The sequence below is a fragment of the Chenopodium album genome, chromosome 25, assembly GCF_948465745.1.
Source record: "Chenopodium album chromosome 25, dcCheAlbu1.1, whole genome shotgun sequence".
Lineage (NCBI taxonomy): Eukaryota > Viridiplantae > Streptophyta > Magnoliopsida > Caryophyllales > Amaranthaceae > Chenopodium > Chenopodium album.
In genome coordinates, this window is record NC_137858.1 from 36,320,307 (window position 1) to 36,424,814 (window position 104,508).

General features: G+C 37.0%; 9 protein-coding genes across 16 annotated transcripts; 5 read left to right on the forward strand and 4 right to left on the reverse strand.

Moving 5' to 3' along the window:
* Positions 1-8,122: 8,122 nt before the first annotated feature.
* Positions 8,123-9,807, forward strand: LOC145614075 (uncharacterized). The gene is made up of 2 exons (XM_081669076.1): positions 8,123-9,669; positions 9,783-9,807. Exons 1-2 carry the CDS (start codon positions 8,123-8,125, stop codon positions 9,805-9,807), a joined length of 1,572 nt encoding a protein of 523 aa, XP_081525202.1.
* Positions 9,808-22,942: 13,135 nt separating this feature from the next.
* Positions 22,943-24,808, forward strand: LOC145613099 (cysteine protease XCP2-like). The gene is made up of 4 exons (XM_081668155.1): positions 22,943-23,496; positions 23,604-23,839; positions 24,213-24,353; positions 24,441-24,808. The coding sequence occupies exons 1-4, from the start codon at positions 23,004-23,006 to the stop codon at positions 24,654-24,656; spliced, it is 1,086 nt and encodes a 361-aa protein (XP_081524281.1). The 5' UTR covers positions 22,943-23,003; the 3' UTR covers positions 24,657-24,808.
* A 106-nt stretch (positions 24,809-24,914) lies between these two features.
* LOC145613098 (putative inorganic phosphate transporter 1-9) lies at positions 24,915-27,612 on the reverse strand. The gene is made up of 2 exons (XM_081668154.1): positions 26,608-27,612; positions 24,915-26,115 (listed from the first exon to the last, which is right to left on the reverse strand). The coding sequence occupies exons 1-2, from the start codon at positions 27,300-27,302 to the stop codon at positions 25,188-25,190; spliced, it is 1,623 nt and encodes a 540-aa protein (XP_081524280.1). The 5' UTR covers positions 27,303-27,612; the 3' UTR covers positions 24,915-25,187.
* Positions 27,613-29,277: 1,665 nt separating this feature from the next.
* LOC145615471 (increased DNA methylation 3-like) lies at positions 29,278-33,623 on the reverse strand. Of its 2 annotated transcripts, none has more exons than XM_081670545.1 (3): positions 33,497-33,623; positions 30,346-30,562; positions 29,278-29,938 (listed from the first exon to the last, which is right to left on the reverse strand). In XM_081670545.1, exons 2-3 carry the CDS (start codon positions 30,512-30,514, stop codon positions 29,649-29,651), a joined length of 459 nt encoding a protein of 152 aa, XP_081526671.1. In that variant the 5' UTR covers positions 30,515-30,562; positions 33,497-33,623; the 3' UTR covers positions 29,278-29,648. The 2 variants fall into 2 exon arrangements, with proteins under 2 accessions (XP_081526671.1, XP_081526672.1); XM_081670546.1 differs by lacking the exon at positions 33,497-33,623 and adding an exon at positions 30,927-30,941.
* Positions 33,624-39,678: 6,055 nt separating this feature from the next.
* LOC145613449 (uncharacterized) lies at positions 39,679-46,283 on the forward strand. Of its 4 annotated transcripts, XR_014106952.1 has the most exons (7): positions 39,679-40,016; positions 40,476-40,818; positions 41,563-41,834; positions 42,038-42,234; positions 43,370-43,844; positions 44,642-45,216; positions 45,308-45,437. XR_014106952.1 is itself a non-coding variant. In XM_081668553.1 (6 exons), exons 1-5 carry the CDS (start codon positions 39,824-39,826, stop codon positions 43,796-43,798), a joined length of 1,434 nt encoding a protein of 477 aa, XP_081524679.1. In that variant the 5' UTR covers positions 39,679-39,823; the 3' UTR covers positions 43,799-43,844; positions 45,308-45,442. The 4 variants fall into 4 exon arrangements, 3 of the variants coding, with proteins under 3 accessions (XP_081524679.1, XP_081524680.1, XP_081524678.1); XM_081668553.1 differs by lacking the exon at positions 44,642-45,216 and having other exon boundaries at positions 45,308-45,442; XM_081668554.1 differs by lacking the exon at positions 45,308-45,437 and having other exon boundaries at positions 44,642-45,281.
* Positions 46,284-47,553: 1,270 nt separating this feature from the next.
* On the forward strand, positions 47,554-50,644 carry LOC145615472 (uncharacterized). The gene is made up of 5 exons (XM_081670547.1): positions 47,554-47,869; positions 48,660-49,002; positions 49,491-49,759; positions 49,922-50,118; positions 50,204-50,644. Exons 1-5 carry the CDS (start codon positions 47,677-47,679, stop codon positions 50,642-50,644), a joined length of 1,443 nt encoding a protein of 480 aa, XP_081526673.1. The 5' UTR covers positions 47,554-47,676.
* Positions 50,645-66,793: 16,149 nt separating this feature from the next.
* LOC145614647 (psbP domain-containing protein 3, chloroplastic-like) lies at positions 66,794-68,875 on the forward strand. 2 transcript variants are annotated; one of them, XM_081669713.1, is made up of 9 exons: positions 66,794-66,960; positions 67,038-67,232; positions 67,333-67,398; positions 67,510-67,590; positions 67,683-67,765; positions 67,857-67,932; positions 68,159-68,277; positions 68,354-68,419; positions 68,529-68,875. In XM_081669713.1, exons 1-9 carry the CDS (start codon positions 66,849-66,851, stop codon positions 68,553-68,555), a joined length of 825 nt encoding a protein of 274 aa, XP_081525839.1. In that variant the 5' UTR covers positions 66,794-66,848; the 3' UTR covers positions 68,556-68,875. The 2 variants fall into 2 exon arrangements, with proteins under 2 accessions (XP_081525839.1, XP_081525840.1); XM_081669714.1 differs by having other exon boundaries at positions 66,795-66,960; positions 68,375-68,419.
* Positions 68,876-70,851: 1,976 nt separating this feature from the next.
* Positions 70,852-75,032, reverse strand: LOC145614471 (SWI/SNF complex subunit SWI3B-like). Its single transcript, XM_081669527.1, has 6 exons — positions 74,804-75,032; positions 74,254-74,705; positions 72,315-72,704; positions 72,021-72,165; positions 71,319-71,446; positions 70,852-71,239 (listed from the first exon to the last, which is right to left on the reverse strand). Exons 1-6 carry the CDS (start codon positions 75,015-75,017, stop codon positions 71,039-71,041), a joined length of 1,530 nt encoding a protein of 509 aa, XP_081525653.1. The 5' UTR covers positions 75,018-75,032; the 3' UTR covers positions 70,852-71,038.
* A 10,890-nt stretch (positions 75,033-85,922) lies between these two features.
* Positions 85,923-96,808, reverse strand: LOC145614672 (uncharacterized). 3 transcript variants are annotated; one of them, XM_081669743.1, is made up of 6 exons: positions 96,499-96,808; positions 95,089-96,406; positions 93,716-93,912; positions 93,465-93,587; positions 86,373-86,468; positions 85,924-86,228 (listed from the first exon to the last, which is right to left on the reverse strand). In XM_081669743.1, exons 2-5 carry the CDS (start codon positions 96,214-96,216, stop codon positions 86,450-86,452), a joined length of 1,467 nt encoding a protein of 488 aa, XP_081525869.1. In that variant the 5' UTR covers positions 96,217-96,406; positions 96,499-96,808; the 3' UTR covers positions 85,924-86,228; positions 86,373-86,449. The 3 variants fall into 3 exon arrangements, with proteins under 3 accessions (XP_081525868.1, XP_081525869.1, XP_081525867.1); XM_081669742.1 differs by having other exon boundaries at positions 85,923-86,228; positions 93,450-93,587; positions 95,089-96,808; XM_081669741.1 differs by having other exon boundaries at positions 95,089-96,808.
* Positions 96,809-104,508: the final 7,700 nt, after the last annotated feature.

Consider the following 104,508-nt stretch of genomic DNA (forward strand, 5'->3'; position numbering starts at 1 on the left):
TTAAGCAGCCGAGTCCTCGGGTAGTACTGTCTCGACGCAAGTCATATCTTCCAGCACTTTGTTTAAGTTGAGTATTTACTCTCTTAATTACCCCTTGACCTTCAAGTTTGCCCTTACAGACTTTTGATTTGTCATACTACTTTTAAGACCACCTGATAACAACCAGCTCATGACGAAATAATGACTGCTGAGGCTCTAGGTAGTTGGTAAATCATACAGGTAGTAATCCTTGTTCTTGTGTCATGACCGAGACAGGGTTCGGGTTCTTCCCTCCAGATTTGTGTTCTATGGAGTACTCAACAACTCCCTCATTAAATTCTTTATACCAAGTATGTAATTACAAGTTTTTATTCTAGCAATTGTATTGGATTTTTTTTTTTTTTTTACCAACAAATTGAGCCATAATTACACAATGGAATCAGTTCCTCTATAAATGAATATTTCATGCCGAATTGGGTCAAGCTATGGCATGAAAAAAAAATGACACCACAGAGTCACAACTCATACAACTTATGCACAACCTTTATCGCTCTCACAGAGCTATAATTCTATTTAGGAATGCACGGTACAGCTTGAAACGGCACGATCAAGCTAATAGAAGAGTGCAAGTTAACCTTGGTTAGTGGCTACATTATTGGTCAGAGGATTCTTTGCAGTGCACAGAAAGACAGTGATCTAAAATTCATGGCTGGATGGATATAGCCGTACCCTGACCTGGGCTAGGTATCCATGCCCTATTATTGCTTTCTTCGTATTTCATTCATTTTTACTGTATAATAATTATAGAGCCTTTTAGAGGGCTAGGTTAGACTTTAGAGTTTAGAGAATAGAGATAGACTAGTACACTGTTTTTTTTGTTATATTCGCTTGATTTTAGGTCGGCCATACAATTTACCGTTTTACAACTCACCCTTAGCTTCACTGTTACTGTTTTTATCATCCCTTTGTGTTATGCCCTGAGTAACAACTCTTGCTTCGAATCTGAATGTGAATGTGATCATACATTAAGGATCGATTTTGCCAAGTTTTTCATCGGATTTTGATACACACGTATTCTTTTATACAATTATATGTCTAACTACGAATATAAACATACAATGAGGATCACTTCAGCCTAATCTTATATTGGATTTAGATAATGAGCACACTACATTGAGGATAGATCATTTCGACTAGTTTTTGTCATATGATAGCTGCCTGTGTTTTCACTTTGCTGATACTTTTTTTTTTTTGAGCTTGTGTGAAGACAACACACATACAATCATACACTAACACATGACATGATTATACTACCTCCGTTTCACTTTTTTTGTATTGTGTATTATTCACTACTCTATTTTGGATTTGCATAGGTCAAGCAAGGGTACGGTATGCACGTGCATGGGTTACTTGGAAGTTTTCTCATGAAAAAAAAGAATATGTACAATAGTAGCAAAAGGCATAGTAGATAAGTTGATAAGTAGCATATATTTGTATACATAAATTTATGTTAGCTAGGTAGGTAGCTAAGCTAGATGAGTATTTATGTAGATCTATATAATTAGCATCTACTAATTTACTAGGACTACATACATTAAAAACAGATATCTAACTGTTAAGAAATACTAGTAGTAGTAATAGCAAATGAATTGAAATTATTAGGGATGAAGACGAAAAGACCAAGATTCTGTAGGATGGTATTGGTGGTGATTGATAGTTTGATTTAGCATCCTATCCAGTGCTGCTACCGCAAATGATGGAGACATTTCAGCATGATGATCAACAGCACCTTCGACATCGACATCGACATCGTCATCCTCATCATTATCATTGACAGTAGTAGTAGTGGTAGTAGTATAAGTATTAGGAAGAGGTTGAGGTTCCATCATTTGATCAAGATTCAAGGGACTATGATATTGATTTTGGAAGTACTCATTCTGAGCCCATATTTTGTCAACCCACTGCTGCTGCTGCCACTGTTTTGTTACAGCAGGCACAGTAGCAGTAGCAATGCTGTTGCTGTTGCTGGTGGTGGTGGTGGAGGAGAGGCATCGCTCTTGGAAGGACTTAAACCGGGTTGTTTCCCCTGAGGCGGCGGTAGGGAAAATGGTGTTTGATCCAGAGATGGATGAAAAATTAGGCAAAGGGTTTACCAATAAGGAATGGAGGAGGTCATAATGACGAGGTTGCGAGGGTGTAGTATCAGCTACTGATTGAGTGGTTGTGGTTGTGGTTGTGGTTGTGGTGGTGGGTGGTTCGGCCAAAGGAGGTAAACTGCTTAAGAAAGGAGATAAAGGCTGCAGCAGCGACGGCGTTGGATGATGAATCTGTGGAGAGTATTTCTTTTCTGCATTCTTGTGGAATACTCTGCATATCACCCATTCTTCCTGCAATTATTTTTTTTACAAGTTTATCAAATCACTCCTATGATATGTCCTAGCTAGAAACATTATAAATTTAGCATGACAAACAACAACCAGAATAATAATTTCAAAATAATTTAGGGTCGGCTAACATGCAATAGAGTAGAGTACATTGGAGGGGTTAGTCCCGAATAATTTAGAGTCGGCTAACATAATAGTCAAAGAGAGTAGTTATAAACATAGTAATATAAAAAAATTGGGGTTGGTTAACATAAATAATCGTCACAAAGAGATGTGAAAATAAAGACAGTAAAGTAGAGACTTTGGAGGAGCTAGTCCTATAATGATTTGGGATCGGCTAAAATGAATAATAAAGACATCAGTAAGTAGTAGAGAGACCTTGGAGGAGAGGCGAAAGGAGGAGAAATGGCCGTCGAGGCGGTATTCATGCATGATCCATTTAGTTTTGACGCCGCGAGGAGCACGGCCTTGGTAGAATACAAGCGTCTTCTTCATACCAATCAACATACCTCCTCCATTACCAGTACCAGCAGTAGCAGTTGTAATACCAGTGGCATAAACCTGTCTGTCTTTGCCAGTAGCCTTCCAGTAGCCAGTCTCAGTAGCTCTGTTAGTCCTTAATCCTGAAGGATACTTCCTGTCTCTTAAGCTGTACAAGTACCACTCTCTTTCTCCCATCTTTGCCCTTTCTGCACATCATATCATAAATACATATAAAATCACTCATGTTATGTTACTTGTTTCGTAACAAAAAAAATAAATAAAAATCAGGTGAAGAGAACACGTCCTGTATATGTATATATACCTGGAAGGTCCCAAGGCTCGCATCGAGTGAGATCAACTTCAACTATTTGGACACCGGAATTGGACAAGAATAAGTTGGTAGTAGTAGGAGTAGTGTTAAAGACCTTAGAAGCAAGGTAGAAAGTAATGAGTTCTTCATCAGTAGGATGAAATCTGAAACCAGGTGGTAAACCACCATCTTTGTCACTAAATTTACCATTCTTTTCTTCAAATATTCCTTCTTCTTTAAGCTCCCTTAACACATCTTCAACCTTCCACATTTTTTTTTTATTGTAGAGAAAATGAAAATTAAGAGAGAAGTCTGAATGAATTATATAGTAGATCGAGTGCACTGAAAACGAAGGAGTATTAGTTTAATTTATTTAATAATGATAAGGAGCAGGAAATGAAAAGGGGGGGTTAGATTTGGTGGTTGATAAAATAGATTTGATCGTCATAAAATTAAATATTGAATTGGGTTAACATTACAAGTGCATCATCACCTGAGAATGAAGAGAGGAAAAAGAAAGGAGGGTATATGGTAAGTGGGTAACAGAAGGAAGGGTGCACCTCCCTGTCTATGTGTATTTAATGCTGACTGTTATTCAACCTCTGATCAAAGATTTATGCGTGCGTGTGTAACCATATTATTATCCCCTATTATTATTATCCGTTTTCTTTTACTTGTAATGGTCACGTAGACACGTAATTAAAGAAAAGCTCGTATGTTACTCCGTAATGTGTGATTCAGGTAATGCTTTAAGCTCGTATGCTACTTTTTTTTATATCTTTTTTTACATGTTATGAGTCGTGACATAAAATAAAAAGTAAATAGAGAAAGTATTAGAGTAATACTGATACATACTGTATATTAATACAGAATACTTGTATTATTACTGCTTCATACAAGGATTGTAACTTTTGTAAGTTAGCATGAATGCAGGTTGTAGCCAACCAAAGGGCAGGGGCAGGGCACCTCTTTTTTGGTGAATAAGGAATCAGGATGATGAGATCATTGTTGCCTAATCTCCATTATTTTTATCAAAGTTTATGAATCAAAATTAAAAGAAAAAAGAAAAAAGGGAATAGTATTAGTAGTAGGGAGAGATAGTGAGTGTTAATAGCATGTAGTAGGCATAGAATAGGCCTGCACTAAGCTATGAGTAGGCCTATTTTTAAACTACCCTTATAAATTCACTCCCTTTCATTTCAAAGTTTGAGCCTTTGCGTGAATGTAACAAAATTTTGTTAAAAAAAAAATTTAATGTTTTTATTTTTTATTTTACTACGACTTGATTGAAAAGTTGACTTGTACTTCCTCAGTTTAATATTAATCGCAATACTTTGATTGGCTTGATCATATTGGAACAGTAAATATATATGTGTACATTTAGGATAACCCTATATTTGATTAAAAAGTTATTCCTGTACTCTATATGCATGTATTTCATCCGTCCTTTTAAGTTTGTTTTAATTGTGTTTACCCCATTAATTTAATATAAATATTGGGAGCATATATACGGTCTTAGGAGATATACAAGTAGTATATTTAAATTAAAAATTACTCCCTTTGTTTTATAATATTTGACACAGTTTCCATTTTCATCCCTCCCAAAATATTTGACACGTTACTAAATATGAAATGGGTACTCTAAAAAAATATTTTCTCACATTTTCTCTCTCCTTACTTATTCCATTCGTTGTTTTTTGCAATATAAAAATACAAAATAGAAGCTTTTATACAATAAACAAATGTTTTGATTGGACTCACTTGTAATACCCCTAATTTTTAAACCAATTTAATTATTATTAATTATAATTATTAAGCATAAGTATGTCTTATTTTGGATCTTATAATCCCGTTTATAAAAATGGACGAATAATTTTCCTATACGCTTATAAAATATTTTCTTAAGATGCTTAGATTATTAAATTATTAATTTTCCCTATAAACATATTACAACTTTCAAGTGGATTTTTAATAAGAAATTGTACATAATTTCCTAAACTCTAATTATAAAATTATCATTTTAAATATGAGCCTTATTTCATGAACATAGTTTGGGCAAGTAAGCCATTTATTCTAACCCATATGACTACTTACAAGCCCAAGTGATATTTACAACCCAACTCATAATTTTAGCCAAAAAAAAAAAAGGAAAAAGAAAATAAAATTTCATCCCCAATCACCCTTGACTACGTTCATCTTCTCCATTCCTCCATGAAAACTTCATCAAGTTAGCTTTTTCCAACTAACACCTCTCCCAACTATAATTTCTGACTACATTCACTCACCCTCCACATGTAACTCATCAACTCCATCACCATTATCAAACTTGCTCCCAACCATTAGATTTCACCTCCAAATTAACCAATTGCAATTCAAAGTTTCACCTCCAAAAACAACCAATTGCAAATTAAAGTTACAACCTTTAATCTTATTTTAATCCCTAATTTTCCCTATAAATAGAGCAAGGATCTTGAACAAATTCATTAGCAAAGTATACTCCCAAATTTTCAGCAAATTGAAATACCCAAAACCCATTTTTTTCCCTCTTTCTCTCTCCTCCGCGCCACCACCAAACGCACCACCACCCCTGGCCGCACGCCACCAGCCGCGCCACCTCCACCTCGCCGGCGCACCGCTGCCACCTGCTGCCCAGCCAGCCGCACCACCCAACCCAACACCTCCTCAAAACCAACCTTCGTACTTCCTGTAAACACAAAAGAAAAAAAAAAGTGTTAAGCTTTTGTTTTCTAATTTACTTGATATAAAACCCACCAAAAATAAATCTTAAAAGTAAGTGGGCTCCTAAACACTTCTATTTTGGGCTAATTGATTGAAAACAATTATTATTACTTATATGCTACTATGTACTTGTACTACTACTTCTTACTTATTACTACTTATTACTACTACTACTACTACTACTACTACTACTATTATTATTATTATTATTATTATTATTATTATTATTATTATTATTATTACTACTATTATTATTATTATTATTGATTATTACTAAAAATTTATTTATAAAAGTATTAATTTTATAAAAAGGACGTAATTAATATTTAAGTTGTTCATGCACAACTAGATTAGAGTTTGTGTTCTATGTCTTTGGGTTTATTGTTGAAGAGTTATTGGTTATTGTAGGGGGAATTTCAAGTTCGTAATTAGGAGTTTCGTACTTGTGTGAAAAGATCAAGGTACGTATTCGTGGCTAGATCTTTAACTAATGTGATTTTATTCATAAATGTGTTTTATGTTTTAAATGATGAACTATGTTTGAATGTTGAACAATGACTTATGAATGTTTATAAAATAAATCGTGTAAGCTTGTTTTAATAAAAACGATTGTTTGATATTTAAATGCTTTATAAGCTTGGTTGTAAGCTTACTTGGTTTACTAAATTGTTTAAAAAGGAAATGTTATCATTTTAATCATCCCATATATGGGAATTGGAAGATTGATTTATCAAAGATGTTTATTGGATTTTCTTGACTCCCACTATGCGGAGATAAATGATAAGACTATGAGCTTTGTATGATCTAGTCTTTCCTCGAGTATAGACTATGTAAATGAGTTACTAGCTTGAGGGGTGTGCACACTTAGGTTGGAAAAATTGTTTATGAAATGGTTGATTATCAAACCCTTATTGGAAAATACTTTGGAGAATTATTAATTTTGGATGTTTTCCAAAATATGAAATCTTGTCTATGGAAAGTTTAAATAACCATGTTTTCATGAGAATTATATATTTCGAAAAAAAAATGTTAATCAACTAAATTAATTTACGTATTTAGCACTTATATGTACTTAGCATTTTGCTAACGCGTATTTCTCTTTTGTTTTGGCTTAGCCCTACTTATCATTTATGATGAGTAGATAGGTAATGACGACGAGTCAACGTGAGCTAAATGTTGCATCGGGGACGAAGGGCAAAATCACTTAGTCTAGATTCACTGTTATGAATTAGTATGAGTATCATGAAGATTTATGTTTCAAAAACTATTTCTATTTTCAATTAATTAATGAAAGCTAAGATGTATTTCTTCCGTTGCAAGTCTCTGTTTTTAAAAGCCTTACGTTATCACGTGGCGGTAATGCTCCTAAACTACTCTCTTAATTATATTAGTATCATTATTATTGGAGAGTAATTTGGGGGTGTTACAAAGTGGTATCAGTTTTCGGGTCTTAAAAAGATTAAAATGGGAAAATAAAATTGATGGGTAGACCTAAGAAGGGCATATAGGATAGAGTTTCGCATTGTTTTATGTAAATACATACTAAGTATTTGAGTAAAAACTATTTTTTATTTTAATTTGAATAAAGATTAATAGTGGGGATTGTTGGATTGACAATGAGCTCTGTCTAGGCAGGATTTGGGCTCTGGGCGACGTTGACTCCAACCTCTCCCACCTGGGATCTCATTGGTCCAACTAATCCACATTATGAATCAATTATTCAACTTATAATTATATTATATTTTCGAAATTAAAAAGTTTGAAACGTATTCGAAAATGATTTCAATCCTTACGTGAATTATGTGCATATGGAGTCCAAACTATATAGATATATATATTTTAGACTAAAAGGATCAAAAAAAAATTCAAAATATAGCAAGATTGATGGTTATTTGGGAATTTTTATATTCCAAGGTATATCGAAAGTTCATAAATTATACAATAATTATTCCTAAATTGGAAATGGATTGAAAGGTGAATTATGTGGTCAAGTATTTGTCGATTTGTGTCTCATAATTGTATGAAAATTATGATGAAACTTGTGATAAATTTATTTCGAGATGTTACCTATATATTGATGCTTTTAATGACAAATTTAGGCTTGAATAACGTTTAGTACTCAAGATATTTTGTGAACAGTAAAGTTATCACAACTTTGAGTCTTTGTTGAACGGATGAATAATTTATTGTAAATTCATTGTTCTTAATTACCACGTTATTCAGGACAATGTCGCTAAGGCAAGGAAACAAGAGAGGAAGTAGATCCAAAGTGAACTCGGTCATCAAAAGGCTAACTAAAATAACTGAAAACATATCCAATGTCGTTTCAAACCAAAGAAAAACCCACAACGATCTAGATAGTTTTGGGGAAGTTTTCAAAAGAGTTGTTGCAGCCAAACCACCCACCTACCTTGGCCAAGTAGACCCGGCTAGCCTAGAAAACTGGGTAAGAGAATTTGACAAACTTTTTGATGCTATCAATTGCCCCGAGGAATTAAGAGTTAACAATGCTGTCTATTACCTTAGAGAAGAAGCTGATTTATGGTGGAGTCAAAGGAAAAATGACTTGATGAGTAAACCCAACTTTGGGTGGATTGAACTTAAGGAAGCCTTGAGAGCAAAATTTTATCCTTCCTATTTAAGGAAACAAAAGTGTATGGAGTTTACTAACCTTAGAATGGGGAATATGACCATAAGTGAGTACTATAGTAAATTCATTGAATTAATGAGGTTTGCACCCGAAGTAGTACCAACTGAAGCCCTTAAAGCCCAAAGATTTGAACAGGGTCTGACTTTAACCCTTCAAGGGAAATTGGGGGGAGTAACCTTTGAAACCTTAGATGAAGTTTATGGGAGAGCAGCCCACCTTTATGGGATTAAGGGAAGAGAGTTGGAGGGGAACTATTCTGGTGAGAAAAGGAAGGTTAGTGGGAGCTTCCATGGGAATGAGAAAAAGCCTAAGACCAATGGGAATTTCAGGGGGGGCTTTAATGGAAGGAGGGATAATATGGGTGACTTTGAAAGAGGAAATGGGAATCAAGGGATTGGAGACAAACCCAAAAGGTCCTATTTTTGTAAAAGGTGTAGAAAAGACCATCCCGGGAAAGATTGTGAAGGGAATCCAGTGAGTTGTCGTTATTGTCAAAAACTGGGTCACCGTGAGTATGAATGTTTCAAGAAAGCCTCTGATGTGCAGTCCGGTAAGACCCCTGATGTGAGGAACCAACCTAAGCCAACTCAAAACGCCGGTTTCACTCCTAAGCCTGGACCGAGTAACATTGGTGGATCTGCTTCTAAAGGTCGCGTGTTCGTGATGAATAGTCGTGAGGCCACAAACACTTCTGATGTGGTAATTGGCACTTTCTTTATCTATTCTATATCTACTAAAGTCTTATTTGATTCGGGGGCGTCTCACTCTTTTATTTCTAGAACTTTAGTAGATAAACTCAAGTTAGAAAATCCGGTGTCTGTTTCCTTAGATATTGCTATCCCATCAGGGGAAGTAATGGGTTGCACTAAGATGCATCGGGGTGTACCACTTATCATTTCAAAGGTGGAATTCCCGTCAGACTTAATCGAGCTTGACTTACAAGATCTCGATGTCATTTTGGGGATGGACTGGTTGGGAAAATACAAGGCCCAAATCGATTGCGAGGCCCAAAAGGTCACGTTGTTTGGCCCAAACAGAGTTAGGGTAACTTACCGAAGGGAAGGGAAGAAATCAGGGTTGAAGATCATATCTGCTTTGCAACTTAAGAAGTGTGTGGCAAAAGGGTATCCACTATATATGTGTAGTGTTCAGGAGATAGAAGATGGGGATAGAGGGGATGGAAAGAATATTCCAATAGTAAATGAATTTCTTGATATTTTTCCTGAGGAAATTCCAGGAATGCCACCTGTGAGGGATGTTGAATTTACCATAGATTTAGTACCAGGGACAGGACCCATTTCAAAGGCTCCATATAGAATGGCCCCGGTAGAGATGAAAGAGTTGAAGACTCAATTAGATGAATGGTTGGAAAAGGGATACATTCGGCCCAGCTCATCACCATGGGGTGCACCTGTTTTGTTTGTAAAGAAGAAGGATGGAAGTTTGAGGTTATGTATAGATTATCGAGAATTAAACAACGTGACAGTCAAGAATAAGTATCCGCTGCCTAGGATCGATGACTTGTTCGACCAGTTGAAGGGAGCGGGAATATTTTCGAAGATTGATTTGAGGTCAGGGTATCACCAGTTGAGGATAGCAGAGTCGGACATTGCAAAAAGTGCTTTTAGGACTCGTTATGGTCACTATAAATTCACTGTAATGCCATTTGGGTTAACCAATGCACCCGCAGTTTTCATGGATTTAATGCACCGAATTTTTAGGCCATACTTGGACAAGTTTGTAGTGGTGTTTATCGATGATATTTTGGTGTATTCGAAGGATCGAGATGAGCATGAGGATCATTTGAGGGCGGTATTGTCAACCTTGAGAGAGCATCAATTGTATGCTAAACTCTCAAAATGTGAGTTTTGGTTGGAGAAGGTAGCCTTCCTAGGTCATGTGATTTCCACGGAAGGGGTATCAGTTGACCCGGCAAAGGTAAAGGCGGTAAGCGAATGGCCAACCCCGAGGAGTGTGTCGGATGTTCGGAGTTTTCTTGGGTTAGCAGGTTATTATAGAAGATTTGTTAAAGATTTTTCAAGAATTGCAAGGCCTATGACGAGTTTGATGAAGAAGGAATGTAAGTATGAGTGGACTCCGGAATGTGAGAAAGCCTTTCGGTTATTAAAAGAAAAGTTGACTACGGCTCCCGTGTTAGCCCTACCAGATGGAAGTGAACAATATGAAGTATATAGTGATGCATCAAAGTTTGGGCTAGGTTGTGTGTTGATGCAAAATCGGAAAGTAATTGCTTATGCCTCGAGACAATTAAAGCCCCATGAAGTGAATTACCCCACCCATGACTTAGAGTTAGCCGCAATTGTGTTTGCCTTGAAAATTTGGAGACACTATTTATATGGGGTGACATGTAAGATTTTTACCGACCATAAGAGTTTGAAGTACATATTCACTCAAAAGGAGCTGAACATGAGACAAAGACGATGGTTGGAGTTTATTAAGGATTATGACTTAGATATCCAGTATCATGAAGGAAAGGCTAACGTGGTGGCCGATGCTTTGAGTAGGAAGTCAAGTCATGGAGTCAATGCAATGATTCTTCCGGATCAATTGTGTGTGGAGTTTCAAAAGATGAATTTGGAGGTAATGGAGCTAGGAGAAGTAAATAAATTGCTATGTGCTTTAACTGTCAAGCCATCAATTTATGATGAGATTCGAGATAGCCAACTAGGGGATGAGAAGTTGAAAAGGATTAGAGAAAAGATCGAGGAAGGGCAAATAATGGATTTTTCAATAGCTGACGATGGGAGTATGAGATTTAAAGGAAGATGGTGTGTACCACATATTCCAAGTGATTTGAAGCAAAGGTTAATGGAAGAGGCACATAATTCTCCTTATTCAATGCATCCCAGAGGGGATAAGTTGTATAAGGACATGAAGAAAACATTTTGGTGGCCGAATATGAAGAGAGAAATAGCTGAATTTGTGGCTAGATGTTTGACTTGTCAAAAGGTCAAAATTGAGCATAAGAGACCGCAAGGGACGGTCCAATCCTTAGAAGTGCCTAGCTGGAAGTGGGATTCGATCTCTATGGATTTTGTAGGAGCGTTACCTAGAACAAGAGCAGGAAATGATACGATTTGGGTTATAGTAGATCGATTAACTAAGTCTGCAACATTCATTCCAATGAAGAGTACATGGACGATGGATCAATTGGGGAGAGCGTATGTGAAGTTTGTGGTTCGGTACCACGGGGTGCCAAAGGACATTATTTCAGATAGGGATTCGAGGTTTCTGTCTAACTTCTGGCAAGGTTTGCAAAAGGCGATGGGGACTAATTTGTTGATGAGCACCGCATTTCACCCTGCAACTGATGGTCAGACGGAGAGGACGATACAAACCTTGGAGGACATGTTGAGATCATGTGTAATGGAGTACCAAGGCTCTTGGGAAGATCATTTGGACTTAATAGAGTTCTCTTATAACAACAGTCATCATGCGAGTATTGGGATGGCACCATTTGAAGCATTGTATGGGCGAAAATGTAGGAGCCCCATATGTTGGAATGATATAAGTGAAACTGTTGTGCTTGGTCCAGAATTGATCGAGGAAACGGTAAAACAAGTAAAAATGATCCGAGAGAAAATCAAGGTTGCACAAGATCGCCAGAAGAGTTATGCAGACTTGAAAAGGAGAGATGTGGAATATGAAGTAGGTGAGAAAGTCTTGTTAAAGATATCTCCAATGAAGGGCGTAATGAGGTTCGGGAAAAAAGGGAAATTAAGCCCTAAATACATTGGCCCATACAAAATCATCCAAAAGATAGGAAGGGTAGCTTACAAGTTGGAATTGCCTAATGAGTTAGAAAGAGTCCACAATGTATTCCACGTAAGCCAAATCCGGAAGTACATACCAGATATTTCACACGTCTTACAACCCGAAACCATTGAAATGGATGAAAACTTGACCTACGAGGAAAGACCTGTAAAGATTTTAGATAGCAAGGTGAGGAGCACAAGAAACAAAGATGTTAAGATAGTCAAGGTATTATGGTCAAACCATAAGTCGGAAGAAGCTACTTGGGAAGCAGAAGCCGACATGAGGAAGAGGTACCCTGAGTTATTTCCCGAGGTTAGTAGTCGAGTTACGGGGGCGTAACTCCTATTAAGGGGGGTAGAATGCGATAGAGTTTCGCGCTTTTTGCTCTTTATGTAATTTTAAGTTGTTTATTAGCCCATTTTAGGTTGTGCATGAGTCAATTTAAATTAATTTAAGTCGTTATACAAATTTTTTAGTCAAGAGTTTCGAGGTCGAAACTTCTTTTAAGGGGGGTAGACTGTAATACCCCTAATTTTTAAACCAATTTAATTATTATTAATTATAATTATTAAGCATAAGTATGTCTTATTTTGGATCTTATAATCTCGTTTATAAAAATGGACGAATAATTTTCCTATACGCTTATAAAATATTTTCTTAAGATGCTTAGATTATTAAATTATTAATTTTTCCTATAAACATATTACAACTTTCAAGTGGATTTTTAATAAGAAATTGTACATAATTTCCTAAACTCTAATTATAAAATTATCATTTTAAATATGAGCCTTATTTCATGAACATAGTTTGGGCAAGTAAGCCATTTATTCTAACCCATATGACTACTTACAAGCCCAATTGATATTTACAACCCAACTCATAATTTTAGCCAAAAAAAAAAAGGAAAAAGAAAATAAAATTTCATCCCCAATCACCCTTGACTACGTTCATCTTCTCCATTCCTCCATGAAAGCTTCATCAAGTTAGCTTTTTCCAACTAACACCTCTCCCAACTATAATTTCTGACTACATTCACTCACCCTCCACATGTAACTCATCAACTCCATCACCATTATCAAACTTGCTCCCAACCATTAGATTTCACCTCCAAATTAACCAATTGCAATTCAAAGTTTCACCTCCAAAAACAACCAATTGCAAATTAAAGTTACAACCTTTAATCTTATTTTAATCCCTAATTTTCCCTATAAATAGAGCAAGGATCTTGAACAAATTCATTAGCAAAGTATACTCCCAAATTTTCAGCAAATTGAAATACCCAAAACCCATTTTTTTCCCTCTTTCTCTCTCCTCCGCGCCACCACCAAACGCACCACCACCCCTGGCCGCACGCCACCAGCCGCGCCACCTCCACCTCGCCGGCGCACCGCTGCCACCTGCTGCCCAGCCAGCCGCACCACCCAACCCAACACCTCCTCAAAACCAACCTTCGTACTTCCTGTAAACACAAAAGAAAAAAAAAAGTGTTAAGCTTTTGTTTTCTAATTTACTTGATATAAAACCCACCAAAAATAAATCTTAAAAGTAAGTGGGCTCCTAAACACTTCTATTTTGGGCTAATTGATTGAAAACAATTATTATTACTTATATGCTACTATGTACTTGTACTACTACTTCTTACTTATTACTACTTATTACTACTACTACTACTACTACTACTACTACTATTATTATTATTATTATTATTATTACTACTATTATTATTATTATTATTGATTATTACTAAAAATTTATTTATAAAAGTATTAATTTTATAAAAAGGACGTAATTAATATTTAAGTTGTTCATGCACAACTAGATTAGAGTTTGTGTTCTATGTCTTTGGGTTTATTGTTGAAGAGTTATTGGTTATTGTAGGGGGAATTTCAAGTTCGTAATTAGGAGTTTCGTACTTGTGTGAAAAGATCAAGGTACGTATTCGTGGCTAGATCTTTAACTAATGTGATTTTATTCATAAATGTGTTTTATGTTTTAAATGATGAACTATGTTTGAATGTTGAACAATGACTTATGAATGTTTATAAAATAAATCGTGTAAGCTTGTTTTAATAAAAACGATTGTTTGATATTTAAATGCTTTATAAGCTTGGTTGTAAGCTTACTTGGTTTACTAAATTGTTTAAAAAGGAAATGTTATCATTTTAATCATCCCATATATGGGAATTGGAAGATTGATTTATCAAAGATGTTTATTGGATTTTCTTGACTCCCACTATGCGGAGATAAATGATAAGACTATGAGCTTTGTATGATCTAGTCTTTCCTCGAGTATAGACTATGTAAATGAGTTACTAGCTTGAGGGGTGTGCACACTTAGGTTGGGAAAATTGTTTATGAAATGGTTGATTATCAAACCCTTATTGGAAAATACTTTGGAGAATTATTAATTTTGGATGTTTTCCAAAATATGAAATCTTGTCTATGGAAAGTTTAAATAACCATGTTTTCATGAGAATTATATATTTCGAAAAAAAAATGTTAATCAACTAAATTAATTTACGTATTTAGCACTTATATGTACTTAGCATTTTGCTAACGCGTATTTCTCTTTTGTTTTGGCTTGGCCCTACTTATCATTTATGATGAGTAGATAGGTAATGACGACGAGTCAACGTGAGCTAAATGTTGCATCGGGGACGAAGGGCAAAATCACTTAGTCTAGATTCACTGTTATGAATTAGTATGAGTATCATGAAGATTTATGTTTCAAAAACTATTTCTATTTTCAATTAATTAATGAAAGCTAAGATGTATTTCTTCCGTTGCAAGTCTCTGTTTTTAAAAGCCTTACGTTATCACGTGGCGGTAATGCTCCTAAACTACTCTCTTAATTATATTAGTATCATTATTATTGGAGAGTAATTTGGGGGTGTTACATCACTTGTAGTTTTTTTAAACTAAATGTCCACCCCAATGTTCCAAGTATTATAGGACGAAGGGCAAATTTTACATATTGTTACCTTAGTGGCTAGTGTATACATACACATTAAGGGCAAATTTTACTTTCCAATATGATCCATTGCTAGAAATAATTGAAGAATAATCGGTCCGGAATTTAGTATATACTTATGTCAAAAATTATTCTGTGTTATACACAAATTGACTTGGAGGAATTATAAATTTGGAATTTGAAATCTTTTACTCTTAACCAAGCAATCAAGCATTGTCCACCCAAAAATACATAATAAGTAAAATTTATTAGGTTATCAAATAGATGTATATACAATTTCAAAGAAAAGGTTCAGTAAAAAGGTTTTAATCCATAAAAGGGTTTATTTGGCCTGATACCATGTCAAGAATGTGAATCCTTGGTTTGTATTTCAGTGTAATCACAGTATTTATACAACCTAAAGTAAGGGCTTAACATAGCCCGTTAACGACTAAATACAATATATACGGGCCTAGCTTAACAGCTTTCAAATAACCAACACAATAGCAAATAAATAAAATAAGTTTCCAAAATAATGTAAATGCTATAATTTGAATATATATATGAGCGGATGAGCCATGAAAAGAAATAGTTGTATAAGAATAAACCAAAAAAAAAAAAAAAAAAAAAAAAAAAAAAAAAAAAAAAAAATTACACTATGAACTTGCTAAAATTCTCTGAAAAGTAAAAAAAATGAAACAAAAATGGTATTCCTTGAGTTGTTGCCCCTCTTATTAAATGATCGACTATATCCTGGACCTGCCCCTCCACCGACCAACCTATTCTTCTTATTTTTTTTTTTTTTTTTTTTTTTTTTTTTTTTTTTGTATGAACTACTCCTATACTATGTATAACTAGATTGTGTATTGTATAATGTAATACTTCATATGAAGTTTGGAATATGATATTTAATTCGAATTATAAAAATAGTAATTTAAAAGTTATAAATTATAATACATTTAAATTATATGCCATATTATAAGTTTAATTCATACAAGAAATACACCTCCGTATATAAAATTACAAATCAACTCGAGAAACTTTAAATTCATTTTAGCTTATTACCATCTCTAGATTTACCAACCACTAGATTAAAGCAATAGTATACTTCGTATGTCATGTATAAAAAAATTCAATTACGAAACTATACATACAATAATCGGCCAAAATACTATCATGAAGACATGAACATAATTTTTCACATAATTTTTCTTGTACGGAGTACATTTTTAGCCTTACAGTCATTGGAGACCTTTAGCATAATTTGTACTCCGTACTTTTTTTTTTTTTTTTTTAAAGAACATTGATAGAATAATAGAAAATCTTAAATTAGTCAAATCTAAATAAAAACATCAACACATTGATAGAATGATACTATCAATAATAAATAGAAGTCAAATCTATATATGTTAAGTAGATGTGGCCTGTGGGGTTAGAAGAAATTGAATTTATCAGAAGAAAGCCAAAAAATGTGGAACCTCTACAATTATTTTAGTCCATTAAAATCTTTTTGTAAGATTTTATTGAGCTAAATGTCTTATACAGTAGTAATTACTCTTACTATTGTCATGAATTTTCGAGGAAGGTTCAAAATATAAACTTCATATAAAAACAATATATAAGTAGCAAGTCATATGAGACTAGAATAAAACATGTCTAGGATTGGGTCATACAATGGTTGTTCAAATGTTGGCTAATAAAATTAAGGGTAATGCTATATGTAGCCCTAAGGGCTATATATAAGCATTAAATATACTCTTGGAAATGGTATAAAATTAGGAATTCATGACAAAAACACGCGTAAATCAGTGTAATTAGTGTTTATATTTTCATGATTTCTTAACTTTTAACGATTTTCAAGGCTAAATTTAATGCTTATATGTAGCCCTAAGGGCTATGTATAGCATTTTCCTAAAATTAATAGTGTTTGATTTCGAATTCACCCGACGAATTATGTGATTTAAATTTACTCTTATCTTGGAGAAAGCAGATTTGAAATTTCAATGTATATAGTCATCATAAGCCATTAACCATGCAAATGAGTAAATGACATCTAATTTTAACATAATTTATGTTTAAAAATAAACCATACTCTATTTTCATAATTTTTTTAATTGTTATATGTATAATTTTATTTTTTATAGTTTCGAGATAGTCATGTAAAAAAATTTGAAATATATAGGTTTGAATACTGTTGATTCAAGACTCAAAAGCCTTAATCCCTAATATCAATGGAAATTACCAAAAAAAATTGGACTAAGGGCCTATTCTCTTCGGCTTAATTCCAGTTCATTTTAGTTCTGTTCAGTTCAGCTCCAATCAGTTCAGCTCCAATCAGTTCAGTTCAATTCCGTTCAGTTTAGCTCTTAATTTCCTTCTTTTATGAACAATTCGTTTCAGCTCTATTCAGTTCAGTTTAGCTCCAATCAGAATCAGAACAAGCTTTAAGTCAATATTTTTACATGTCAATTAAAGAATATTGTTATACTAATAATATTAAAATAACCAATACTCCTTTGTAAAAATCAAAATAGATTCGTGCATGCAATGCATTGCATATTTGCATGTTGATAAAAAAAATGATAAAAGGCGTTTGATTAGGTGAATCTTTTGAGAGTTGTTAGTGACGTAATAGTAGTTGTAGTAAATAATGAGCAGGAAAATTAATGATTATAATAATATGGCCAATGAATTAATTTCAAAAAGAGAGAAATTACTTGTAGTATCAAAAAGCACACGTGTGGTGGGGAAACCTTGTTTATTGCGTATGACGACAAGACATGTCATTGTAATTCATACTCACTTCACTATTGTAGTGCACTACTCTACTTAGTAGTGGTCTAGTGGACAGTGGCTAGTGAACTAGAGTAGTTTGTAGTCTGGTTGGTAGTGCAACATTTTTTTTTAAGGAGGTTTTACCATTTTCATCATACAAACTTTTATGGGGAATGTTTATGTAACGAAAGTTTTAGTTAAGGATTACCTCTTTGGGTGTTACAATATATGTAGGATAACGTACAAGATACCGGAAGATAATTGGTGTTTTTGCGCTTGTTATACTAATAAGCAATAAAACAGAAATAACTTATCTCTTGATGCGTGAACCAAACTGACAATAGCCGCGTCGTGGAGAACCACTGACCTAAAAGACGATTCCGCGCTACCTCCCGGTGCAGTAGACAATTGCGGTCGCCCTCCAGGATAAGCACGGCGCCGGAGTTTATGTGCACTCACAAACCCGACTGGAACTCAGAATACTTGCCCAGAAAACAGAACAGAAAGAACATGTGTTTAGATAAGTTTAGAGAAGAGAGAAGACTGATTGTGTTGTGTGTTTTGGCTAAGAAAACCACCGAATATTTATAGGGTGAAGAGGAAAAACGGAAAGCATGAAAGGTGGGAAGAATCTGGGCAAGAAAACGACCAGATTAATCTGGTCAGTCAACAACCGAGGCAAGAAACAAGGAATTAATCAGTCAGCTACAATCAAGGAATTAATGGCTGATTAATTCTCAACACAGTCAGAAAAGAATAAACCCAACAGACAAAAAGGAATATTCTGTTTAACAAAGAAAAGGGAAATAAAATTTCTCCAAAAAGATAACAAGGACCCACGCCCGCGCATCGCATTCCCCAAGACCCCAAGTCCCGAGGCCCGAGCCCGACCCGACCCGACCCGGCTCGGCTCGGCGCGCGCGCGCGCGTGTGTGTGTGTGGAGTAACACACACCTCCAACTCACTCAACTAAGTAGTGCTAAAGCACTACATTATAAAAACAAGGAAAAACCTTCCTCCCCAATCAATGTGGGACTTTTCCCCTTCCATTTATTTCTCTCTCTCTTTCCCTCTTATTTTTCCCAACACTCTTGTTTTATATCAAGAACTTCCAACAATCCCCCACAGGTTCGAAGATATGAAAAAGAAAGAAAGGAAAAATGAATTCTGGGCAAAACAAAACAATTGCATAAGTGTCAATGTCTCGCGACTTGAATTAACACATAGTGGACATCAAGCTATGATCCCTCACCTAACAAGTGACCTTCGTCTTGAACTCAATAGGGAGTTAGGGACCCGTCACTTTGAGCCACACAATTGAACATGTATAATATTCTGAAATTCCGCGAATAAAGATGACGCATTATACTGGCCATACGTCCAGCCTGGATGCTCATAGGTGCTCTAGAGTATAAGCCCACGAAATACTCATAGGAAGCGGCCACACTTCCACACCTAAGTAGGTGAACTCCATCAAGTGTGAGCTACAACACACCTCCAAAAATATGGATATGGGTTCATTAAGAGCCGTATGCTCAACCTCCTTCTCATATGTAGCTAAGCACAAAACAAACATCTAGAGATGGACAAATAAAATAAAAATGTGCTTCCGAATTATTACATAACGTTCCCCTTTGAACTCATAGTGAGTAGGAGTTCATTATTTCACAATTCATACAACGGGCTTTAGCCCCATCTCTTCCGATGTTTCCAAAACTAGTTTTTTACATAGGCCTTTAGTTAACGGATCCGCAATGTTCTTTTCGGACTTAACATAGTCCAGTGATATCACCCCTTCAGACAACAAGTTTCTGACGGCTTTATGCCTCAGACGGATGTGTCTCTTCTTCCCATTATAGGCATGGTTGTGTGCAACAGCAATAGCAGCTTGCGAATCACAATGAAGTGCAACTGAAGGAGCTGGCTTCCCCCACAGTGGAATATCTGCAAGCATGTTCCTCAACCATTCTGCCTCATGACCTGCCAATTCAAGAGCAATAAACTCAGATTCCATAGTAGACATAGCAGTACAAGATTGCTTACAAGATTTCCAGGATACGGCTCCACCCCCAAGGGTGAAGACATAGCCACTAGTGGAGTTAACTTCATCATTATCGGATACCCAGTTGGCATCACAAAAACCCTCCAAAACTCCAGGAAATTTGGAGTAGTGCAAACCCCAATTCATAGTACCCTTAAGGTACCTAAGCAACCTCCTTAGAGCAATCCAATGATCACTGCTTGGATTATGAGTGTACCTGCTCAACCTACTAACAGAATAAGCAATGTCAGGTCTAGTGTAGTTCATAAGAAACATAACACTACCAATAATTCTAGCATATTCAGACTGATTAACTGGATTACCATTATTTTTCTTTAAGTGGAAACTTGGGTCATAGGGAGTCTTAACTGGATCGACATTAAATGAGTCAAACTTTTTAAGAAGTTTTTCAACATAGTGTGACTGATTAAGACAGATGCCATTTGGAGTCCTCTTGATTTTTACTCCCAAAATCACATCTGCCTCACCCATGTCTTTCATTTCAAAATTCGAACTCAAAAACTGTTTTGTCTCATTTACACGATCCAAGTTAGTCCCAAAAATCAACATATCATCCACATAAAGACAAATGATTACACACCCATGACTATCATGCTTAAAATAAACACAAGAGTCACCTTCATTAACATGAAAACCATTACCAGTCATAGTCTTATCGAATTTGTCATGCCATTGCTTTGGAGCTTGTTTAAGCCCATACAATGACTTGACTAACTTACAAACCTTCTCCTCTTGTCCTGGAACAACGAACCCTTCAGGTTGGACCATGTAAATCTCCTCATCCAAGTCACCATTCAAAAATGCAGTTTTGACATCCATTTGATGAACAACAAGACCAAAAATGCAAGCAAGAGCAATTAAAGTCCTAATGGTTGCAATTTTAGTAACAGGGGAGTAAGTATCAAAATAATCAATGCCAAACTTTTGAGTAAAACCCCTTACCACTATCCTTGCCTTATACTTGTCTATGGATCCATCGGCCTTTAATTTTTTCCGAAAGATCCATTTACAAGTAATGGGCTTACAACCTCTAGGAAGTTCAACCAATTCCCAAGTGTTATTATTGAGAATTGATTGTAATTCACTATCAATTGCTTCTTTCCAAAATACAGCATCAACTGACCTCATTGCCTCATCATAGGTTCTTGGATCATCTTCCAAAACAAAAATATGCACAAAATCATCATCAATTAAGGAAGATTCAGATAAATAAGAAGTAATAAAATCAGGACCAAAACTATTTTCCTTTCTTGCCCTTTTGCTTCTCCTTGGCTCCAAAACAGAATCATCGTTAGTAATAGGAGCATTAGCAATAGGTAAACTAACAGAACTACTAGCATGCAATTCACTATCATTAGAAGGAGACATTTTCAAAGGAAAAATGTTCTCAAAGAACTCAGCATCTCTTGCTTCAATGATATGACTTTATAAGTCTCGTAACTTTGTTTGTTTTATATGTTTGATTATGCAGTATACTTTAGCTCAACAAGCTAAATGAGGAAATAATTATTCATGAACAAGAAGAGAACATTGAAATGATGTTAAACTAGCTAAAGAGTAAGATCTGAATTCTAAATTGATGAATTTGTTAACTTTGATTGATCCAACATTATATTGGGCTTTTGCATTGGTTTTACATGCTCCCTTCCTTAAATGAACCAAGTAAGCCCATCAACCCAGTAAGCACTCTTATATGTGGAATCATGGCCCGCATTGGTAGAATAAGTATAAATTTTTGTCTTGTTTTTCTTGAATCATTTATTTTTGTGTCCAAGAATGATTTGAATCGATTCTACTCATTTTAGTCTTGATTATTTTGTTTGGTTTGATTCCATTTTTCACATGTAATGCTTCTATGGTAATTATATTATGATGATAAAAAACGTAACTTTAGTTTTTCATTACAATCTAGGTCACTTAGGTCATGTAATATTTAGGTCCAAATCGAATTTAGGTCCTTAGGTAGTCCGTAGTATAGTTTAGTATAGGTCGATTTGCTGCATAGAATCACACAGAAAATATTTTGCTAGGTAAGTGAAAGAAATTGGCTATATCAAATGTATATTTGATGGAGGCGTCAAAAAAAAAAAACAACAACAACAACAACATATTAATATTTGATGGAGTACGTGTCGTATCTTTCCTCTATCCAAGAAACAACATATTTCACGATATTGCACTTACGATATAGAGAACAAACAATTGGTTAGGTGTTTGTGCATGACTATAGTTTATCAATAGACTTTTGGTCAATGTTCAATCTTCAAACAATTTATGCTCGAATCCTACCAGCCTCTTGTTCTAGTGGTAGAAAAGGTCCCTTCTTTCGTCTGTTCCCATCGTCGCACACATCTCTGCCTATGATAAGCTCGGGTTCATAGAATGAAAGAGGCAGCTCGATCAGGTTATCGAGCCCCATTATCCCCCATAACTAAAAAGCTAGAAAGATAATAAAAAAAATGTATGATGAATCCCTTTATTAGAAAAATGGTTCTTTTGGCTAAGTACTCATTAGAAGCACCGCGAATTCACCAGTCTAGCCTTACATTCTTTGTATACACTACAACTTTGCATACATCTAACACTATATTAGGAGACAATGCATGCCAAAACTAAGCTAACTTGGACTCAAAGTTTACTGTCAGAACTAAGCTTTAAGACTCCGTATACTACAAATACAATTTTGATCCGAATATCCAACTTTACTTGAAAGTAATATTATCTCACTAGAATAACCTTTAATATTACTATTAATTTGTGTTTTTTTTCGTGTATTATACAAATTACACCTACTAATTAGCAAGCTATATAAATTTAGCCCCGAATCCTCCAACTTCTCATCCTCATTTCTCACAATACATACAGTTCCTACAGCTTATTGAGTCTGTCTACAAATGGCTTTCGCCGCTTCCTCTAAATTTCTTCTCATCTCGCTATCAATCACGTTGTTAGCCTCTAGGTGTGCCATTGCTAGTAATGATCTTCTTCACGACGATCACCATTTCTCTATTGTGGGATACGGATCCCACGATTTATCTAGCATAGACAGGCTAATCAGGCTGTTTGAGTCATGGATTGAGAGACATGGCAAGATTTACCACAGCATTGAAGAGAAGTTGCATAGGTTTGAGGTGTTTAGGGACAACTTGGAGCACATTGATGAGACTAACAAGAAGGTTAAGAACTATTGGTTGGGCCTAAACGAGTTCGCTGACATGACTCATGAAGAGTTCAAGAAGAAGTATTTAGGCCTTAACGCCGAGCTACCTAAGAGTGGCAAGGCCTCTGGATTCAACTACAAAGATGTCCAATTCGAGGCCCTGCCTAAGTCTGTTGACTGGAGAAAGAAGGGTGCTGTTACTCCTGTCAAAAACCAAGGCAATTGTGGTGGGTATTTCCTTCTTTAATTCATCTTATTTAGTTGGTTTATGATACAGCAGAAATACCATACTGTCAAATGTCTGCTCACAGAGGAAAATAACTTGTTACTACAGGTAGTTGCTGGGCATTTTCGACAGTGGCTGCAGTAGAAGGAATCAACCAGATTGTGACAGGGAACTTGACTTCACTTTCGGAGCAAGAATTGATCGATTGTGACAACACTTACAACAACGGATGCAATGGAGGTCTTATGGACTATGCTTTCCAATACATCATGGGTAACAATGGACTTCACAAAGAAGATGACTACCCTTACCTTATGGAGGAAGGCACTTGTGATAACAAGAAGGTATGCATTATAGTTGTATACAATATTGCACCCTCAATAACAAGAAAATCAAGGAGTAAAAAAATTAGATTCATTGTACAAGCTGTATCATATAACCTTACAAAATTTCAAAATCAAACAATTAAACTGACAAGGTAACACCAAATATGTGTTAAGTTTTTTTATGATGATATTTTATTTGAAGTTGCAATGGTCAAATTTGTTATTTTCCTTGAAGCTGCCTTGAATGTTATTATCAGTTAACAAAGTCCCTACCATATACAAGTCTGATAACCTCGGAATACCACATGGTTGAATTGGACTGTTTTTGGTCCTCTGCATCAAAATGATATCCTAAAATGACCATATACATGTTTGAATAATTTGTTATCAGGAAGTCAATGAAGTGGTCACCATTGATGGCTATCATGATGTACCAGCCAACGACGATGCAAGCCTTGTCAAAGCACTGGCCCATCAGCCTATCAGTGTAGCTATCGAGGCCTCTGGCAGAGACTTCCAGTTCTACAGCGGGGTAACTAAATAAAATCAAATCAAACCAAATTTCTAGCAATAACTTGTTAGCTTAATATTGTCTGACCCTTTTATTGATTATTTATAGGGTATTTTTGATGGACACTGTGGAACTGCCTTGGATCACGGAGTTGCAGCAGTCGGGTATGGATCAGCCAAGGGCATGGATTACATTATAGTGAAGAATTCTTGGGGAAGCAAATGGGGAGAGAAGGGATTCATCAGGATGAAGAGGAATACTGGGAAGCCAGAAGGTACTTGTGGTATCAACAAGATGGCTTCTTACCCTACTAAAACCAAGTAATCAATTAGTTTTCCTGCCAAATACAGGAAATTATCTATGACTAATCAATCGTCTTGTGTATTTCATGCTACTTGTTTCGTTTAAATTTCATTTGACATTGTAATTTCTTTGTAATTCAAGTTTACTTAATAAGAAAAACAAGCATTTATTTATATTGGTGCCCTACTTCTCTTTTAATAACCTTTCCATTTTAAAGCTAAGCTCATATAAGAGCACATAAGTTCAAATAAGGGTCAATAAATAAGATTAGACAAGGAATACAAAGGTGAAAAGTTGAAAACAATGAAGCATATCTATACTTTGCTGTTGTATCATCTTCATTGCATATCCATCCATCGTCGATGGTTGTATTCAATGGGACTATGCATCAAAATGAGATGTCATCACCAAATCGCTAGATTACATATTATGAATAACATGAATGGTAACAGTTCTCTTGACTATTCATATTTCCTATCTAAAAAAAAATAAAAGAAATAGAAAAAAGCACCTAATGGAGAAAGCAGGGCACTACTAGACTCGAATTAATAATTAAGCAGGAAGTAGAACTTGGCTAGGAGGGTGTAATTGAGCACTAGACTCGTCGTGAGGCCTAACCAATTCATTGTCTTCGTTGATCTCATTCAAGCAACTTTCTATTTCGTTCTCTTCCAACGACCTTCCTTTAGTCTCAGGAGTAAAGAAATAAGTCACTACAGCTCCAATAAGAGAAATCACACCCAAAATGATCAAGGAACGACCAATCTTTCCAGTCCCTTTGTTGCCTTTCTCCTTATCTTCATCTTCAGATACCCACAAAAACGCAACTGAGCCAATAATTGCACCCACTTTTCCAGCAGCCCCAGAAAACCCATGGCATGTTGCCCGAAACCTTGCAGGGAAAAGCTCAGCAGGAACAATGAAAGTGGTGGTATTTGGGCCGAAGTTGGAGAAGAAGAATACAAAGCCATAGAGGAACATGAAACCTATGTTACCTTTCAAAAGAACATTAGAAGTCACTCCGATGGCAAATAAGAAAACAGCAACAAGAGTGAAACCCATCATTTGAATTACCCTTCTCCCAATTCGATCAATAAAAAAGACGGTAGCCCAGTATCCAGGGATCACCGAGCATACTGTTATGATTGCCTGAAGCCTAGCTACATAGTATGCGTCTTGAAAAGCATTATTTTTCTTGTTTTCATCCGCTGGAAGGAAGGGCTTGTATATGTGAGACTGGAAGAGGGTGCTGCTGTAGAAGACTATGTCAAGTAGGAACCATGTGGCAGCACAGGAGAAGAGATGGTGGCCATGAAGGTGAAGAAATTGCTTCGAGAAAAACGGATAAGTGGAGGGAGGTTCCAGGGATGAGGAGGGAGGGGGTGTAGCCTCATCTACTATTTGGGTCATTTGGACATCCAGGACCTTCTCCATGTCCTTTGCTGCTTGTATCACATTGTGCTCCACCAAGGCCGTGTACCTAATTCATTATAGCATATGTTTTTCAATCAAGAGGTGATCTCAAGTCTATTTTGCGGCCTTAATATTTAAGCTACTACTATCACACAGAGGTACTTTCTACTGGAGTATTCACCCGCCTAAAAAATTAGGTAAGCAACTTCCTCCATTCGATAGTAAATTGAAGTTCACATTCACTCTATTATTGCCAATCAAACAACTGCACATATATACTTCGTATATACTTCCCAAGCAATCATAAATCAGCAAAACAGCTACTCAATGAGCGAACTGTTGGCTTAAGCAAGATGTACATGGGAATGATGGGATAAATAGGAGTTTCGTGTAAACGAAAATTTCACAGTTGTGAAACTTGACATGTTAATATTGATGTAGCAAGATGTTTCAATTAACAGAAAATTTCGCAGTTGTGAAACTTGACATGTTAATAATAATCCAACATAAATAAATAATAAGATCAGATTTTAGGTATAAGTTGATTAGAGGTGGATACCTGGCGGTTTCAGGCATCATCATACGCCAATAGAAAGTTATTGCAGCAGGGATGGCACCAAGCATAAGTATGATCCGCCATGCCAAATCAACCGCCAAAGCATGCGACTTGTGATCTTTTGAGGCGTTAGTGGTCTTATTAAAGATAGCACAGACAGTCATTATCACCATGGAGCTAAACAATATCCCAAACCCCTGCATGGAGAACACGGCTGCAATAAACGCTCCACGAGTCTTCTTGTTAGCAAACTCGGACATGATGGTAGCAGAAAGAGGATAATCCCCACCAATTCCTACTCCAAGGAGGAACCTAAAGAAGGCTAAGCTAAGAAAGACGCACGTCTTAGATTTACAAATAGAAAAACCACACCCAAAGGAAGATAAAACCATGAGGACAAGAGCCAAGCCGTAGACTTTTCTACGGCCAATCCGGTCCCCAAGGATACCAAATACAAGCTGGCCGAGGGCAGTGCCAAGGAGAGCGACAGCTACCATGGCGGATATGACAGCAGCAGGGATGTGAAACTTCGGTGTTTGTTTGGGGTAGTAGACATGGCCAAGGAGGATGGTAATAGGAGGAATGCAAAAGAGATCATAGGCATCAGAGAAAAGGCCCATCCCAGCAATAATAATGGCCTTGAAGTGGTAATATTGTGTCTTAGCTGTGTCTAAAGCTGATAAAACTTTCAGCCCCATGCTTTAATTCGATATTAACACTATATTATAGTTTAAATTATATATGATTTGATGATCAACCAATATCGGAGAAGAGGAAAAAGAAAGCAAGAAAAATAAAATTAAGTTGGAAGGTGCTCTTCTAAATTGAGTGATGAAGATGACAGATTGACAATGAAGTTTTCTTAATCTAATGTTAAATATGTGATTAATATATAATCAAGATTTTTCAAAGGATTTGAGGGTAGACTTTGAATTTGACTTGTTTGATTAGTTGTTAGTCCTCTCTCTCTCCTGCAATGGACAGTAGGAGATATCCTACTACAATGGTTGACTCTTATCTCAAATGGTTTTTTAATAATAATATTAAGTACTCCTTTTTAATTTCTTTAGAGAATTTGGCTCGTGTTTCTCTAATGTGATCAATTTATAAAAAAAAAAGGAAAAAAAAAAGAGAGAGAGAGAGAGAAAGGACAACTGAGATATTTCTCCCAGGAAAGCAAAAGTTGTAATCGACTCTTGTTTGTAGTAAATCCTCAATGAGTTTTGTGAAACTAGAGTGACTTTTCTATTTCAAGGAGTGACTTTTCCCAACGTATTTTGTAAAGATAAACATAAAAGTAATACTCTATACTTCACACTTAAGTTTTGGTGTAGGGTGTAATGTATTTTTCAAGTTCTCCATGAGCTCAGTTTCTAATCAGCTAAATCGAAGCTGGTGGCGCTATGCTACTCCAGAAAGGGCGTAAGGCAGTCTACCGTCATCTCACGTACATGACTGCTAGGAAAAGCATATACGGAGTAATTCGTTCATTGGCTGAGGAAGTTGCTTTGAGTCTTCAAAAAAAACGTCAAAGCAAGCCCTGAACATTGTCAATTCAACTGTGTACTGTATAACTCTTGAATTCTAGTATCAATCGGGCAGTATCAATCGGGCATACCCTACTTCATGGAAAATGAGGAATACTATTGAACCTCTACAAGATTTAAATTGTAACATGAGGGCAATGAACTTTTTAGGTAAATGATCATCTTCCTATTCATTTTTGGTAAAATTATTGCCTCTCTTCTGCTGTTCTGCACAGACCTAAAATTTCTATTGAATGACAAACAAACCAAAAAAATAATCAACCACGATAATAAATTATAAATCTATATCGAATAAGAAAATAAATTACTACATTCCACAAAACAAATTCATGCTATTGGGAGCATCTTATGCTGCACATATACGAGTGTGAAACTGGTATCTCAGTGGATTTCAAAATTCACCCCTCTAGGCCTCTACATACATCTGTGCTTGCACACACATCGGTCTAGTATCACCTCTCTCGATGATCTTGAGTGGAACATTACTATTGTTGACGATCTTCCATTATTTTCTACATAAATTGGATTGCATTCTCAATTTTCATGGGAATATAATCTATGTAAAAAAAATGGACAAATATTTGGTTACTTAAAAGTGTGAATATCATCTATCATAATACGTCATGAAATTAACCACCGTTTCAGGTGATTTTGTTAGTATCGCTAATACAATAATACTAATCAAAGGTAGGCTCGATAAGTTATAGTCTCTTCCCAAGACACAACAAATGGAAAGGGAAAGGTGCTGAAAAGTCTACAGCCTCCCGTTCATCAATCCACGATAGCTGAAGCCTGAAGGTAGTGTAGTCAGGGGGAACCCACTTCACATGTGGATCAGTTTGTCTGCTTGCTTAGTTGTGTTTTAGCGATTGGTAAGCAGATATAGGAAAGCAGAGGAGAGGCTGAGCAGGGAAAAGGGGCTTGCATTTACCTTACTATTCTTCCTGACACCAAAAGGATTTAGTTCATTTAAGGAAAATGAATACACAAACACTTTCCTTTCCCAATTTCATATGCAAGATAAGGAAAAATAGTTGCCTCTCTTGCTTACCCTCCAAATTTTTCATCCAAACATATTGTCAAGAGATGACTCAATCAAATTGAGATCCACTACATCTTACCGAAATAAACAAAGTTTTTCATGTAACTGACACAAAAGTCATGAGAAGGGAACAATATGAAACCCAATCACATTACATCACTAATTCTAATACCAAACCATTAACCATAGCCAAGCATCTATAATTAGCTCCAAGCAAAAATTAAACTGCAATAATTTAGCCAAGGCCCACCAGGTCATGAGTTGTGTACAATACAATTAAGAGTCAAATACCCAAGACCAGTCCGCAAGTTTGTCACATCATTTAGCAACACTATCAACTAGTATCCAGCTAATCTATCGACTAGTTGGACTGTGCTAATCCGGTAAACTAACAGAATACATACCTTTACATGCACATTCAGCAGCTACTACACAGAATTGAGGAGCGGTTCAGCTCACGCAGGAATTGCAGGATCAAACTGATTACCACAAGGGGGTACACCAGGTGCCTTGTATTTCATCACAACTCCCTCCAGGATACCATCTGATCTGAAAGTGGGTGAGAATAACCTTGGGTCAACTGGACCAGGCAACTTGAAAGAGATGGAGAATGGTCCAGGTGGGCTCAACTGTGACAAGTTCAGGTGGTACACAGTTTTAGGATTCTTTTTAGCTAGTTCTCCCCCTGTTATGTTTCCTTGAAGATGAACCTTCCCATCACGTTCAATCTCACAGCTCAAGTCACCTGCACAATATACAGCACAAGTGGCTTTCAATATCATGACTACCATATGATTTAATCCAATTGGTTTTTTTTTTTTTTTTTTTTCAAAGTTTTGAAATGACTAATGCACAACAGTTACCAATGACCCAATTCAATGCAAAAAGATAAATTTGTTAGCTATGTGCCTATGTCAGCAGGTTCGTCATTCCTCAACTTAATGGATTTTGATCAGGACACCAACCAAGTGACAAGTCAAATTCAGATTCTGATCTTAAATTTAAATGAGTCAGGTTCAGAAATTTAGGTCCGCACATTTCAGATTATATAGAGAGATCTTGAGTACTTGACCACGATGCCAATCCATTTTAATCTAACTGCCAGCTCAACACTTCCTTATAAGAGTGAACAAAGGTAAAGGATAGACTTACAATTGTCCTTTCTAACACCAGGAAGTGCAACTCGAAACAAGTAAGCTGATTCACTTATTCCAATGTCAACATGACCAATAGGAGGTCCAGCTGTTCCATCTCGAGCTGTTCCAGTTAGAATAACTTGGGTTGTGTCCATTGTGGATTCAAGTGTAGGGTTCTCTCCCATATCAACTCCACCAACTTTAGTAGCTACGAATTTATACTAAATTTGCACCTGCGAAGTGTAACCAAGCAATATCAAACCATCAATCCCAAATTGAATTTTATCAATGATAACTGGCCAGTTAACTACACTTGAAACAAAGTTGGAGACTGAAAGAAGACACATTTAAAACATCATTCACATGTCAAGAAGCAAGGATATTAAATCAAACAGGGTTGACAAAAAGTTAACTTGAAAATTGAAACAAAGCTGGTGACTGAAAGAAGACAAAATTAAAACATCTTTCACATGTCAAGAAGCAAGGTTTTTAATTTAACAGGGTTAACAAATAGTTAAATCATTACTTTAAACTTTTAAAGCATGGTGTACATAGTTGTATACACAAAGCAAAGTATGATATAAAGCAAATAAGCACCTGTGAACTGTTTTCTCATGACCTCCACACTCTCCTAATCGTCCTCCTTTGTCTTTCTAATAAGCAGATGTTAAGGCACTCAATGTTCTGGGCCAAAAGATGAATGATAAACAATGCATATTCATCCATAGACAAATTTTACACGCATTTAGGAGAATAATTTTTCTTCCAGGAGGTAGCAAGTGAGGAACATATGTCCTAAATCGATCGTTGGAAAAGATCTCGGCAAATGTTAGTTTACAAACTAGAAATTCAGAAGATAGAGTTTATAGCATGAAAAGTCTGTAGAGAGAAAATCTTGACTTCACATGTATGTCAATCTCATCCAGTTCTCCATAACCTAGCATCCTTAGAAATGTTTATCATAGATGACTGTTTAGTCATTAATTCACCAACACTAAAACAACTTTGGTGCAGAAGCCCCACAACTATTACATCTAGAGCTAAAGTTCTTCAAACCAACAAAAACCAAACTCTCTCAAGGGAAGCGACATCATTAAACCAAGTGCGGCTTTACTATTATGGGAGCCCTGTGCGATAAATATGAAATTGGGCACTTGATTCATAATTGAAGCAATACTAAATCTTCTTCTTCGCCTTGAACGCCTTAATTATAAATAGTTTTTTTATTAAAAATAAGAAAAATACATCTCAGATATACCAAAAAATTAAATAGTGTGGGAATTAGATAGGGAAGAAACATATGATGCACATAATAGAAACATAAAAGAGGAAAAGGCTGGCAATGGCATTTGGAGAAAAGAAGCATAACTGTTAAGTAAGCATAGTAGTTGGATCCTTTCAAAGCACCTCCTACGGATTCGAACTCACACCCTTAATAATCAGTTTAACTGGCATTTGCGTGCATATCATTGCGTCAACCCTGAGTACTTATTTTCTTGCTGCAATCATTAGTATCAAACCTATGATTGGAGGCCCTTTTTTTGGGTCCTGCAGTTGCTATGATTACAGGTCCGAAGCCAGCCCTGCATTTATTCCCCTCAAGTTCTTGAAATGAACCTATTCAATAGCTATATTTTTCCTTAAACAGGTAAATTTTAGGTGCAACTTTATGAGAACATGGGTATTGTCAATACTATGGTCAAATGAGATAAAATTGAAAGGAATAGCATATGATGCTTACAGTGAAACCCCACAATAGTATGTCAATAATCAACCAAATATGAACATAGGCATTGTGATCTAATGAGTGACAAAAAGTTTGGAATTCACCATGACACATGACTATCTCTAAAGCTAACATATATTGAACAAAATATGCATTAAAAAAGGCTAATACATCATCAAAACTCAAAAGGCTAAAGAAACAAGTTTCTGCATGGCTTTTCTCCAGAAGATTCACATATAATAGCTTAATTAAAATCCCTCATCTCAATCAATCTATCATCAACACTTCAAGAAGACCTAAGCAAAAACCCTAGTTGTGTGCCTGTGTATATAATCTTCATTCCACTACCACTCAATAATGAGAAGCTAAATCTTTAAAACCCTATTTACACATATTTTAATAAATGTTGGGCAATATAACCCACATTTTCTCTAAACAAATTGTTGGCAAATGCATAAGTCTCTCAATTAATAGAAGCTTAATTATTATTGAAGTTAATAGAAAGGAGTATGTATTTGAATTAGATCAAGATGCCATTTTTTAGGGGTGCATATGATGAAAAACCAACTTGATAGTATTATTATTTACATGAATAAGCATATCTTACAAATTAGTAAAGTAGCAACATGCCATCTTATAAGATGGATAAATTGTTTAGAAATTAGGACATAGTCCTGCCTATGCTTTAGACAATCCAAAATACAACAACAACAACAAAGCCTTGATCTCAAAAGGATTTGTGGTAGGCTGACATGAACCGTCATTCAAAACAGTCGGTCCAAATGCAAGATATGAGCAAAAGTTAACGCGTATTAATACAAGCTTCAAAAGCTAGTGTCGTTCCTTTTAGGGCTCACAACACTAATCATACCTCGCTAATGAAATTCTCACTAGCATAAAACCCTTTGACATCAATTTTACAATTAACAAATTCAAAATTCAACAAATTGATCTAAGATTAAAATTCACACCACAAACACAAATCATCACAATAACCTGTAAATTAGAACCTTCCTTCCACATTCAACAATGAGCAAAATAAAATAAACATAATTTCTTGCAAAAGGTCCATTTTTATAGTTCCATTCCAACATTAAAGGGTTCTACAACGCACTAGAAACCAAGTTTGACTCAATTATCAAATTAATCTCCAAAATCCACATTGAATTCTGCTATCTTATAAATATAAAAAGCAAAACTCCAGTAACAAAATTGCTCGTTATAATCTTTCATAACTTCGGTAATTATAAATAATACTTCAATAATAGATCATAGAAGAACCCTAATTTGACTATACTGGAAATTAAATGAACGATAACCCTGCATTTCACAATCTAACTACCTTTTCAAGCCATATTAGCCTGGGAATGGGTTTGTGCACTAAATTGTGAAATTGAATTTTGTAGATAAAGAAATTGAAAATAAAAGAAGAGATATTAACCTGAGAAGGCTCTTCAATGGAGGGGAGAAAGCTCGGAAGGCGTTTCAATGGAGAATTCAGAGTACGCTGCACTTCAATGGAGGAGAGAGAAAGGAGTGCAGCGTAAAAGTGAAAGGGCTCAAAGGAGAAATAAAACAGTGGGTGAAAATCAGGTGGGTAATTAATAATTAATGTTATGGAAAGGAAAATTTGGATTTTGGTACCTCGAATATGGGGGTAATTGAATTTTAGTATCCATCTAAAATTTTATTTTAAATTAGTACCTTCAAAAACACAAAACTGTAGATTTCAGTACCTCTGTCCATGTTCCGTTAAGTTTTCCGTTAGTGGGGCTCATTTTTAATTATTTAATAATTTAATTTATTAAAAAAAAAAGAAAAAACATTTTATAAAAAAAAACTTAAAAAAAAAAAAAAAAAAAAAAAAAATGAAAAATCCCTAACTCTTAACCAGCCACCACCGGCGCCAACCCCTACCGCCGTCACCCATCCCAATTGACACCCTGGACCCACGAAGTCAGCCGGCCGACCTTCCTCGAACCACGAAACCAGCCGTCCGACCACCCTCAGCTCGATCGACCTTCGAAACGAGCCCAATTGTACCCTAACAACCACGGCGCTTTGTGGGTTTTGGTATGGGTGTGGGTTGGGGTTTCGGCAGTTCGGCGACGGTTTTGGGTAAGGGAGAGGAAAACTGCGGCGGTGGTGGGTTGATTTGTTGCTATCGGCTTCTCGCTGGGCTAGTTTAGGTGGTTCGACGGTGGTTTGGAGTCGGAAGATGACGATGGGGGCTCTCTCGCTGGTTTGGGTTGGGGTCTGGGTAGTTCGGCGACGACTTCGGGTCGAGGAGACAACGATGGGGCTGGCTGGGTAGTGGTGGCCACCATTGCGCTAGGGTTCCGGGGAAGGGGAAAACAGGGAGGGAAAGGGAAAGGGAAAGGGTGGGTTGGGGTGTCGCGGCCAGGAACGAGGAAGGGAGGGAAGATGGTGGTGGTTGCGCTGGTGCCAGGGAAGGGGAAAACAGGGAGGGAAAGGGAAGGGGTGGCCGGCGCCGGTGCCAGGGGAATTCGGCCACCAACAGTCGGCGCCGGCGCTGGTGGCAGTGGCTGCTTTTATTATTATTTTTTTTTTAAGTTTTTTTTTTTATAAAATGTTTTTTCCTTTTTTTTTTAATAAATTAAATTATTAAATAATTAAAAATGGGCCCCACTAACGGAAAACTTAACGGAACTAGACGGAGGTACTGAAACCTATAGTTTTGTCATTTTGGAGGTACTAATTTAAAATAAAATTTTAGATGGGTACTAAAATTCAATTACCCCCATTTTTGAGGTACTAAAATTCAAATTTTCCTTATGGAAACTTGGAAAGTAATTAACGCTTTTTTTTTTTACTCTGTATATAGAATTGATTTGACACATCAATAGGTTGTGGCCTTGTTGGTGTAGTGGTGATTGGGTTGCACTTCGGGTGTTCGCCCGTATAAGCATCGACGCCCGCTAGAGTTCCAAGTTAGTGACCTGGTTAAGGTGAAGTTACTGCCCCAACAATTTAAAGTCTTCCGCAAGGTGTACAAGGGTCTTGTGTCTGTTGTGCGGAATTATGAAGACCCGTTCCCGGTCATAAGAAAGGTCAAGAAAGTCAGCTATAAGCTTGAGTTATCGCCTAAGCTCAAGATACACCTAGTGTTCCATGTGAGCTTACTAATACCCTACTGTAAGACCCCTATTGGGCCATGCGCGGCATGGCGTGCCTAGGCAAAGGCACACTACGGCTTGGCTAGGTGCTAGGCCTTGTAAATATTACTATAAGACCCTATGGTGTGGCTAGTAAGTAAATAAAGGCATATGGTTGCCCCTATATGTTAGCTTGGTAAGCTAAGGTTGATTGGATGGGCATTTGACCCAAGGATTGGGGCCAATAGTCCATTATTGTGTTTCTGTCACTTGCGTGTTCACTAGAATTACAAGGCGTAGAGCAATATAAAGCTCTATAGGGGGAAGGTGTCAGTCATGGCTTGGTGCGGCCATGGGCTTATCATTGGCTAAGGCCATGATGCATTGTTCTAAGGATGGTATGGTCTATCTAGGACTTGGGCACAACGTTGGCTTGATGATTTTGTGGGCTAAGTGACTTGGGTTTGAGCGAAGGCTCGTGGCGAGCCTTTGTTGATTGTGTGCTTGGTGTTGGCTACGAAGCGACGCGTCGGTTGAGCTCCGGCGTTGCTTTGAAGCGACACGTCGGTTGGGCACCGGTGTTGCTATAGGACGTTGCCGAGCCAACGGCACGGGAGACCTAAGCGACGCGACGCTTGGGCACCGGTGCGGTGTGGCGAAGCAACGCGATGCTTGGGCTCTGGCATGTGCTGACGAGGCAGCACGTGGGTGCGATGTTTAGTGATAAGTTGTCACGGATGTTGGAAGTTAATCCTTATGTGAAGAGATGCTATGGAATGCAAAGCAAGTCGTTGGTTGGAGCTAGCTGATAGTGATGCGAACTGTTACGATCTATGGATAAGGATTGGATGCCCAGCCAAGGCGAAGCGACTTTTCACATTGTGGATCATGGATTGTGGGCAAAGGCATTCTGGATGATGCGAAGAGACACGAGTGATGATGGTGGCGATCCGCGACGATTGGCTAGGATTGCTGATGGTGGCGATCCGCAACGGTTGGCTAGGAATGCTATATGCAACGCTTGGTTAGGATTGCTGACTTGTAATAGTTTACGGATAATTGCATGAGCGCCACTTGGCGCGCATGCGTGTTTAGTGTCTGTTCGCATTGGAGTGGGACTGTCCTCCTTTGCCTATAAATAGGTGACCTTGGGGTCTGTCCAAGGCATCTAGAAACCATCGTGTAATTATGTTATTAATGATATTAATAAAAGAAGTATGCTTTGTTATATTCTAAGTGTTTATGTGTGCTATCGTGTTTATTATATTGTGTTATGTTAGTATGAAGACTTAGGCTGGTTAGTGTTTCTAACGCCATCACAGTTAATGAAAAATTAGCTGTGACACCTACTATGGTGATGAGGAGGATCCTTCAAGGGGCGAGTTTCAACGAATACCGTAGTGGCGTCATATGATCAGGTCATCGAGACAATTGAGGCTAAACGAGTCATAAGGAAAGGTGTACCAAGCTACAATGAATATCTTGTCCGTTGGAAGGGTCTTTCGGACAACGAGGCCACGTGGAAAAAGAGGTATCATGTGCATGCCAAAGAGATGACAATTATCATTCATTGCTTGCGCATAGCATTTGGAGGCATTACTTGCTTGGGAGTCAATTTGTTATATATAGCGTCAATGTTGCTACCAGCTACTTTCAAAATCAGAAGAAGTTAAGCCCTAAGCAAGCTCATTGGCAAGATTTAATTTCTTGGCAGATTTCGACTATGCCATGGAATATAATCCAGGCTGAGTCAATTTCGTCGCCGATGCTCTCAACCGAATGGCTATGTTTGCTGCTATCAACAACATCACAAGTACCATCCTTGATTGGATCAAGGATGGTCTCACCCAGGACCCTGTGCCCAAGGGGTTTATGAACTTGGCCAAGGAAGGAAAGACGCGACAATTTTGGGTAGAAGATGAGATTCTCTACACCATCGTATGGGTGAAAGTTTGATTTTCGGTTTGGTTTATTGCCCAAACCGAAACCGAACCACAATATTTTGATTTTTGGATTTTGCAAACCACACTGCACCACTTTAGCTTTCCATAATTAACCGTGAAGCATTGTACTTAGCTTTGCTAAAGTACTTAAAGATCCTTAATGAGAGCCTAAGGGGATGATTCTAGTATGATGCATGCATAAGACTTAGGGAAATAATTAGCTGTTATCTGATGTCCGGAAGCATTCGTTATCACGATCCTTATACTACATATAAAGTTGAAAGCAACACATTAATTTATAATAATAATCCAGGCTACTCTCCATGCCCTCCGTGACTGCCAGGCAGCAAGGGAAGTGTGGAGACAGGTGGGAGGTCCAGCTCTGGCCCCAAGTTTCTATCAAGGGTCCTTGCAAAATTGGATAGGATGCAACATTAAAATTCAGACTAGAAACAATTTATCTCCAAAGATTTGGCCGACTTACTTCACTATCTCAATATGGTGGATCTGGAGGTGAAGGAATAATGTGGTATTCGATAAACCTCATGAAATTCCTATCGATATAAATCAATTTCTTCTTGCGCGTTTTAAAGAAGTGTGGCGTGTTCTGGGAGAGGATGCTACCTCTTTGTCACAGCAGCAGGATCAAAGAAATGAGGCAGTTCGTTATTCGTTGGATGGCACCACCAATTGGCTGGCTAGCTTTGAACACGGATGGTGCGGCCAAAGGGGCACCAGGTCCAGCAGGCAGTGGGGGATTAGTTCGAGATTACACTGGTAAAATGCTTCATGCTTTTGCTCTTAAAAATGGGAATTGTGATGCGTTTATGGCTGAACTAAAGGCGATTGAGTATGGCCTAGAATTGACAAAGAGGATGAATGCTGCTAAGCTCCAGGTACAAGTAGATAGTCAGCTAGTTGTCACAGGCTCACAGCAATGAACAGCGAAGAAATTCACCGAGGCCAAGGTTATCATATAATACGCCACTGCAAGCAACTCATCGAGGATAACACCTGGCTAGTTCAAGTCATTCATATCTACCGAGAAGCGAATCGAGCAGCGGACTGGCTAGCAAATCATGGGGTCACCTAGAACAACAATATCGAGTTGATTCAATTCCCTCCTACCGAGCTAGGACGTATTCTACATGATGATACTGTTGGTGTGGCCTGGCCACATTTAATTTCTGTTTAGTTTTCTTGTTTTTATTTCCCGTGCCTAGCCCCTCGTTTGCATAAAAAAATAAATTTATAATAATATTATTAAAACTCATGGGGACAACATGCTAACGACATGTGTCACCCATATGCCACATATGCACTACATGTCACCCTACGTATCATCCCTTTTCTCTCACCATATTGATGAATTGTATTAAAGTATAGTCCCTTTAACAAAAACTCTTTATTGGTTTAACTTTAATGTTATATAATAGTAAGGGGCCGTTTGGTTGGGGGTAATCAGGAAAGGGAATGGGAATCAACTGGCTCGATTCCCTTTGTTGATGTTTGTTTAACACTTTTAATCATTCCCTTTACCCTCCTCATTACCCCAAATCCTTCTAACTCCATTCCCCACCTCCCCCTAGACTTTCCCATTCCCTTTCCCTACCCACCTTCACACCACCACATCAACACCTTCACACCAACCAACACCACCGGAAAACCAGCCCAGACCACCGCCGCCCATCCTCCGACCACCGCAGAGCCTCCCCCGACCACCGCTGCACCTCCTCCAACAACCACCGCTGCACCACCCTCGAAACCCAGAGTATACCCAATACACAACAATCGGCGCAAATGTCCCCAATATCTCATCGGAAACCTCAAATTCAGCACCCATCATCTTCATCCTTTTCTCAAAAATGAAGAAGAAATATAAAAAAATATGGGAAAAATCGCATACCCAGAAAATAATTGCGAAATCGCATACCCATAAAAGTCGCATACCAAGCAGATAATTCACCAAGCAAAATTAAAAGGTTGATTAATGCAAAAATTAATGGGTGATGATGATCTGACCCAAATAATACGACGGTTGCAGGGTTTCGATGCTCACGCTGCTAGCGGTGATTTTTGCGGGGCTAGGGTGGTCGATGCTCACGCTGCTAGCGGCGGCAAAGCGAGGGGCCGGGAAGGGCGGTGAGGGGAGGGGGATAGTCGGCGAGGGGCGGGGGAGGGCCGATGAGGGGTTTGGTGGTTGAGAAAGATGACAAATTGATGAAATGTGTGGTGGTTGTAGTGGTGGTGTTGTGGTGGTGTGGTGGGGGAATGATTCCCTTTGTTTAAAAAACAAACAACAAAGCAAAAATAGGGTATTTTCATTCCATTCTTCTCCTTTCCCTTTGTTTATTCCATTCCGATTCCCTCGTGTGAACCAAACGGCCCCTAAGTGTTTAATTTAATTGAAAATCTTTTTATATTAGCCTCTTAATAGTAATGAATACTGTTCAACATCAACTCTTCTAAATTAATTTGATCAAACTTATGAAATTATGATAATTCGAGGCATCGCGTGGGTCAATAATTAGTTGAGAAAATGAAGAATTAATCAATGTTGGAATAGGTGAATGGATAAAAGGTGTAAGATTGACGAGTAATTAAGTCGAAATAAAACAGATGTCCTCCCATATAATTGTGAGAAAATAGGAGGGATCATCATATGACAAGTTAAACAGGAGAAACTAAGTAGACGACTACTGTAGTGAAATGCATTTGAGCGAGAATGAAGGAATCGAAGGGAAGACGATGGTCGTCACCGGCGGTTTAGGGTTCGTCGGCGCAGCTCTCTGTCTTGAACTTCTCCGACGAGGTGCTCGCCATGTTCGATCTCTTGACATCCGATCAACTTCTCCCTGGTTTTCTCAATTGTCTCTTCACCCTAACTTTGTCTCCATCACCGGTATTCTACTATACTCTACTCTTTAATTTCAACTTTGATTATTCTATATATGATCATCAATTTTGATTTTGTGGAATTGTTAGTATACTGTAATCTGTTCAACTATATATGACGATGAAATTGTTGTGATCGGTTGATTTTATTTTTGTTATTGGATTTTAGAGAGTTGGGGTTTTGGGGATTTTAGCAGAATTTGCTTGTTTTATGGGATCAAATGATGTGAATTTGATTAATATGCATTTTAAGATTCTTCTATGCTAATTGCATATTTTCAATCCTGCTCTTTAATTACATCTGCTATTATATTACTCTCTGTATCTGTTGCGCTTTATGAACCGAGATTATTAAGTTATAAGTTATTGTAGCTGTTTCTGAAGCTTTCAATTAGTGTTGTGTTGATATTTTGGGTGGACAAATTAGAGTGCATTGATTAATAACTTGAATTTTTTTGAACCATAGGGGACATTACATGTCAGAAGGATGTCAAGAAGGCTCTAAAAGGGGCAGATTGTGTTTTCCATGTTGCTTCCTATGGCATGTCAGGAAAAGAAATGCTTCAATTTGGTCGCATTGACGAGGTTAATATAAATGGGACCTGTCTCATACTGGATACATGCATGGATCTTGGGATCAAGAGGCTTGTATATGTGAGTACCTGCAATGTTGTTTTTGGAAGAAAAGAGATCATTAATGGCAATGAAACTCTGCCTTATCTTCCACTAGATGACCATGTTGATCCTTATGGACGCAGTAAATCAATTGCTGAACAGCTGGTCCTGAAATACAATGGCCGCCCTTTCAGGTGAGAAACTTGTACCCTGCAGGTACAAAGATGCAAATTATTAGGCACTAAATAATCTTGACTATTATGTCACCAAGTTTTAGCAGCTTTTTACTGTGAAGTGACAAGTTGGTTTTTATGATTCAATGAAGGCTCGCTAAGTTGCCTATTATTCCTGAAGTTATTGATGTTCAGTCTATGTTTTTTGCCTCTTAATCATTGGTATATTCATAATGAGTTACCTTGATCCAATACCTCTGACAGCCTTGGTAGACGTTTGCAATATTAACTTTGCAATTGCAAAGTGGCTTTTAGCCTTACACGATTACACCTACCCCTACTATGTGCAATGAGTATAACCCTTGATGCAAAGATAGCAATTGACTATTACTTTATATTTATCAGATAAAAAAGTAAACGAAAGTTCGGAAGGTGAAGTTGAAGGGTTCCTTGATTGTATACTTTGACTTTCCGTTCCTGGAATGCATTTTGAAGCAATTCTGGCACAAAAGAGAGGAAAAATTAATTCTTTTATGGAGGAAGCAAGTAGTATAAACATCTAAATTATAACTATTTTTAAGGAATTGCTTGCCCTGAAGTGAAAATGAGTAAATTAGAAGTTGGTTACTCATAGCTTTTCTGAGAGTGATCTTTTCTCTAGCTGGGAATTATATAGATGTTTTGTTGATGCTAGAAATTGACAAGTTTGTGGAAATAGAGTTGAATGCACTTATGCTTCACAATTTATCCTTCTTTGTCATTCAGGGAAAAAAACGGTGATCATCTTTACACCTGTGCTATTCGTCCTGCTGCTATCTATGGACCTGGTGAAGACAGACACTTCCCAAGGATAGTGAATAATGCAAAGTTAGGTATTCTGTTATTTAAAGTTGGCGATCCAACTATTAAATCAGACTGGGTCTATGTGGATAATCTTGTATTGGCTCTTCTATTGGCAAGTATGGGGCTTTTAGATGATATTCCTGGGAGAGAGGGATGCCCAGTAGCAGCTGGACAGTCATACTTCATCTCTGATGGTAATATGTAAAATTTGTCTTGATACTGATAATTTACCAATCATTTTTGTAGATTACCTCTGGCTCACTTGATAAAGTTTCTGCTCTTAAATCGGCTACAGTGTGACCTGCCTTGTCTTGCCAATCATACTATATCTGAGCACTAATAATTATATTTTGCTTGGTTGATATAGAGTTATAATATTTTAACTTTTGTTCTGCAGGATCTCCAGTCAATACTTTTGAGTTCGTCCGTCCTCTCTTGAGGAGCCTGGATTATGATCTACCAAAGACCTCATTAACTTTATCCTCGGCTCTTGTGCTTGGAAACATATTTTGGTTTATCTATACCATTCTATACCCATGGCTTAACAAATCATGGATTCCACAGCCATTGATTCTTCCTGCTGAAGTATACAAGGTCATTATTCTAATCTTACATTGTTAATTTCCCATCTTTTTCTTGGAGATATAGATACCAAATCACGTGTTTCTTAATGATGAGACCTTAGACCTTTAAGTGCTAATAAGCTATTGGAGTTTGAAACAAATTACTAAAACATTAATATTCCTGTGTACGGTGTTGATTTATAGGCCTTTCACTGCATGACTGCATGATACTGTGTAAAAGGAGAATCTTAAGCTAATTTGCATGCTGGAAAAAACATTATAAATCTTTCTCTACAAGCAATAGGGTTGATTGAAAAACACAATACTTCACCTCATGACTGAAGCTATAAAGGAACAAACTCGTTCTCTCCTAATGCCGCCTATGAGTGTTTTCCTAAACTTAATACTTTGTGTAACTCTTTCTAACTGTTGATTTTACATTTCAAGATCAAACCCTGACTATAAGTTAATTTAAGTATACTTTTTGTTTTAAAAAATCAGGAAAAATAATCTGAAAGTACTATTTAATATAAATGTCAGAATTATATATGCGCATTATGATACAAGAAATGTATACCTCAATTTTTTATAGCTTATTGAATGATGCTATCATCATCTGAATGGAATTAAAGAGGATGTTCTAATGTCCTATGTTGTAAGACAGTGTTTCATCTATCGAAAAAACCTCACAGTATGCTGTATTGATACTGTAGAAACACTATATAAGTGAGTTTTAAGCATTTTCTCTATATTTTCCCTCCTATGCTACAAGTACCTATGTTACTTGGACTCGGATGAAGTGTCCAATTAGACACGGGTGTCCAAGTATCGGACTCGCCCATTTTCTTGAAAAAAATTGTGTTTTTAGTTAAAAATGAAGTGTCCAAGTGTCAGTGTCCGACACGAGTCGTGTCGACACGGACACGTGAGGTAAATGAAAGAGTCCGAGTAACATAGGCTACAGCAAGTAACAAGCATTTGTCAAGCAGAGAAAAGGATGCTGACAAAAAAGATCAAATCTGTCTCCTATTGACCATTTCTTTGTGTCAATATCCTTGTGTAGTTGTATGAAGTTACAAATCATATCTGTCGCCTTATCATTTTTGATCCATTAAAACTAACCATGCGCTATCATAATGGATTTGCATATTCATGTACCGTGACAGGTTGGTGTTACACATTATTTCTCATCGCTAAAAGCTAAGCAGGAGTTGGGTTACTTTCCAATGGTGAGCCCAAAGGAAGGCATGGCAGTGACAATTTCATACTGGATAGATAGGAAGAGGAGAAGCCTGGATGGACCTACGATATACGCGTGGATATTCAGCGTGCTTGGAATGTCTGCTCTGATTGGTGTTGCTCTCTTTCCAGATTTTGGTCCTCTGTCACCCATTAAAGCTCTGGCTCTCTTCTTTTATCGATCAATGCATGTTATCCGGATAATTACCGTTTTAGCTGTAGGCGCACATGTTGTAGAGAGCTTATACGCTTGGAACCTTGCAAAAAAAGTGGACCCTGCTAATGCAAGAGGCTGGTTTTTGCAGACTTTTGCTCTCGGTTTCTTCTCATTGCGTTTACTGTTGAAAAGGGCTTGAAACTAGCTAAGCCAGGTTACGCTCGTGTTGTCAAAGCATGGTTGAGGTTTGTTTGTTTGTTTCTTTTTATTTTTTTTCTTTTTGTTTAATGACTTAGCGGGACATACATATTCTGATATCCAAGTAATCAACTACACTTGCAGGATGTTGCTTGTGTTTCAGGTGTCTTTTTGTACATTTGTAGGTCTATTTTCTTAAGGCAAATAAGAGAGGATTTTTGAATGGAAAGTTTGTCAAAATTAATCCAACCTTTATGCGTTAGCTCAAATAAGTAGAACTTTTGATTAACAAAGATACTTAGACTTTTGCAAGTTATTTTTCCAGTATTTTCCCAAAATGAGTTGTAACTTGTTAGTAACCAATTATATAAGTAAATCATGCCACATGTCAATAATTAATTGGTTTCATATTTTAATATTTATTTTATTTTTTAAAAAACCCTTCACCAAATTATTTTGGGACGAAGACTTTGTTGTTGTTGTTTAAACCCCCCCCCCCCTCCTTTTCCTCCATCTATTGTTCTCTCTTGCTTCTCATCTCCATAGCCTCCACCTCCCTTCCACCGGCACCCCGTAGTTTCTCTCCCCCTCCATTGCCTCATTCTTCTTTCATATCCCTCTCATCCCATCGTCTCTTTTAAACAGTCTCATCCACCGTCTCCCCCCCACCAAAGACTCCATCAATTTTTGTTTAATAATCAGCAAATCACCCACCATATGTTAAACCAAAACAACATCCATCTTTAGCCCTTTTTTTTATTCAATACAACAAATTGATGAATAGGTATGTATGTGTTTTTTTTTTTTTTTTTTTTTTTTTTTTTTTTTTTTTTTGTTTTTTTAGGTTTTGAGAAAAACCAGATTGTCAAATCAAAAGAAGATGAAGGACAATATTGTGGGAGATAGTGATTTGGCCATGGAAGATGGTTACTGAAAAGTAAAGACCATTGTAAAACGTTGCGAATAGTAGCGATTGTTCTTGTTAGTGGGATTTGTGTGTGTAAGTGTGTGTATTTTTGGTGGCCTGTGGTGTGAGGGTGGTGGTGATATTAATTTTTCCAACAACTCTCTTGCTCCCATTTTATTTATAGTTTTAGTTAGGGTTTATGGTTGGCCAAAGGTGGTGGTCTTGATGGATGAGATGTTGAAGAATGAAAGAGTGTGGCTTGGTGGAGAATGAAGAGGATGTTTGGGTAGAATCCGGGGTTGAAGAATGTGATGGTTTTACTTTGGTGGTTGTGGTAGTTTCGGTGATGGTGGCGGTTGAAATGGTGGTAGGGAAGGGCAGTGAGGGTCTGGTGGTGTGCTGGTGGTTAGTTTGGCTGGGGTGACTTATGGTCTTATGGTGGGATGGGGACCTGCTACCTCTTTCAATAGCAGGTTAAAAGTCAGGCGCATGAAAAGTTACTGGTACCAAAGGTCTACTTAATTCTTAGCTAATCAAAAGTTTGACTTATTTTGAGCTATTTGCGTAAAATTTGACTTATTTTCGACATTTTTTCCTTTTCAGATTTAGCGAAAGAAAGTTGAGAAGATCCTCAAAATGCAGCGTACAACTGAACTAGTTAGCCCTAGGAATTAAAATTACCTGTTAAGATCTTTGCTTGTTTATCTGTTAGTTTGTGTTTGTTTATTATCATTGTTTCTCCTGCTAGTATAAAATTCTGTATTAGAAATATAAATTTCAGTTATGGTTTGAAATTATATATATATATATATATATATATATATATATATATATATATATATATATATATATATATATATATATATATATTTTGGATACAGTATCTTTTATCAATGAACCAATAGTTTATCAAAAGAGAGGGTAGAGAGGAAGTGATGGCTTAGAGAGAGAAAAAAAAAAAAGATACATAGTATATTTTAATTTTTTATTATTTTCTGAGGTGAATGATTTGAAGATATTCATTCATGGTTTTTTAAAAAAATAACAAAATCAACCAACTGTACTTTCAGAAACTTGATCTGAAAGCCTATTATTATTAAAAGACATCTCTCATTTTATTCAATTTCACTTATAAAAGGTGCCTCATCAAACATTGGATTGTGAAGAGAAGAGGTCTATTAATCTGTTGTGTAAGAGAAAGAACGTCAACATGAAGAGTGGTAATGTGATGAGAACTTGAGAAGCAAGAGGTGGTTGTTAAGAATGATGGTCATCATGAGTACGCTCAGGTGCTTCCAATATCGTCATCTATAAAACCTGTATCAAAGCTCTTGTGCATTGATGTCAAGTGTCTATTCTGCATCCCTACTAAGATGCGTACAATCTGGATCACTAACATTGATATCAATTTGTGTTCCTTTGCAATTCTCAGGTTTCAGTTTTTTTGTTTTTCTTAAATGTAATACCTTAATTTTAATGTCTTACATTCTTTAGCTAGCTTCTTTCAACTGTTAAAATAATTGTAATGTACATTAATTAATAAGATAATGGAATTTCGAACTAGACACTTGAGTCTTGACCATTTTTAGAATCTGTTCAGCCAGTTCAGCTTCATATTCATGTTTTGATCCTAATATGATGTACTGTACTGTCTGTGTTTTATTACTTGCCAAGTATTTTAATTGTCCTTGAAAGCTAGAACGAAACATGTACTTGCTTCTTTTTGATTGGTTGTTCAATATTGAGTTAAGCTCAATACTCTTACGAAGTACTCATATTAGATGTTCATGATGGTTTGCTTCTTTTTGATTGGTTGTTCAATATTGAGTTAAGCTCAATACTCTTATGAAGTACTCATATTAGATGTTCATGATGGTTTCAGGTTATATAAAAAAATTCAAAGTATAAAAATCATGTGGTATATGCAAAATACATTACACCAAGGATCATTTCTGCTAGATTGGATTCCAATATTATGTCTTAAGTCTTAGCTTTCTGGAGTGCATTTCTAGGCTTGACAGTTTGCATAGCTTGCTGTTTTCCAGCCACTTATGCTCTGCCATGCTTGGTTTTTGACAGTTTCAGTTAGGGACTGCACGCCGTGGTTTACTTGCTGAACGACAAACATGAATATATTGTAATTCATGAAGATAGTCCTGGATATACACAGCTTTTTTGCTCGAAGTCTGTTAGTATTTTGACATTCGAGTATCACACTACTCAGGTTTGCATGCTGCTTAGCTTGCTTGTGCTATGCATTATATGTGACCTATTGAGTTGTCTGTTGGTTTTTGATCTTTACTTTACTGTTCTGTAATTTTCATCTATTGTACATAATTTAGATACGAAGTAAAAATTAACATCCGACGTTTCAGGTTGATGCCTGTCAACTCCAGATTAAGTTTCTGTCACAAAATATCAATATCGGCTTCAAAACCTTCCATTTTGAATTTATATACAAAGTACAAGTATATATTAATGCAACATATTAGAACATTGATCTCGGGGTAGAGAAAATAGAAGGATTAAATGTGCAATTTATAATTAGTTAAGAGGACGACAAACCATGGAACAAATGAAAGTAGAAATATTCCTTTCATGTCATTGCTATGGTATCCTATCATACTACGTATTAATTATAGTAGTGATCATGTGTTGATTTCTTTTGTTACATGCACCAAGTACGTGTTACATTATTTAACATTAAGTTGCGTGATTAGCTCTACGTTGAACCAGCTAATTTCATTTTGATTACTTATTTTTTATTAACAAAATTATGACAAAATCGCGACACCCAATCAAGAGAAAACACGTGCAAGGATGTGTCATTGCCAACTGGTTACTTGGTTAGTATGTCTAGAAATAAGAATTAAAAATACTGTATAAACTGTAAACTTGAAGCTATCTGTTTTCTTGAAGACTTGGTGTTAACAGTGTAATGAAATTGAAGCTCATTAAAAATAAGAGAGAAAATGATGAAAAAGGAGGGAAATGAAGGAATAGAAGGGAAGACAATGGTAGTGACTGGAGGTTTGGGGTTCTTAGGTGCATCTCTTTGCTTAAAGCTAGTTCAAAATGGCGCTTTCGAGGTTCGATCACTTGACCTTCGTATATCTTCACCATGGTCATCTCTACTCTCTCAAGCTGGTGTTGTTTCTATTCTTGGTATGAACTCGATCTCTCTCAATTATTGTATTGAGTATGATATATTTTTGTACTTGGAAATATATATTGATGGGCATTAGTAATTTGATTAGAGGATATACATATACACACTCTAAACCTATTTTAGTAAGAGTTGCATCCTTTGACTTTTTTAATTAGGAAAGTTTGTGACCTCCTTTGTATGTTTAATTTTGTTACTCGCACTGTTTCATAATACAGTACTATATTGTATGTGCCTTTTAAAAGTCAAACTTTGTTCATTCTTCATGAGTTACTTTTAAACATATATTAATATTATACATGCGCGTGTATGCACACACAGATTTTTTATGTATAGTAAATTTTTTAATATTAATGACGGCATTTGATACAAGAATCTAATAAAATCATCAAATCAGTTGGTATCCAATGTTAAATCATCAAAAATATGAGTTTCTTGATATACTTATGCTATATACATATACTCGTGATCAAATCATATGCTATATAACACATGCATATAATGTTAAGATCTACTAAAACTTAATATAGAAGTGATAGAGTATATAAACCGATCTTTTATATACTCTATCAAGAAGCATAACCAGCATTTTATTACTAATATCTATGTACAGACTACAAAGTAGTGTACTTGGCTTATGATAAGTTGCAGGTGTTATTTGTATGTACAACGAGGTCATAAGTTAATTCAGCAATGCACCTGTTTGTCTCTAATTCATTTAAAAGTCTAATAGGGCTTGGTGATATTCGAAAAGGAGCTTGAATTAGTGATGTTTTTGTGTTTCTACAGGGGACATTACGTGCAAAAAGGACGTTGAAAAGGCTCTACAAGGGGCAGATTGTGTCTTCCATATCGCTTCTTATGGCATGTCAGGCAAAGAAATGCTTCAGACTGCTCAAATTAATAAGGTTAATATTGATGGTACTCGAATCATACTAGATGTCTGTCTGAAATTTTGGATCAAGAGGCTTGTCTATCTGAGTACTTACAATGTTGTGTTTGGAGGAAAGGAGATTGTGAACGGAGATGAAAACCTGCCTTATCTGCCTCTAGATGACTACTGCGATCCATATAGTCGTAGTAAAGCTATTGCCGAACAGCTAGTCCTCAAGTACAATGGCCGTCCATTCAGGTGATCACAGAATCTCCAATAGCTTGACTATAGTTATAAGACACATCAAGCGTCTATAATGCAAATATTTGTGAGCTTGTACAGTAACTGCCTTCTGCTGCCTCTACTGTGAAATACTCCTGTCTTGAAATGATTAGATTTACACTTTTTAGGATGTCCAAAAAAAGTATCACAATTTCTGGTATAGTAATGATTTATGATCAGATTTTCTAATGTGCCGTTAATGATAGAATAGCAAACAAACTAATATAAAAGGTATTTTGTAAAACCTAACCATATAATTAATATGAGATGTTGGGATAATATGACCTCTAATTTCAGATAGGGGAATATTTGCCTACATGTTGATTTCAAACTATTCAGTATTCACCCTCATTCATTGGAACTTATGTCAAATCTTTGCTTCGGGTTAAGCAGTTTACAAGTTTGTACAGGCATGTTTTAAAATGATTATACCTCACATCTAATGCCTTTATATTGATTACCAGGGACAATGGCGGAAATTTTTACTCCTGTGCAGTTCGCCCTGCTTCTATCTATGGCCCAGGTGAAGACAACATTTTCCCGAGGATAGTGAATTGTGCAAAATTAGGCATGCTGCTATCTAAAATTGGAAATGCAAGTGTGAAAACAGACTGGGTTTATGTAGATAATCTTGTATGTGGTCTTCTGTTGGCAAGTATGGGGCTTTTAGACGAAATTTCTGGGAGAGAAAGGCACCCTATAGCGGCTGGACAGTCTTATGTCATCTCAGATGGTACTATGTACTTTCTTTGCTAGTAATTATATTACATTACAGGTATCCTCTTTAATTGGCTCTTTCAGAGAGGATGTTCTGCTATTGATATTCAGTCAGTTCTCTCCTAGTTTATCTGCATAAATTATGTCTTATTAAATTTATATGATTATCCACCACCAGGGTCCCCATCTAATACTTTTGAGTTCATTCGACCTCTGTTGGAAAGCCTGGAGTATGGTGTGCCAAAGGCCTCATTGACTGTACCTTCTGCTCTTGTGTTCGGAAAGATATGTCAGATTTTCTATACCATTCTATATCCATTGCTCACCAATCCATGGCTTCCTCAGCCACTAATCCTTCCTGCTGAAGTCTACCAGGTATTAATCCCTTATCCTTCCATTTCTGCAGCATATTGCAAAAGTACATGACAATTGCTAATATGCAAATTAAATGATGTGACAGATTGGTGTAACACATTACTTCTCATTGCGAAAAGCTGAGGAGGAGTTGGGTTATTTTCCCATTGTGAGTCCACAGGACGGCATGGAGACCATGATTTCATATTGGAGAGAAAGAAAGAGGCAAAATATAGATAGTCCCAAGTTATATGCATGGCTTTTTTGTGTGTTTGGGTTGTCTGGTCTTTTTATAGTCAACTTCTTTCCAGATATCGGTCCTGTGACGCTTCTCAGAGCTATTGCTCTTATCATCTTCAGATCAATGAGGAATATCCGGATAGTATCGTGCATTGTGGCAACTGCACATATATCTGAGGCCATCTTTGCATGGTTCCTAGCGAAAAAAGTTGACCCTGTGAATGCAAGAGGCTGGTTTTGGCAGACACTGCTTCTTGCAACATTCTCATTGCGTCTTCTGTTGGCCAGGGCAGGACCTATAAGCTAGGTTGTGACCTCTTTGTTAATATTGTTTTACTTTAAATTTGTTGCACTTGTATACAGATTACTTTTTCCAACAGTCGAAAACAGATTCAGAGAAAACTAATTATATTTTAGGATTACTGACTGAGTTACTGTTTTCGGCTTTGGATTGAAAATTGTAAACCAAAACTGGATCAGCATTATCAAAAGTAGGATGGAAAAATGAGACAGAGCTAGATAGACAACAGAAACAAAAATTACAGGATTACATTCTGATTAAAACATCATTATGATTAATATCCAAGTATATAAGATTATAATGTGTCTCGTCGAAGTGAGGTATCAGGAGAATTGCTGACTATCATTATGATGAAGGATCAAACTGTAATAAATATTTAATAATGTTTAATCAAACAACATCAGATCAAAGAATTGTGACCTGAATCCCAATCTATCACCTATAACTAGTAACTACTCACTCTACTGTCAGTGCATGACAGTCAAGAGAGTACTTAATCTAAACAAAGGCATTGAATACAAATCAGGACCAAATTTGTGGTGGCCTGATCAGTATGATAGTTTTACACCATGCCGAAGCATGAAGCAAAGATGCTACTTCCTCATGGACTGTCGGAAATGGTGATTGGATCCGGAGTGCTATCAGCAGCTCTGGCACTTTGGTTAAAGGGGCTTCCTGCCACGCCTGCAGATTCACTCAAATTCCCATGTGATGGTGAGCTTCTGGGTCCTGCTGGTCCAGCCACAGCAAGAGGTCTTGCAGATTCTGCCACACCATCACCCATATTATAGGCAACAGCAACCTGCCATACATATTAGAAACTGTTTACTGTATGCATTATTTGGTTTAAAGTGGGACTTTCAATCTTTTACATACTTCTAAACCATAAAACAGGCATTCAAAGAACTAGAATTACATTCTAATAGTCAACAATGCAGGTACGTCTACTGTAAGGGCAGAGAGCATTATACTACCTCAGTCTTAATATAATAAGCCACATCTATTTTAATTCTGTATAGTTAAGTTTTTGTACAAAAACATAAAATTGAACTTGCCATTTCATTCTCGATGATATATTTATAAGAATCCCAATGATACATTAAGTAGGAGAAGTAAGAAATAAATTATGAAAGATATCAAAGGTCGACAGATAGTCTAGCTATATTTTATGAAAATAACTCCAAAAGAAATGCAGCAAGTTATTTTAAATGGTATACATAAAAACATAGATACACATACACATGATGAAAACCTAAACTGGTCAATATAACTGTATCCATTGGGGGAGTGATGAAGTTTCATTGACAAATGTTTTGAAAAATTCACTCACAAGAGGCCATTTTGGAATTTCATGTAACTACAAGGGGACCATATTAGTATGAATTTTGCTAAGAGTGAGAGATGGACAGATGTCAAACCTGTACTGGAGACGCAGCAGTTAAGAGACCGGCAACACCACCTCCTAAGACACGGCCATCAGGATCAGTTAAAGAAACAGTTATACCGCCAGCCCAATTACGTGGACCACTGCCATCTGAAAGCCTGAATGAACCTGAGAGTGACATAATATCGAAACGTCCCTGCAGTAGAGAGCAGGAGGAATATAACAGAGCAGAAAGCCAAGAAGAAGATTTTAGTTAATGTAGCACATTCTTCATCTTCTGCCTACTCATGACATAGTAAATTATAATTCGAAAAAGCACACCACAATTATATATAAAACATTGTCGCCTGAGCTGTGCAATTATACGAGGATGGATATCACTTACCCTTATGGAATACAAAGCCCGAAAGGAACCCAAATTTTATCAATGTGCAAATGTAACTATCTTATTAAATCTAATAAGCCCTTTTTAATAATGATTAAAAGGCAATTGAGAAACTAGTTACTTAACATATATATACACATTACACATCCATTACATGTCCACCTCTAAATGATGCATGTAACGCATATAAATTTGGCAACAAACCTCATATGTTTTTGACGAGTCACCAGGCAATACTGCACGAATTGTCGCATTTGATATGGATCCGATAGCAGAAATAATGAAGATAAGACTAGCACCACTTTGGGTAAGTGCCAAAATTCTAGAGGATACATCCTGCAACAACCAAAAAAAAAAAAAAAATAACCTTGACCATTAGGCTCGACTATGCAGACATTCATATCCAACTTGGACCTAGTAAGCGAAGAAGCTAATCATAAACAAGAACAAACTTAACAGCATGGAAAACAAAGAAGAAGAGATGACATTCTTCAGCTTCAATATGTGCTACTGACAAGCGAAAACATGTTTCACATTGGGAGAAAAGAGGAGCATATATAGCTTATATATGCAACTGCGAACAAAAAAGGATACATTTCTTCAGCAATAACTATTAAATCTATGGTCTTTCGCTTAACTAATCTAAAACTAACTCACGTAAAACGTAAGCAAAATGTCCTGATTAGTTTAAAGGTAAATTAAGAAAGTCGTAGGACAATAGTTTTTTGTTCCACTTAGAAGCAGGTCATTACTTTAAAACATGGTACAATATATAGTTGTTTTTGCAAAGTAAAACATGAATATTAAGGAGGATATCATAAGACTATTTGACAACTTAATCATCTACAAAACATATGTATACACATATCACATGATAGAAATCCACCAATTTGCCATTGCAAGAGGAAGAATATAGTATCGAATGATGTATAAGCAGAGAAGACATAGTACTCGATAAGTTGATATCAATACTGAATTCATATGCCAAACAGCCAACTGTTTACTTAAAAAGATAAGAACCACATGCATTCTCAATTTCTCATCATGTAAAACACTAGTTTAATAACACCAACATAGCAGATAACTAGAAGATTATAAGGATAATAAATTAAATTCCAGGAGGAAGAAATTTAAGTTCAATCGATTCCCCAATGTTCTGCATTAAACATTGAAAATTTGCCACATTTGATGATTGATATGAATATAGACCCATTAATGATTACCATCAATCCATCATCAAAAGAGTTAAGAAACTCGAGTTAAAACAAATTCTCAATTGTTAATCTGAAATAAATTTGTTTTTAATCTATATGATTATATGTTTTAATAGTTAAATTTAGTTCATCTAAATCACAGACATATATCACAAGGTAATTTAACACAACACTAGATACATCAAACTTAACCGCATGCATCAACTGATGAACACATTTTGCCAGCATGTCTCAAGAGGTCCAAATGCAGATCAATCTACCCATTAATTAATAATTAGTCATCATCAACTATATTTAATTTATTCATAAAAGCAAAATTAAGATGATTGAGGTATTACCTCTCCAGTATTAACAATAAATACTTCTCCAACAAGGCCGCAAATTGCAGGATTTCCTGCAAATAAAACATCAAATAAGCAAGTGCAACCTCAAAATCTTATTATTGCATGAAGATGGTTCTACAAAAATAAAATAATAACAAAAAAAAAGGAGCAATTGATGTAAATAGACAGAACTTAGGATGAATGTGCGAAAAAAAAGACTCAACTATGAAAGATGTTCACAAACCTAGCATCGGTAAGTCTATTTTTGTTAACATGGTGCATTATTAAGGCATTCTTGTTGTATGTTTCCTTAGTTCACAAATTCATTCTATATACGCCATTTTTATCTATAAAAACCATAGATTAATATTTTACTTTGAAGAAAAGAGAAACACATCAAAACCATCATTCATATCATTAGCATAACTACAAAATAAAATCTATCATTTATAAAAGCCATCAAATACATACAAATACAGTCAATAGCTTTCTAGTTTAAAACCATTGTTAAATTAGAGAAAAGGGAGCATAAAAGTGTTTGTAGAAAATAAATCAGATGCCAATCCCAATGCCACCTCATAAGGAAGACAGAAAGGAGTTAAAGGGTCAATGGCTTAAAGAAGAGGATCAAAGGGTAGATAAAAGGGCAAAGATGTAACTTTCCCTAATTCAGGAGAATTTTAAATTGAGATTGCAACAAATCCTCTTAATTTAGAGAACATATTGAATAAGTCAATCATAACCAAACCAATAAGTATATATACTAGTAATAGATATCATATACTCCATTTCTTTTTATCCTGCAACAAAAATAACCTCAGAAATCAAAAGCTGAAAATAACTCGAAAATACTTATATAAAGTGTTAAAATCATATTATATGTATAGCATGCATACCCTGACGCACTCTTCCACCACCCCGGGGACGTCTTCTGACCTTCCTTTGCGATCCACCACCCTGTTGCTGTTGTTGTTGTGGCTGTGGTTGCGGCATTGTTGGCTGCTGCTCCTCCTGTTGCGGCTGCTGCTGCTGCTGCCGCTCCTCCTCCTGAAGCAGCTGTTGCGGCAGTGGTGGCTGCAGATGCACCTCCTGAAGAGGAGGCAGTGATGGCTGCTGCTCCTCCCGAAGAGGAGGTTGTTGTTGCACAGGCGGATGTTGCGGCAGCGGTGGCTGCTGCTGCTCCTGAATTGGAGGCTGTGTCGGTTGTTGCTGCAGTTGAGGAGCAGTCTGCTGCTCCTGTTGTTGAAGATTCTGTCGTTGTTGATGCTGCTGCAGCAGATGATAAGGAGGCAGTTGGCGGTACTGTATCCTTTGATGTTGCTGCGGCAGCGGAGTGGCAATGGTGGCACCAGGAGGAGCACAAGAGAGAGGAATCGCCATTGTTGAAGTTTCAGAGCCATACTTTCTAGGCCTACCTCTCCTCTTCTCGCCATTGCCATTGCCACTGCCATTGCCACGTCCACGTCCACGCCCACTTCCATTGTCACCACCATTGCCACGTCCACGTCCACGTCCACTGCCATTGCCACGTCCACTGCCAATACTGGCAATCGGTGTGGACACGGCGATCCCTTCGGAGACAGCAACAACAGGAATGTTCTGTGTCACCGGCTGTGGAGGTCCCGTCGGTGGATTTTGCATACCTCCGCCGTCAACGCCACCAACGTTAGTCATTTCGGATCCTGACATTTCGTTTTCACTGCCCTTATTTTTTTCTTAAATTCCCTGCAAAATTTAGTACAAAAAATAAATTAATTAATTTTAATTCAATCCATTAATTCTACACATAATTAAGAACATAAATAAATAATCTTACATTTTTTTTTTTTTGAAACAACATTTTTTTTTTTTTTTTAATTCACTCCTGAAATTTATTACAGTAAAAAAAAAATTTAATAATTTTAATTCAATCCATTAATTCTACAGATAATTACGGACAAAAATAAATGATCTTACACGTCGAAATTTTTGATACTCCTAAAATTTAGTAAATTTTACAGTGAGCGAGTAAAGTGAGTGAGTACAATTAAAACCCTAATTAACTTGTGTAAGAAATTTTTGTTTACAAAAATACAGCCGACCAGATAATTCTGCAGATTTTACAAGTGATTTTTTTTAAACAAAAAAAATAAATTCATGATCAACCAGAAAATCGCAGAATTTGTTGAATTTCAATGTAATTACTTGTAATTCCATGATGAAATTAAAAATTAGGAATTTTTTTTATTTACCAATAATTAAGAATCAAACAAAAAATATAGGAAAATTGAAAACAAAATAAAAACTCACCAAAAATAAGGGAGAAATGATGACAACAATGAGAGAGATAAAGAAATGGAAGAGAGATATATAAAAAAAAAAAAAAATAGCAGAGAATTGAGATTATAAATAGAAGTAGATGACTGAGAAAAAAATGAATCAAAATTCAATTATTGTTTTTATTATTGTTGGTGTAATTGATAATCGTATTAATAATTTTAACTTATAAAGATATTACATACAATATCATAGGTGATATCACTGATATGTTTCCTTAATTACATTATATAAGAAAATCTGGTTTTTTTAGGTAACTTTTTTTTTTTTTTTTTTTTTTCTTAGGTGTTGTTTGACTGTCATTGTAAAAACATTTAGACACTAAATCACTAATTAGTAATTACTTTTATTTTTAATAAAGTACCACTGAAGTCATGTTCTCGATCTTCATGACTTTTTTTTTTTATTACAATGAAATATTTTTACTGAATTAAAATTAATTTTTATTAATTCCCAATTATATTTCTTGTATAATATTACTAATTACAACTTAAATAATCTTTATTGAATTGAAATTATATTTACAAACTAAACTTATTTTTAATTGAACTGAAATTACTTTTACTTGATTATTTTTTGTAAGGTGAATAGAGCAAAACCTTAAGTATTCATTTTGCTTTCTCATAAAATTAATATATCTAAGGAGGCAAAGTTCATCTACTGCTCACAACCATTGATATATTGTTGTATATCAATTACATGCTCAAATTTTATAGTCAAGGTATTGGATATTCGATCTGTGCTACTAAATTTGTTTGATAAATTAATGCGGTGGTAGTGTTTTTTTCATACGTTATTTATTTATATAAACTCTGAAATAGCCCTGATTCACATTAATTTATTATAGATCCGGCCACTAAGGGCCTGTTCTGATTGACTGAAATCAACTGAACTGAACTGAACTGAGCTGAGCTGAACTGAACTGAACTGAACTTATTAATTAGTGATTTTTAACTACGGATTAGTGGTCTTTGATTATATATTACTATACCTATGTGTATATACAAATGTACTATTTCATATGACATAATTATAAAATTTATAATATAATTATAAATTTATGGAAAATATATTAAAAACTTGAAACCTCTAAATATTTTAAACACATATACTATTTAATTTTAAAATAAAATAGTATTATGACAAAAGAACACAAAACACTTACATGTAGCAGAAAAGCAGTTATGGATATTGTCTGACAAGAAATAACTGATCAGATATGGGAGTCAGTTCAGAGGAATGCCGAGGTAATGGAGGAGCTTGGTGGACAAGAAGAAGACGAAGAACTAACTGACTATGAAAATTAGTTTAAGTTGTGTAGTACTCTAATTTTCTCAATAAGATTAACAATAGAAGTGTGTATAAAAAAAATAGAACCATTTGAACAATGAATTGTATCGATATTATTATTATTATTATTATTATTAATATTAATTATTGTTATTATTATTATTATAATTAATTATTGATTATTATTATTAGTATTATTGTTATTATTATTATTATTATTTATTCATGATTATTATTATTATTTATTGATAATAATAATAATAATTATTATTATTATTATTATTATTATTATTATTATTTGTTGCGTCGTTGTAATAAGAGCTTAAAAGAATGAAATTTGGCTTTATATCATTAGCAATATCATTAGACATAAGAGCTGAACTGAACTGAACTGAACTGAAGTGAACTGAATTTCAACGGAAGAGAACATGCCCTAAATATTAGTGTCACTATGTTATAATAAAGGTTGTTGTATTCAGACATTATTTTTTGCTACTTAAAATAAAGGTTGTTATACTCTTAAAAGGTCATAGTGTTGTAATGAAGGTCATAAGAGATTATTGTATTTAATAGTAAGAGTTTTAATATACTGAACAATATAAATAGTAAAGGGATATAGAAGGGAAAAATAGTGGTTTTTGCTTAATTAATACGTAGTAGTTATAGATATTTCAAATATGTCATGTATCATGTGAGTTTTACTCAAGTTGTTATAGAAAACAAGTAAGGAAAAGAAATGAAATGAAATGAAAACTTATTTGGGTATGTAGTTTTACTTTAAAGTTGAGAGAGAGTACATAACGGATTTATACAATTGGGTCCCAGTTTTCGAAACAACAATATGGGTCCCACAAATTGGCTAGTTATAATGCTTATGATTCTTATGAATAATATGTTGGCAATACAAAAGAAATTAATTACAAATGAGTAGAATTTAAATTAGAGAAATGGATGAAAAAGAAATTGTTCTTTTTTTATTATTATTTTTTTTTTAACTACTCTACCTTTACAACGGTTACCTGAATTGGTTTAGCGTTAAGAATAATCATAGATGGCAAATTTCAAAAGTTCAGTAAAGGTCTATGGTGAGATCACCATAAAACTATTTTGAGAGAGACACATGTTGTTAAATATATCCACCTTTTACATGGAGAAAACTATGTGAGGTACACAATAAACCTCATCTTCAAGTAAGGGACAGGGAGGAACACATGCATGCTAAACAAAGATTAATTAGAAAGAGGATATGACTTAGAAGCTTAAGTATGGAAATTTACCTTAGACCTAAGGCAAATCAAATAATCCATCCTTAGAGAATTAATAATATACTCAAGACATCAAATTGTGCCAAATAAGATTATGGAGTAACCCTAAACTAATGGTGGTATCTACAAAATATATAAAGCTAGATTAGTCCATAATGAATTCTAACCTTATTTTAGAACTTCAATTAAGAAAATCTAAAAATTTCAAGGGAATCTTATCATACTTATGGCACAAAAATCCAATCCTAAGTAGGTTAGAACGAAAAAAGACGTGTAATGCAATACTAAAGCTACGCTAGTTCCACATTAATTACGAATGAAATGTGGAATCCTTTATAAGTAAAAATCTACTAATGTCTTGGAAATCTGCGTCGGAGCTCACATAAAACAAACCTGCAAACATTTGTATGCTTGAAATCCAAGTAATTACACGCACGTGAAGATACCATAAATATACACAATTATGCGTCATTCTCTCATTTTCGGAGTAGAATAATAAAAAATAAACAAACAAAATTGAAACAAATGTCATCAAGTCATATATAAGTTCATCCGGATATTTTGTACACATCGCTATTCTTTGTTTTTTTTATTGGTAAGGAGAAGGGTCTTACCGGGCCGGAATCTTGAAAGTGAGGAAAGGGGGGGGGGGGGATGGGTTTGGAAATCCCCACCCCAAATTGCTTCTAGTGGAATGCAAACCTTACCACTAGACCTAGCTATGCTTGGTTCATCTCTATTCCTTATTTGTTAGTTTGAATTTTACATAAACAAACATAATACGAGAAGCTACCACTTCATATATAACTTAAGAGCGTCCAAATAGCACTGGACAAATTTTTTTTTTTTGACGGGAAGCAGGGGAATTTTATTACGTTAAGTTCAAAGCATCAAAGAGTACAGTATCAGAGGCACACTCCGGTACCTCCTCCATCCACACACGCATCTCATCATACATCAAGCTACTTTGAGCTAATCTATGAGCTACCCCATTTCCTTTCCTACCCACATGAGAAATAGAAAAACTAGTACAAGAGTTTGCAATGTGAAGAATGTCCTTCACAATTAAACCAAAGCTCGAAGACTGACATTTCTTATGCTTCACATGCTGAAACAATTTCAGATTATCAGTCTCTAAAATAACTCTTCTAAAGCCAGCTTCTATGGTAATAGAGAGGGCGTGCCTCGCAGCAAGAGCTTCCCCCACCTCAGCATCAAAACCATTCTTCAAACTCCAGCAGGTAGACAGGAGCACATCACCCGTATGATCTCTCGCTATTCCACCAAATCCAGATGCTCCATCTCTGAAACAAGCCACATCTGAATTTATTTTGCAGAAGCCTTCGGGAGGGGCCTTCCAAGAGTGATTAGTTCTGGGAATAGGAATAATGGAGGGAGCGTTCGTCTCGTTCGCCTTTGCATACTCTCCCACTAAGTTAATAGCTCTCTAGATCACCACTTCAATTTTCAGATTTTTCTTTTCAAAATGCCACACATTTCTTTTTAGCCAAATCCCCCATAATAGACACCACATGATGTCCCACCATTCTCTATTCTTATTTGCTTTAAGCATATGAGAACAGAAGGACCTAAAAGAGAAGATGTTAGCACTCTCAACTTCTAACCTTAGAGGAGAATAATACCATATAGCTTTGACAGTAGGACAGAAGAGAAGGGAATGCAGGATGGTTTCAGACTCTTCACCACACATAGGACAAACCTCATCTACATTCATACCTCTTTTTTTCAGATTACTACAAACTGGGATACCCCCATGAAGGGCACGCCACCCAAAATTTTTGACTTTTGGGGGGACATTCGCATTCCAGAGGTTGCACCAGATGTCTTTGGAAGGGGGAGAGGAAGAGGATGCATCAGCATTCTTAATTGATTTCAGCAGAGAAAAATAAGCGCTCCTGACTGTAAAATCTCCTGATTTCGAGCACATCCAGGACCAGCAGTCTTCACTAGGAGAAAATAGCAGAGGTATTTTCATTATTTCTGTTATTTCCCATTCGACAAAAAGCTCCTTAAGCATAGCATCATTCCAAGCCCCATCAGACACCAAATCCCTAACATACATCGGGCTACTACTGTCAATTTGGGCTCTTGGCAGAATTCTGAAATTTGGAAGAGTAGGAACCCAGGGGTCCTTCCAAATATCGATTGTGTTTCCCGATCCTACCAATTTACAAGCACCCATCCTCACAACATCTCGAGCAGATAGAATAGACTTCCAAGTATAACTAGCATTTGGCATTGCTTTAGCTGTCATTAAGTCCGAGTTCGGGAAGTATTTCTGTTTTAGAGTGCGAACCATCAGGGAATTGGTATTTGTGAGAAGTCTCCACACTTGCTTTGCAAGCATGGCCTTGTTAAAGCATAGAAGATCACGCATCCCTAGACCCCCTTCTTTCTTGGAGACAATCACTTTCTCCCAAGCCACCCAAGCAATCTTGTGTTCATCATTTTTCTGTCCCCAAAAGAAGTTACGACACATTCTTTCAATTTCCTTAAGGATACTCACGGGAAGATTGAAGCATTGCATCGCGTATGTGGGAATAGCTTGAGCAATTGACTTTATGAGAACTTCACGCCCAGCCTGAGAGAGATAACCACCCTTCCAACCTTTAAGCTTTTTCCAGACCCGATCCTGAATAACTGAGAAAATTCTTTTTTTTGAGCTTCCTAAATAAGTAGGAAGACCAAGATATTTGTCATGTCCCTCAACGGCCTTAAACGATAACTTCATCTGAAGCATATTCTTCTTCTCTGGCTCAATATTTCGGCTAAAAGAGACCTCAGATTTCTCCATATTCAGTTTCTGACCCGAAGCAGTTTCATAGGTTGAAAGAATATCAAGCACATTCTCCACTTCTTCTTCATTTGCCCTTATAAACAACAAACTGTCATCTGCAAAAAATAAGTGAGATATTGGATCCACCTTTTTGCCAATTTTTACCCCATGTATGATCTTCCTCTTTTCTGCATCTCTAAGTAGGGTGGATAAACCTTCAGCACAAATAATAAAAAGGAAAGGGGACAAGGGGTCCCCTTGACGGAGCCCTCTAGAAGGCAAGAAATTCCTTGACGGTTGTCCATTCACAAGGATTTTAAAAGAGGCAGAACACACACACTTCATGACATTTTTAACATAGCCATCCGGGAGACCCAATTTCAGCATCATACGCTCAAGAAAAGACCACTCCACTCTATCATAGGCTTTACTCATATCAAGATTAAGCCCCAAAAATCCTGCCTTACCAACTTTCTTTTTCCGCAAATAATGAAAGCACTCATATGCAACAAGAATATTATCAAAAATCAAACGACCCGGAACAAAACCACTTTGAGACTCATGAATGATATCCGGCAAAACAACTTTCAACCTATTTGCAAGCACCTTAGTCACAATTTTATATATCACATTGCACAAACTAATGGGTCTATAATCCGCCGGAGACTCACACTCTTTTTTCTTGGGAATCAACACAATGTAAGTCTGATTAATATCCCCAACATCACCCCCATTATTCAAAATGTCCAAGACTAAATCAATAATATCTGGACCAACAATATTCCAAAATTTCTGATAAAAAAGAGCACACATACCATCCGGGCCTGGCGCTTTCGTGGGATGCATTTGATTTAGAGCTTGAGTGACTTCGATCGCTTGAAAGGGCTCAGCTAGAAAGTTGGACATTGATTCTGTCACACGAGCCTCCACAAGATCAATAATGGGATCCATGTCCACCTGACATGATGAACCAAACAAAGCTTCGAAATGAGCAGCAAGGACTTCAGATATTTTTTCCTCTTCGTGAAAAATGTTTCCTGCTTCGTCAGATATGGCAGCAATGTGGTTACGTTTGGCCCGTTGTTTAGCTTTCGAATGAAAAAACTTCGAGTTTTTATCGCCGTTCTTGAGCCATTCTTGTCTACTACGCTGCTTCCAGTAGAGCTCTTCCCTTTCTTCTAACTCATCTAATCTGTCATCAATTGCCTTCATTTGTGAAAGAACCTCAGTGGACTGTTCTTCTTCCATAAGGGTCGCCATTTGAGCCTTTAGAGTTCTCATTTCCTTGGCAGAGCTGCCAAATTTATCTTTGCTCCAAGAGCCAAGTCTTCCAGCAGTATTGCTCAGGTTCACACTAACATTTCCTCCTCCATCCCAAGCTTCTCTGATAATGTCAACACATGACTCATCTCTCAACCACATCTCCTCAAATCTGAAAATTTTTCTGAGTTTCTTTTTCTTTACCCCATGAATTCGATCTTTGACACAAAGGAGCAAAGGAAGGTGGTCAGATTTCCTTTTGTCAAGATGAGTAACATACGCCCCCGAGAACATCTCCTTCCACTCGTCATTGGCTGTGAACCGATCAAGTCTTTCTTGAAGATTGTCATCACCTCCACGATTGTTAAACCATGTAAAGGGGTATCCAATAAAGCCCAAATCATCAAGTCTACAAGTAGTAAGTGCATCACGAAATATGGCAGCCTCTGAGTACCTAAAATATGCTCCACCTTGCTTCTCCGTGGACCACATCATCAAATTAAAGTCGCCTCCACAAAGCCAAGGCATATTATGATCATTAATAAGATTTTCTAAGAGAGCACCAGTTTTATATTTGTTTTCATCCTCGGGGAAGCCGTAAACTCCAGTAAATCTCCACCAACTCCACTCCTCACATTTTACATGAGCGTCAATGTGATTCAAGGAATATGATTGAATAGAAATCTCCCATTCACTCCTCCATAACAACGCCAACCCCCCACTTCTTTTCCTTCCCTCCCCTACACATCCTACAACTAGCATTCCTGAAAAATTCAGTTTATTTTTTACCCTCTCCATCTCACCTTGACTAAGTTTGGTTTCTTGAAGAAACACCAACCCGGGATTTTCCGTGATAACAATACGCCTAAGCGCATTGACTGCCCGAGAGCTCCCCAAACCCCGGCAGTTCCACGAGAGGATGAACCTCATTTGTCACCGAGAGCCCAAGTAGTGGGGCCCGCCACTATGTCAGTCATGTCAGAGTCAACATATGGGTTTGTTCTGCTGCTATCTATAGCTCTCTTCTTTGTGCTGTTACCTCCATCATCATCTTCACTGCTCACCTTCTCTCCATCCTGCTCCTCTCTCTTTCTAATACTGCCACTAATTGTAGCATTATTTCTATTAGTCAAACCCTTCCTGTCCTTCACAATCACTACCCTTGTTTTTTTCTTCTTTTGAGAATTCAGTTCTGCCTCCCCTGTATTGATCGCATCACTCAGCACCCTCAATTGCACATCCTTCGTAGCAACTAAAGTGTTCTGAGTTTCTGTCAAAGTTCCCTGGGGTTGGGAAACTGGTAGAATCAGAGTCTCTCCTAGTGCCACACTCTGGTCAGCATTTGCTTGGGCTTTATTTGGGTCCAACGTGACATCATTAAGCTTACTAAGCACTGCTCCCAACTTCTCATGACTCACTTTCTTCCCAGATGTTTTCGGCTTAGTGATGAAAAGGCTCTTTGCACATGATGAATTAGAGGAAACCTGATCATTAGCACCATCACCTTTATTACTCTTCCATGGAGAAGCCTTCATCCATCCCCCATACTTCATATTAGGTTCATCCTCATCTTTGCATACTTCGCAATCTTTAACCCCATGACCTATTCTCCCACAATAGAAGCAGAACAGCGGAGGCTTCTCATATTTGATCTCAAAGAAATCTTCATATCCACCACGCATTTTCACTTTTACCTTCTGCATAAGAGGCTTAGTGACATCAATCATCACTCTAATTCTCAGAGACTTATCAATGCCCATACATCCCGAATTCTCCATCTTAATATAACGACCAATTTTGTTCCCTATGGCCTCCACATTCGCAGTATTGAGCCTGCCTTTGAAAGGCAAGTTATACACCCTCACCCACATTGGAATTTCGAACAATTGAACATCAAGCGGTTTCACATTATCATCAATTTCACCAAGAAGGATAGCATGTCTATCAAAGTGCCAAGGTTGCTCATCCATAACTCTTTTCTTATCCTTCCAATGGTGGAATTGGAAGATATAAGTATTCTTTCCAATGTTGCTAATTTCCATTCCGTGCCTCGGTTGCCATACGTTCTTTATTGTTGTCATGAACGCATTGGAATTGATAATACGATCTGTCCAAATCTTTCCAACAAGCCCTAATTCGATCCTTGCATCCTCCTCATCTGCATCCCCTTCAATCCATTACACAACATCCTCCGAATCAACAATATTATTGATCTCAGTATCAGAATTCTTCTCGGACTCATTCAGCGAGTCTAGGGTTTTATTCAAGGTTTTTTCTAAATTTTTATTTTTCTCTAAGGGAACTACTTCATCAGAATTTACTCTGTCTGTAGTAATATTCGAATCCATGGCTGAACAATCACACAAGAAAGCAAAGAAAACCTTCAAAAGAAGGAACACCTAGGAAAACCTAGAAAAACCCTCCCAAGGAAAACCTAGAGGGGACGTTTGGTTTTTTTTCAGCACTGGACAAATTAAAGTATAGTTTTGCACATCAGCTTGATTGGTCATTGAAGTTGAAGCCATTGTCCATGAATAAATTTGAGCATTAAATACAAAGTGATCAAACTGATCACTTCTTATTAGATTATTATGAATTTATGAGTTTACTTAATGAAAAATATACAAGACCTGGTTCTTATGGCTTTAACCTGAAAAAGATACAAGTTGTACTTCATCTCTAGCGCTTGTAGGAACCATGCATGCATGCAAAAATAATGGATCATTTAAAAGATGTGATTTCTCTGTTTTTTTTATTTTTTATTTTTTATTTTTATTTTTATTTTTTTTAACTTGCTATACCTTTAATTTTAGATACACTATTTGCAGGAGTGATTAGACTAGGTAAATGGATGAATTAAGCTATAAAATTTCCTTTCTTGTCGATGGTAAAGTTTTATCAATTAATTTGTCCGTTTACCTAGTCTAATACTCCGTATTAATGATGAAAGATATTAATTGTCAAATGCGCACGCTTAAAACAATAACATAAAAAAAGATGGAAAGGGTACTAAATCATAAGTTCTAATTTATATTGCACCAAAAAAAAAAAAGTTCTAATTTATTTATTGGAATTGAAAGAGAATTTGTAATTTTATTGAAGTATTACACACATATAATTTTTTTTTTTTTAATTATTGAAAACTAATTTGGCACATTTATTATTGATGGCAATTTGGCATGCCTCTATGTCAGAGGAGCATAAAAAACTGTGCTCTCACAATGGATGTACCTATATCACTTTAGGTGTGTTAAAATCATATATATATATATATATATATATATATATATATATATATATATATATATATATATATATATATATATATATATATATACTTCGTATAAAGTAATACTACGTATAATAATAAACTTAAGTTCTTATGTGATTTTCTTTTCTTGTGCACCCCCAGATAAATCTCTAACTCCGCATTTATATGATTTTCTATTATATAAAGTAATATCATGACTAATAAATATACGAGTAATGACTAATGACAATTCAACATTAATAAAATCTAAAACAAGTTCATCAATACCTTGAATTTTTAGATTATTAATTGCACATGACTTTTAAGATTCTCGTGAGTCGTGACTATATGAGTTGTACAATTAAAAACTAAAGTTGGCCTAGTGGTTATAGTTGACGACCCGCTTTGCACCCATGTATGTGATAAGGGTTGTACTTTTATTGGATAATCTCATAATCTAAGGCTTAATTATCGTCATCTTATTTTGCTAAGAAAAACCTATTTAGTTAATCTGAGGAGAAAATGGAGTTAATCATGGTAAAAGTAGGCGTTGTGAGTCTATAACACTCTTAATTGTAGTATCTTCCTAAAAATTAAAGTGGGCCACATTTTGATGCTCACCACAAAGCGCAAACAGCAAATGGGCATATGATGGACCAACCAAGAAATATGATATCCTACACAAAAGAGGCTGCTCTGCCTAAGAGAATCACTTAATTAGTCAGGATGATGATGGCAGCTGCTCCAACAGCCACAGGGAGCACAGCCACTGCGTCGTTGCTCCGGCTGCGCACTCCCTCTCTTTCCTTGCCCCTCGCTGCTCGTATACGAACTTCAGGTCCTAAACATACATACCCCTTTTGTCATTCTATTGATAACACAATCAAATTTGACATTCAGATGGCATATTTGCAGGCAGGCTAAGCTTTTTAACTAGAAAGCAGTCTGTTGTCTTCTGCTCTCTCCCAAATACTCGACAAACCGCAGTGACAGAACATGAATCTGACAGTAGCAGCACCAGAAGAAGAGAAGTAATACTTCAGATGGCTTTCTCTGCAATTTTTCAAGCTGCCACTGCTGCTGTTTCTTCACCTGCTCTAGCACTTGATGGTGAGGAAAATAACACAACCCTTTTATGTCTCATAGTATTTCAATAACATTCATGAATCTATATGTACTTCTATGTATTTGCCATTGGATGTTATTTCAGATGTTCCTGCAGACTTTCGCATCTACTCTGACGATGTTAACAAGTACAAGATTTCTATCCCTCAAGGTAAATACTGTTATTCAACAGCACAGTTTAAGCGTGTTGAACATAAGCTTGATCACATATAGGGATAATATACACAAAGTTTTACTGAAAAGTGCATGATTTACCATTCAGAATGGCAAGTTGGAGCTGGGGAGACAGATGGAATTAAATCCATTACAGCATTTTACCCTGAAGAGGCTTCTACTTCAAATGGTAGCATATCATTATGCGAAACTATATCATAAAATAATTACACAAATGTGAGAATACGTCTAATCTCCCTGATGAACTACTTTGTTCTGCAGTCAGTGTGGTGATCACTGGAATTGGTCCCGATTTCACAAAATTGGAGTCTTTTGGCAATGTTGATGCTTTTGCAGAAAGTTTGGTAACCGCCGCCAACTCACCACTTAAACATATTCCATTGTCATTCATATGTTGAAATCAATGGTATATCTAAAGTTTCCACAAATGATCAGGTTAATGGATTGGACAGAAGTTGGAAGAGGCCTCCTGGGATCGCAGCAAAACTCATAGATTGTAAAGCTAAACGCGGTAACTAGTTTGCTTTTCCCCCTTATTTTTGGTGTGAACTAGAATAGGGCTTTGTTACATTCATCTTATAAAATATGTTCAAGAAAACTCAGCTCAAACGAGGATCAACCAGTATAAGTAAGGGCTACATACTCAAGTTCAATTCACAAATAAACTTAGTAGATATGTTATGTATATGCAGTAAAATGTAACATTAAAAAACCTGTTGCCCTTTTGAACCGGACAGGACTTTACTATATTGAGTACACGCTCCAAAATCCTGGGGAAAGTCGCCGGCACATCTACTCTGCAATTGGGATGGCGAACAATGGCTGGTATAACAGGCTTTACACAGTTACTGGCCAGGTAAACTTTGCTTAGATCTGTTCATCTGAAAAAAATTGCAGGCAACTGATGCTAATTAAGTTACTAAAGTTATCAGTATAATTTGCATATATTGAAGTTTCTGGAAGAAGAATCTGATAAATTTGGATCCAAAATTGAAAAGGTATGTCAAATAAATTACTAATGAACCCCCATCAACCTTAATTCAGCTATTGCTACTCTGAACAAACCGTCTTATTTGCTAAATCTTTCGGCTTTTATCTTCTTTGCAGGCTGTCCAATCATTTAGATTAGGCTGATGGAAGAGACTCTTACTAAGCAGTAACCGATGCTGTCATTAGCCTAGTACAGGAAAAGGTGTTTATGCTCTTTCTTAAATCTTACTGTATATATTCATCAATTTTGAGGATAAAAGTAATGATCCAATTGTGAGTATATTATTCAACTGGCTATGCTGCAAAATGTTGCCGCTCACACAGGTAGAAACTATCACACTGTTTGTCAGACAACAGATCAGTTTTGCTGAGAACTTTTTTTTTTTTTTGTTTATGTATGAAACTAAATCAATTCTTCAGCTGAATTTAATATAATATTAATAAAATAGTTGTATCTAGCATGATCCCTTTGTGTTTAACTATAAATGTCTATCAAAATCCATTTTGATTTCGAAGCGAAAGGGGCACTATATTATGGGACAAAGGGAGTAATAAGGGATAGAAAGTGTACATGTTGTAATGTGCTCACATTAAGAAGGTAGACAATACCTTGCACTTTCATCAAACGGACCTGCAGCTGACCACTCCCCCTCACTTGTGAGACAATCTATGTCATAAGGAGTTGCCGCTGCTACTGTAGCAGTAGCTTCTGAAACCTCAATACCAGCCAAAGCTGACAAAAGTGCAGCCCAAAACATGCATAAGAATTCAGAAGTAAAGTTTATCCAACTTAAAAACAAAAACAGTACAGCTAGCTTTGACTAAAAAGATTGTTGGAGGTTCACAATTTTCAGTCAAATTCTCAAGGTGCTTAAACTTAACAGACTGATGCTAATTCCATGTATATATAAGATCAGCCACATCACAATCAATACCTGAGCCATTATGGGGTTGCTAGCATCAGCAACTAATGTAAGATACAATTATTTGTGACGGGTTCTGTTCCAGATTCAGCATCCATTTTGGCCCTTATGCAATTTAGTACCAGATCATGCTTCCCAAAAAAGATTGATAAATGTATCAGCCACTGTGATACTGTTGGATATAAAACTACCAATGTGGGATATTTGTTGCAGTGATAATTATACGAACTGAATGATATTAGTAGCAAGTTATATACAGTGAGGTTTGAAAATTTAGGGTAAGTTTGTACCTGGTGGAGAAGCGCAATGAAACAAACTGCAAAATATGCAGCATCCATGGTTTGAAGGCCTCTGTAACCACTCGGTAATGAACAAGGTCCGCGCTGGCTGCCTCTACAGCTGCTCAGCTATGGACGTAGCTGGTGCTTTTTCATTAACCGTTCATTCTTTCAAAGTACAGTAGATGATATTCCCTACTTCATTGAAGCATATGATAGCAAGGGGGGTGTGGATGTTTATGACTTAACCTCTGGTCTAGTCGATGGGATGCATTTAAGATAGCAGTAGACGAGGAGGGCGTGTGGTGGTTGTGGTGGTGGGATGAGTGGGTTGGCCAATTCCATGGCTTCCAAAAAGGCTTGTGTGGCATAAGGAACGTGAGTATTGTCATTGCCAAGGGCAGATCCAATGGGAGCACAGCTGGAGTCTAATGTGTATGAAGACTTGGTTTGGACAAGGGGATCAAATCCAAAAGGGCCGATGATTGGATCAAGCTCACACATAATGTAATCATAGTACCACGGCTTTATTTGTTCAGAGATCTCGTCCAAGCTATAAAAAATTTGCCTACCAACTTATCACTTTCTTCTTATTGGTGGTATAATTTGGACAATTAATTTATCCATTTACCAAGTATATCTTTCTTAACTTGTGTGACAAAGTGATGTGTTGCAAGTAAATAAATTGAAAGTCGAAAGCAGTATATATTATGTCCAGGGTTTTATGTCTTCAGATTACTACCTAATAGCTTTCTTTTTGACATAAGGTCCAAACTCATGTTGCCCTTTCATTTTAGTGAGCTCAAAATGCCTTATACGAAGTACCACATACTTCATCTGTTTTTTAAATATAGCATCACTTGCCTTTTAAGGAAGTTTCACAAATATTGCACCATATCCATTTTAGGAAAGAAAAATATTTGTGTTCACATTACAAATTCCTTATATACTCTTACATTTAAACATTTGAATCTCTACTTTATGCTTATATCACATGGGCACTTTTGTACTTTTACCTTTCTCTCTCTTCCTTTTTCCCACTACCAAAAAATTGTGTCCAACCCTTATGGTGCATTATATGTTATTTACCTAGCTAATTCAGTAATTAATAAACATCAATTTGACAAAAACATTCTAAAAACAAGATAGTCAGGGTATTAGGGGAAAAAAAAATATAAGTTATCTTTTTTGAGTCCATAGTTATTTAGGTGGCTAACAAAATTAGCCTGATTATTTCATTTCACATAAGAGGAGGCTCCAAGTGTACAACACTCGCTAATGTTCTACTTAATATAAGAGCCAAAATTAAATGAGTCCTAACTCCTAAATTATATGTAACATATTCATCTAATTTAAACTGCAAGAAACAATTAGCTACCCACCATAGCTTTAATGTTACACGTTGCAACTACACATAATGACTAAGCTATCTAGATGAAGGCATTTCTGTTCTCACAATCTCGTCTGTAAAATTTTCTGGAGATTTAGAAGCAGCAGCCTTGTTAAATAAAAGAGTGAGCTTATCTATGAAAAGCTGGTGCTTCATTTGCTGTAGCTGATGCCGTTCCCTTTCCAATTGCAAATCCTTTTCTTCAAAACGATCTATCTTATCTTGGATCTCTTTCATCTGTAACGAAATCCAAACAATAAAGTCATTACCTGTAAAACGAAGTTTATAGCGAGTCTATGCCAATCCGAATGCCAACCTTATCTTCGATAATGACAGCTATTGACTTTAAAAACTCGTCTTCTTCCTGCTTAAGCAAGGACTCTGCCTCTACACGAGCTTCTTCTGGAGTACAAATTATGCCACCACTGGCTTCTATAGCAGGATCTGGATCATAAATGTGTGTAACACACGTTACAGCTAAGAACACTAACTCAATGATCACAGCACACAGAAAATGATAAACAAATCTTACATAGGATATTATGTAAAATGAGCATACAATATAGTACACATAACCCTATCAAGCACAATGCGAGTACCACAGTGTAATCTTCATGCTAGTGAGATCAACATGCAACTAAATTACCAAACTGTCAGCTTCTCTAAGCCAACGTAATTAATGAACAGAGAATTCTTAAACAAACTTGTACTAATGGTCACACAAACCTCTAGCTTATTAAAAGGTCTAAATTATAGATCAACTATGGCACTTCAAACAAAATGTAGAACCATTATCTGGAACAAACAGGCGAAAAAACTAAATTTTGAGATTATTAAACAGAAAAATAAGAAGAAATTAAACCACGACGGCCCAAGAAACATTAAGAACTACAACTGCATCGTCCATGTAGGACCAAAATTGACAGGTAATCAAGCAGTAACACCAGCTTATGAGTCAAAAGAATGATAAGAAAGCGTACAAGCTGTAATACGTTCTAAGTAAGAAGGTAGACAATACCTTGCACTTTCATCGAATGGACCTGCAATTGACCACTGCCCCTGCTGCTGCTTATTAGACGGTCTGTGTTATATAGAGTTGCCACTGCTGCTGTAGCAGTAGCTTCTGAAACCTCAATACCAGCCAAAGCTGACAAAAATGCAGCCTACAACAAAAACAGTACAATGACTAAGGTCAAAAATATTGTTGGACGCTCACAATTTTCTGTCAAATCTTCAAGGTGCTTAAACTTAACCGAGCAATGCTAATTCCATGACAACCTAACAAAAAGCTCAGCCACATAGACATTGTTACCTGAGCCATTATTGGGTTGCTAGCATCAGCAAGTGGTGAAAGATGCAATTTCTTTGCAGGGGGTTCTGTACCAGATTCAGCATCCACTTGGCCCTTACTTGACATGCTTTCTTCCTCACCCATACCTGCAGGCTCTGCAAATTTTTCCCAAAAAGAAAGCTTGATAAAACGACCAATACATTCTTTCTCAGTTCTACCACCAACATGTTCAGCCACACGCTTCCAGTCATCACGATAATGCATAATGGCTTCCAACAAATGCAAAGTTTCTTTGTCAGTCCAGTCGGTCTTCACTGGTTCACTAATCTCAACCCGTCTAAATTCTGAAGAATTAACACCAACTTGGTAATTGCCACGAACATAGCACCTTGCACAGAGCACCAGATCATGCTGCCCAACAAAAGATAAATATGTCTTAGCTACTGTGAAGTAATTGTAATATTCTTGGGTAATAAACCTACCACTATAAGAAGCAAACTGAAAAATGAAGGCAAACCCTTTTTTAGAGATGATGATAGACAAAAAGAGCCATTATGGTCGCAAGATATAAGGTTACTTTTTACCTTATCTAAGTTAATAGCACAAAGCTCAACTAATAACTACAAGAGCTCCCTTAATCAAATATTAATGGTCAGTTTAGTAAGTGGTAACTAATGGTGGGAATGAGAATGAATTTGTATATAACTTTGTAAGCTGCTAGGGGATGTAATTGCATTACGATGGACAAAAGGATGTTAGTTTGCTTGTCAAATTACACTTCAATTCATTCCCATTACCGCTTTTGGTGCTTTATATAACTGGCTACCAAAGAAGTCAAATTAGTTAGAAATTTTAAATTATATCACCATCCCCTTAATTTCAAAACTGCTTTCCCCAGCCAAGCCAAACTTATTCATCCTCCAACAAATTCCCCCCATTCCCCTGATCCATCAAAATCAACCTATCTCAGCTTCCATATCTATTTCCATTGTCAGTCTCATCTAAAATCTGTGAAACCTCCAATCCTCCATCACCTGCAAACCAAAGCATATCTACCCCCACCCTGACCTCATAAGAAAAAACAGAAACTGGATGTAGGGGTGAGTTGTGATGGAGGAGATGAAAACTGGCATAAGACGTTGTATAAAATATTGTACAGAGTATCTATATACACATTATCATTTCCATCTTTCTATACCATCTTCCAAACAGGTCATACTCGTTAGTGCATTAGAGGGATGCAATCAGACCAGCATGGAAGTTTTTGAATCAAAGCTTTTAGAAATCCTAGAGGAGAAAGCAAGAAAGGTGCACACACAATTCTGTTTGGATCACTGCCTCACAAGACATACACTCACACATTCACAAGTCACAACCATAGGAGATCATCTTTAACAGACACGAAGTATCAAGTCACAAATTCCACATACTACAACAACAACATTAGAGACTTAGGGGGTGTTTGGTACAAACACCGTAAATGGAATGGAAACGATTTAAATAAATGGGGGAAAGGGTAATGCTAAACGTTACCTTTACAATAAGTTTGGTATTCTAATGGAATGGAAACAATTTGAGTAGATCATGTTTAAGGAAATGAATTTTGTCTTCACTGGTTTGTCAAGGGTAACAAATTGAGGGATTTTGTTACCCTTCGAAAACGGTATTTATTACTTTTAACTCATACTAAACAACTAGAAATGGAAACACATTTGAACCCGTCCGTTAATTGAATGAAGATTTAATCTTTTGTAATCGTCAACCATGATCATCACTCTCCCTCCATGCCATTCTATCAATTTACATATGGTGAAACTAAACACGACCTTAATTACATAATCGAGTCCAACACCATCATCTCATAAACCCTGATAAAACCCAATTTAACAATCAACTATACATTCCTACACAATGTTAATTTAGTGCAAGTAAACAAATAAACAAAAAGATGGTAATAAACAAAAAAGTATAACTTGTCACAAACAAAGCAGGCAATAGTGCAAGTAACTTTACAACCACTGCACATTTTGTTAGACTTCCGAATATTGGAATTCCCAACAGCAGCAGTAGCAGCCCCAGCAGAAGATACAGCGGCGGGTTCTCGGTCCTTCTCCTTCTCTTTCTCCTTGTCCTCCCACTTAAAAGGCGGCTTACCGGAGGGCGGGGAGTAATTGATGAGACCCCACGTGTCAAGAAAATCAAAGACGCGGCGAATGGACCCCACATCTCCGACGAGCCACCTCCTGACCTCAGTGAAAGTAAGCTTCTTAGAAGGGTTAGACCTGAAATTGCTAACAATGGCATTTCTGTAATATTTGTAAACATTAGGGTTCTTTGATGGTGAATTCCCCTCGAAGAACTCCGGCATATGCCGCACCTCGCAATCGTCAATCTCGTTCCATTTGAACCAACCTGTTAATCAATGGGGTTCCTTAATTCTTTTCAATTTTCAATCAAAAATAGCAAAACCAAAAGAAAATTGAAGAAGCAAGAAAAAAGAGGGGGGTTACTGGAGTAGCTGGGGACGGTGACGAAATCCGGTGACTTGGACGGCGGAGGAACTATCTCCGGCGCCGGAAGAGGTGGAGTGGGTTCGGCCTTTGTCGGCGCAGAAGTGTTGATGGCGGTGGTGGTAGTATTGGCAATGGTAGTGGGTGTTGGGAGCTCCATTAACACAGATGTTTCAGTTTTCTTTGCTGTAATCTTCCCACGGATGGACAACATATATGAATAAACTTTTTTAAAAAAATAAAATTAATAAAACCAAAATTCATACAATATAAATTGTGAAATTAGAAGTATTGTCAAAAAAAAAAAAAAAAAAAAAAAAATTAGAAGTACACTAGAGTGTACCCGTGCAAAATGCACGGGATATATATTTTATAGGAAGATAGTATTGCAAAGATCTAATAACAATACGAGTAATATATTTTAAATACGTGAAGTTGTTTGTGATATAGTAACTGACTCTTTTATGTGATTGGGTACTCCGTGTAGCTAGCTATTATAGAAGTTACTTTATCAGTGTTATAGGTGTTACACTGTCAATGTTATAGGGGTTACCCGTTCAGTGTTATTGTTGTTATCTCGCTAATGTTATAAGGGTTATGCGTTTTTTGTAGAGGTTACTCCAGTTTGCTTGCCGCAAAAAAAAAAAAAAAAAAAAAAAAAAAAAAAAAAAAAAAAAAGTGTTATCACATAAAAAAACATTATGTATGTATCTTTTGTTTCGAAGATTATTGAATTAATAGTAAGGTAGTTAACTGATTTTAAAAATATAATAAACAATTGGAATAATTTCTAAAGAGGAAAACAGTGGAACTTATGGTAGCGATATTACTATAAAAAAAAAAGTAAACATAATTTTGGAAAAAAATGTGCAATTATTGTAATGTTAGTGTTTTTAAAAAGAAATTGGGTAATATAATAAAATACTACGTTGGTAGTTTTTTGGGGTAGTGTGTGTTATTAAGAAAAATAATAGTGGAAGTTTTTTTTGGAGGGTTTTTTATTTTTATTTTTAAAATGATAGGTGGAAGTTATTTGGAGGAGCACAAAAATAAATAAATAAATAAAGAAAAAAAGAAAAAGGGAGTGAATGAGAATTGAGAGTTGGGGGTTTGGAGCGCTGTGGTGAAAAGTTGTAAAACTGACTCTTAAATTATATATTAGATTGTATGAGGTCAATTCAGGATTTCAAACCATTAAGGATTTGTTCTCATTGACTGAACTGAATTGAACTGAATTGGGCTAAATGAATAACTTATAAGAGAAGGAAAGTAGGAAGTGAACTACAAATTTTTACCTAGTGTAGGTAGAGGTCCCTACACCCCTTCCCCACAGTATCATCCTACACCCTTCCCCACTACATCTCCCCCATCCTTTTATTTCCCCCTTCCAAATTATAGCAACTATCACCGCATCTTACTTCCAAATTATACTACATATCCGTCTTTATCAACTCTAACTCTAGCAAAGTTCATTTTTGGCGATTTCACCGCCATTCTCTTCTTCTCTGGCAACATTCTGCAACTCATCCCATCCGCGGGATCACCGTTTTATAAACTCCAGAAAAATCCCAAGATTGATTACTTTACAACACTCGATTTTTTTATAGAGAATCTAATATCTTCGAAATTAAATTTAGTGGCAGTTTCAGCCGTGCTTCCAGTGGCAACAATTTTGGTAATGGCGGTAGTCGTGGATATGGCGGCGGTAAGCGTATTGAAAGCAGAGAATTGAAGGAAGGCTTTGACTACATGGAGTAGAAGTGGATGTGGAAGATGATACTCCATCACATCACCACCACCATGGTTCGTTCGTCACTGAGAAAGCATACATGGCGGCTTGAACTAATTTGGGATGCCGATGGGGCTTTAAATATCGAACAGAGGAATTTCGAAATTGTTGGCAAACTTTAATTTTATTATTGAACATGCAATATTTTTAAATGAACATTTTTTTTAGTGGTTGTAAAAATGAATATTTATTTATAGAGCATTAAAATTAACATATTGCGATTAACGTTTCAGTTGAAAATTTATTTATTGATCAATATATGAAAAAAAAAACATCTTTAAATTGAAAACTAAGTACTCCATATCTAAAAGTTAATAACATAAAAATATTAAGATACGTTAATTGTAAGACATTCAATAATATGCAAATGAACATTTAGAATTATGAATATGTATTATTTTGATGTTCATTTTTATATGTGTAAATGTTCATTGTTACATAATAATAAATTTTATAAATATAACTAATACATGTAATAAGTGTTTCAGTATCAAATGAACCTTTAAGTATGTGTATATGTTCATTTAAATTAAATGCATGTAATTGTTTAGTATGAAATGATCATGAATAAAAATAAAAATGAACATGTATCGAAATGAAAATGAACATTTCTATATAATAAAAAATTCAATACTTTTTATATAAACTTTTTAGAAAGGTTGTTTATAGTATAGTTCTATAAACTTTATGAGAAGGAATTTTAAAATTAGCAATAACCATAATATTAGCTTCCAAAATTTCACTACTAAAATTCGGCCAAATTGCGACCGCCTCAAACGGTCGCAGAAACTAGCAAAAACGGTCGCAAAACATAATTGCGACCGTCAACGGTCGTAACATGACGGTCGTTATTCTCCTGGTCGCAAAAAAACAAAATTACGACCGTTTGACGGTCGCAGATTTTTTGCGACCATTTTTACTATTTTCAACGACCGTTAATAAAACGGTCGCAGATATTAATAATTGCGACCGCTTTATGAAACGGTCGCAGATCTTGAAATTAGCGACCGTCATAAGCGGTCGCAAAAAGTTTAAAAAAAAAACAAAAAAAAAAAGAGAAAACAGTCCCATCACCCACCCACCCTTGACCCAGATCCACCGAAACTAGATCCCACCCAAACCACCACCACTGCCCACCCTAAACAACCACTAGCCGCCCACCTTCAACCACCAATATTCACCACCACACCCACCCTTAACCCAGAAAAACATAAATTTATCAAAAAAAAATTAACCCAGGAATTTAACTAACAAACATCCGATTAAACCAACAAAAACAACCCATATAATTTCGAACAAATTTACAAAAATCAAACAAAAAATCGGAAACAAAAAAAAGCAACATAAATTACTCAAAACAATTTAAGCCACAAATAAAATGCACAAAAATTAAACAAAAAATCAACAAAAAATACGAACACAAATCAAACCCACAAACACTAAGCAATATTTCAAAAATTCAACTCAAAAAAACCCACAAAAATTCGAACAATCACACAATTTCGACAAAAATCGAACCACTATTCGAACAAAATCAACAAAAATTCAAACCAAAAGTCGAAAATCACACAAAAATCGAACCAAAACTCAAACAAAAACACAAACAAAAATCGGAAAAAAATTGAACAATCATGGAAATAAGAGAACAAAATAAAACAACAAAAATTGAAAATAAACAAAAGTATAATAAAAATTCAGAGAAAAAACACATACCTCTCACAAAACTTCTTCCTCTTTAGGTTTATATGGTCAAATTCGACCATAAAAACTCCAGATCTAGAATTTTTATGGTCGAATTTGACCATTAATACCAAACTTTGACGAGAATACAACACCACACTTCATTAGTTGACAGAAATCCTAAGAAAAAGATAAGATGAAGAAGAAACAAAGAAACAGAGATGGAGCGAAAATCCTAAGGAAAAAGAACGAAAAGGAGAAGAGGAAAGAATACGGGAGGGAGAATAGGAGGAAATTTAGTTGCTTTGTTTGGTTTCTCGGCAATGAAAGTCAGAAAATAGGAGATGAGAGTGAAAGAGGAAATGAATTGGAGAGAGGAGGAACGTGAGAAGGAAGAGAAGGAAAGAGAAGAGATAAGGAAAATGAAGGAAGAGCAGCGGCTGTGTAAAAAAATTAGGGTTAGTGTGAGTTGGAATCCCTTTTATACCCTATTTTTTTTAAAAAAAAAAAAAAAAACAATTGCGACCGTTAAAACGGTCGCAAAATTAGAAATCTGCGACCGTTTTAGAGGCGGTCGCAGATTATGATATTTACGACCGTCTCTTTGACGGTCGCAGATTATGATATTTACGACCGTCTCTTAGACGGTCGCAGATTATGACATTTACGACCGTCTTTGACGGTCGCAGATTATGACTTTTACGACCGTCTCTTTGACAGTCGCAGATTATGACAATTACGACCGTCTTTGACGGTCGCAAACGATTTAATTTAATTTAGAATTATTTTTAATTGTTCAAACATGCTAGCGACCGTCTAAAAAGCTAAAAACGGTCGCAATACGGTCGCAAATTTGCGACCGTTGTCAAAGCAGTCGTAATATTGCGACCGCATAAAAAACGGTCACAAATTTCATAATTTGCGACCGTTTTTCAGACGGTCGTAGAAAAACGGTCGCAATTTAGCCGAATTTTAGTAGTGTTTACAGTCTTTTAAATTGAACATCCTAGAATATTTAAAATGTACATATTCGGATTAGACAATTGTTCAAGAGAATATAAATAAATGCTAAATCATTACTTCAAGTTGTTTTGATTTCTAAACATTTTTTTTGTTTATTTCCTAATATGAACACTTTATAATAGTGTGTCACTAACTCACTACTTTACCCATTTTACTCTTAGGATTTAAAATATACAATTATAATTCATTGTGAGTTTTTTAAATGAACAATTTGTTTTGTTGATGAATTGGCAATTTGGGAAATTTCCTAAGGTTTTATCCAGACTTATTGGGGTTTATTGTTTAGGGTAAATTTTATCAATGAAAAAGAGTTAAGAATCATGTTAGTAAGGAGTACCTTTTATGTTATTGTTTATGGACATTTGATAATATGGTAATGAACATATAGATAACGAGATGATATATTATTGTTGAGATTGTAATGAACTATTATTGAGATGACAATGATAATGAACATGTTCATTATACCATAATTTGCTAAAAAAAAAAAAAAACCCTTTTTAAAAAATTATATAATAAGATCTAGCGAACAATATTGATTATTGTATGAATTATGACATACAAAATATATAACTCGTTTATGCATCAAATATATAACGTTTTCAAGCCACTTGGATGACGCATGAACATTTCAAGGAATTCGTGACTGAGAAATGGGATTCAAATGGTCCACTGATGTCTTCACTCTCGAAACTTTCTGGTGATTTGCAATGTTGGAATCGTGATGTTTTTGGCAATGTGTTTAAGCAAAAGCGAACCCTTTTGGCTAGAATAGCGGGTGTACAGAGAAAACTTGCGGAGAAAGCAGATAGAGGTCTGATTAAACTTGAAGCTCGATTGCGTAAGGACCTTGATGAGGTACTTGACCGTGAAGAGATCATATGGTACCAAAAGTCTCGATTGGACTGGCTGAAAAATGGAGATAGAAACACCACGTTTTTTCATCTAAGTACTATCATTCGGAGGTGGAAAAACAAAATTGGTGTGATCAAAAATGATAATGATGAGTGGATTAGAGACAAGCTGGAAATACAGGACCACATTGTGCAATATTTTTCGAAGTTATTTACTGAAGAAGAAGGACCTGCTGTCTTCGATGTCCCTCAAGACATCTTCCCTGAGCTCTCCCCGGAGCATTGGAGTATGTTGGTGAAACCGTACACTACTGTCGAAATAGAGGAAGTGATAAAAGAAATGGGGGCTTTAAAAGCCCCGGGGCCAGATGGATTTCAGGCTCTCTTTTATCAAAAAAATTGGGAGATTGTGAAAAGCACAGTGTATCGCACCATTATGCCTATTCTCGAAGGAAAAGGTATCCCGGAGCGTCTTAATGATACCCTCATTACTTTGATCCCAAAGATTGAAAACCCGGAGTTAGCCTCTCAATTTCGTCCAATTGGGCTTTGTAATGTGGCCTACAAGGTGGTTACTAAGGTTATTGTAAACCGTCTCAAGTCAGTCCTTCCTATTTTGATCTCAAATACGCAGGCTAGTTTTGTCCCGGGGCGGCAAATTACTGATAACATTGTTATCGTGCAAGAAGTAATCCATACTATGAAAAGAAAGCAGGGAAAAAAAGGGTATATGGCCATTAAAATAGACTTTGAAAAAGCCTATGATAGGTTGCGATGGTCATTCATTAGAGATACCTTGGTCCAAATGAATATCCCTATTACGATGATTGAAGTCATTATGGAATGCATCTCTTCGGCTTCGCTCCAAGTGCTTTGGAATGGTGAACCCTCTAGGAGCTTTAAACCAAGTAGAGGCATCCGACAAGGTGATCCACTTTCACCTTATCTCTTTGTGATGTGTATGGAACGATTTTATCAAGTAATTGAAGAGTCGATCATTAATAAACAGTGGAAACCGATCTATGCAAGTAGAGATGGCCCTGCGCTTTCTAACCTATTTTTTGCCGATGATATAATCTTATTTGCCGAATCAAGTGTGGAACAGGCTAAGGTTGTTCACTGCTGCCTGGAATGGTTTTGTAGGGCCTCGGGACAGAAGGTTAGTCTAGCCAAATCTACGGTTTACTTCTCAGCAAACGTGGATGAAGACTCTCAAAGGATGATTAGTGATGAGCTCCGAATGCAAGCCACTCCTGATCTCGGTATGTATCTTGGTATGCCAACCCTCACTAGTCGGGTTACTAAAGATACGTTCAATCATCTATGTGAGAAAATAGACAGACGCCTTTCGGGTTGGAAGACGAAATATTTATCGTTGGCAGGACGTATTACCCTTGCAAAATCTACCCGTCGACCATGGCTTTTTATTCGATGCAATCCGCTAAAATTCCTAGATCAATTTGTGAGGAAATTGATAAAAAGGCGAGAAGATTTATATGGGGTGGAGATGAAGATAAAAAGAAAACTCATCTTATCTCTTGGGAGGTCTTACAACGACCAATTGAGAAAGGGGGCGTGGGTATTTTCTCAGCCAAACAAGCCAATGTTGCCTTCCTCACGAAACTTGGTTGGGGAATTCTGTCGGAACCCACTGCTCTGTGGTCGAGGGTGTTGAGGGCCAAATATTGCAAAGGACGATGCGATATCGATATGTTCGAACCTAAGGCGGGCATGTCTAATGTGTGGAGCGGCATTACAGAGAATGCTAAGACTCTCAATGCTGGTACAAAAGTTGCAATTGGTAACGGCGAGAGAACTTTGTTCTGGGACCATAAATGGGCCACTGATGTGTCGTTGAGTGACTTGGCTTTGCTTCCAATCCCAATGGAATTAGCAGGTGCGACCGTAGGGGAAATGTGGGAAAAAGATGTGGGTTGGAGGTGGAATGTTTTCTCCCCGTACCTCGATCAAAATGCCTTGAAAAAAATTCAGAATTATGAGGTTAGACCCGACCCTTCGATTGGTGACTTAGTGTATTGGAAGGATGGAATCAAGGGGAAATTCTCGATTAAATCGGCCATTTGTATCATGAAGCACCACACTGAAGTATTGGATGATGATTGTTGGGATATTATATGGCATGCCCCGGTTCAACAAAGAATTCGAGCTTTTCTATGGGTGGCATGCCATGATAGAGTTTTAGGAAATCTCAACCTGTTTAGAAGACGTATGACGGACTCTCCTAAGTGTTATATTTGTGGAGCAGCAGAGGAGAGCACACTCCACATTATTCGTGACTGTGCTGCAGCGAGAGTAATATGGAGAAAAGTGGTGGATGATTCGATAATGCACAGGTTCTTTCAGGGAGACTTGAAGGAGTGGATTATGGAGAATGCCAAAGAGGATACAATTGAAGGTAAGGAGTCGTGGCCTACCTTTTTTGGAGTTGCTGTTTGGTGGATTAGCGGTGGAGAAACTGCTTTGTGTACAACCGAAGGGACGAATTACCTATAGACTTTGGAGCTTTCCTACAGGTAAGATATGATGAAGCACGAAGAGCCATATGGGATGAGATCGATGGTCCAAGCGCAAGGAAGAGATACAAAGTACCGGCTAATATTACTTGGCATGCGCCTCCTTATGGCTGGTATGTTTTAAATTGTGATGGTGCGGAAAAGGGGTGTCCTGGCCCAGCTGGAGGGGGAGGTATCATAAGAGACTATTCTGGCCAGCTCATTAAAGCATTCACAGCTAACTTTGGCTACAGCACAGCCTTCAGGGCTGAAGTTATTGCTCTTGTTCGAGGTCTGGAAATTGCCAAAAGTCTTCAAATTGACAAGATTGAGATACAGATGGATAACCTAGCCTGCATTCAAGCACTTCAAAAGCAGCAGGTAGCTTATGGGGAAAATATTCATGACCTATGGCAATGCCTTGAGCTAATTAATGATGATAGATGGCAAGTGACAGTGGCTCATGTTTATCGTGAAGGCAATAGAGCGGCGGATCGGTTGGCCAACCGCGGAGTTGTTCTAGACTCTCAATTAGCTTTCTTCAATAATTCTCCGGCGGAGTTTAGTCGTATTTTAGATGAGGATATTAGGGGTGTGGCCTTGCCACGCTTCATTCCTCCGTAGTTTTTTTCTCTGTTTTTCTTAGGCTACTTGTGTGCTTGTGTTTTTCTTTCTTTGTTGTTTGCTCTTTTCTTTGAATGTTAACCATTCTCATTTGGATCAAAAAAAAAAAAAAAAAAAAAAAAAAAAAAAAAAAAAAAATTGCTTATAACTCATTCATCAATAATCTCCTTGTTGCCCTTCACTTAATTTTATCTTTAATATATTTCGTTTAAAACACATTAGTTGAGGCATGTATTCGATTTGCAGTCTCCTGATTTGATATTCCTGTACATTAACAAAACCAATATATATTATAGATTATTATTGAAAAAAAGTAAGTGTCTACAAATTTATAATATAAACATAATAAAATATGGCTTTGAACATTTAATTATAACATATAAATGAACATATAGAAGTATGATTCTGTATATATAAATACTTACATTATTTGTCTTCAAGTCACAAATTCATTTTTGTTTTGGATATATATTAGTAGCACTGTCAAAACGGTTTGACAGTTCGGTTTCGGTTCGGTTTGAAATCGGTTCGGTATTCAATCGGGTCGGTTTGGAATCGGTTTAATTGTCTCACGGGTCGGTTTTGGTTCGGTTTAAATAGTTATCGGTTCGATTCGGTTTCGGTTTATTCTTAAGCGGTTTTAATTCGGTTCGGGTTGTAAACAGTCCGAGTAGTAAACGGTTTGGTGCAGACGGGTTGCGGTTTGTTAACGGTGCAGTGTAAACGGTTTTTATCCCGGTTCAAACAGTTTCGGATTGGAAACGGTTTCGGGTTAGAAACAGTTCGGTTCTTTTTTGGTTCAGTTTATAACTGGTTCGGTTCTTTTTCGGTTCAGTTTTTAACTGGTTCGGTTCTTTTTCGGTTCAGTTTATAACTCGTTCGGTTCTTCGATGGTTTAACCACTTTAACATTATTCATATCGGTTTCATTTCAAGTTTACTAAATTACGGTTCGGATCGGTTTTCGATTTCAAAAAGTAAATTGTTTATCGAGTTGTTTGGATTCGGGCAGTTAAATGGTTTTGGTTTTTAATTTGATAGTACTTGCTAACCTTTTGCGTTCACAAGTTTTATATAAAGTCGCGAATCATTTCATATTTACTATTTAGGCATCATATTATAAACAAATTCTCATTGATTTTATAAATACATATTATGTTCTGTTTCAAGTTTAGTCATACTGACCTTACTAGTTTATTACGAAGTAGATTATAAGAGTTAGTGTATTAATGTATTATTGTGTTTACAATTAGGTTATTATATGCTTCTTATTTAATCATTTATGTACATGACTAGAGGCAGTAGTGTTGCTAATAGTTTGAGGCAGGGCCTGAGCCCGCTTGTTTTGCTCTTGTTTGTGAACACTGATTATCCTTAATGAATGATTTGCCTTGCTATTTTAAAAAAAATATTCTAAGATTTCTAATATTTGATCCATTTAATTATATTCCCGTCAAAAAAAAATCCATTTAATTATATAAAAAAGTTTGTAAACGGTTCGATTTAGAAGCGGTTTGGTTCATAAACGGTTTGGTTTATAACCAGTTCGGTTTACAAACAGTTCGGTTTTTAAATGGTTCGGTGCAAACGGGTAGCAGTTTGCTAACGGTTCGGTGTAAGCGGTTTTTTTGCCAGTTTAAACGGTTTCGGGATGGAACCGGTTTCGGGTTAGATACGGTTCGGTTCTTTTTCGGTTCGGTTTTCTTTCAGTTCGGTTTATATTTGGTTCGGTTTGTTAACGGGTTCGGTTCTTATACGGTTTAACATTATTCGGGTCGATTCGGTTTCGGGTTTACTAAAATACGGTTCGGGTCGATTTTTGGTTTCAAAAAAATCGATTTTTAATCGGTTCGGTTCTCATTTAGGTCGGTCGATTTCGGGCAGTTAAACGGTTTCGGTTTGAAATTTGACAGCACTGTATATTAGACATACTCCACAAATCCACAATGATGGATAACCTTACATAAAGGTTGTCTACACCGTGTTACAAGTCCACAATGATTAATAATAGCTTAAATTAACAAAATAAATAACATTAACTGATAATTGATGTTTTAATTTCGTAAATCTAATATATAATTTTTAGTTTTTATATTTTGATTATTTATCCTTCTACAAATGAACATGAAGTGCATTCAAAATGAACATTTATAATATGCTAGCCAAATTCCCCGAATAGCAATTTAAATTCACGAAAAGATTTTCCTTGCATGATGTTTTCTTTTTCTTTTCCTTGAAACACTACTGCAAAAAAAGGTACATCAGAAAGATTCTTTTTTTTAGAGGGAACAGTAGAAAGAAAGTTAGAAACTAGAGTTTGTACTATTTGGCTATTTTCTTACAAAATGAACAAAAACGCTTAATTATAATTTTGATTTACGCTATTTTTTTGTTATTTTTTCTACCAATTTTGCGACTTTTGACTGTTTAGCTAATTAATTTACTGATATTCTCGTATATAAGATATTGTTAATGATTATCATTTATTACAAAGTCTTTCAACTATTTAGCAAATTGATTTACCAGTTATCAAGTTATGAAGGTTGAGATGAGAAAGAAAATAAAAAAATTACACAAATTTATTAGGAGAGAGAAAATAATAATCCGCACAAAAAAGTGAAACTTTCGCACCGGTTCAAAAGCGGTGGCATTTCTTACTCTTCACACTAGTTCTTCAATAATTTTATTAGTTTTTTAAAAAAAAAAAATGGCACCGGTTCAACCAATGCCAATAATGTATTAAAATTTTTCTATATATATATAAACTAATAATTTCCATTAACACAAAGCTGTAATATTACAATTTTTAAGTCAAAAAAGAAAAAAAGTACAAGTTTAATATTGTAAACAGTAGTGTAGAGCAGATTAGCAGCAGCGAGAGCAGTAGAGCAGCATGCAGCAGGGGGTCTGGTATTCACAACCCACCACACTAGTATTTGGAAACTGGACAAGTACAGGATGCAGAAAATAAAACCAAGCTCAGGGAGGAAGTATATGAAGCCATATATGCAAGTGTTACTTGCAGCCAAAAAGATATCATTAAAAATAAAATCTCTGTATAGAAGAAAAATGCTTCACAACACTTACTTTGAAAAAGATGGTTTATGTTATTGGCTGATGAGGGATGGGGCTTGTATTCAAGGTATAAATCCACCCTTGAGGTGTTAAAGCAGCAATTTTTTCCTGCAAAATGTAGGAATGCTTTTACCTAATGAATAGAGAAAGTTATTTAACCAAAAAAAATCAAATGTAAGCAAAAAAAAAAAAAAAAAAAAAAAAAAAAAAAAAAAAAAAAAAAAAATCAAATGTCAAATTTACAACTTACACTGACCTCGGCAGAGTAGTAGCAGCTGCAGCCTTGCCATGCCAGCTACAACAGCAGCCTCGGCAGGGCAGCAGCAGCTACTACCTTGCCAGGCCAGCTGCAACAGCAGCCTCGGCAAGGCTGCAGCAGCTGCAGCAACAGCATCGGCAGGGCAGCAGCAGCTACCACCTTGCCAGGCCAGCTGCAACAGCAGCCTCGGCAAGGCTGCAGCAGCAACAGCCTCGGCAGGGAAGCAGTAGCTGCAGCCTTGCCAGGTCAGCTGCAACAGCAGCCTCGGCAGGGCAGCAGCAGCTGCAGCCTTGCCAGGCCAACTGCAGCAGCAGCCTCGGCAGGGCAGCAGTTGCTGCAACCGAGCAGCAGGCCAGAGTCACTAGTCCCTCCTAACCCTCAATGACTCAAAACTGAATGTAGAATTCTATTATACAACCTACATAGCCAATCACAATAAAAAAAACCCAGAAATTAAAACCATGAAATGTGAGAATTGAATTCTGATATAAGGAAGACAAAAACAATAAAATTAATCACCTAAAAATTCGAATGATTCGTGTATATACACCTAATCAAAACTCGAGTAGTGTAGGACATGAATATGCTCAGGTTGCAGATGACATTAGAAAAATCCACACTATATTTCCAAAATAGTGTGTCAAGTGTCCATACCTATATTAGATTGCAGAGTAAGCAACATGACAACACAGGTGAAATGAAATGAAGGGCTTGGGTAATATAGCTCTCTAAGTGAAGTGGGAAAACAAAGAAAGAGAAAGAGAAGGAAGAATAAGGGCGGATTTGTTTTTTGTTTATTTCGCACCGATTTGAACTGGTGCAATTAATATAATTTCGCACCGGTTTGGTTTGAATTGTGCTAGGACTTAGCTAAAACAGAGGATTGAAATAGGGAAGAAACAGAGAAATTAGGCAAGTAACTGATATTTTGTATTGAAGATCAAAGCAATCAAGCAATACAAATGCTCTTCATTCGAGAGGAAGAGAATCTCTCCAGGTTCATTCACTCAATAATAATTTGCATAACCTCCTCTCCAAGCAACTTACTACTTAAATACAATTAGTCATAACAAACTAACTGATTAGGGAATCAAACTAGGAAAACGAATTACAAAACTGCCCTCAAGGCTAACAAACTTCTAACAGAGAAACCCAGCTCATTCCTCCAGCTCATCCCTCACTTTGATGCTGAAGCTGAATTGGTTTTCCTTCGAGCATAAGTGAACTGTATAGCAGGCCTGGACTTCGTATTGGGCTGATTCCTTGCAATACCTCCTTCCCAAAGATTCACCTTGTCCTCAAGGTGGAAGTGAGGAAATCTGCAGTCCAGCTCAGTAAAATCTTCCCAGGTAGCTTCCCAGTCAGGCAACCCCTTCCAAAGAACCAGCACCTCAGTAGCAGCTTGAGTGGTTCTCACCCCAAGCACTTTCTCTGGCTCAGTATCAAGCACCAAGTCAGATGTGAGTTGAACAGGTAATGGAGAGGCCTGCTGCCCCACCCCCAAAGCCTTTTTGAGTTGAGAAATATGAAAAACTGGATGGATACGAGCTGTAGCAGGGAGCTCTAACTTGTACGCCACCTCACCAATCCTTTGGATCACAGGATAGGGTCCATAGTAGCGCGGAGAGAGCTTTTCATTCTTCCTTTTGGCTAAGGAGTTCTGTCTGTAAGGTCTCAGTTTCACATAAACCAAGTCACCAACCACAAATGAGCCATCCCTCCTACTCTTATTCTCATGCTGCTTCATATAAACCTGAGCCTTCGTGAGGTGAAACTTGAGGTCATCCAAGATAGCATCCCTTTCCATCAATTGTTCCTCCAAAGAAGAAACATTGGTGCTGCCAGGTGAAAAACGCAGCAAGTGGGGTGGATCCCTTCCATAAACAGCTTTGAATGGAGAACACTTAGTAGCAGAGTGAAAAGCCGTATTGTAGCAATACTCAGCCCATGACAGCCAGGTAGCCCAAGTTCTCGGCTGCCCATTTACAAAACAACGCAAGTATGACTCCACACCCTTATTTACAACCTCGGTTTGACCATCAGACTCCGGGTGATATGAAGTACTCCTCCTCAACTGTGTTCCCTGTAGTCTGAATAATTCTGACCAGAAAATACTCAAGAATACTTTATCCCTGTCAGAAACAATAGAAGATGGAATGCCATGAAGTCGGACTATCTCTTTGGAGAAGTTTTGAGCCACGGATTGAGCAGTGAACGGGTGTTTTAAGGGAATGAAATGGCCATATTTAGATAACCTATCAACCACCACGAGTATTGAATCCCACCCCAAGGATTTGGGTAACCCCTCGATGAAGTCCATGGAAATGTCCTCCCAAATTTTGTCCGGAATTGGTAAGGGCTGGAGCAACCCAAGAGGAGAGAGAGTAGAAGATTTGTTTTGTTGGCAAACATGGCAACGCTTGACATACTCGGTGACATCCTTCCTCATGCCTTCCCAATACCACTCCCCTGCCAACCTTTGATAAGTCTTTAGATCACCCCCATGACCACCAACCGGGGAGTCATGATACTCCTTGAGGAAGAGAGTGATGAGTTCAGATTGCTTAGGTAAAACCACTCTACCTTTATACTTCAATACCCCATTCTCCAGAGTGAACCATTTGGGTGCCTCATCCCCATTTTGCAACTGAGCGATCAGCTTTTGCAAAGCCTGGTCCCTGCTAATGAACCCATGTACAAACTCCCAGGTCAGACCACAAGTAGTGGTTAAGGCAGAAATTTCAGGAGAGTATTGGCGTGATAATGCATCAGCCACTTTGTTGCAAGGCCCGGGCTTGTAGTGAATATCAAAAGTATAACCCATTAGCTTACTTACCCACTTTTGATAAGCGTGTCCAACTTCCCTTTGCTCCAAAAGAAACTTCAAGCTTCGTTGATCAGTCCGCACCACAAAATGCCTTCCCAAAAGGTAATGACGGCCATTTTTCTATGGCAAACACAATCGCCATAAGCTCTTTCTCATAGATGGGCTTCACTCTAGCACGCATTCCCAGTATCTTGCTAAAGTAAGCAATTGGATGAGCTCCTTGCAACAGCACAGCCCCTAAACCATGGCTGGAGGCATCGGTCTCCACAATGAAAGGCTGAGTAAAATCTGGCATAGCCAAGATGGGAGCACGAGTCATAGCTTCTTTCAAGGACTCAAATGCCTTGGAGGCCTCCTCTGTCCATCCCCAACAGTCTTTACGGAGTTGATCAGTCAAGGGACGAGCAAGCAAGGCATAATTCCGGATAAATTTTCTATAGTACCCTGTAAGTCCCAAGAACCCCCGTAGCTCCTTGAGACTAAGCGGCACAGGCCACTCCAGCATTGCTTGGATTTTGTTGCATCAACCTCCACTCCCTCTGCTGAAATAATATGGCCTAGATACGCAACTCTAGCCTTCCCAATCTCACATTTCTTTAAATTAGCATAGAGTTGGTGTGAAGCTAAAGTAGACAAAACTTGCTCCAAATGCCCCTGATGTTCTTCCATGGTCTTGCTGTAAACTAAGATGTCGTCAAAAAAGACCAAGACAAACTTCCTGAGAAAAGGCCTAAACACTTCATTCATCAAAGACTGGAAAGTAGCAGGAGCGTTGGTGAGGCCGAAAGGCATCACCAAAAACTCGTAATGGCCCTCGTGGGTTCGGAAGGCGGTTTTATGAACATCTTCACCTCTAACCCGAATCTGATGGTACCCAGATTTAAGGTCCAGTTTAGTGAACACAGTTGCTCCGAACAATTCATCCAACAATTCATCAATTACGGGGATGGGAAATTTATCAGGAATAGTGTCTTTATTCAAAGCCCGGTAATCTACACAGAAACGCCACGATCCATCCTTTTTTTTAACTAAGAGAACAGGACTAGAAAATGCACTAGTTGAAGGCTGAATGATACCTGCACTGAGCATATCCCTCACCAATTTTTCGATCTCATCCTTCTGATATTGTGGGTATCTGTAAGGGCGTACGCTTACTGGGTTCACTCCACTCTTCAAGGTGATGGAATGGTCTATTTGTCGTTGGGGTGGTAGCCCCTCAGGCATGTGAAAAACCCCCTGATATTGAGTGAGTAGGGGTCTGAGAGCAGCTGGTGGTAGTATGTCCTCCTCCCCTGTGTTCTCCAAGTGATTAAATTCCAACAACAACCCATGACCAGCTTTCTGAATGGTTTTAACCATTGCTTTCAATGTGATACAGGAACGTCCCAACTGAGTATCGCCCTTTAAAATCACCGAGTTGCCACCAGCTTGGAACCGCAATGTTTGAGTCTTCCAATTCGACGAAATCGTTCCCAATTTCTCCAGCCACTGAACACCCAATATAACATCAGAATTTCCTAAGGGAAGAACAAGAAAATCTTCCATGATTGTGAGTCCCTGCAACTCCAACAACACCCCAACACATACCCCCTCTCCTTCTACAGCCGCCCCTGTTCCCAGCGTAACACCAAAGCTCTTGGATTCAGAAATGGGTAAATTTAAATGGTTTGCCGCCACCGTTGAAATGAAATTATGGGTCGCCCCCGGATCTACCATAACGACTACCTTCCCCCCATTAATCATCCCCTCCATGCGCATGGTTTTTGGGCTAGTGATACCCATAACCGAGCAAAGCGAAACTCCAGGTTGGTCAGTGGGTTGCAATTCGAGTGGTGGTGGTGTGATCGGGTCAATTTCCGCAGCTGCAAACTCTCCAGATCCACCGTCATCCTCCTCTTCTTCGTCCCCCACCGTGAGCAGAACGCTCAGCTCTCGCCGGCGGCAGCGATGATTGAGGTGCCACTTCTCATCACAACGGAAACACAGTCCTTGTTCTCTCTTCTGTTGAACCTCCCTCTCCGTCAACCGCCTTATCTCACCGGTGGTTTTGGTAAATTGGTGGGTGAGTCGATTCTGGGAATTTTGGGTAGTGGTGGATAGGTTTGGGTTTGTGTTTTGGTTCGGATAATGTGGGTTGTGTGTTTGTGGGTTGGATCTGTAAGTCGGGTATGGGGCTCTCCAACTGGGTAGGTTGCTTGTGGGCTTGGGCTTTGGCTGAGCTTCAACTTCTCTTCGATTCGCATGGATAACTCCATAGCCCGATCCAAGGTAACCGGATCTAGGATACGGACCTCGACCCGAATATCCTCCCGTAACCCATTTATATATTGACCCTTTGCGATCTCCTCAGGCACTCCCTCAATCGGAGCCAAGAGCTCAATAAATCGGCGTCTAAAATCGGCCACCGTGCCGGTTTGCTGGTGGGCGAGCCATTGCTCGTGAAGTGTGCCGGTGGCGGTGGTGCGAAAGCGGCGAAGGATGAGCTTCTTCAAGTCCTCCCACGTGTGCAAGGGATGACGCCGATGCTCCCACTGGTACCACAGTAGAGCGTCGCCGTCGAGAGCCACCACCGCTGCCTCCATTTGGTCCTCGGCGGATAGTCGATAGAAGTGGAAAAATCGCTCGGCTCGAAGGATCCAACCATCTGGGTTCGTTCCATCAAACAGAGGTAGATCAAGCTTTCACAACTTCCAGTTAGATTGACCACCTTCATTATAATCCAACCGTGGTTGCGGTCCAGCGAAGGGATTATCCCACACATACGGTGGTCCATTACCCATAGAAGGGCGGTTCTCCGATCTATTCTTATCTCCACCCGCCGCTAACTGAGCAGAGAAGTCTGCTCTGAAAGCTTCCAGAGCTTCGGTAATCTCCTGAGCCACACGGCCAGGAACGCCGGCGATCTCCTGCTCCAGTAAATCCAAGCGCTGCGCGTGAGTCAGACGAGCCATTGTCTTCTCCGGCGAGAAACGTGACTGCTCTGATACCAAATTTGCTAGGACTTAGCTAAAACAGAGGATTGAAATAGGGAAGAAACAGAGAAATTAGGCAAGTAACTGATATTTTGTATTGAAGATCAAAGCAATCAAGCAATACAAATGCTCTTCATTCGAGAGGAAGAGAATCTCTCCAGGTTCATTCACTCAATAATAATTTGCATAACCTCCTCTCCAAGCAACTTACTACTTAAATACAATTAGTCATAACAAACTAACTGATTAGGGAATCAAACTAGGAAAACGAATTACAAAACTGCCCTCAAGGCTAACAAACTTCTAACAGAGAAACCCAGCTCATTCCTCCAGCTCATCCCTCACTTTGATGCTGAAGCTGAATTGGTTTTCCTTCGAGCATAAGTGAACTGTATAGCAGGCCTGGACTTCGTATTGGGCTGATTCCTTGCAAATTGGTGCGAATTCTCTTTACTCATATCCCTCCTATTTTTTTCGGTGACCATTTCTCGCTGCGAATTTATTTTTCTACTAGTGTATAAAAAAATTTCCATCCAAAATCAACCACTTTGGCCAAATCTTCACCCTCCAATATTTCCTCCAAAAAACTTCTTCTCCCATCAGATCATGCAAATTGTAACCTTATACGAAGTATGAGTTACAGAGTAAATCTTTAAGATCACCTCAATTGGATCTCAACCAAAGTTCACAAATTTCATCACAACACTAACTATTTGTACACTGTTAAGTTTCCTGCTCAAAAAGTCAAAACTTTCACCAGAGCCACAAGGACCATAAGTGACAACACACAACAGACTTGACCGTTCAGTGAGTAAATTACAGTAGTTTTTTTTTTTTCTAACACCAAAATATCTCTGTTATAAAATAGGTCAAGAATAAACACTCTGCTCTTACCAATCTGACAAGATACTACAGTAGAATTACACTTATATACATCAAAGTTTCTACAACTTGTACCCTAAAGTGATAAATATGTACACCAAACTCCAGAAGTTGGCTGGCTTAAAATCAAGTACTAAATCTTATCTTACCACTTAATAACTTACAAAGCAACTTCCTTGAGGCCGCGCTTTTGAAGAAATTTCCAATAATGATTTAGCATATGGTCATTTGGGGTTACCTGTTGCCACTTGCCAGTACAAAAAATTGCATATGCATCGGCAGCATACCTGTACAATGAAATGCAAACCAGTTATGTATTGAGGGTGAATGTTATGGACATCTTAGGAGGATTACAATAAGTCAATAACTTTGTAGGTCTTTCTAACAGTACCAAGGAAGCATCAGTTTCACTCACTTTCCAATCCCATGCAGCTGAGTTACGTGTGTCCAATCATCAGATAAATACTCCCTAGATAATTGCTGAATCATTGCTGCTCTCTTTCTATGCAACCCTAAACTTTGTATCATACTTGCGATTCTAGTGACATCAGTGCCAATAGCAGCTTCAGCATTGGGGCACACATAAAAAAAGTGCGACAAAACTTTCCTGACCTACACAAAAATAGACCATAAACAAATGTTTTCACAATCTTGGATCCTCAAAATGAATTCAAGTATCAACTAATCCACACAAAAAATCATGACCAAATTATATACAGTCTTTCACCAAAGAAATCCCCTCCAAAGGATACACATGCGCACAAGCACAGACAGACACAAATGGGCATGAGAGGAAGAAAAGAGAGCAAAACTTTAATAAATATTAAATACTCGTTACATAACCTCATCTATTAAGCTCAGTCACTTGGACAAGCCATGTTACATTACAAGACAATCGAGAATATATAAATTGCAATAAGTACAGTGTTACTACAAAGTAATAAGCAACAAAGGATTAAAATAGAAAGACACCAAAAGGGGTGTCGTGCATGTAAATAAGTAGGGTAGAGGACACAGAAAATGCAAGGTGTCGTGAAAAAGTGAAGTAGTTTTTGATATCTTTCTATGAGAAATATCCCTTGGATACTAAATGCCATATACTTCAAAGTTTACAAAAAAAATGAAAAATAAATAAATTGCATGAGATAAAGGCTTTAAATAACAGCTTCATATTATATATTTAAGACTCAGCTCAAATTGATCATCCAGCAAAAGCAAGCACCAAACATCTCCCATTTCCCAACAACAAAGCTGACTAAATAATCACAAGGTATGAACTATGGATAATTATCTGGCATATATTAGGCTTTTTCCTCAACTAATATGCCCAATACCTACAAAGTTGCTAACGATAAAACACTATTTATCTGAAATGACGCGAAAAAATTCAGAAACGCAGCACCAACATTTGTATTCATCAAGCTCTTTGCAAACCACCAGGATGTAATCCTGAGTAATGAAAGCAACTTCAACATATCAAGTGTAGCTATGAGTCCTTATCAAGAGAAACTCATCAAGAAAAAAGAGTTTCATATAATGTGGACAGAGAGGAAGCAAACCTTAGAGACTAGAGATAACTTATGCCTAAATCTACAGTCATTTCAAATATTTCATAGAGCATAGTACTTCCATAATCATCACCAATGTTACTCAATTGTTTTAAACCTGACACACGATAAATGCTGAAACAGCAGCATAAGCATTGCAGTTGAAGAAAATAATGTCTATGTTGAGGGCTAAAATAAAAATAAGTTATTTTAGTACTTAACGCACATCATAAAAACATACCTGGGGTCCACTAGTGATATTTAATAGCATACAAATGACTAACACTCTCCAAGGGTCATGGGCATGCTGCTCTTGCAGAAGATTGTAAGGAGAGCAGGGTGGCCTCCAGGTACAGTTTGGTGCTTTTCTTTGGTAAGCATCAGCTCGCTTCTCGGCAGCACTAAGAGTCCTGCTTCCACATTGCTGTTTACCTTTCTTCTTACCTTTTCCAGCACTACCGTCTTCTTTCTTACCCCCTACTTCCTCTTCCCTATTCAAGCAGCTGTCCCCTTGGTAAGCATATTTGGAAAGTAACTCTTCAAATTCAACGTACATAGTCTTGTCAACCCTTCTCTTTTTCTTATTTCTACAGTCAGCCTCAGCCTCGTCTCTTTCACCATCAAACTCATTTTCCTTTGGCACGTTTCTAAAATATGGAGAGATAACCTTGGATGCCAAAGCTTTTGAACAGTTTTGATCATCATGTATAGACCTCAGTGACAAGGGATCAAGGATGTCATTCTCCTGGGCAGCTGCTGAGTCACATTTTAAAGATGCAGTTTTCTTTTTCTTCTTGTTTTTTGGTTTTTCAGAAATGTTGCCAATCATAAAGTGATACCCGCCTTGATCACCACATAAAGTCGGTTGATCCAGACAATTGTCAACCTTGAATTGGTGCAAGGGTTCCTCTTCATCAACCTTAACAGACTCTTTAGTAATGAGAGCAGTTTGGAGATGCAATCTTGAATTGTTGTCAACAAGTGTTCCTCTTTTGTTGCTCTTCCTGAGCTTTTTAACTTTGTCTCCTGTTTCCAATTCCTCTTGAATCACAGAAGTTTTGTTGTTGCTATTTCTTTGCTTCCTTACTTTGATATTGCCCTCCTTAGTCTCAATTTCGCCATCATTTTGAATACATTTGTTCCTATTCCTTTTATTCTCTTCCTTGTCCTTGCTATCAGTCTTCATACTTCCAGAGAGAATCCTTCCCTTTGACTTTGTGTTCTGCTCATTATTTTCCCTCAGTGAATTTATGTCCTCATTTCCCCCTTTAACATAACAATCACCACCATCTTCCCGAATTTTACCACTTTTCTTTATTTCCTTTTTCACAAAATATGGAGAAACGACTCTTTTCCCATTCTCATTCATTAAACTGACAACCAACTCCCTTTCCCTATTCTTCTCCGACCCAACAACAGACTCATTGTTCTTGTTCCGTTTCCTTTTGTTTTCCTTTTGATTGACAAAAAAAGACAAATTCCCACCAACAACCTGGGCATTTCGCTCAACAATTCCATTCCCATCATTTTTCCTCAATAATCTCCTTCCCTCGATAAATCTATTACCTCTAAATTTATAATTAGACGATGCAATTAAACCTAATACGATAATAGGAACATTATTCACAACGTTAAGAGTATCAGGAGGTACCTTATTTTCTTGGTGCCGAGGAGCAGACGCCATTCAATTTCAATTTCAAATTCTGATGCTTTCGCTCTCTGTTGGAATCAATCTCTCTCCTTCCTCCATTTCCGATAAAACATGATTAGGGTTTCAATTTTCATTATTTATTATCTCCGAGAGTAATGTAACAAGGTCTTCAGACTCCAAATTTCTTTCTGGGAAAGTAGGAGATGCCTCTAGTTTTGGCGGGTCATATGCGACATGCCAAAAAATATATACTCTGCACTTCCGCGCTGCATTACATTCCAGCGATCAGGTAAGACAAGATCAAACTCTTTTTTTTTTTTTACTATGATTGGGTCCTGTAGTGGTAGAACCGAGGGATTTTAAAGGGAGAAATGTTAGGCATTTAAAAATGCATAAGAAAAATTGATGTTAATTGACTCAACTATTATATAGGAATTTAGGGGGTTTCAATTGATGTTAGGGTTTTTTATTGAGCTTTAAAGCATAAAAGTTCACAAAGTTCTGCCAGAGTTTTAGGCTAATTTCTGTCCATTTGAGCCTTGTATTAAGCCTTTATTTATAGGGAATGGGTGCGATTAAGGTTTTGAACATTCTGCCGCAGCAGGTGTCGCGCACATTTGTATGAGTTGTCGCGCACATTCAGTTGCGCTGCCCATGGCACCTCATCCAGTTGCGCGCGACACCTGCTGCGGCCGAATGTTCAAAACCCTAATATTACTCATTCCCTATAAATAGAGGCTTAATCCGAGGCTCAAACACACAGAATTAACCTAAAACTCTGGCAGAAAACTTGTGAACTTGTGCTACCAAACCCGGCCTCTTGTCCTAAACACTCAACCATTTTGATATTTTGTTACTACGGTGGAGGTTCCCGAACAAGAAGGAGTCCATAAGTGTTCTAAACGGGGATCTAGCAAAGAGAAGTGCTAAAATCCCAAACACTTAGATAAATCATCTTTACTATCTTGTTTAAAAGAACATTAATTAATTAGTGTTGCTTGATCACTTTAAAAGGTTTAATTAATCAATTCCATATAGTATATTGCCCTAAATAAGATTAGAATTGAATAATTAATTGTTGATTGGTCACTTAAGCCAAGGTGAATATTGTTTATTTCTTGTCCTTTTCACGAATTTGATTAAATAAAGAATAACAATGTTGCAATGTAATTCCTACGTGATTGATGCATGTAAATAAAATCAACTAACTTAGTTTTAGGTATCACGTTGCATATATTGTTTGGTGATGAAATTGTGAAAAACGAAGAGCTAGTAGAGGTTGCACTAAGGCTAGGATAGTGATTCCCCCCTAAAGGGAACGTTATTTTAGTACCCTCTCTCCCGAACTCATTTCTGGTCTATGTAGATCAATTTGGGCATGGGTAAGCTACGATTCGTGCTAATTATTCCATGAACTCCACATGGGAGAAAGGTATAAACGAGGTTTATAAGTTTCCTAAAACTCATTGGCGACTCCCTACTTGTTTCTAATAAAAAAGCGTGATGATATAATCAATTCTAATTTAAGATCCCCCAAGCAATCAGGAATTCAAATCCTAATATACCCTAACAAGTGTAAAGTCTTAGGATTTTAAAGGGCCATGTGCATCTAAGGAGAAGGATCCCCTTTGATGGGAACACCCTCCTTACAGTGGCGACTCCACTGGGGATTTAGAGGTTACAAGATTAGTTCTTAGTTATGGTCCAAGGTTTCCAACACTAGGTTGCCTATGGGTTGTAACAGGAATTAACTTGGATAATCTCTAGTTAAAGAGCGAGACTTGAACGCATAATATCTTCCTTTTGCACAAAAGTAAAAACCAAACAAGCAACATTGCATCATGCATAATCACAGCGCATTTCAACCTTTTGGGATTGACTCATTGACTAGGGGTTGCCAACACTAGGCTTCTATCCCGAAATCAATAACAATCATCCCACCCATATCGCCAACAAAATGTTGAGAGAACGACGTCATGAGTCAACACGTTGAGTGATTGATTTGTGCATCGTTTTTTAAGATTTGGTACCTTTGGACACCCAATCCTTTGACCTTAGAATGGCATTGTGTGAATCTTGGCTTATGAAATGCTTTATGTGATTATGTGATGACTATATGCGACGTGTTAGGATAGTCTTTTTTTTCTTTCTTTTTTTTTAGTTTGGTTAAGGTTCCCAATTACGAAGTTGTCTCTTCGTAATTTTGAGTCATATTCGAAGGGTAACATAAAAAAAATAAAAAAAATAAAATAAACGAAAAAAATGTTGACAAATATAAAAAAATAATAATAATAAAAAAGCGCTTGAATTAATTAAAAAAAATCTTACGAGATTTAGTAGGGGTTTTTTTATAGTAGGGGTTTAGATGATAATCAATTCACCCAAACATGCCTCATAAACATAAGCATATGAATTAAATCAATGTATAACCAAACAATTTCCATACAAGTGTTCCCTAAACATGAAACTAAGTTCTTTTCTTTTGGTACCTAAACATGATACTACTTACAACGAAGTAGACATGTACATACCTCGTGTAAACAATCCTTTGTGCCACTTTTAATTACTTAAAAGTCTCCTAGGTAATAATCACTTCCTAGAAAACAACCAACAACCATAAATTAATACTTAACCAAATTTCCAGCAATATAATTAGATTAAAAACTCCTTAAAACTTCCTTTAAAACATGTTTTTATGGTTAATTAATCATTATAAATAAAATAGGAATAAAAGCCCCAAACTAATTGATTATTAGAACCCTAAAATCTCAATTTAAATAAATTAGAACCCTAGCTTTTAAAATTTTAAAACCTGAAAATTATAACAACATTTATAATCTGAAATTTATAATCTTTTACCATAAAAATATAGATTTGATACTAATGTAATCAATATCAAACAATTAAAACTAAAACCCAAAACAATTAGATTAATAAACAAGATAGTATAACAAAATTTATAGAGAAATAAGGTAGGGGAGGCATCCATGGTGGTCGGCCGGGCTGCTGGTGGTTCGCTGGCGACCAGGGGGCGGTGCAGAGTCCGGCGGACGGCAGGTGGCCGGTGGGCTTAGGTGGCAGCAGTGGAAGTGAGAAAGTTCTCACGTGAAGGAGGAATAAGGGTAAAAAAAAGAAAGGAAAACAAATGAAAAATGAAAAAGAAAAATAAAAGAAAGGAAAGAAAAAAAAAAACAAAAGGGAAAGGAAAATACTAACCTTTTTTGTGTGGGGAAAATTTTGGGGATATATAGGGTATATATATGAGAGAGTGTGGTGTAGGGTAAGTAGTAAGATTGGGCCACATAAAATTAATGGGCCAATTAAGTAAGTCAAGTGAGTTTGGCTTTATTTGTTTGGACATGAATTATAGAATGAAGTTACATTTAATAATTGTACCAAAATAATTTTCGACCCAAAATAAAAATTTGAAACTTTTGAAATTAAATTCCGGAAAAATACAAATAAATTTTATAAATAAAATAAAATTTCATTTATAAAATATTTAAAAATACGGGGGATTACAGTTCACAAAGTTCTAACAGTTGGCGTGGTGTTCAATCCGAGTTGGCGTAGGTTAATCCAGGTCGCGTAGTCCTTACAGTTGCCAATTATGTTGAACTCCACGCCAACTGGGCGTTGACCGAACTGGGACTAATCCCACGCCAACTAGGTTGAACCAATGTCAACTTAGTGCACCCAATGCCAACTAGGAGGAACCTACGCCATTTGAATAGACTCTACGCCAACTAAGTGCACCCAACGCCAACTAGTAGGAACCTACTTCATTTGAATAGACTCTACGCCATTCTACTGCAACTAAGTGGAGCCGGGGAGGGAATTTGATGCTGCCTAGACTAAACTAATGAAGAAGTATGCTCTTATGCTCCTCTAACTTAGTGAGAAAGAAATGTATAACTAATAAATTGGCGTAGGTTAAACTCATGTTGGCGTGGGTTAAAGCCATTTTGGCGTAGGTGTTTTAGCAGTTGTTGTTGGTTTAACCGAGTTGGCGTGGGTTAAAGCCATTTCGGCGAAGGTTTAACCGAGTTGGCGTTGGGTAAATCCTGATGCCGTTTGGAACCATATATGACAATACTATCCTGTCACATATGTCCGTGGTAGGCTTGAGTTCACGAAATCGGTGCAAGTTGCGAACCGGTAAATTGACCGTTTTAGAGAAAATTGGATGGTTCCACCCACCCAATCGGACTCCTAGAGGGTATTAGGGACCATGATAAACATCTTAGCAATTTTTATTCTAGGCGACAAAAATTCAAAAAATTCCAAAATTGAAGGCAATTATCCACGCTTTTTAAGGAATTTTGGAAGTTACCGGGCCCGAAGGCGAAAAGTGTTAATACCATAGGGGATACATCTCATTGTCATATAATGTCGTTTGGAACCACATATGACCATTATATGTTGACATAAATGCCCTTGGTAAGCTTGAGTTCACGAAATCGGCATAAGTTGCAAACTGGTAAGTTGAACGTTTTAAAGCAAATTGGATGGTTGCACCCACCCAATTGGACTCTCCAAGGGTATTAGGGATCATGGTATAAAGCTCAGTAATTTTTTATTTTCGGGCAAAAAAATTCGAAAAATTCTAAAATTAAAGGCTTTTTGAGGAAATTTTAACCGGTGGCGAAAAGTATTGAGACCCTAAGGGACACGTCTTAAGGTCATATAATGTCGTTTGGAACCATATATGACAATAATATGTTGTCATAAATGTCCGTGGTAGGCTTGAGTTCACGAAATCGGTGCAAGTTGTGAATTGGTAAATTGACCGTTTTAAGCCAAATTGGATGGTTTCACCTACCCAATTGGACTTCCGGAGGGTATTAGCGGTCATGGTTAACATCTCAGTAATTTTTATTTCAAGGCAAAAAAAGGTCAAAAAATTCCAAAATTAAAGATTATTACCTACGCTTTTAAAGGAATTTTGGAGATTACGAGGCCCGGTTGCTAAAAGTGTTAAGGCCCTAGGGGATACATCTTAGGGTCATATAATGCCGGTTGGAACCATATATAACCATTACATGTTGCCATAATTGTTCGTGGTGGGTTTGAGTTCACGAAATCGGTGCCTGTCGCGAACGGATAAATTGACCGTTTTAAGGCAAATTGGATGGTTTCACCCACCCAATTGGACTCCCGGAAGGTATTAGGGATCATGGTAAACCTCTCAACAATTTTTATTTCTAGGCAAAAAAGGCTAAAAAGTTCCAAAATTAAAGGTTATTATTTACGCTTTTTGAGGAATTTTGGTGGTTACGGCCTTACGGGGCCCAGTGGCGAAAAGTGTTGAGACGTTATTGAATACATCTCAGGTTCATATATGCCGTTTGGAACCATATATGACCATTATATGTTGTCATAAATGTCCGTGGTAGGTTTGAGTTCACGAAATCGGTGCAAATTGTGAACTGGTAAAATTGACAGTTTTAAGGCAAATTGGATGGTTCCACCCACCCAATTGGACTCTCGGAGGGTATTAGGGACCATGGTAAACATCTCAGCAATTTTTATTTCCGGGCGAAAAAAGGTCAAAAAATTCCAACAATAAAGGCTATTATCCACGCTTTTTGAGGAATTTTGGAGGCTACGTGGCCCAGAGGCGAAAAGTGTTTTCACCCTAGGGGATAAATCTTAGGGTCATATAATGGCGTTTGGAACCATATATGACCATTATATGTTGCCATAAATGTCCGTGGTGGGTTCGTGTTTACGAAATCGGTGCAAGTTGCGAACGTGTAAATTAACCGTTTAAAGGCAAATTGGATGGTTTTACCAACCCAATTGGACCCCCTGAGGGTGTTAGGGATCATGGTAATTAAACATCTCTACAATTTTTATTTCTGGGCAAAAAAAGGTTAAAAATTAAAATTCCGAAATTGAAGGCTTATCCACGATTTTGAGAAACTTTGGAAGTTGCGGCGCCCGTTGGCGAAAAGTGTTGAAACCCTAGGAGATAAATCATAGGGTCATATAATGCCATTTGGAACCACATATAACCATGCATAGTATGTTGTCATGAATGTCCGTTGTAGGCTTCGGTTTCAAAATCGCCGCAAGTTGCGAATTGGTAAGTTGATCGTTTTAAGGAAATTTGGATGGCTCCACCCACCCAATTGGACTCCTGGAGGATATTAGGGACCATAGTAAAAATCTCAGCAACTTTTATTTTCTGGCGAAAAAAGGTCAAAAAATTCTAAAAATGAAGGCTTCCACGATTTTTTAGGAACTTTAGGTTGCGGGGCCCGGTGGTGAAAAGTTTTGATACCATTGGGGATACATCTCAAGGTCATATAATGCTGTTTGGAACCTATATATACATGACCATTATATGCTATCATTAATGTCCGTAGTAGGCTTGAGTTCACGAAATCGGCGCAAGTTGCGAACTGGAAAATTGACCGTTTTTTGGCAAATTGGATGGTTCCACTCACTCAATTGTACTCCCTTAGGGTATTAGGGACCATGGTAAATATCTTAGGAATTTTTATTTCCGGGCGAAAAAAGTCTAAAAATTCCAAAATTAAAGGCTATTATCCACGCTATTTATGGAATTTTTGAGTTTGCGGGGCTCGGTGGAGAAAAGTGTTGAGACCCTAGGGATACATTTTAGGGTCATATAATGCCGTTTGGAACCATATATGACCATAATATGCTGTCATAAATGTCCGTAGTAGGCTTCAGTTCACAAAATCGACGTAAGTTGCAAAATTGTAAATTGAACGTTTTAAGGCAAATTGGATGGTTCCACCCACCCAATTGGACTCGCGGAGGTTATTATGGACCATGGTAAACATCTCAGCAATTTTTATTTTTGGGCGAAAAATGTTCAAAAAATTCCAAAATTGAAAGCAATTATCCGCGCTTTTTGAGGAATTTTGGAGGTTACGGGGCTCGGTGGCGAATAGTATTGAGACCCCAGGGGATAAACCTTAGGGTCATATTATGTCGTTTGGAACCATAATATATGTCCATCAAATGCTGTCATAAATGTTCGTAGTAGGCTTGAGTTCACGAAATCGGTGCAACTTGCGAACTGGTAAATCGATTGTTTTAAGGTAAATTGGATGGTTCCAACCACCCAATTGGACTCCCGGAGCGTATTAGGTACCATGGTAAACATCTCAACAAAATTTTTTTTTGGGCGGTAAAAGGTCAAAAAATTCCAAAATTGAAGGCTATTATCCACGCTTTTTAAGAAAAATTTTGGAGGTTACATGGCCCGGAGACGAAAAGTGTTGATACCCCAGGGGATACATCTCATGGTCATATAATGCCTTTTGGAACCATATATGACCATTATATGTTGCCATAAATGTCTGTGGTAGGTTTGAATTCACGAAATCGGTGCACGTTGCGAACGATTAAATTGATCGTTTTAGGCAAATTGCATGGTTTCACCCACCCAATGGGACTCGCGGAGGGTATTAGCGACCATGGTAAACATCTCAACTATTTTTATTTCCGGGCGAAAAAAAGGTAAAAAAATATTTCAAAATTGAAGGCTATTATCCACGATTTTTGATGAATTTTGGAGGTTACGGAGCCCAGTGATGAAATGTTTTAAGAACCTAGGGGATAATTCTCAGGGTCATATAATGTCATTTGGAACCATATATGACCATTATATGTTGTCATAAATGTCCATGGTAGGTTTGAGTTCACGAAATCGGCGCAAGTTGTGAACTGGTAAATTGACCGTTTTAAAGCAAATTGGATGGTTTCACCCACCCAATTGGACCCCCAGAGGGTATTAGGGATCATGGTAAACATCTCTGCAATTTTTATTTCTGGGCAAAATAAGGTTAAAAAATTCAAAAATTGAAGGTTATTATCCACGATTTTGAGGAACTTTTGAAGTTGCGGCGCCCGTTGGCGAAAAGTGTTGAGACCCTAGGAGATAAATCATAGGGTCATATAATGCCATTCGGAACCACATATGACCATAATATGCTGTCATAAATGTCCGTGGTAGGCTTCGGTTTAAAAATC

What these genes read in the sequence shown, in the direction of transcription:
- LOC145614075 (XM_081669076.1), top strand. Translation starts at nt 8,123, where the DNA reads ATGTCGCTAAGGCAAGGAAACAAGAGAGGAAGTAGATCCAAAGTGAAC. An exon ending in AAGAAGTGTGTGGCAAAAGG is followed by an intron (nt 9,670 to 9,782) that starts GTATCCACTATA and finishes AGGAAATTCCAG; the next exon opens with GAATGCCACCTGTGAGGGAT.
- LOC145613099 (XM_081668155.1), top strand. Translation starts at nt 23,004, where the DNA reads ATGGCTTTCGCCGCTTCCTCTAAATTTCTTCTCATCTCGCTATCAATC. An exon ending in CAAAAACCAAGGCAATTGTG is followed by an intron (nt 23,497 to 23,603) that starts GTGGGTATTTCC and finishes TTGTTACTACAG; the next exon opens with GTAGTTGCTGGGCATTTTCG. An exon ending in ACTTCCAGTTCTACAGCGGG is followed by an intron (nt 24,354 to 24,440) that starts GTAACTAAATAA and finishes GATTATTTATAG; the next exon opens with GGTATTTTTGATGGACACTG.
- LOC145613098 (XM_081668154.1), bottom strand. Translation starts at nt 27,302, where the DNA reads ATGGGGCTGAAAGTTTTATCAGCTTTAGACACAGCTAAGACACAATAT. An exon ending in ATGATGCCTGAAACCGCCAG is followed by an intron (nt 26,116 to 26,607) that starts GTATCCACCTCT and finishes ATAATGAATTAG; the next exon opens with GTACACGGCCTTGGTGGAGC.
- LOC145615471 (XM_081670545.1), bottom strand. Translation starts at nt 30,514, where the DNA reads ATGGGAGAGAACCCTACACTTGAATCCACAATGGACACAACCCAAGTT. An exon ending in TGGTGTTAGAAAGGACAATT is followed by an intron (nt 29,939 to 30,345) that starts GTAAGTCTATCC and finishes TATATTGTGCAG; the next exon opens with GTGACTTGAGCTGTGAGATT.
- LOC145613449 (XM_081668553.1), top strand. Translation starts at nt 39,824, where the DNA reads ATGCATTTGAGCGAGAATGAAGGAATCGAAGGGAAGACGATGGTCGTC. An exon ending in TAACTTTGTCTCCATCACCG is followed by an intron (nt 40,017 to 40,475) that starts GTATTCTACTAT and finishes TTTGAACCATAG; the next exon opens with GGGACATTACATGTCAGAAG. An exon ending in TACAATGGCCGCCCTTTCAG is followed by an intron (nt 40,819 to 41,562) that starts GTGAGAAACTTG and finishes TTTGTCATTCAG; the next exon opens with GGAAAAAAACGGTGATCATC.
- LOC145615472 (XM_081670547.1), top strand. Translation starts at nt 47,677, where the DNA reads ATGATGAAAAAGGAGGGAAATGAAGGAATAGAAGGGAAGACAATGGTA. An exon ending in TGGTGTTGTTTCTATTCTTG is followed by an intron (nt 47,870 to 48,659) that starts GTATGAACTCGA and finishes GTGTTTCTACAG; the next exon opens with GGGACATTACGTGCAAAAAG. An exon ending in TTCCTGCTGAAGTCTACCAG is followed by an intron (nt 50,119 to 50,203) that starts GTATTAATCCCT and finishes ATGATGTGACAG; the next exon opens with ATTGGTGTAACACATTACTT.
- LOC145614647 (XM_081669713.1), top strand. Translation starts at nt 66,849, where the DNA reads ATGATGATGGCAGCTGCTCCAACAGCCACAGGGAGCACAGCCACTGCG. An exon ending in TGCTCGTATACGAACTTCAG is followed by an intron (nt 66,961 to 67,037) that starts GTCCTAAACATA and finishes GCATATTTGCAG; the next exon opens with GCAGGCTAAGCTTTTTAACT. An exon ending in CAAGATTTCTATCCCTCAAG is followed by an intron (nt 67,399 to 67,509) that starts GTAAATACTGTT and finishes TTTACCATTCAG; the next exon opens with AATGGCAAGTTGGAGCTGGG.
- LOC145614471 (XM_081669527.1), bottom strand. Translation starts at nt 75,017, where the DNA reads ATGTTGTCCATCCGTGGGAAGATTACAGCAAAGAAAACTGAAACATCT. An exon ending in CACCGTCCCCAGCTACTCCA is followed by an intron (nt 74,706 to 74,803) that starts GTAACCCCCCTC and finishes ATTGATTAACAG; the next exon opens with GTTGGTTCAAATGGAACGAG. An exon ending in GTGACAAGTTATACTTTTTT is followed by an intron (nt 72,705 to 74,253) that starts GTTTATTACCAT and finishes TTTGTTGGGCAG; the next exon opens with CATGATCTGGTGCTCTGTGC.
- LOC145614672 (XM_081669741.1), bottom strand. Translation starts at nt 96,531, where the DNA reads ATGGCGTCTGCTCCTCGGCACCAAGAAAATAAGGTACCTCCTGATACT. An exon ending in ATATCACTAGTGGACCCCAG is followed by an intron (nt 93,913 to 95,088) that starts GTATGTTTTTAT and finishes ATTTTTGTGTAG; the next exon opens with GTCAGGAAAGTTTTGTCGCA. An exon ending in CAGCTGCATGGGATTGGAAA is followed by an intron (nt 93,588 to 93,715) that starts GTGAGTGAAACT and finishes TTCATTGTACAG; the next exon opens with GTATGCTGCCGATGCATATG.